A 138460-nucleotide genomic window follows, 5' to 3' on the forward strand; every position below is an offset into this window, starting at 1 on the left:
AGCGAGCAGCTAAAATCAACATATTGCAGTTTACTGTACTTATTCTTTGATATACTATATTTAGCTGTCAACACTGTAAATGTATTCAAGTCGAAGTTTGAATACTTGTGGAAATGTATACAGAAATAACAATTCCTTCTTGGTTTGTTTTCTGGCACCGACTTCTTCTACATGGATGTTAAGTATTAAAGCAGCTGGCAGTCAAGCTGACAGGGATATTGAGCAGTGTATAAAAATGTATTCCCACATGGCATCTTGAGGGGAAGAAGACTGACCCAGATGGGCTGTCTGAACCTTTGTGCTAGTTGTAATGTGTGCAAACCAATACGAATTGTTTGCTGGAGCACCATATAAAAAAAAAAAAGCCTACCACCAGCAGAATGTGGTAGAATGCACACACACACAAACACACATACCTTAAATAATGCAATTGTTGTAAGCCTCGCTACAGAGATTATATCATGAATGAATCGAATGGGCTGCAACGGCAAACATCTATCTGCAGAAGAAGGGTAATGAACCAAGCATGCAGAACGCCCGCCTGCCTACACACACACACACACACACACACACACACACACACACACACACACACACACACACGGAAAGCGACAGTAACCGAGCCAACAGTTGTAATGGAAGTAATGCCAGGGTCATGAGCACTGTAGCACCAAACCCGTCTTTATAATGTCTTTTTCAGCCGACCCATGACAGCAGCTGGCTCCTGTCATCCAATAGTTCCATTAACGCTATGGAGACAGCCGGAGAGCTCGCTAATAAATACACTCGGAGGCCCGTCTCGTCGTGTGGCCACATCATGTAACATAAACCTTGCAGGCCCAACTGTGACCTCGGGGGTCTCTGTGGGTGTGTGGTTCAGCGGTATGCGTTGGGGTGGTGGGGGTGGCGGTGGAAAGCTGACGGGAAGACGTCCAAACATTGTGGTTTGATATGAGTCCAAGCATAAAATGTCTTGTAAGCTTAGCATTATTTAAGTATAGTCTTTATCATCTTCAGCTACTGTTTAATGCAGCTTTATCTTATATATTAGCAGTATTTCAGGTAAACAATTCCTTTTTAAAGATATATATGTTGCTGCATTAAAGGTAACCCTCCTTTGGAATGCCAGTTAGGCTGAGTTTTGACTCATATTTAAATATTCTGTAATTGCATTGTTTTACTTACGACTTGAGTATGACAGTTTACAAACCCTCTCAATATGAGTGTTATTGGTATTGCTGGATCAACCTGGGCCCCTGTTAAACCACCATTCTTCCTGTTTCCATGCTTGAATACCATCTGGCTATTTGATCATAAAAAAACACATTTTAGGAATTATTAGGGTCTTAAAACTAGATTTTAAGTTGACACAGGGACTCTCTTCAAGACATCCTCATGGTCAGGTAATAAATTGGGCCCTAGTTAAGTCTGTAGATATTGTACTTAAGTGCTGCATACTCCCACAAACAATTAAAGTGACGTATGCCAGGAATTTTAGGGTCCCCTGGAGCTCTGAGGTTGGTAATCTCGTTTGGCTTATTGGCCCTAAAAGTCAGACTCTAATTAACAAATCCTACTAATAAAGCAACAGAATATCTACGGATGCAATAGAGCAATAAAACGGATTCATATAGTGATTCATTTTATATCCCCAGGCAATAAAATACCTCACTTGACTCATCACTTGACTATTTCAAAAGGATATTGAGAATTGTGTTGTACTCAAGCTTGAAGCTCACATGTACTGTAAAACGTTGATCAAACTACACTAAACTATGCGTTGACTTGATTTGGTCCTTGTAATGGTGAAAGTGGTCATTTGACAGAGCCACTTAAATTCCCTACTTATCTCCAGTCAAAAATCTGTACGACAGAAATCCACCTTTTCATCCACATTTGACCTCATGACATGTCTCATTAATGGCGATTTAATGTGGATAATTAGCCTGCAAGTGTCACCCGTTGAGCTTCTTACAGAGTTTGACTTCGTCAGGATTGAAGGACATCAAGAGCCATTCATCCTTAAAAAACACCCACAGCGAACAACAGACGCGTCTTTGGCAATTAAACTCACAGAGCCCGAGGAGCAGTTGTCCACCTCGCCGACCTCGTAGAGGACGACATCCTTGATGAACACGGCGATGGCCTTCAGGATGAATGACACAAACAGATGCATGTGGATGTAGTTCCTTGTGCAGTGGAGCTTCCTAGGATGCACAGAAAGAGTCGTGTGGATCGAGACAAAGAGGACAGCACACAAACAATTCAATAAAGTAGGCCCTCGTGTCTATTATCCAATGTCCTTGGGAGTTAATGGCTTAACATACTGTCACAGCAAATCACAGACCGACTCCACTCATTATTGAGCTTATAAGCTCCATTTATCACCGTGTGGGTGGATCTGCTTTAGAGCACCATGAATGCTTTTCTGTGGTCCTTCACTCGCCTCGCCAATGATGACGAGAGAGGTGGGCTTCAAGATGACAAATCAGAAACTTATTGAAATGCTCCAGCATTGATTTCTTAATACTTCTTGACGTCCTGATTACATTATCATACTTGAGACGTTTAAATGATTTGGAGGAAGAGACGGACACAGACGTCTGCAGCTGTGTCAAGGCTGTCACTAGATCAGATCACTTGTTTGTGCTTGTTCTCAGGCAGCACATGTCCAATCACTTCCCCTCAGGAATCATTAAAGATTAATCTTATCTCGCAGCCAGAAAGGCGTATTACCATTCTGTCACAGCAGTTTAAAATGACAATACCTGTTATTTCATTAAATGTACATACATGAAGTACAATGGGCATATCCAATAAATACATGCACACAGTCTCCCATAATACAAATATACATATCATACAAATATGCACCAATTTATGTCAGTTAACACTTTATGTGACTCATTCAGGTCATTCATAAATAATACAAGTTTTTTTTCTTCTGGAAGTATAATCAAAAAATGATAAAAATAAAATCTAAATTGTCACACAGATATACAGAAAAGTACAGAGTGAAATCCATTGTGTCTGCACCTCATTAAGCTTCCCTCATCTTCATCCAACCCTCTGTATCCTCCAGCTTCAATATAGTGGCACCTCATTAGCAGTGTATCACATCTTGTGTGTCTCGCTAATTACGAAGGTCTCCACCTCTAAAAGCAACTGGTGTTGTCTTATAATGTGGAAAGTAAACCACAATAACAAGCGCCACATGTTTTCAGCAGGACTAACTAAAGAAATGCTGAAGGAGAGATTGTATTGAGTGTCAGAAGCTAGTAGAACAAAGGCTTTAGACAGGAAGCGATGTGACATCTGCTCAATAAAGTAAAAGCTTGAATTTTTAATAGATTGGGGCAAACGGACCATCTGCCATTTTCTTGATCCCTACCTGTAATCAGTGGCATCTTTGAGAAAAAGGTGTGACTCTCCACAACACTCCTTAATACCCCCACTATTAAACCCCTCGGCTCCCACTGCCCTGTCGTGACTCTCCTTCTGGCTCAAACCTGTTGGTTGCTTTGATTTCACCTTTTTTTTTTTTTTTTTTTTATGATGACCTTGTCCTGGCCTGTGGCAAACAAAAGTCTCAGGTGAACACACTTTCACAACTAGAGCGGGTCTTTGTGAAAAACATGAAAAGAAGCTCTGGTCAGTGACTTTCAGTGGCAAACAACATAGGAGACAAATGAAAATTCTACAAAAAAAAAAGAAGTAATTTCCTGTTTGCCTCCCTCTCTAAAGAAGGGTATATGGTAGAGAACGGCTGACTGGATAAAAGAATGAAAATGCTTATTGCATCACATTACTTTGGTCTGGAATTCAAGGAGGCGAAGTGATCTAAGAGGATGACTGCACAAGCTAAAGTGTACTTTTGGGGATTTTTTCAGCTGAGCAAATACAAAGTTTTCAGTGACAAAATGCAGCACAAAAGAATAAATATGTGCACAAATGAAGACCATCCATCGATTATTGGACATTAAAGTCTTTTTTTTTTATCTCTTTGTAACATTCTTGGGTGTTCAAAGCTTGAATCTCAGAAGAAGAAGTAACATACAATAAAGATAATTAGGTTACAAGTCATGCCCTGTATATATTGTTTATTAAGTATTTGCTATCCAAAGCTGTGATCTCCGTTATCCCCGACATCAAAACAGTAATGGTCTCCAGGAAGCTTACGATCAATCCCCGACTTGTGAAATATCAAACGTCATTCTCTCTCATCCACTTTAATCTCCCAACCGCTGCAGACATGTGCCATCAAAAGATCGAGAGACTGAATCGCAAGAAAGGATCATCAGGTTTAGAAGTATTTGTTTTTTTCTTTCTGCCTTTCAGTTTAACATAAGCCTTGGAGCTGCACTGATCAGATATAATCAAATCCCAGTTCACAGTGTTTGATGTGCCACACTAAAATGCATTAACTGTCATGTTGTCCATATGCCCAGCAGGCATACCGTCAATGTCATCACGATTTATGGTGAATTGATCATACGAATCCTCTCTGCAGAGTCCTGCAGCGGGGGGGCTGTTTTTGTTCTTTATTCTATCCTTTTATCCTTCTTCTGACCACTTGAGGCAAGGAAACAGGTTTATCTATCAGGAATTATAAAAGCCAATTGTTGAGCAACAAAAGAGTTTAAGAGTTTTCTTTTTTTTTTTATTTCGCAACACTGCAGGTGGCCGCAATTTAAAACCCTCACCGCTGCCAGGTTGCCACAATTTGTGTCGCCATTTTAACTTCTTCTTTTTGTCAAAACTCTGTCAAATCAGAACACACAGACATCACAAATCATCACTTAAATTTAGATTCAATGTGACTTACACGTGGTGAATACTTGTTCATAAATCTGCTTTCAAATCATAGAAAGACGCTCTTTATACTGCAGAAGTTGCCTCGGAATCATCACGTTTTCAAGCTTTCTTCATTGTCAAACTAATCCAGTCAAAGTTGTCCATACATCAGTGAGAACATTGCAAACAGGAACTGCTAACAGATAATTCGGCATAGTTTTAATGGTGCCGATTTGCCTAAATGTGTAAACACACAGTATATGCTAAAAAACAACAACTCCATGGCAATTTTTTTTATAGTCCCAAAAGCATTATGGGAAGCATTATGGGCAACAGGCTATTAAGTAAATCGGTCAAATTCTTGAACAACAAATAAAAACGGTTATATATTTTTAGAACTTGCTCTTCATATCTTACTGTATTTCTACGTACCTGAAGATGCAGAGGATCACAATAGCTGTGGTAAGAGATATGAGGGAAACACTGTGGCCAATGGTGTAGCCAATCTTCACTTGCCAGAAAAACTTGCCCTGAAGGAAAAAAAAAAGTCACAGTTTTGTATATTTAAAAAAAAAAATCTTGAAAAAAGCGTAAGCAATGAATAGTAAAATGTTACTTACACATACTCCAATACTATAATATACTCGACACTGATAAATCACTCACTCACTCAAAGCAGATTTAGTACTTTTACTTTGATACTTTAAGTAAATTTTGCTGAAAATACTTCTGTTCTTTTACTTATGTATGTTTTTAAGAAGATTTACACTTCCACAAACTCTACATGATAACGAAGATCATGTGATATCATTGAAAGGTCCAGAACACCTTCTACTCATGGAGATTGAGGTGAGATTGTTTAGCCTAAACAAAGCCATTTTTCAGACTTTTGTTTTTCTTACAGTCTATTACTGTATTTTACTGTCCAACAACAACTCAAACATCCACTGTGTGATGGGGCAGCGAGTGGACATGGTCTTATATTTATTACAGTAAGTCAAAAGCACTGCCGGGCTCCATACAAATGGACCTGCTGACGTACTCTAAGCGTGACTGATTTACTGTAACAGCACACTGGATTTTATTTCAGCACATGTGGAACTTTTCAGAGTAGCCTCACAATGTTGCTGCCATGGCACTGCATGTTTTGTGCTTGATGAAAATGAGATTAAGAGCACTGCATCCTGGTGCACACTGAGGTATCAAGTATGCAGAAAGACGGACATCGAATCCCTTTTAGTGTACTTCACCAGCCAGGTCCCTCCTGACTTCCTATGTGGCATACTAATGAGGCCGCCTCAGAGCGCAGAGTGCCCACCCAGAAAGCTTTTACCACCTGTAGTTCACATCCACTCTTCACCCTGCTCCACCTCCATCAACACAGACAAGATCAGCTCTCTCTGCATTAAAACTAAACAAGAGCGACATTTGATCTATTTATTCCCTTCCTAACCCTGAAGGCCACATGAATAACCCTGAATTACTCATAGTGCAGATAGTAGAGGCAGGAATTATGAGCTGACTCGGCCTTATCACAAGTGTGTTGTGCTTCAAGTGTGTTGCGCTTCAAAGACGTGTGCCGTCTTCAGCAAACAATGAAGAACGTTGAATTAATTTTAAACAGTCAGAATATATTACTTTTTTAGGACGTGCATTCTTTATTGAGGAGCTTGAAGGAACAGTTCAAGGGTTCAATATCACTGTCTTGTCTGTGGGTCTCACTGGCTATCATCAATATTTTGTAAATGACTCTGGCTCGAGGATATGTGTAATGTGAAAAGAGTCGCTCTGTTACCAACCAACTGATAAGCATCACCTAACTCTGCAGTTCTCCTGCAGCTCTTTCACCCCAGACAGACACAGTTAGTGACTAATTGCTGAACACAGTGGAGCATTTAGCAGCTAAAGAGACAAATAGATCCCTCAGGAGTTGGTGTGGAGAGTAAATGCTGGTCCTGCATATATCAGGTGGCCAGACACCCCTCCAAATGAAAACTAATGTTGCCGCATATCTGCTGGATGTGCATTTTCGGCAACTGTTTGCTCACAAGTTCACCACATCAACCAAAAAGGAGATAATATTTGTGTTGACAGCTTTTTTCCACTGCCAGCAGGCCTAGCTTAGCTAGACTGAAAGCAAGAAGGCTGTCTGCAAATTAAAAAGAACCTACCAATACCTCTAAAGCTACCTAATTAAAATGATGTTAGTAATTTGATTAGTCCATACAATAACAGAATGTAAAAATAACAATTTGTAGTTTTTACAGAAAGTTAAGTGCATTCAATTTCTCTTGGCTAATGGGACAATCAGTGGAGACTCTGCACAGCTAAAATTAGCAAATTGCTGTGTTACATTTTTGTTTGTGTGATTGGAAGCCCCCCCCTCTGTGTGGAGTTTGCATGTTCTCTCCGTGTCAGCGTGGGTTCTCTTCGGGTTCTCCGGCTTCCTCCCACAGTTCAAAGACATGCAGCTTAGGTTAGTTAAGGGCTCTAAATTGCCCATAGATGTGGATGTGAGCGTGAGTGGTCTCTATGTGTTGGCCCTGCGATAGTCTGGAGACCTGCCCAAGGTGTAGCCTGCCTTCTCCCGATGTCAGCTAGGATCGTATAACAGGATAAGCGGTTACAGATAATGGACGGATGGATATAATGTGTTAAATAGTGAGCTTTGAAAAGAGCCATACTAGCCGTTTTGTGCTGTGCTAAGCTAGGCTAATTAAAGCCAGATAGCACCAGCTCTCTATTTAACACACAAGAGCGGTATTGACCTTTTAATCTAACTCTAGACAATAATGCAAATAAGCACATTTCTTACAGTAAATTCTTAAAATAAAACTCAGCGGGAGCAAAAGACATTTCTTTCTGGATGTCTTGAAACTACAAATGTTTTTTGAGTGTTATGCTGTTGTGTTACTTTTATTTTATCAAATCACTTTTTCATTCACAGTTCATAACAAAAAGGCAAACACTGCAGTCGGGACACCAACAATCACCAAACTATTCTCCTGATAGACTCAACAACAACACCCACCCACAGAGAAAAGGAAAGATGCTCTAATTCAATTCTTCCTGCCCACTGGTTCTCCAGATGGTTTCCCACTGTGCTGCCGAGTTCATTCACAATGGGACCATTGGGTATGTACTGTACTGTACTGCTGCCTCTTATAGAGGGACGTGTTTTACTCACATCATCGCTGGTGCTGTTAAGATTGTATCCACAGTTCATGGCAATGTCAATGGGATGCATCTCAGTCCAGCCGTCTGCTGTGCAGGTTTTGGAGAGGTTGCCTGGAGATGGAGATGACATAAAGAGGTCAGAGCCACCCAGACAGTAGATTTCCCCATTTACCTGCTCACCAACTTTGTATGAAATTGGTCCAACACTCCATATACTGCCGTGAGTCGTACTGTGACATTGTCAGTGACCTCATATACTGGGTTGTTGGGTCGCTGCAAAAAAAAACCCCTACAAAACCTCAAACCGATGTGCGACTCTCTCCCGCTAATGTGAGCCATTACTGACTTGTGCATTATCTGTGCCGGCAGAAAGGCACATATAACGAGGACTACTTGAGTACTTTGTAGGCTTGTTTTCTGACGAGCTGGAGTGGGATTTTTGTCCTTTGTATCCAGCTTTTGTTTCAATATTTCCTCTATATATCTATTTATTTTTTACCTTTAATTTAGTTTCTACAATATTTTTCTAATTCTTAACTTAACATTGCTGGCACTTAAGAGTCGTGACCCTCTCTGCTGGTGATGTAATGTGCTTCACATTTCTTCATTTGTATTAATATTCATTCTCTATCATCACGTTTGTTTACAGTCTTTAGCATGTCCTTTTTTTTTTGCTGTATTGCTTTGTTTTCTTTTGCTTATTTTGTGAATAAATTACCTAAACCTCCGTAGTTAAGTAAGCTCTGTAACTAAAATTCAAGGAAAAATTGGTCACAAAAAAGAAAGATACTTTGCATTACTGTAAGAACACCAAGGTTATCATTTCTTCCCCCTGCATTCGAAATAACCTGCTATTTCTCTGCCAAAGACTTACTTTTTGTACTTAATTGCAGGAGTACCGATTTGAGAGAAGAGCACCAGAAATAGTCTGTCATTTGGTTTATTCATGGGATTTATTAATGGTTTATTCATTATTTGTGGGGCACCGGGGGTTCATGTAAACAGCTTATCCCAAGAGACCTCCACCACAATGTGACTGACAGACAAGTGGCTCTGTGTAAACTTAGCCAATTAGAATTAAATGTTACATGCAGGCGATGAGATGTGGAGGGAAGCAGCAGGAGACTGTGTAGAAGCGCTGCTCAGTCAGGAAGAGGTCGTGTGATTGAAATGTCGTGTTTTCTGCAGTCGCTGCTGCGGTTGTATTTGAGTGGCATGCTGGGATGATGCTTGTGAATTCCCCCTCATCTTGTCCTTTATTTAGTCCGCAATTCATTCCTTTATTAACCACTTCCATGGATGTGTAGGTTTGGTCCACACCATATGCTCCATGCCCTATAGGAAAGAACGAGTCCTCCTAAAGATCCTGAATGGAAACACTGACTGAAGTAGATTTTGAAGTCTTTTCAACAGGTTTATTGCTGCATTGCAGAACGGAACAACAACTTCTCCTCAACTCAAGGCCATTTCACAAACAGACTCATGCAACAGCTTTAACAGTTTTACACATGACAATCCTTCACAAAGTCTTGCTTTGTTTTCATGTGCAGAGAGACTATATATAAGAAGTGGACTGAGTCGTGACCCATTGATTTGTGGACTGCCATCTTAAAGTCCTGAGTTTGGCATTTTGACAGTCGCCATCTTGGTTTTTGAAAGTAGAAGTGACACGAGAGATATTTGACATAAACATTTAACATAAATGGAAATTTTTATCCCTTTGGTTCTAACTTTCCTTTCTAGACCACGACATTTACGAATTTGGTCTGAGGAAGATTATATGCTTTTATTTTGTTCTGCTAAACAAATCATGAACATAATTTAAATGTAGTGAAAAAATGCAGTATTCTAAAAATTGCAGTACAAAAAAATATTGTCAAGCCTGCCTTATAAATAAATTGGTACAAAATGATTCCTCTTATTCAGTTTTTAAATAAATAGTTTTAACAGTATCAGAGCAATATCGTCAGCATATAAACATATGCTGTTTGTTCTGCTTCCCATAAACTGTTGATAGAATCTGTTACAGAGAGCAACTCACAATATTGGATCCACAAATGCTAGAAAAGAGGCGAAGCTCACGGCCACACGTCGAGCCATTTGAGGAGCATAAGGACACCCCTCCAAGCTGGGTTACTGTCACCTGAGACAACGTTTCTTTTCACATCAGCTGTCATTAAAAACAAAACCTAGAGGAGAGTTAAGTAAAAGTCAGGTTATTCCTGCTCAAAATCACTCATTTTCATTGATGAGCAGTGGAGGAAACGTTTTTTTTTTTCCACTCTAGTTTTGTTTTTTTCTGACCATCTCTGTGGAAAACCTGTCAATAAATTGAGTGAAACATATCCAGTAGTGCTCAGAGATACAGGAAGGGAATGATTGATTAGACATGAGTGACGACTGCATGTTTTCAGATTTGGCTTCTTATTGTAATGGGTAAAAAGAGCTTTCACGGTATTTGTCTCCGTCTACCTGGAAACTCAATACACAGACGATTTATACAGTTCCCCTAATAGGTTTCTGACAGTTCCAATAGATTCCAATTATGAGTCAATGTACTCTCAATCTACTAGATTAGGAGAAAACATTCACTCAAAAAAAAAAAACTTTTCCATAAGCATTAGTGGTAAAAGGATAAAACTAGAAGAGTCTAAAGCAGCTCTGTAAGGCTGACGACAACATCATCTGACTCACCGGATGTCGATTGCATCAGTCTACCAATGGCCGCCATATCATTCTACTCTTCTTCTCCTGCCTTATCTATTTTGCAAGGGCACTAGTGGTGGAACTAATTACACAGATTAGCGTTAACCATCACAGTGTGAAATAAAGTTTTACTGATGACCGTTATACGGCAATATTCAGTCAAATATGCAATCAGGACATCGGCATTTATGCTTTTCTAGTCGCAGATCTGTGATAATGTTACATTGTAAACAATCAATCCATGTTTATATTGACAGGACAATGGCAGCATCGCTAATGGACAAAGGTTACATTATGATGCGTTCAGGCTCCTGTTCAGTGAAAATGAGAATTGGTCGAAGGTAAATTCTAACTTCATAATGATGTGTTCAAATGTAATCTCGTAAAATGTAGTGTTGGTGAGAAACTGGAATAAATCCAGTTGTTTGAAGGAGATGCTTTCACAACAACATAAATAGATATTAGAGACGGAATTATGAACAGTTTACGACTCCAATCCGTGATACGATCCGAACTGTGAGTTTTATGATCCGTTGCACCACTAAAGGGGACAATTGCTGCAGCCTGTGCTTAGCAGCAACTCAAGACGATTGTAATTGGTTCACAGAAATACAAACAAGCCAGAGCGTTATTTCCGCCTTTACCAGAACGATGTACCTTTCTTTAGCGCTGACACAGCACTGTGGTGACAGGTCTGGATATACAAGGCTAGACAAGTTATAGCTTTGTGCTAAATGCTCACACTTACACTGCCAACATGCTGATCTTTAGTAGGTATATTGTATACCATGTTCACTACTTTAGTGTTAGAATGCTGACAAATGCAAATTAGCAGGAAACACCAAGTACAGCTGAAACTGATAACAGTGTCATTAGTTTTGCAGGTATGTGGTCATAAAGCGAAGTATTTGGACAAATCACAATTTTTGAATCATGTCGCATTAAAAGTCATGGTAACACCAAAGTCATTGTAATCATCCTGTGGGGGACAAGAATGCCATGAAATTTGACGTTTCACTCAAACACAAATGTCAACCCCATGGTACTATAGGAAAAATCAGATGATCACCAGAGTCCTTAGGACACAAGCGTCAGGGGAACATGGACGTCTGTATACATTTCACAGCTATCGTCCCGATACTTGAGATATTTTAGTCTGGATGTTGCTTACATAGCTAAAAAATATGTCTAAAGTTACACTGTATTGGGGATGCTCTTATGGTAAAGTCAAATATTATGGCCTTCATTTTACAGATGAGTAAGTGGATGGATATGTCATGCTGCTCCTTCAGGTCAGATCAGTCAGACTTTACGAGTTTCCTCTTAAACTGGAAATGTCTAAAAGGGGAAAGCTGAGCAGACCTATCAACCTGCCATCAGAGTTTGTGTAGAGATTGCAATTCAGAAATTGAGTCAGAAAGAAAGTGAAAAAGAAAAAAAAAGAGGGAGCTAAACTTTGAGTACAAAAGAGTTTCACTTTAGTTTTTGAGTTTTAGAGAGATTTATCTGAGCTGCAGTCTCCATCTGCGTCTGTTTGTCTCTCCAGCAGAGTTTATGTCAAGCTGTTTCTGTTTCATTATATTTGCCTTGAGTCTGAAGGTGAATTCCTGCAGTATTTGCATGCACCGTCATCCTCTTTAGCGGCGCAGCCTTCACAGGAGTTGATCAAACCTTCCTGAGTCCCTTTTTCCATTATTGAGATTTTAAGAAGCACTCTACTTTTGCAGTAGGTTTCCAAAAAAACTAAAACATATTTTTCTAACATTAAAGTTGTGAGTAACACAAAGACTCTTTTCTATACTATGTAGATGCAAAGCGTAGAACACTCAGACGACAAAGGATGGATTGCTGTGATGTCGGCCTAGCTGAGAAGTTTAACACTAAATGAGACTGGCAAGAAAAACTTTAGTTGTAAAATGGCACAGAAATAACATCGCAACTCAATATGAGGGGAAAAAAATAAATAAAATGTTTTGACAAACAAATGGCCAATGTCCAGGGATGTGTTGGTGAAAAAAATGTATTTGCTTAGTTGCTACCGACAAGTGTTATTGCTAATCACAAAATGCACTATAAATGCAAATGTGACGTATTGCTCAGACCATTAAACACTGTGAGAACACAAAAGTTAAACATGCAAAATAAACAAACTGTCATGGGTTTCCCACTGTACACATAATTTAGTAGATTATGCAAGTATGACAACTAGGCAGTTGTCATCTATCTATTCAGTTCTGCCTCAGTGGTAAATAAAGGCCTCAGAATGATAATTTATGCGTTAATTCTCGAGCTAAATGGAATCCGACAGATGAAAAAAAAGTGTTTGTTCAGCACAAAGTTTTGGAGCTCTTATGGCTCCCAATTAGATAAAGAAATTGTTCTAATTAGAGCCCAAATTGCGTACTCTACTGAGATATACCTACAATACATATCGTAGTAAAAGTGTCCAATTTAAAATCACTATCACAGAGGAGTTTACCAAAAACTCAAACCCCAAGTGGTGATCTATCATCCATCATCATCTCACAATTTCATTCAAAGCATTTTTTTTTCTTCTGTTTTTTGCCATCTTGTTTTTTGGCCTCTTCCATGCTGCCATCAGTACAGTAAAACACATCTTCTATTTGTGAAATGTCACATTTCCCCGTGTCTCCAATTTTCAGTTTCACACTCTGATGCTAATGTGTGTATATGAGTAACACTCCCAGAAGCGGAAAAAAGAAATTCACACCTATGCGTGCACAAATGTCTCTGGGGAGAAAGACCATATTTCATATTTCACTGGCTGTTTAAGAGGTGATGGAGCTGCTTTTTTCATACCAACAGAATATGAAAAAGGTATGCGGCAGCAGCAGCATTTCAGGCTTTGGGAGATTCTGGGATAGAAAAAGAAAAGAAATTATGGAAAAAGTTGCAGTAGAAACTTACAAGTTAATCATGATTTACACCTAATCATCATTTTAAAGAAACAGAAGTATGGTTAAACACTAAAAACATGATGCCACTCTCATGTCCATTAAATATGAGCCCCGTTAGCTGAACAAATAAAAAGGTGAATAAAGACAGTTTATGGTATATACAGCATGAGTTAGCAGCATGTACTCATCATTTTCACAGTAAGATCAAAGAGAAGCTAGGGGAAAAGGGAAAACAATATTTAGGATTAATTCCCCATTTCATTGTATCTTGAGGTGGAAGAAAGTTCAGTTTTGAACTGTGAGAACCAGTAGATGTTAACACAGAGGTGCACAGTAAGAGAAACAACAATGGACAGAGAGGAACATTACAATGTGCATTTACATCAAAGAGTCTGAAGCTTTTGTCTTTCTGCAAATATTACCAATTTAGTATCTTATTCATCTCATTAGAGGGTTGTGTGGTCTGTGCAGTATGTATTCCTCAGTGAGATGACGTCTGTAAGGTAAAAGCCCCATCAGTTATGAATAGTTGGATTATAGCGCAGCTCTCGTTCAGGGGGAAACAATGAGCACTGACACGCTGGGTCATAGAGGCAGAGGCACAAGAGGAGCAGGTAAAAAGCTGGAGGGGAAATGTCCAGAGGTGTTGGAAAGAAGAAATTGATATTCAACAGCAGAGATCTGAAATTGACTCTTGGAGAGGAGGAGAAAGGATCTGAAGGACTGGTTTGGGTCAGGCAGCATCGCAGAAAACTGGAGTTCATGCCGATCTGCACCACGGTCCACCATGATGTGATGTGTGTTTAATTCAACAACCGATATTCAAGTCGAGTTTACAGTCAGTCAACACGGCAGGCAAAACAAACCATCATATTTACTCTAGCTTTTGCTCTTATTGCAGGTTCAGTCTGCAATACTGCCAACTTCATTTTGAATTTGCTTGAAGACGTCTCACTATATGTAGAGCATAAGAGTAGTACAAAAAGAAAAAAAACATCTAAATGGCAATAAAAGATGAGATATGATGGAGGTTTGTTTCAGAGTGCAGCAGCCACGAGGTTGTTCATATGGTCACCCCTTGAAATTGGACAATAAGTGAAACCAGCAGGTGTCTGATGATGGAGGGAATGAGAGGTCTTAGGGCAAATAGCGGCATAAAAGGTCAAATGTATCATGGGGAGGTGACAAAAACATACATCAAAATATATACACTATGGATGAAAAGATTAAAACTACTCCCATGTCTGTACGTTTAATATGAAAGCACAGCCAGCAGCTGGCTACCTTAGCTTAGCACAAAGACTGGAGGAAGAGGGGAAACAGCTAGCCTGGCTCTGTCCAAAAGGAACAAAATCTGTCTTAAGAGCACTGCTAAAGCTGACAAATGAACAGGTTTTATTTAGTTTGTTTAATACGTACAAACACAGCGTGAAAACAACAATTTAAGTTCAGTAGATAGAGATGAGACCTCGAGAGTCAGGTCAGCGATGGATGAAAAAGTCAGGACTGTTTTTACGTAACGCAGCCCAATTTTTTATGAGAAGCCTAAATTGTGTGTTTAAAACAAGGTTAAAGATGGTTGTATGATGCACTAGTGTGGTATTCAGTTCAGGAGTGGTGAGGTGTCTTATAGTGTCTGCCTCCTTCTCATATCTAAAATGATGTTGAGATACAGAAGAAAGAAATCACCATTTATACAAAAGGAGTGAGAAGGAAACGTCTATTTATCAGTAACTGAGCAACGCCAAGCCTATATCACTACCAACGGCCAAAAATGATTTGAAGACGTCATTTGTTGAGACTTCAGGAACTGAAAGTTTCTACCCGCTATAGAGAGCAGCGCAGCATTATGTTGTGATTCATTGCAGCGGTCAAACAGATCGATGGTGACGTCATTTTCTTTTATTCGCCAAGGCTCCAGAGTCAAGAATGGAGGCTGTTGTGGTACACTGAAGAAGCGAAGATAGTCCCAGGTTGCTGAGAGATCAAAATGTTTGATAATGCAGGTATTTGCCATTTGCGATTTAAGTCCTTGAACATTTGCAGGCAATGGAGGAGTTGACGCGGCGAGAGTGACAAACAAGGACACAAGCTTTTCAAAGAAAGGGAGGCAAATGGCAGAAAGGCAAAATACTTAAAGTGTTTTTCTTTTGTATCTTAGGCTAGGGAATCATCTCTCTTCCTGCCCTCTCTCGTTTCAGGATGAGCTGGATTCCTCCCTGTTTTCTTAGACCCCGACTGTAATCTGTGACTGAGTTTACACGCACATGTTTTTAAATCTGGCCCACGTAACCGCTACATACCGTTTACAGTAACTCGGATTAACTATTATCTTGGGTTTGAGGTAGCTGGAGAACTAATAGCACAAATATATTTTATCTCATTTTTTTAATGCACCACACAGTTCATACGGTCAGCTCATATAATTATGGAGGGCGGTCTATTATTCTCGCTCTTTGAATGATGACAAATGTAAAAAGATAAATAAATACCAACAATGTCGTGACGCTCTTCGTGAGACTCATGCATTAATATTGTTCGCCCAGGGCTTTCTGTAGGGTGTCTAATCATGTTCCGATGTCCACAGGAGGTGATGGAAAAACCACCAGTTTGATGACTTTAAAATGTCCATTTGCATGCAAGCAACACATTAAATCTTCAGTCAGTATCTACCCAACGGCTTTATTGTATGCAAATCTACTTCATATCAAAATATAGAAATGTATTGACCAGCCCTGAGCTAATAGCAAAGAAACTGACAGCACAAGTTTCAGTTTTGGCACCTAAAAGTTTGTTTGCCTCAAAATAAATGACTCCACTAATACAGTAGGATTAAATAAGATATTTACACTAAGAAAATTGTCATTTGCTTCATTGAATTTCTTGCTTTTAATTCATTTTACTTTACGTTACTACGCAACATTCATCCAGTTTTGATGAATTATGATAGAAACATAACAGAGAACACGTTCTTCATGCATGTTGCATTTACATTAAGTAAAGGAGGACGCGTTTACCTTTGTGCTCGTCGCTGAAGTAACTGAAGTAAGTGGGGCAAGTTATTGTAACGACCTCTCCGACTCTGGCTGAAGGCCAACAGGCGATGATATCCCACATGCCTTGGCAACCTGCCAGGAGGAGACAGTACCATTAACATGGCATCACTCGCATCATGACGGACAAACACATACATGCTTGAATCATGTGCTCAACACAGCAGTATCTTTTTCAGTTTTAATTCAGAGAGAAGAAGATTATAATAGATATGAGTTTATCCATATTCTCAAATAAAATGGTATTCTTCAAATATCACACAACATGATAACAGTTAAACATAGAAGCACAAACAATAGGTTTACATCCAAAATATACTGCACTTTTATGAAACCACTTCTATTTCTTTGTGACTGTTGTGTATTTCCATTTATTCAAGGCTCATTTTTATAGCTCAGAAAACCTTTTACTCCTTAATTTTATTTTGGTCAAATTTAAGTCCCCAATACTTTAACGCTGGACACCCGAATACATAAACTCTCAAGAAATAGTTATTTCTATGCCTGTTCTCTTTCAAGAACGCGAAGGAATTGCAGGACCATCGCTATATTCAAAATGTTGCATAACCACAGTCTGCGAACGTATGGTTCCTCACAAATGCACACACTGCTAATTCATTTTATTAGTGATGTGACCTGTGAGAGCTACCTTCCTGTTGAGGAAGCAGATAGGGAGGAGAGAGATGAGGGTCATTGCAGAGATAAGGAGGAGCACTGTTTGTGTATACTCACTTAATGCACTCTGCAGTATTTACAGTACCTCGTTTTTTTTAAACGAGCCCATACGGAGATATTACTCGGTACTTCTGAGGAGTGTTTATTCAGAGAAGAGTTCAGACTCTATACTATCTTATATTTTTCCACTTATTCCGGCAGATACAGTACGAACCATGGCTGTTCAACTCTCACTTCACTATGACAGACACTGATGTTATCATTCAATATATCATTAGATATCCAATCACAACTTCCTTCAAGGTTATGTTAATGCTTTAACCTTATGATGTCATGAAGAAATAGTCCTTCCCTCACTGGCTTTAATGGCTCTGCATGCTCACACAGGTGTTTTTAATCACTGTAGCTGATTAGACCTCCATTCAGTCCCACAATAAAATGCTCAACATTTTATAGATGTATATATTACAACTGTGTGACACTACGCCTGTCAGGGTCTCTGCCAAATGAAAGCACTCATTATTCTGCTTTGACTTCAGTTTGGAAGATTAATCACGCTTTTACTTTTAACTACAGCTCCCACAATGCTTTAGGAAATGTAAACAGCGAGTAAAATGTTGCTGTGGAGTTGGTTATTAAGCTGTGGATGACAACTTAAGCCTCTCTTAGTCTGTATTTGTTTCTTTGACACTGAAGAAAACTCAAAAGCGTGATGACTCTCAGGCAAGCTGTGTATTCAGAGCGTCTTCTATTTTTTTCAAGTAGATCTTCAAAAGTAAATATATGTAGAAATCTTTATGCAAATTGTTGCAGTCGAGCGGTAAGGGTTAGTTGTCTTTCACCACATGCAGCATCTTTGCCTCAAACTATTTTTTGTCTGTTAGGGAGTAGTGTGAGAGTGAACAAGGGAGTGATTTTCTCAACAGAGGTCTTAAAATCCGTACAGCAATAAAAATGGTGAAGGTGTAATTTGTCCCATCGTATAAGGTGCAAAAAAAAAAAAACTAACAGAAGAGTTACACCCACACACTTGTGAGAAAAAGTCTCAGAGGCGCAAAAAGTGAAAAAAAGCCATTCTTCAACTCTGACTCTGAAACTAAGACGTGATTGTAATAGTCGTCTACGGTAAAGTGAGCAATTGTATTTCTGCCAGCTATAAGAGTGCTTCATCTATAAACTGCCCCACCGTATTACCTTACCTCACTTCTTATTTCCTCTAAATAGCCTAAACACCCTAAACAGAGCGAGGAAATGTTTTTTTTAAGAATGACCTGAAGAGACGTTCCCAAAGGATGTATCCTCACAGCGCTCTCTCTCCAGCTCGATCTCGTTCACCACGTCACACATCTGCACCGATGACACCTGTGGAAGAGGTAGAAAGCACTTTTAGGTGTCAAGAATCAAACATGCTTCCATCACATCGCAATTAGGCGCTGAAATAATTCATTTTTGGTGAGGTTGAGGCCAGCGGACTGGTTACATCCCAGTGAATATGTGCCAGTAAATATTTTATTCAACATTTCCCTCTAGCACATTCCTGCAGCGATTGCCTCTCATGCCATGTTTTCGTATCACAGCGAACCCCCGGCTAATAATACACAGAAATGTTCTGAAATCCCTCTTGCCTGGCAAATAGATGCTATCATGGAAATGGATTAGGAAGTGGAGAAGGGAGCCACTGAGTAATCTACTGCGATTGTTCATCTGTGTCAACAAAAGGCTGAAAAATGCGGGCTGACAGCCGCATGGCGGAAAGCCGGTGGGTCAATGAAAATGTGTAAGACGAGCGGCGAGGAGCTTGAGAAGGTCAGTGGAGATGAAGAGAGAGAGAGCGAATTCATGAACTCCCGAGAAGGAGCTTTACCCCGCTACCAAAGCTACAACACATACAAGACTCAAGGCAGTAAAAGGTCAAAGAAGAGAAGAGCGATGCAGACAAAAAGCGCATAAGATATTAATACGATTCGTGTTCTGCTAATTGGTCCTCGTAGATGTCTTTATTTGTCTGTTTTATGAGCCGCCGCCGCCACCACCACCACCAAGGTGCAGCTGCCAAACATGAAATGATCCTCATCAATCATCCACAAATGCCCCGTTTAGTACAGGGTTGAGCTCCCAATACACCCGACACTGATGTAAACAGCAGTCTGTAGCACACCGCTCACCTCCGATAAGACAAACACACCAAACAGTCATTAATAAAAAAAAAGGACACCTTTGAGAGCAAAAGCAACGCTCATATTCTTAATGCCTCTCCCAGCCTCGTTGAGCATATGCATAGTAGTGTAGTGAGTCAATGTAATGAGGCAGAATAAACCCAGAAAAACACTTTGCTCATCATTTACAACAAGGAGTAAGTGTACTATCTAGCCAGCCTGTTGTACTTCTTGATATCTTTTGGTGCAGGAATATTTAAGAGCACACAAACACGTCAGCACAAAATAGGATTTCTGCAAGGAGCAGATGATGCAGCACGAATGCAGACACTCAATTCCAACAGTTACACAGTCACCTGACATGGAGAATGTGTAGAAAGGTTGTTGTTTTTTTTAAATCAAATTATTGAAATTCAATTGGTTTTTGTTTGTAAAAAAAATAGACAATCCTGGTAAAAAATAAATAAATATGCAGAATTTGTTACTTTCAGGTCAAATCTGATAAAAGCCCAGTCAAGAAAGATGAATACAAAAAGTCTTTACAGTTTTATTTAATTTTTTTAAGCTCCAACTAAAGCAACAATGTGCAGAAATGTGTGTGGAAACGGGATTACTTCCGATTACTATACGTTTTTGTTTGTAGAAAATCTCATAATTATGATGACATTAGAGTAACAGGAAGGATCTCAACTGCAGATCATTTCCAGTGATTTATTATTAAAATTCAGCTTACAGGCAGGTACAGGTAGACGGACGGGCCGGTTCAAATGCAGGTATACTGGAATAGGTGCAGGTGACCTGGAAAACTAAGGCATGAAACAACGATTTAACTTGGGAACTTTGCAGAACCGAGAACAAGTGGAGACAAACTGGTATATGCACAGCTGGGCTAATTAGGGATAATGGGAAGCAGGTGGGTGGGGGAGGTCAGGCAACTGCAAGGCTGATGAGGAAGTGGGAACAGGTTATTGAAGAGCAGGAGGGAGCGACTGGAGTCAGATTTAGAGATACGAGTGGGGGGCAGGAAGAAGAGTCAAACAAGCAGAAAATGGCCATGAACAAGTTTGGAAAAGCAGATTATGAAACATGTGCAGAGTTTGATACTAGATGTTTTCACGTTCATCTGTTGAAGTTTCTCTGTGCTCAACTTTTAAGTTGTGTACGAACGAGTATGACTTTGTGACATCTAAAGAGAGATCTTGTGTCCAGTGGTTCAACTTTTGAAATGTTTGCATATTCATCCATTCTGGATTTGTTTTTAAGACAGAGGAGTAGAAGTAACTTTAGGAATTTCAAACTATGTAATTGAACTTTTTTTTGCTTTAAACCACCACAACAATAAAAATATAAATAAAAGGTCCCTAACATGCAATTTGTTAGCACGTCCATAAGTGATGTTTCAAACTAATGCTCTTCTTTACACTCATCAGTAACATCAACAGAGACGCCATCTTTTTAAATACACAAGCTCTGGTCACATGACAGTCACGTTATATTAGCAGCGCACCATCCAATCCACACAAAAACGCCCAGTTATGTTGCATATAAGAAAAGCCCATTTATACATATAATATACAAAAATGTAAGGGTAAAGGTAAGAACTGTGCAGTTCATAAGAATAACATCAAGCTGCCATACCTTCTATATACAGTATATTGAATAGGTGTCTCTATATTGGAAATAAGATGTCCCTAAAACATATAGTAATAAGAATCTACAATAAAGAGCCCAAAGATAATCACAAGGAAACAAAATCTACTTCTGTAGTAACCAATGGTACAATAACCTATGAATCCTACACATAAGGGCTTTAGATTTGGCTCAATGTTGGACTGATTTCCTAATATACTGCTGTAGCTAAATCTATTAACCAAACAGCCGAATGAGCTGTTCACTTGCAAGCGTCACAACATTGCATCAAGGGCAACAGTTACCTGTAGGTAAACAACAAAAAGCTATGTCATACCTCCATGTTATTACTTCTCAACACAACATTTCAGAGTCTCAGTCATTGCCTCACTCACTCACTCCCTCCCCCCTCTGATGAGGTCGTCTTGACACTATCACAGCCCACAGAACTTTGCTCACAGTAGTCTTTGCCTGCAACCGATTACGACAGAAAATCCAACATATCCTGAAGTAATAGCAGCAGCACAGGCCGGGAGGCAGGAGATTAATCTGCTAACATTATCTGTGCGGAGCAACACGGACGGAGGAGGAAATCGCATGTTGGTCTTACCTTTGGTAACCTTATTTTTGATTAGCATGAAATTGAATATCAGGCAGCGTAACAACGGAGCACTCAAGACGGGATTTAAGTCTAAAAGGCCCTCAGAGGGGACGGTAATACTTTGTGGTCACAGTGAACTTAAAACAGAGAATGTTCTACAACCTGTTCAACCTGGTCTGTCAGTGAGTTTTATCTCTGTGTGCAATATGATATAACATCAGCACTGTAATCATAATATCAAGTAGAGCTACTGTTACATTATTTAAGTATAAGTTTGATTAATGATATTATAATATATACATAAATATTAATATATTTCTATATATTTTTAATGACAAAATCAAGGAGGGAGACTGCTCCGGGTGCCACATAAGCTCCAGGTTTTTTGGTAGTTTCGTTGATTGCACATTTGTTAGGGAATTTGCACTTTTAAAAAGGAAGGAAGGAAGGAAGGAAGGAGGGTCCTGAATTATTATCTAATCTCAAAGCGTGTTGTGTAGAAGGTCACTGAGTCAAGATCTAGTTTTAGGATCTTTGCTATTTATGTTTTTAACTTAAACGTCATGCTGTTTATAGGCCATAACAGAATAAACTCTAACATTAGGCTACAAACAAACTACACCACAGTCGCATGACTTCACATCTAAGATAAAGGTGGACTAGTCAGCACGATGACATTTAGTAGTGTCATTAAACACCTTGTTAGCATTTTTAAAAGAGTAAGATATTAACTCCAAGAATATTAAATCAGACTCCAAATGGATGCTATTGGTTTTCACTGGGTGTGAAACGAGGCAATTGTTTGCTAACATGTAAGCCTTATCGACGTTCAGCTTGTTCCGCTGCCCCCTAGTGGCCAAAAACAGCAAAAAAAAGTAGGAAAAGTAGGAAAAGCAGAGGTGTAAATAATAAAAATGAACGTGGGCTTCCTCCTTTATTTTACATGCTGACTCATTGTCACACTGCCACACTTGAATATAACGCAGCCATCGTTAATATTATTAGTAACATCTGTGTTTTTTTCCTATGACAGGTCAAAATGTCTGCTGTGAAAAAAAAGGCCTCATCATGATGCTTGTGTGGTGTGTGGAACACTTAAATTAAGACATTTTAAAATTAAGGCACAGACTTTGGGTTTTTTCTCCAAACTAACAAGCTAACAACCCAGATTTGCAGTTTGATTTGATATAAAGTGGGGCGTTGTTTTCCTTTCTTCTGACTTCTGGGAAATACAAACCAGTGGCAACAAACCTGAAGTTTCCTCTAATGCTGCATAAACAGTAGAAAAACTGGAACAAAGTCCCTCATCAGGGGGGAATAGACATGATACTGGAATGTGTGTATAGACTTGTACTGTAGGCTGCTGGATCAAGCTCTCTTCATTGCATGGATAGTTTATTAGTTCATATATACTAAGCCTGTATATTGTGAATAGAGCCAGAACACACAAAGAGGGAGACCAATGATAACAAAATAATAACATTTCCTCCAGTATGAAGATACAACAGACAGGAAAAAAAGGTCCTGTCCTGGTGATTTATGCTCGAGCTTAAAAAGCTGATGACAAATATGAAGTACCTACCAGACAGAGAAAACTTATAATTGATGAAATCAATACTTTGGACAGCCATGATTTTTACTGTAGTGGGCAATGAATCAAAATGTCGATCCCAAACTATGCAGAAGATAAGTGGACCTCTGCAAAGCCATGGCGACACACACAGTGCCTCCATGAGCAAAACATCCCATAAATACCTGCCAGCTTTGATAGTTTGTTTGCACAGAGCTCATCACGAGGGCTGCCAGGCTCGTTGCTTCGGGTTTTTTAGTGATTGCTGTCATTTCAAGAGGCTGCCGGTCTTGCTTTGTTTGAGTACGAGACAACGATCAAATAAAAAACGAGGCGAACCGAAAGGAAAATGAAAGAAGAAGCTTGTGTCTGTGCGCGGCTAAACAATGCAGAGTAATGTGTTTATCCCCATCCTACGCTTCACTGGAGAGCAGCATCTACATCGTGCGTGGAACTTTTCAGCTTCATGTGGTTTCACTTGGAGTTCATTAGCCGGTGAGCTGAGTGTGAGAATTGGGCACAATTTGATTAAACACTTTTCTAGCCAAACAAACATGTTAGGTTCCAATAAAAAAAAATCTCGAAATGGGAATTAGAGGTGAATATTGAATAAACTGAGTCCAAAGTCTGAGTACAGACAGACAGCGATAACTTCTTTCTTTAACTTGTAATTAACATGATGTTTAATAATGAATGAGTAAGCATAATTGGATATCTGACTAAGGTATCTGATTATTTCTTTAAAAAACATTGTTTCTTGTTTCTATCAGCTGGTTTCATGTTTGGAAAGAGGCAGGAAGGAGAAGTCATTCTCGCCCACCCTCCTATCTTCTCTTCTCCCATCTGCATTGTGTTAAACAGATAACGGTGACATCCAGCATACACTGACATGCACTTTTTAACCACGTATGGGATTTTCTGTGCTCTCAAAATCACTAGAAATATAGATGAAATATGTCAGATTATTGTGTAATTGTAAAGCAGGTAACCTATAGGACCGTGGAAAGCACAGGGAAGCAGCACATCGTCCCTGGAAAAATGTTGTGGTGCCTATAAGAGCCACTGAAATACGTCACCAAATGACGTATCTGGTTGATCTTTCAAAGCCAGACGTCTGAGAGTTGTCAGAAGTGAGGAGAAAGACATTTTCACACAGTCATTTGGATGTTCACAGTCTATTCTGCTTGGAAAGAGCTTCAGTGAAGGCCTTAAAGGAAGCCATGCTGAGTGTCAAATGACTAAAATCCACCCAAAGACACATCCAGTACCACAGGCCAAAATGTACTTAGAATCACAGACTTCTTTTCCATTTTCTTTCACTCATTTCTGAAATTGTAACAAACAGCATTGTCATTCCTGATCACTGGAATCACACTGATAGCTGTCAGAGAGATGCAGAAGTCAGGAGTCGTGCAGCGAGAAGAACAGCAGCAGAGCACTTCTGACATGTCTTAATGGAGACGAAGCCCTTTCTGGAAAATAAGACGTAACTGCAGGGGACACTTGGTTTTTTAACAAGCCTAATGAAAAGACTAAAAATCCCAGGGCAATTTAGGGCAGGCCATTGGGTTTTGTTATCGTGCTACCAGGCGGATAATTTCACTTTAAATCCAATAAGTCCCTAAAACAGTGTTTATTGAAGTCCAAAGATCCTTACAAGTGTGCACCCTTATGTGCACACAAAATTCCCTGCAGCAAAGCACTACTGCACTGACGGAAGTGGAAACGCTCAAAGGATTTCCCTCCAATGACCTAAACCAGAGAGCACAAATATGAATTTAATAATTGAGAATGTAGTTCAGTTAAATTGCTGTGGTCTAGGCTACATGGGAGAGGCGAGTTATTTATGAGATTAACTTATTTCTGCTTGTAGCTGTTCACCAGGTACTAATTTACTAGCATATTAAAATAAATAGGCTACCTCTTTCCAATTGAAAAGGCGTCTGATCAACCAATTATCTGATTGTCATTAAAACTGAGATCTTTGTTCACAAGTCAAAAACCAGCAGATGATATAGAGGGGTTGACTTCAGACAACATGTTAAAGTGGTGTTTAATTTCAAAGATTTAGTATTTAATGACTATCTCACCATTTACATTTTGAGTTTGTGATGAAATATGTTTCTGAATTCTTAAAGTCAGATGTTTTAGGCAGGAGACATCATGAATTGATAATAAAATACATAAATTAAAAATAAAATAAAATTTATAGGTTAAATAGGTTAAAATGCCTGATGATATATCACTATAAAACATGCTGAATCGTGATTTTCAAACTCATCTGTCTGTCAGAAAGGTTCATCTCGAAGTGGCTTTATAAAAACGAATAACCCTTCACTTCACCACAAAGACACTTTTAAAATAAAAGACACAATATTGTTAAATCAAACCACAGCCAGCTTACTTTTGGCAGATGTCCGTAGAACAGCAATAAGAAGAAGAGCTGCGAGGCGTCCATCCTGTCTTTCAGTACGAGACTTTTCTTGTTAAAGCTTCCTCGATATCTGCAAAAAGTCCTTTGAAAACACGTTGAAGTGTGTGTGAAGACAGCGACGCTGTGTTTACGTGCGTTCAGTAGGGTGGGATAAACCGCTGCTGCCGCTCCATCGGACTGCGCCTTTTCTCTGTGCGCTCCTCCAGCAGGAGAAGCTGCAATCTGTTTCACTGAGCCGATCCTCCACCTCTCCTTCTGGAGCGACTCCACACCATCATACTCCACCTTCACAGGAGGCGGGTTGATAGTAGCTCTGTCGGGCTGCATGGTGGCGCACTAATGTGATTAAAGAAGTAAGAAGACGCTTATTAATTCTTGTTTGACACGTGATTTATCGTGCCAACCAAATGTAGTGTAGTGTTTCCTTAAAAATAATTTTAGGAACTTCTTGCAAAGAAAATGTATTTTTCTATATTAGGAGTCCTTGGAGATAAGCGATAGGTGGCACTAATTCTCCTGTCAGGTGCCATTTTACCACTGCAGAAGAAGACGACTAACGAAGAAGACTTAATTAGAAGACTTAATTAATTAATGAATTAAGTAGTTAATCAGCTGCAGTCTGATCTCAAACCGCTTTTACGAAATGTAGAAAACATGATGGAAATAGATAATTAATGTTTAATTTGAGGAATGTTTTCTTCTTTTGTTAGTGGACGTTTAAGTAGCACGCTCCCATTATTAATTCATTCATGAAGAAATAAGTTTCCATTGAACTTTGTTGCATTTTGCTGTAATCGATGTACCAACTTTTCCACCTCAGACAAAATTATGTTTTCAATATTTTGAGGCTGTTTCGTTTTTGTTTTTGGTCCACTCTTTTTTTTACTTTTTTAAAACAGGTGGATGGACACGCACCTAGTCATTTCCAACAGATACAGTTTGAAGTAGTTTGTAGAGCTGGTGCGATTTTAATTAACATGACCTCAGTGATCACTACCCTACTGTTTTCTGCCACATGGAATAATAACAGAGTTTCCACAAGGCTGATGAGCATCAGTGCCATTGTGAGTGTTCATAATCACTTACAAACTTACAGTAGTTCAATGGTGATTTACCTGCAAAAAACCGTATTACCCCACGCTGGAATCCATGCTCTTCTTGAAACATTCATCACCTAGGGTCCTGTGAAAAGTCTTTGGAGCAATCATGGAAAACAAACTAAATGTTACAAAACAAATCCTGATTTCTTCAACAGACCAGTTTTGAGATATGATGTTAGAAATATGGAGAATAATGACAGTCAGAGGCTAGAAGGACTTCTGGGTGTCCAGCAGCTCTTTAACATAATGTGGTAATAAAGCTGCATGATTTGTGAGACAAGGGCTCACAAATATACAGAGAGGAATCCAAGAAACAGATGCTTGCTTTGCATGATAAAAAGTCCATTACCCAAATTGCACTGGCGCATCCTCTTTAAACCCGCCTATGCATAAAGATGAGAAAGGTGTAATCAGGAATAAGATGTCGTGCAAATGCTTATCTAAGCCAACATCAAAACAGAGAGAGGGGAAGATAGATTCTGTGTCCACCACTTTGTTCAACTGTGAATTGTAATTTGTGTGACTCAGGCGCAAAGAAAAGTTGAGGAAGGTGGTGACAAAGTGGGCTTTAGTGGGTCAAAGGAAGGGTGGTGAAATGATCTACAGACCCTTGCAGCACCTCAACAATCTGTCACAAACAATTTGTCTGCTGCACTACGCCGCTGCATCCATCCTGGATTAGTGGCTGCAGCATCGGTCATCCATCTCCTCCATCTTCTGCAGCCACAGTCCCACGCTCAATGCTGTCAGCGTCACCGCTGACCGACCTCCGCTCACAGCTGACCGGACCTCACAGCGCAGCTTCATCCTCAGTCTCTGTGACAGGCCGAGTTCACCCTGCGAGGCATGTCTCGTCATGAGCCCGTCCATTAATATTGATGGAAAATCTGCTTTGCACGAGCCAAAACAACAACAACATTTTTTTTAACTTCATCTTTTTTATTATTTTGTGAGATCACAAACTACTTTTGTTGTGTGGCCTAACTTCATGGTCCAAGTCTATCATGCTGCCTTTCTTCTTTTTTTCCCTTTTTATTCATCTGGAGCTGCTTTGACCGGACTGATCCACACCGAAGAGGCAATGTATGATAACAAATGACCTAATTAATATTATATTTACCCATGTCACATCCTCTCTTTTTAACATTACAAATACTAGAGCAAGATATAATTAAACAAGCAGCCACAATTAGGCAGCATTTACAACCCAGTCTGCAGAATTAAATGTTGGCATTATGTTTCTGCAAACCACAGATTTGTTGAATCTTGGTGTTAATGAACCAAAAATATATTTCATGTCAACATTTTTATATCAACGTTATAGTGTTTTAACCACTTGTGGCACCTTTTTTTTTTGTCTGTGTACGTTAAGGTTTAGGCTGCAAAACTACTTTGATTAGTTTTAGTAAAAAATTATGTTTCGGGTCAAAAAGTGTTTGTATGAGATCAGGTTTGGTATCTATTGACCATCAACAGCTAATGTTAGCTTAGCCCAGGTGACTGACTGCGTGCAGCACTCCTGTCCACGACCAAAGGCTACAGGTGGTAAACTAGTAACCATGGAGACACAACATTAAAATAAGACTTTTGAGTTGCTGGTAGGTGCCTTTTATTGCTTGGTAGAGGCTATTTACTTTTCTGATCCATTTTGGGGTGCTGCCTCTGGACCACACAAGAACCTACAAAGGTTAAAAAAACAACACTTTTTTAAAGAGGGTAGCCAAATGTAGAAAGTCAGAAAATGGAGCAAGAGGTATTCAAATAAATCCTTTGAATGATCATTTTGACTCCCTCTTTTTTTGATGGTTATCAGTTAACTTCATATCACATATTAAATACCCTTCATCTTTGCCTGCCAGTCACTGTCAGCCATGATAATGTGTGATGGGAGTTTTGTACCTGCACATAATATAAAACATTAAAATTGTGTTAAGGGTTTTGCTCGCAAAAATCTAAAAATGAATTTGTATGTTTCAAACAATAAAGCAGGACAATTTAACAGCGTGAAACTGGGGTTGCAATACGTCTGTCATCATTGTGACCCCTGTTGTTATGTCCTCACAATACCTGTCCAGTACTACCACCACTGGGACTATTGTTTATTATTCGAGGCACTAAGCAACATCTCTTTACTGCCTATATTTCTATAAAAAAAACAGCTTCAACCAAAGGTGAAGGTGAAGCATTAGTGTGTGTTATTATGTGTGTTGGTGAATGTCATTGTTAACTTGTCATTCAAACACATACACAAACAGAGCCGGGTCGGAGCGAATAGAGGAAGGGGAAATTGGAGGCGAGTTTCCACACCTGCGTCTTTTGGCCAACTCACATACATGTTGGAAACACATGCACACATTTTACATCTTTTTGTGTTTATACACCATCATATATCATTCTGCAATCCTGCATTGTATAACGACCACAAAGCTGAACCTTGAACCTTGAAACATACTTTTGTTATCTGTGAACAATGGGAAATAATTAATATTGGGTTTGAATGAAAAACTCCCCAGCCAGAGTTTTTCATTAGTTGTTCACCTTCACGGCAGAGACACAAAAGAGGACAGCGATAGAAGATTGGAATACAGTTGCAAGCTAGAACTGAAAGTCCTGCTGTTTAGGATGCTTGATGCTTCTTTGTGTTGCGACAAATTGAAAATATTGTTTAAAACACTTGCTGTCAATCTCATCTCAGGAGGAAGAAGAAGGATCATGTGGGAGCTCGCAGCCCTTGTGCTCTTTTTTGTTTAGCAATCTAAAGATCAAAGAGATACTCCGACTTTTTATTAAATTGTGGAATCAATACGGTTTTGTCTGAGCTGCTAGAATCAGTGGGCAAACTGAAGAGCACTTCCTGCCCCCTTATGCAAATAAAACAATTGCTCCAGGCTGCCCCCTCGGTGATGTTCACAGCCAAAAGATCAGCCTGGCGATGCATGACGTAACAAGTATATACTCTACCATTTGCGGACGAGAAATACATTACATTAAAAACCTTTTCTCCCTGTTGTATATGGACTTCATATCTCAGCTTTTGTGTGGTTTACAAAAGAGATACACTTCCATACACACGGCTCAAGGCAGTTGGCTCTGTGGGAGGTTTTTGCATGTCGGTAATGGAGGCACGCGTTTATGTTTACGAGTGCCAAACCTCAATATCCAGCGCTCAGAACGGTCTGGAGGCTCAGGATAAGCTCTCTTTGCTTAAAGGCTCCTCGTGTCTTAAAGGGTAGTTTGCACTTTGGCATCTGTGCTGTTTGCAGTGGAGATGTACCAAATCATAACGTAATAAAGGTGCAGTGACAGCAATTACTTGATTTTCTCTGTGGTGAGGTATGGAGGAGCAGCCTTGCCAGCTGTGGTACGACCACTCTGCTGTCATTTTCTTATATTCTAGCAATATATTCTCATTTATGCTTGTCTCTGCATACACCAAACACAAACACAGTGGTGGAAAGTTTGATCTACATGACTGTTGTGGACAAAAGATGTTCATGATAATGTTGTTGCAATATCAATAGAACATTTATAAATTAGAAAAACAGAGACTATTGTGCTTTAACAGCGGCTGGTGAATAGTTCCTTTTCTTTTCATACTTTAACGTTACTGACAATACTTACACACTGTACACATTCTTTTGAATGCAAGACTTTTACTTATTTTGCAAAGTGGAATTATCTTTACTAAAGTAAAGGATCTGAATAGATAGAGATAGTGTATGTGACTTAACACACAAACACAATCTGCAATGATTTGATAGTCTGAATGGGGAAATGACTGCAACATCTCCTCAAGGACAAACACAGAGCCTCTTCTCACCTGTTTAATTTACTCTCAGAATGTACTTGGCAATCATGAAAGAGGAAGTGTGAGCTTTATGATTCATATCACTGAGCTACAGCTGACAGACTTAGTAAGTGACCCAATAGAAAGACAGCATGCTTGATCTGCAATCAGTACAAGATGCTTTTACCGACTGTCCCGATAAGATGAAAGTATCTGTCACTTGGTTGAATGATTTGAAAATGATGCCTAGTAGGAGCGAAGTCAGTGTCACTGTATCCTCCTCCTCCAAAACATCCTGAGTTCTTCCAGGTTCATCTGTGTCTTAACAGAGAGCCGCTCCTCACTCACACCTTCCCAGAGGGAGAACTAGTTTGGCCGAATGCTATTTCATACTCAGACCTCACATTCGGCCTCATGTAATCATTGTTTCTGGAGTGTAAAATGTTCATGGCCTTCAAGCGTAATTGGAGGACCTGCAGTTTCACAATGTCTGGAGGGAAAATGTGGGACAGAAAGAAAATATTACATTTATCAAACAGGAATTAAAGAAGTGAACATAAAAATGCAGGTTATGTTTTTAAATCTGACCAGTTGCGCTACACACATGGTCTTTAATGGTTGACATTTCAATCAGTCTGTAAATACATCTATCCATTCGTACCCATGTTTATCCGGGTCCAGGTGATGTTAGCTGCAGGCAAAGCAATGTCTCAATGTGATCTCACAGAAATACATGAAATCACCACAACCTCTTAACAGCGTTTTACGTGGGGAAGGTGGCACTACTGTATTAAAATGACTTGTCAAACAATCGAGGTTCAGGCAAAGAACCCACTTTGTTCGGGTTAGGAAAGAAAAGATCACGGTCTGGTCTCCTGGGTGAAAGTCCTGAGTTTGACCCATCCATCCATCTTTATCCATCCATGGTCTTTCATTCAAAAGTTATTCTGTTGAACCTGGTAATTCATGTGGCACCGCGATAAATTATCCTAAAAGTCTTTCTATTGGCATTGTTTCCCGTGGTGCCGGTACCTAATTTTAATGCAATACATCACATGCTAACACATACAATTTTTGTATAGTAATAATAGCATTTAGCTCAAAGCCCTGCTGTGTCTGTAGCTATAAAGAGATGCTAGCACAGCTGTAGACTCTTAGTCTTGTTAAATAGTGCCAAAATTAGAGAATATCTCAGTTTAACTTTTTTTTTCAAACTGTAATTACAGCTGTTGCAAAATTCTGAACATCAGCTAAATAAGCCTGTTGTTTGGTCAAGGCACCACATGTGGAATCATTCACATCGCTGCTGTACAGACCAGAGGGTTTTGTTTTACATTTAGTATGCTCCATGTTACCCTTTTCTTTGATTAACTTAATAATCTATTATTCAGGCACAGTTTGTGTGTGTTTGTGCTCTACAAGGACACCTGAAGAGCTGCCTTGGCAATCAAAATTAAATTGGTCCATTTCTAAACCTCGGCGCTGCTGAATAAGCAAAGTTTTTGTTCAACAGATTTCCATTTTTCAGAGCTATGCCAGTTAAAGTGGTAACATTATAGTCCAGGGACTAGTCATATCACATCTGTGTGAGAAGCTTTTCATTCCCCCAATCACCTGTCAAATACAAAAACTTAACAAAACTCATAATCCTTTAGTACATCATGAAATACTGGCAGAATAACGGTGCAGTACATTTTTGTGTCCAGGTTTCAAGGTCAGAAACTTTCCAACCCGTTGCTGAATTTGATCAAGTGAACACTGGGCAGTACAATCAGATCTTCTCTAAAGTGTTGATATGAAATGTGACACCTGTTTGCTGTGTGTCAGCTCCACTGGTGAGTAACATTTTTTAAACTGCAGGAAGTCAACAGAGCCCTCTAGGAGCAGCGGGCCTGCAGAGATCTGAGACCAGAGGGAAAAAGACTCAAGAAAGCCTTCATAAAATAGAACGCTTTGTTTTGGACTCAAACAATAAATCTGGATCTGGCCTGAACGTTTTTGTCCTGACACCTGAAGTTGAGCCGCCGAGACAGAAGTATTGACATTTTGAGACCGTCTCAGACTTTTTTCCAACTTGTTTCACTTTGATTGTTTTATACTGAAAACCAGCTGAACTGAAGAAATCAAGGTGAAGCTACGTTTATATTATAGCGTATGAACAAGCTGAACAAAGATGGTGACCATGGTAAACATTACACCTGCTAAACAGCATGTTAGCATTGTCATCGTGGGTATGCTAGCATGCTATAGTTAGCATTTGGCTGCTAACATGGCTGTAGACAGTTATTTCTTCTTCTGTGGAAATCCAGAACATTTTTTATTTTATTTATCCTAAAACAAATGAGGTGCTCATGTGAGTCAACATGCAACTATTAACATAATCCTGCTCATCGTAACATTTAGTTGAGGTCATGTCATTTCCCCTCAGGACATGTTGGAAAGAGATAAAATGGTCTGATGTACTCTTTTCCTCTATCTCTCAGAAGCCCAATCCTCAGTCATGCACAGCCTCCAGAAGCAAATCATCCACATGAACTGAGGGCTCATGGAGCAATGGCGTCCAGTCTCTAGCAGAGAGCACGACGGTTCAGAAGGAGAATTAGTGGAAGCATTGTTCTGTCACAGTTGATGAGCATGACTGGCCTAATGTGTTTTGTTCGTACAAGATGATATTCCATAATTTCAAAGTCAAGGTTTTTTTCCCCCCGTTTTGAGCAGAGATGACACATATGCTTACACGGGATTGTCTGGTATAATTACATCACTGCTAGGAGTAGCGGGTCATAACAGGGAAACAAACAAAAAAAATAGATAAATAAAACAAATAGTCACAATTTCGACTGCAGGCATGTTGAGCCCCGGCCGCGGACAGCTGGTGCGAGCTTGAGGCTCAGCGAATCCTAAGAGAAGCATTTATACTTGCTGAACTGAAAATGAACCTTTCCTGTCATTGCCTGTAGCTTCAGAGCTGTCATTCATAGTTTTGATCCTGAGAATCGATGCTTTTCTCACAGGCAGTAGTTCATTGATTTAAAAAAAAAAGAAAAAGGATCTATTTACAATCAATCACTATGCAGAATACAACTAGACCAGCAACACGTCCAGGGTGTTTCCCTGCCTGGTGCATGCTGGGAGAGGCTTCACAATAACAACGCTAAAGTGTTTAGTCACACAGCTTCCTATCATGAAAATATATAAGGAGTTGCTGAAGGTCTGCAGAGTTTAACTATAAGGCATATACAAATATAAATGTATTCTTCTTACAAAAGACAAATGAACATTACATCGTTTGCCCTTCAGAGGGAAAGTGGATAGTGTCAATACATTTTCTGTAAATCAACAATTACACATAAAGTATTCATTTGTTTTATCAAAATAATTATGTTGGTAATGATCAAGTATGATCTGTATGATCTGCAAACATGCAGCAAATTTTCACATTTGAGAAGCTGGAGTCAGTGAATATTTGGCATGTAAAATAATTAGAAAAATGTCCAAAACACCACAATTTTCCACATAAATTTGGATTCGTATTCAGTTAAGTTAAAAGATTATATTAGAGCGTTAATTTAAATGTATTTGCTGTATTTAAGAGCAAAAGTTAACTAATTACATGAGTGAATACATTTTCATAATGCCAAGGCTTCCCTGTATTAATGTCAGTCAAGTGTATAGAATTAGTCTGCAAGGTGGCTGCCTGAGACCTCGACAACACGCTATCTTAATTATAGAGACTGGATTAAAGGATTCATCTGATCCAGTGAATAAACTCTCCTCTAAATTATTCCAACGCCGTCTGAAAGCAGCACACCTCACCTCATGTGTCTAACTCCAGGAGAGAAGTTCAGAGTAGGTTTGTAAAGCAAACTAAGATAAAGACCAGTAAAGTAAAATTATTCAAATTGTAAAATAAAGTATATATATACGTTTTATTGGTAAATTTCAAGCTGTCAGTCGCTTTCTGACACCAGTATTTTCACTCATGCAGAAGCATTGTTTGGTGCTGTGCATCCCCAGCGATCACACATGCTGGTCTTCCATCTTCACACACTTGAATTAGACTGATTACATCATAGATCAATATTGTTTTGGTGCCAGAGAATGGACTGAACATAGCAGACGTCCTTCTGGGCCACGTCCAGACAAACACTCAGCTATGTTCCGGTCTTTTCCTCTCCACATCCGTCTCACCCTTTATTCATTATCTTCAATTTAACTTGTTTTTAATTTACTTTACTGACTGTGAAACTCGATTAAAATGTCTTTGAGGCAAATCTTCTACTTGCTTTCAAATCCAACAGACCTTTCTCTTTTCAAAAGCCATCTGCAAGCTAGATTAATGTAATTCAAATTCAAAGGTGTTTGTCTGTCAGGCTCTGTATTTCTTTCAAAAGGCATCGCCACAGCAGCAGCATCTGGATAGAAAGCATCAGAGACACTGCTTTATAATGACCAACCTACAGCCAAACCTGTTTTACAATATAGACCATATTTTCTCCTGCATCCTTGATTTAGTTTATGCTGTCACCTCACAGTACATAGCTGAACATACATAGTGGGATACCGGCTCTGAATTAAACTGCCATTTATTAGCACAGCCAGAACTTGTATAAAACTGATGTACACCTGTGAAGACTGTGAAACCTTTTCACAACCTTTTGCTTACTCAACGGGTTTACCAGAGGACATGGAGATACTTGCATTAATGACATTTATCATTGAGCAGACAGTTGCGGACCAGGATGCTGAATTAGCACACGGCAACCACTCTTCACCCATCATCACCATCAGTTACCGGCCCCCAAGCTTAACCCGAGGGGCTGGAAGATTGCTTGAGCTACCTGTCACTTCAATTGTGGTCAGACTAGAAGATGTGCACTTACTGAATTTGCAGCTCCCTGCCTCTGGACCGCTGTGTATGTTGGCACTCATCATTGATCCATGTCTTTACAAGGTGTAAATGGTGATCGCGTTCGACGAAAATTCACAGTATTTAAAAAAGAAAAACTTGCCACTGGGCTGGAAATAACCATATCAGTCAATAGTCCACTTGCTTAACCTCAGCTCCAGATAGTTGTTTAATCCCACGGGCCCTCTTGCAACGATTCGTATTATATCTTACGAAAAGTTCATTTTCCGTGAGTTTTCATTCAAATGACCAGCAACACGAGTGGTCAGTGCACCAGTGCAAACCCAAGGAGTGCAGAACCTGTTTAAGCAACAAAACTACTAGACCATTTTTGATCGAGACTCACCAGAATAATGGTTGTGTGTTCAAATGCTTTAAACAACTTATAACAAAGTAGCCTCTAAATCCAAAGCACAGGGAGTCGACATTGTCAAAGTGCACAAACAGTACAAAGAGTTTGCTTCGTCCTCATTTGTTTTGGCCCCATAAACTTAAAACTGCACTAATCAATATTTGTATTGATATGACGACTCCAAATGACTGCTATTGCTCAGTGAGGTGGATGTGTAAATAGGAAACAGTTTGCTGCCATGTGTGCCATAACATCTTTAGAAGCTAATAATATGCCAACAGCGTTTTGACAGCTTGTTGCACTGCCCCCACATGACCCCAAAAGTCCCAAACCTGAACCATAAAGGTGGCGGATCAAAAAATACTTCACAAAACCACATTCACAACAATTAGCTGCACAACATATTTGATTTATATCCTTCTGGTGATGGCCTTGAAACCGAAAAAGCAGAAATGTTTGCAAAACAAAAATCATATTCCACATTATTTTGTTGAAGACACATCAGCTTCAGTTACAGCAATGAATTCCTATAAAACAAGCTACACAGTTTTGATACATTTACAAGAAAGCAGGAAACACACCTGTGTTTGAGGCGGATTTTGCATGCTGCAAAATATGATGTGACATGAATGCTGATGAAATTTGATATCCAGCTGCTGTTGATCAGTGACGTCTCATTTTGAGCATGTCACACATGTCACTCAAAACAATACAATTTCCTGGCTGGAACAAATCCCTCCTTTCTTATTGGAAAAAAAACTGTCCACTACGGAGACAGCAGAACCAACGACACAAGTATTTGAAGTAAACTTCCTGCTGTCAGTCCCTCGGAATCAAAAGGCACAGTAACATTAATATCTTCTGTGGCTGTAGCATCGGCAGACCATAATGCAACACAGCCAGAAGAAGCGGTGCTCTCACAGGATAAGAACTGAAACTCTGAAGTGTAAAAACAAAAGTATTTTCTTGCATGTTGAGCTAAAACCTGTAACACACTGAAGGCGACGAGTCCGTGCACGTCCTTCATTGGAGGTTGTCACTAAAGGAGCTCCCTACAGTGAGGCCCGGCTGAGAGAAAATGGAAGTAAATTGAAACACTAAATCACAAAATAACTGAATGCACTAACATAGATTGATGGTAGAGAACAGTGTGTGCATATACAAAAGTGTGTATGAATGTATATTTATTGGGTCTCCTTCGTAAAACATTACAATCAGTAAGTGGATAGTCCTCTTGCTCTTTAACAACACAAATCTTTGTCAAATGTATTATCCCAGGCTCTTGAAATACCTGAGAGGGCTGACTCAGCATCTGCAGAAGATTCATTTACTCCATCTACTGGCTGCTTTTCAACACCATTATCCAGCTCCAGAAGTTACGTTCTCAAGGTGAAAGAAGGGGAGATCCAAAAGGCTTTTACACTAATTGGTGGCGTTACAAGTGAAGTGAGTGGGTAGTCCTCTTTCAACAGCCTCTGACGAGCCTCCTGACACAACTTCCCTCCGCAGGGCGCCAGCTGCCCGACTTTGATTGCAGCCAGAAATAAACCAGACCGTGACTGTCATGTCCTCAGTTTCCCAACGTGAACATCTTGTCTAGAAACACAGGTGGGAGGTAAGAGGCTAGAAAAATAAGTATTCAAAAAGTCACAAAACAAATTCCTCCTGTCAACACATTTCATGACAAGACAAAAACTACATATTGACTTCCCTACGCTGGCTGTGGCTTGTTAACCCCAAACTCATTGGTCCCAAGAGAAGTCATAAATCTTATGGGGGGAAAGCGGATCACAAATACTTTCGTTGTTAAACTCGTTGTAACACAGCAGGGCACTGTGGGTTTCAGCAAACGTTACTCATAAAGGAGTAATCAGTGCATTTGTAGGGGACTATTTTCAACTGCGGATTTACACGCGTGTGGCGTTCTAGTGAGTGTGACTCATCCTATCGCCAGACAAAAACACCAATATTGGACCCAGATTACTTTCAGTGACAGAATTTTGTTATTGTTTGTTTGCTTTATGTCCAATGTTTATATGTCTTTTATTCTTGCTTTCTACAATATCAGTGCATGTTAACTATATGGTTAAAATAGAGAAGTATTGCGTTTATGGCAAATAAATAAGGTTGGCCAACTAAAAACTGAAGGCTAGAGAAAGGTAATGATTAGTGTTATCAAGTCTGCAGCTCATTGATGAGTTTTTAATAGCTCTCAGGCAACAATGGCACAGAAGAATAAACTGCATCTGGCTTTGACTACACACACAGTACTTGTTAGTACCATCAGTTCATTGTTGTTGTATTTTTTTGGTCTTTTCCTGGGATTTGGTGACAATAAGAAAAATATAGATATCGAGAGGAATGGTGAGGGGTACGGGGCCTTCAGAGTTTGTGAACTTTCATTGAGACTTAATACAACTGCATAATGTTCAACCTTGCTGTGGCATGAAAGTGAAAAGCACTGATAATTGAAAGTAATGAAAATTCTCATCTTGCATAAATAGGAACTGAAATTCAAAGGCTTTTCATTGTGTGGACGAGCTCAGAAACAGCACATCTTTTTGAGCTTGGGGTTTTGACCTTCATTTGATTTATTTTTAAGATTATTAGTACAAGTGTCATCTTCCACAGAAGTATTTCTCAAAGAAAAAAGCCATTGGCAGCTTATACTGGACTCAGAGTTTGAAAATGCAGAGCTCTATAGCGTGACAGATTGTATATCTGGATTTATAGCCGAACGTGTCCGAGCCAGTACCTCATCCTGCCCGGATCTACTTTGTGATGCTCCACACCCCCTCTGTGGACTTACTGATGATATTTTGCAGGCCTGTCTCAGTGAAAGATAAATAGGATGCAGGAGGAGGGGCCCTGCTTCACATAGTGGATCATGCACACTGCTAACATGATTATTCACTAAATCATGGTGGAATGACTTTGTCAGTTCTCAAATCAACACGCATGAAAAGAAGGATCTCAGCAACAGGATGATATGGACCAGTGGAGTTAAAAAATAAACTGAAGGAAGGCTTTTGATCTGTGTGTGAGAAAACAAAAGAGATAGATAGATAGATAGATAGATAGATAGATAGATAGATAGATAGATAGATAGATAGATAGATAGATAGATAGATAGATAGATAGATAGACAGATAGATGTACGTAATTTTTACAGAATTTTAGATGTACGTAATTTTACCATGGTATGAAAAACAACAACAATTGGATAATTGTTGCCAGTAAACTACTGTTATTTGACAATACACATCTTAATCTATAGATATAGAGATAGATACATGTTTAAGTGTAAAGCCCTTTTTCATTTAGGTCTATGATGAAAGAAAAAGACGGAAACAACATGATGGATAAAAACAACAGCAACACACTGATATACACCTTCCTGTCTTTTGATGTCTTATCCAGGCTGTAGGACCAGTGGTGATTCAACTCTGTGGTAATCATTCTTGAAGCTATAGTTTGTGGTCTAAACCCGATTAAATTACAATAAAAAAGACAGCAAAGCATTTTCAGTGATCTATTGGTGACAGTTTTTGGAAACACTGACTGTTAAGTAACAATGTTGAAACAATTCCTCTTTACAGGTCTAACTGAATGGAGTGAATTGTGTTAATGAATGCATATCAGAAACAAACAAAAAACAAGGAGAAACTTTTAACTTTTTAAAAGGTGACTTTGGGTTATTTCTGCTCTGCTGGATCGTGACAGCAAAGAGGAACAGGAACATTGAAAGTGAGTAAGATGGCACGCAGTAATGCTCCGAGGCTAAAGTGAACCTGGGATGTCTTGGCTACATGCCACTTTGATTAGTTTAAATGTAAGAAATAGACCCTCCAGACGGAGACTTCTTTAAAAGCGCACATGGCTGAGAACTGCTGTAGCAAAAAAACACACACCAATTAATCTGTTTCTCTTTCTCTTTTCTTCCATCTCAAAAGCTCTAAATCCATCCCTCAAATCCAGCTTCAGATACTTCTTTGAGAGACTTTTTCCTCCTGCCACCCACAAAAAGTACAGACAGAGAGAAATAAAGTTTGTTTAGTTATTTTACCAATAGCTAGCTCTATTAAACATGTATTTATCACTTTGAGTAAACTGTTTCAGTGTTTCTTCACTCCTCAAACATGTTGTATCTTATCTCTTCGGTCACATTCATGTAATTTGACCTCGGCATAATTTCTAAAATCTTGCCCATGACCCTGTTTTTTTTTTATATTTAGGCTATGATGTGCAAGAAAACTGCAACCTGCCACAAAAGAGTAATAGCCAAATTAACTTTTTTTTAAATTCCAATATAATGCACAGGCCACATATTAGTATTTATGTGTCTTCCTCCTCCAGCCTCTTGTAGTTTTGTATCTCAGAGCCCAGGAAGCCCACAGGCAGTGCATTGATTTTCTTTTCAAGCGATGATTCTTAACAAACGTATACGTTGGCAAAGGTTCATGCTAGGTTGAAGCAGCTGTCAAAAGATAATTGGAGTTTTAGATTCAAAGGCTGTTTTAACTCCCAGAAGCCTCATTAAGACCCTAACCCTGAGCATTTGCTCTACAGTACCTTGTGTAATTCATTTGCCTTCATTCTCAAGAGAGACCCAGGTCCAACATAAATCAACCCTTTGTGTTTTTCCTTTGAAAGTTCCTCTGCGCAATCATAAGTGCAACCGAGGATCAGAGGACCAGCAGGACTCCATTCATGTTGGAGATTGTGGGGGAATGCGAGGAGATTTGGTGCTGAGATGTAAGTCAGGTAAAGCCATCGAGGTGAAGCGTCAACATGGATTCAAGTTAGAGAGAGATTATTGTATCCCAATGAGCTTTCCAATTAGAGAGTAATGGGTCGATGCTGAAAGACGTGACGATTAAATGGTCAAGTTGAATTCTCGTTAAGTAGAGCTCATTTTTCATTGGGCTATTGACATCAAAATCAGCTTTTATAATGTTACGGTCAAAATTGCAGGTACAGTGTATCAAGTAATTTGTTCTTTTCCTTTTCAATTCAATTCAATGGCTATTTTTTTTTTTTTAGAAAAGTGAACATTTTTAAGAGCTACTGCATGTTAACACAAGTCAAGATGGATGAAAAGAAGCTGTAAATTAAAAGAAGTCAAAGCATCCGATTCTACACGTCGCAAACACCCAGTTCATTGTCTTTATTGTGTTTGGTGAAGTCATATAAAAGCACAGCGCCTGGACCCAACTGGAGGTAATCATGACTTTTTATTTGCCCTGAACAATTCTTTTGTACACCAGAATTTAGGTTCATGGTCCATAATGATTATAAATGTGTTCCCAATCCACACGTGTAACTGTTTTCATTGCTTTATGTTGTGTCTTTGTTGCACATTTTGTCTCTCTGTCCTCCAGAACAGGTGAACTGTACCTACAAATATTGTCGTCCCATATTCTAACAACCTTTGCCAAAATTCCTCATCAAATCACAAATCCCTCCTTTACCAGCACTCATAAAGGGCCACACTGATGTTTTACAGAATAATATGCTACCATTGGGAGTTTATGATGGATTACACAAATATTTGCATAAGAATAATGAAGAAATAAATAAGAACAAATCATATTATTTGAATTGTGTGTCAGTTGTTAGCTGTCTATACTAGAGTTTAGCCTGCAGCTCTTTCTGCTGTTTGTTGTTTAGTTCAGAATGCATATTTGTGTAGAAGTTACACAAATGCCTTCAATTTTCCTGTTGTATCGATTGTGTCTCTGTGGAAAAAAAGTTGAAATAAATTGAAAAGAATAATTTCCTGTTATTTGTCTCAACGTGAAAGAATTCCTTGATTGCTACAGGATGATTCATGGAGCAACACTTTCACCGTAAAGAGTTTATTATTCACTCCATTACACCCAAAGCAAACGTTCAGAGCCAACGTGAACAAAGGAAGGAAATCATATTCAATGCTTGAAGTTTGTTATTTCAACTGAGACTTGGACTAATCACGGAAAACTTGTACAGCTTTTGTGGGAATAAATGAATCCGTGGCATGCAAAGCTCAGTAAAAGTAATTACTGTGTAGTAATAAATAAACTCTGACCATGAATGTGTTCACCGGCTGCCAGGTCTTTGTGTGACATTGTTTCTTCCTGCTTCTTCATGCTTTCAATACAGTGAGTCAGATCTGTTGTTCAGAAATGCAAATATTTGCTGAGTTAAAGAGGCTTATATTAGCTTTCGCTGCCTTGAATAATCTAATTGAATTATATCAAAAATATACACACTCCAGTTCCATCTAATGACAGAGCACTTTACGCACTGCTCTGCATTCTTATTTCAAGATCTCTGGAGATTAAAATGAAAACTTTGCTGTCATACATTGCCATCTATAGCAAAGCTTCTAAGTGTGGCAGCGCTGGTGGTTAAATGAGTCCTTGCTGTGTCAAATTCACTTAAATCGGATGCATTAAGGGAAAGAGATGAGAGTAAGAAAGTGCGTTTTGTTGGTGAGGCCTGAGATTAAGCTCTGTGAAGCAGATTCTCTAGAATACATTATTCAGTGGCTGTCTCACCACTTAAACTTGTACAAGGATGGGATTCATTTGACCTCAAGATAAGGTAGCAAACACAAACACACAGCCCATTTCTTTCATTTGTATTTTGCCGATTATGTTTTATCCACTGCATGGCAAGCAATGGTCGGTCCGTAGCTCGGTCCATCGGTCCTGACTGAAATATCTACTGGATGGTTTGCTATGAAATATGGTGTTGATGTCCATGCTATGATATGTTCTACACACATTCATGTCACCCTCAGTATGAACTGTAAAACTAATGGCATTCATACCAGCTAATCTTTGTGTTTATGGTTTAGTGCCTAAATGTTAGCATACAAATGTAAGGTTGTGGACATTATTTATTATTTTAAAGTGATGTATTTATGTATTTAGTCCTTCTGCCCTTACTTTCTTAATTTCTTAGAAACTGTCTAACCCTCTACGACTTCATTAACATTGGTAAATCATTCAAATTAGCATGGAAATGAACAATTTAATTGGAATTAGCATTATAGACAACAAAATTAGAATTGCAGTCTTTTGAATTAGCTCTATCAATAGAGGATCAAACTAAAATAAACTTATGCTTTTTTAATTATCAGCAACTACCATTAAATAGGGAAAATCAGCAACGTGTCTTTTGTCAAAGTGAGCATTTTAGACTGCGGTCAACTGACCAGACACTCCGATATCCGTGGTCAACTCAGCAGACACTTAATTTTTATTGCGCATATATGCTGAAATTTACTGTAAATGCATTCAAACGGCACAGATCGGGAACGAGCGAAGGACTTTTTAAAGTTAGCGGAAAGATTAACGTGAAACAACTTTTGGTTTTCTTCAGACAAATATTCGGTTTTCAAAATAAGATGTGTCGTCTGAATGTTGGATACTTTGTTGTATACTTGAAACAAAGTATACATATTGCATAATGGAAATTAGATTAAATTAATTATATTTACATTAAGTATGAGTGTCTTTATTCTTTGAATTGAGGGTTGCTGGAAAGAAGATAAATAATTAAAGACACTTCACGCACAATTGAAGTGTATTTTCCCTGTAACTCACGAGATGCAAGTAACATGTTTTGTACTTAATATGAATATAATTAATTTAATTATTATATTACCATTATGCAATACGTATACTTTGTTGGCATCTTATTTTCAAAACCGGATGTTCGTCTGTTGAAATCGGAAGTTGTCTCACGTTAATCTTTCCGCTAACTTTGCAAAGTTATCTGTGCCGTTTGAATGCGTTTACCGTGAATGTTAGCATATAGGCGCACTAAAAGTTAAGTGTCTGCTAATTTAACTGCAGTCATTTTAGCATGGTGACGTTAGCATTTAACTCAAAAACACTAATTGTGCCTAATTAGAGCTTTGCAGAGCCAATCCCTGTGACTGTAGTTGGTCCTTTATTAAGCGTAATTATTGCTTCATTCATTGTCTTCCTGTTTCCTTTTGTCTCACCTGAACTGAGGGCTTCCCTGATCAGGATGCGATGCAACCTTTACAGTCCTGCTGCAGTAAAAGGACACATCACTCTGCAGGTGGCATTTCTCTAGTATCACAAAAACAAACAAAATAATCCCACACCTTTATCTGACAATGTTCAGTCTGAACACGAAATCTCTCACAGATGCATCCCAGACATTTCACTGCACCGTTGTTGTGCTACAAGCAGCATGTTTAGTCACAGACATGGTTTCTAAATAAAGACCGGGGAAGCCGTCCCAGTTTAGACTCTGTGGGTCGAAGCAGCTTCCTCTTCTCTGAATGGGCTGCTGCCCAGAGGCAAGTCAGACTGCTGGGGCGCTGCAGGCAACAGCTAAAACTAGACATTCAAAAGCAATCCATTATCAAACTGGCAGGCTGTGGAGAGCACTCTTTCCCTTTGATTTGTATTCAAGTCTGGAATTTTGATTAGTTTTATTTTTGTCCATTTTATAGTCTGCAGAAATAGATTCAACAGTATTAATAGAGGGCCCATCATTACACAGTTATCACACGCTATAACAGCTAAACTTATTCAAATATCCCAAGGTTTAAGAAGCATGTTGGCATCAGTGTATCATGAACTATTCAGTGGCATTAGGGGTGGATAACAGATTCATATACATAACAATATTCAGCCTTTATGAAGTAGGTCAGTAATGTTTACATAACAGGGGGTTCGGCTTTATGACCAGCAGAAATCGTGTTTGGGAATATCAATGTTTTTGAGCCTTGGTTCTAAAATATTACGAACAAACCTGTTAACCACAGATTAACATCATATCCATTAAGTGCCAACTGAATGACACGACCATGGACTTGTACTGTACCTTGACCACAAACGTCTACAAGCCCCAGTTTGTGTCTCTCACGTAAAATGCAGCATTCATAAAAATAAAACATGGTACTTCTATTCCTCTACAGTTCAAAGGGAATTATTGTACTTTTTTTACTCCACAACATGTATTTGACGGCTGGAGTTATTAGTGACGTTGCAGATGAAAAGTCCCATAAACGTGATCCTCTTGTAAAATATGATGTATGGTAATAAATTAAACTACCCAACAGGATATCAAATAGTTAAATTAACTTCACCTCAACCCTCTACGCCATTGAAATGCTTACACATCAATGCATGAGCAGTAATAATAATCATACATATGTTTAGTTTTCACACTGTAGTACTACTATACTGTATATCTGGCTGTAAAAAGACATTTGAAACATATACAGTAATCCTGGAATATACAGATGTGACTGTAGATTTCATTGTTCTTTATTTTGTGTTTTGCAGTTGTGGTACTACAGCTGTACACTGCCCCTCAGAGGCTGGAAACAATACATGAAGAATCATAGCAAATGACAACAACAAGCACAAAACCTTATTTACAAATCATTTTTGTTTTAACAGAATTGCATCATTACAAGCAAAGCTAAGGATCAAATACGTTCATTAAAAACTAACAAAAGTTTTTCTATTTACACGTTAAATGTCAATACAGAAAGTACGTTAATTTAAATAATGGCAAACATCCTCAGTCCTTTTTTCAAATTTGTACATATTCAGGGTGTTTGGTCATTTCTCAGCAACGGTTATCCGGCATCTTCAATCTGAGCTTTCTGCTAATATCCTGGTGAAGTACAGAACGGCAGGCTGTGCCGTGACGTTTTGGATGTTGTAAGCGTGTCCTGTGTGAGCAGAACAGTTACATCAGCGAAACAGAAGAAGAAGCAAGTCACCATAATATAATTAAACATATTAATTCCGTCCTAATATCGCTATAATAGTCTTACCGCATGGCACCATGAAGGATTGTCCGGGATTAAAGCAGGATTCCTTGCCGTCGATGCTTACGCTCACGGAGCTCGTTAATAAGTTAAAAACCTTTAAAAACACGACGATGAAAGATTACTACAGTGATGAAACACTTCGGATGACCTGAAACAATATGGGGGCAGAACATAAGTCCTATGAGAAATGTACTGACTGTGGTGGCGCTGTGATCCACCCACAGAGGCTTCTTCATGTAGGAGCCCAGCAGAATCTTTCCATTACAGAAGGAGGCACAGTTGAGATCCACCAGGAAGCCGATAGCTCTGCCTTGATAGAAGTACCAATCAAACTGGTCTGGAGTGACCTCAGCCCCTTCTGCAATGATAGTGAACAAACAGATTCAATGACAGGTCTGGACAATAATTACTTATGTTGTATACCAGGGGTCACTAATAGGCGGACCGCGGTCCAGATCTAGACCCAGACGCCGTTGTATCCGGACCCTGGACCTAAAACCGATGGATAACTGAGAATTATTACATTTTGACGGAGCGCCTATATTTCAACCGGCGCAGCTTTTCTAGCCTTTAAGGTACTCGGTCAGTCGTCCAGGAAACAAACCGACCAATTACATGCGTTGTAAATCACATCACGTGATGCAGCTCAGTCAATCAAATATGGGTATTCTGACACGTTTCCTGACTCGAGTGAGATGTAAACACACGGGGCTGAGAGAGGAAAGAGAACGAAGGGCAGGAGAATAATCACGTGAGTCAGAGAAGTTGTTTCACATGACGTTCTCCAAAAAGAGAAAAGTGGTCAGAGAGACCAGAGTCCTTAACCAACAATGAACAGACTCTTATAGGTTCATTCTTCCCACAAACAGTTTAAAACCAGTGTGTCTCATATGTTCAGAGACTGTGATTTCACTTGATGTGTACTTTCTTTATTTGATTTAACAGTTGTTGACTACACAGAGACATTACTATTACTAGACTTCTTGAAAAAAAAAAATGTTTCTCAATCTGGACCTTTTGGAATTTGAATTGAATACCCCTGTTGTATACCTTTATATACTTGTTTCAGGTATCTATACATTCACTACAAAAACATCTTTAAGGTATCGACAACAACGGCTTCTTATAAAGACGTGTTTTCTTACTGTCGACAGGAACAGGCCAGAGACTCTTAAACCACTCGGTCAGGTTGGCCTTATCCTTCGGCTGTAAGATCAGCGGTTTGAGAGGAGGAGCACACAGATCTGATGCGGAGAGAGCAGCGGGGAAGCTCGGTGGCACCAGAACTGGAACAAAGTAAGGACAGAAGTAGAAGTTAATCAATTAAAAAAAAAAAAAGGGACAGCTGACAACGAAAACGGTGAACGATGAAACCACCAGATGGAGCCGTTTACCTGCAGACATGAGCGACAGTACATACCTCCTACCACAAGGGGGAAAGGGCTCTGTGTACATATTGCAGTCCGGCTGCCCACATCTTGAGAACAACTTTCAAATGTGACATTTTCATTTTATTTATTCAAGACTGAGCTCACACAGGCATCTCTCTCCACAGTGTCTACAGTGAACATGATATTTAGGGTTCTGCTGCTCCCACTGGTGAGTTACAACACTGTTTTTTTGAGTTGGGTTAGGTGACATTAGGTAATGTTAAAAACATACTCAAGTTGTCGTCATCCTCCTCGTACTCTTTCAGCTCAATCATGGAGGATGGCCCACTTCTGAGGAGTTTTAACCTGAAAAAAAAATAATAATACATAAATAGAACATAAGACACAACAGTTACAGACAATAACACGGAGTTAAGAGGATCAACAAAGACCTTTTCTTACCGGTTCTCTGACTGACAGTTGCTGTCCTGTGGCGTCTCATTGTTGGGGGGGCTGTTCTGTGGGCTCCCGGGTTCAACAGCATCCACACTGAGAACATCTCCATCAGTGTTTTCACTGAATATTGTACAGACGGTAGCGGTGACTTCCTCAGCAGGACGAGCAGCGACTTTACGTCTGTGCTTCTGGCCTCTTTCTCTCCTGTCGACCACAGCCGGGGTCTCCGAGACCGAAGTGAATATGTCCTTAAACGTGGCCAGAGAGCGTTTCACGGTCTTTGGAGCCGACGTTGGCTTCACTTCCAGAAGAGACACGGGAGCGCCCCCTCGTGGTTTTGGTGAGACTGCCGCCTTGCCGTTTTTGGGAGTCCCAAGTCGAGGAATTCTGCTCTGTTTGGACACTTCTTTCCTTTCCGCACGAGGTCCGGGCCCCTGCTGCTGTGAGGAGACGCTCTCCACGTCCTCACGCACCTCATCGACCTTCCACCAGTTCCCAGGCGGTTTCCTCCTCCTCCGTCTCTCCGATTCTGCCGCCCTGAGCCGCTCGCTCGGCCCTCTGGGAGAGCCGGGCGCTGGTGTGATGGACAGTTTCTCAGTAGAGACGTGATGGTATACTCTTTGAAATACTCGACCCCCTGAAAAACATCACATCTCAGTAAGTTACAGCGTTTATTGGTTAGTCTTTTTATTCACAAAACTCAAATAAAAGAAGTGTTAAAAGCTGAAAACAGATTTAAAGTACATTTTGTTGACAATACTTTCATCCTTTTACTTAAGTAGGGTTTTAAATGCAGCAGTTTTACTAGTAGTGGAGTATTGTTTTGGAGGATCTGAGTACTTCCTTACCCGAGTTAAGGCTGTGGTCTTTGCGTGAGAGGACCAGAGGGCTAGACTGTCCATCCAGGTCCAGGTCCTGGTCCTGGTCCTGGTCCTGGTCCTGGTCCTGGTCCACCTCCTCCTGCTGCTCTGCCTCAATCGCTTGTAATACTTCATAAGGTCGACTGTCTTTTGTTGTATTTTTGTTCTGTTGAGTTTTCTTTCCTTTAGCTTTAGGCGTGTTCTGAGTGGCCAGCGGTTCAGGCTGCGTCTGGTTCCTTTTCTTTAACACTCGGTCCTTCTTGGTCTTTACAGGCGACGGTGCTGCTGCGCTGGACTCTCGCTTGTGCTGCTTTGACTTCTTGAGGGTGGGCTGCTCATCTGTGAGCTTGGTTTCCTCTGTAATCTGTTGGCCGGACCACCACTGTCCAGGCGGCCTCTTTTTCCTTTTCCCAAGAACCTGATGGTCTTCAGATGAACTCCCTTCAGACACGGCTGGGATTTTGTTGCGTTTGTCCTTTTCATCGGCCACATCCTTTTCTGTTTGTGCATCACAATTCATGACTTCATCGTCTGTGGGGGCGGAATATATATGAAATACTGTACAGATGTTCAATGAGATACTTGAAATGTTTTATACTTATTTTGAATAATATTTTCAAACATTGCATTTCCAATAATTTCACTTCATTTGTAAATGTTTTTCTACTTTTTATTATTCCTATGTAAAATGTTTTTTATTGTTGTTGTTTAACTCAAACTAGCACTTTGTAAATAAAAAGAAAAATCCCCCAAAAAGTAAAGCCAACCCATGAAAAACTGCTAGTAATGAATCCAAGAGGATTTTGGTAAAATAATTTAGATTTGTGTCACAACTGTTTCTACGGCTGAAAATTAAGCTCTTAAGAGTTAAAATTTAAAAAACAAATATTCAGAATATACCAATTCATTCACTACCTAAATATAAGTAAATATTGATGTTATCTGTCAACATTTGGGGGCTATAAGAGCAGCATAAACATCTACATTAACCGATGATAATAACGAGCAGAAAGGTCAACATAAAGAGAGATTTGAACAGTCGGGGGTTCTTACCTGGAAGAGATCCGAGGTCTTCAGCGTCTGCACGCTCCTCGCTGCTCCGGCTTCGTTCCCTCTCCGCCTCGTCGTTCGTCGTCTGCTTTGAGGCGTCAGATCCTTGCGTCACTTTTCTGCCCCCCTTTAACGACTTAGCCCTGCTCGTCTTTGCATTTTCGTTCCCATCTTTTAAAGACTTCGGCCTCTTCGCGTCAGAAGACTTCTGAGCTTTTGTTTCTGTTGTGCGAGCGGGTTCTTCTTCACGCGTTTCCCCGCTGGCTCTGTCTTTCGGTGGCTCTTCTTCCTCGTCACTTTCTAAAGATGCTACCTTCCTTCGTCGTCGTTGTTTCTTTTTGTTTGGTTTCTCTTCTACCATTAAGTCGCCTGCAGGAAGATCCTCAGGACTGGACAATTCCTCCTTATCGCTTCGAGGCTCAGCCACCTTACTCGTCTTCTCTCCCCCTTTCCTCTTCTTCATTTTCTGATCGACAGTCTGACTTCCCAGTTTGTTCTTTGCCTGTTCAGATTCCTGCTGATTTAGTGCAGCTTCCTTGTCTGTTGAGCTGTCTTTGTCAGTGCTGGAGGTTCTACCCTGTCTCGGTTTTTTACTGGTGGCACTTTTACTTGGGATAGAAAACCAAAGAGGTCTGTCATCCTCCAGAATGAGGAAATCATCCTCTGGCTCAGCAGGAAGAGCGGGAACTTTCACCGGTGTCAGAGACTTCCTGGAACTAATGGAAGTAGAATTAAGAATCAGTTTTTACGTTGATGCACAAGAGACATTACTTTGTAATCATATTTCAGTGGTTTCCATTTTTCAATAGGAAAGCACCGTAGTGACTCCTATCTCAACTCACCATGCGGGTTTGGGCTGTCCAGCATCTCTAAGCTTCTTGAGAAAGGACGGCATGTCCTTTGCCACACCGGTTGACTCCACCGATGGCTGGCTGTGGACATTTTCACATTTCTTCTTCGGAGCTGTGAGTTCAGGCTCCGGTCTCACTGCTGACTCAGCGTCTGCGTTTTCTTGCCTGGAAAGAAAAAAGAAAAATCGACTGAATTAAGTTTTTCTGTTAAATAAAATTTGCTGTAATACATTTTTATTATCAACCAGTTGGGCTGCACATGCATATATGTATATTTGACACTTTTTATGACTTGATTAATCACTTTGTTGTCATTTCAATTTATAGGTATTAATATTAATGTCATTTCTAGTTTAGCTACGTTATATTATTCATCATATTATAAGTTTTAGAATTATAACTTTCTTATATTCTTATTGACATAAATATAAAGTAATAAAGTGTATTGTACAAATTGATAATATTGTGCCACAGTTAATATCTTTGTAACAACTCTTTAAGACTTCAATAACAATCAGCACATTGTACACAAATGTTACATTTTGATACCAATAAATAAATCCATATTGGCTTCAAATATCCACTATTGTTAGGTCATTAGATCGAGTGAGAGCCCAAACATGACTATAACTACACATATAAAGTCATCTCTTCTTACCGTGTTGTTTTTATTTTGTCCTCCAAATCAGCTGTTTGGGGTTTCTTCTGTGTTTTTTCTTTGCTGCAGGAAATTTTTTTATATTTATCCCAAAAGGCAAACATCAAAATAATGCGCACAGATACCAGACAAGTAAAGACCCATCATCATCATCATCATCATCATCATCATCATCACAACACAAAATGGAGCCTTTATACTGCAATGGTCACTCGTGTGTTGTATATTGCAATCCGTTAAGTACTGATGGAGCTTGCAGCAAACTGATCATTACGATGAGACTTAAAAAAGGCCCTTACCAGGATCCCTCCTCCTTGTTTTGGTGACTGGACATCTTGGGTTTGTTGAAAACAACCTTGCTTGGAGGAGACTCCCAGTCAGAGTCATCTCTGGAGGAAATGACAATTGTTGAAAGAAATGTTCTGTAAATTAACTTGTGAAAACACACTGGATCCGGGTGTTAGTAAATATTAATGTTGACACTAGAATCCTACACTCCGTACAAACAACTTATTTTCTACATGAAATGCATTAATAATCGCTTACTCCTCTGGGCCGTGCCCATTGCACTGGGGATCCTGGAGGAGCAGAGGCTCCGTCTTTGCCTCTTCTTTCCCTTCATCTTCACAGGCGAAGAGAATTGGGGATACAACTTGGTCTTTCTTAAAGTCCAGCTCTTCAACGACCATATTCTCTTCAATAGGGCTGGATGTCTTCACTGGCATATGTGCTTTGAATGGGACGTCCAGATCTGCAACAGAAAAAGTATCATCCTTTAACAAGAAGAACATTTAATATGGGTGAATTTGGAAAAACAAATCTGGGTTTAATTCTCTTACCAATGTCTAGTTTAGGACTGGATGACGATGCAGGATGCAGTGCATCTACTTTAGGATGCTAAAGAATTACAAAACATACTTAGAAAAATGGTTTAATTACTGGCTCATCAGCCCATTCCTGTGTGACGACATAACAGCAGTGAACAGCTGCTTATCAGTGAAAGAACTACAGTCACTTGCTGACTGTTCATTACCATTTGGCCTCTTGGAAGTGTTTCTGTTAGGTGCCCTTCCTGTGGGACTGGTGAAGCCTCTCTCTCACACTGGTTTGACTCAATGTCAAAGGTCTGGAGCAGAGTAGATGGGGGTAGCAGGTCATCATTAACATGTGAGGATGAATCTGAAAAGAACAGATAAGTGGACATAAATGAAAATGCAAAAAAAAAAAAAACGGCAGAATATTTTTTTTAAACAAATACAGACTCAACTCACCCAAATCATCAAACATCTTATCAATGTCTCCCAATGTCAGTGTTCCCATCCATTGTTTCGATGGACTGAAAACACAAAGATCAGGTTAATATGGTCGCTGAAAGAGCAAAACTCCAATACAACTGAATACCATTCAATCGACAATACACAAGGTATTTCAAAACACACAAAAAAGGCAGATGTAAGAGAAAGACATACAACATATAACAACATGAACATATACTTTATTTGTGACAAATGGTGATGATTTGTGAGATTTCACCCAGGAAAAGTAATGAATGCATAAATACATTATTCCATTATCCATCCATTAAAGATACATACGTACCTTTCCTTGTTTGTGAGATAGCAGAGTTTCCTCTTTGGTCTCCTCTGTGAACAGAAAACATATAGAGGTTACAAGCAACTATTGTAATTAAATTACTTTGTAAATTAGGGGGGAAAAAGATTATGTTACCAGCTAACAACATACCTTAATATCACCTAATATCAACAGCCACTGACCTTATAACTACGCTACATAGGATGGACAAAATATTAAATCATTAACCATTAACTATAAGCTTCATGAAGTTCGGAAATACGTTAACTAACTTAACTTATAATTGATGTCTGTTGCATTGATTTTAACTAACATTAGCTAACGGTTACCATAACGTTGTTTGTACTGAGTGTAACGTTACAGCCGCTTCCTCCCTTAGTTGTCATTAAAGTTACATGTTTGTTCAGCCTTCCTTCCTCAACAGCTCAACAGAATATAGAAACACAAAAAGACCCGGACTTACCAAGGTAGGGTACTTTGTCTCCATTTAAGTTAACTAACGCTGGCTAAGTCTATCTTTTTAAGGCAGCGTTATACGACTGTTTCCGACAGCAAAACCTAGGTGATGCTAACGGTTAGCTTAGCTAGCTATCATGTTGTTTTTAATAACTGCTTCAACTCGGTTAGCGTTAAATTAGGTCCCGGGATGCATTTGTTTGAATCCACGCTCTAAAAGTCAAGCTTCGACTGAAAAGATATCATCATGCAAACGCTGGCGAGCCCGCTGTGTCGCCCATTTGATAACCAACGTTAGCGTTAGCAAAACAATGGCGCTGTTGACAATTTGTAATTAACCCGCGCACTGTGAAAGGCTCTGAACATTTAGCCCTGAGTTGGGCCTCTCAGGCAGCACTTTGCCATTTATGTAACTGTTAGATGCCAATCTGAAGTATGTGCTTTGGAACCTTAAAAGGAACTTGAGTATAGTACAAGTATAAAATAAGATGAACTCTCTGGCAGTGAATATAGTTTGTTGCTGGTGGACTAATACGTGTTGCCTTAAAGACAATGCTCAGAGAGATAATATATCAGGATGTCCTTCTTCTACATTTTATTTTCCGGCAGACTGAACCGGACTTTACGTTGCTGCCCTCTACAGGTTAGTCATTGTTAAATCTGACCAAAGATTGATTTCATGTCATGTCAACGGCTAAACCCTCGAGGAGATGTCCAACAATGATATGACAAAATGTATAACTCTGTAATTTATATTTTGAAAAAATATTTAACCCTAAAGATAATAGAGGATAGTGGTAAATTCTAATGATATTTGATCATGTCTGTGATGTTAAGCTGTTGGAGTTGTGATATTCTTGTTCATCTTCCACATTATGATATAAGAGCCCACCTGAATTATTAAAACTGTTGATATTGCACATGATACACCACATACTTTATTCCAAGTAAATTTGTCAAAATGAGAAAACCATAATGAGCATTGGCATATAAATTGACATTAATAAGCTGTTGAAAATGATGTGAAATGTATAAAACACAGTCTATAGTGTACAGTGGATGATTACTATTTTGTTCCGTTTTGTGTAGTGTTAAAATAGTTTCCTTATCAGAGCCTAATGAGTTATCAATCAATATGTTAGAAAAGAGCCATAAAAGATTCAAGGATCAGTCAGCCACATTTTATTTTATATTTTATATTATACTGTATGCAATCAGAATTTTACATTTATCAACATTTTCAATATATAACATTTGTTCTCATGATTGTCAACAATTTAATTCCAAACTTTGGCACAACTCTTTTCTATCATACATGACATAAACTGAACATTTTTAGCGAAATATCTTTTTCTGCTTTCCAGCAATCTCCGTTGGTTCCATGGCTTCGGGACTGACGTCCGTGTAGAGCGGCTGTCTGATGTGTTTCCAAACCACCAAAATAATCCGAAAGGCAAACAGCACAGAGGCTACAGCCAGCAGCACAACTAAGAGAAGACAATCCAGTTAGTACAACTTTTTAACAGATGTTTGCGGACAGATGCATTTTTGTACAGCAGTTAGCATTCTACTCTTTCATCTGACACTGGAGGTAAAAAAGTTGTACCACTGTTTCAAATGTGCTCTAATTAAATTGGCTTTACTGTGGAATAATTTACTCAAAAATCACAATACGTAATGCTTTAATATAGGGGCTTAATTATGCTCATCAATATTGTCTATATTTAGTCTGATTACTTTCTACCTGTAAGGAGATAAGTGGAATGACTTTTTGTTGATGTGACGTGGACAGCTGATTGTAGAGATTCTCATTTGTCACATATTATTTAGATGGAGTCTCACCAATGAAGATGCCATTACGGCTGGGCGATTTAGCATCATAGTTCTTGTCCAGGTTTCCGCACAGCGCCCAGATCACAACCGGGTAGATGATGAGGATGTACCGCACGTGTTTGTCAAGGACGGAGTTTTCCAAAACAAACCTGTGAAACACGCAGCACAAACACGCTTGCTTCAGAATCTCACTGATGATTTTACGCAGTACTTCTCTCATAAGTATTTTCCAAGTACAGAGCAATCACCACACGAGCAGCACGACAGCCAAAACAGAGTACGAGATGGTTGCAGCATCCGCTGGGGACATCTGTACAACATAAGTCAGTACAATGCTCAGGTTGATTAGTGTAGCAATGGTTGTCCACGTTGTGTATATCATCACACCATTCTGCACCTGCAAAGGAAGTATTATAGAGGTTATGTTTAGTTAAGCATAACTGTGCTCACGCATCATACACTTAAACTAAAATATTTTAACTACATGAGATCCAAATGCTGCATATTTGTCATACTAACCAGCACACGGAGGAGCCACAGGTCTGCCTTGTGGTATTTCTTCAGCCAGGCTCCATAAACATGAAGTCCATGGCAGGTGAAGCATATCATGGAGTAGTTTGTGCAGACGACCAGGAAGAGAAAAACCAGAGCAGCGATCATCACTCTTAAGTGAGACAGCAGAAAAAACACATTTAATTATGGAATTAAATAACACAGATTAAATTAGGTTGCTAAATTTACAAAGAACAATCAAAGGAGCCTTTGGAGACTCTTACCCTCGGTCCCAAACAATCAGCCAGCCAATGTTGAAACACAGATTGAGGCACCAGCTAACAAAGAATCCATAAGGCAAGACTGCAGGGCTGCAGTAAACATAGCCATAACCATTCCTACAAGAAAAAAGTCTGTAAGTTAGCAAAAATGTCCACAGAACAGCGGTTGTCAATCTTGGCAACTATTCTTTCCTGATACTTCCTAAATGTGTCACATATCTGGGATCCTAATAAACAAAGGGATTACAAAGATATGTGAAGATTTGCACATCCTAAACAAGAGAATTAAAAAAGTTGTCCCGAACTTTCTGCAAAGTCCTGTGACGATGTAGATAATCATTGCTGTCAGCCAGACGTAGATAACGCTCCAGATGTTAAAAGTCCATCCTGAAGGTGTGATCTGGGTGTCAAACACTGCAGACACATTGGCTGTGGTGGTATCATAAGGACCTATAGGGAGGAAAAGCAAATAACGAGTGAGAAAGGAGAGGAATGTAACATGTTAAACTAATATTTGTGATTTCTCTAAACCCTTTCAAGGCCCATTCACAGTCTGAAAGTTAAACTAAAAACAATGTTAACAAAGCTTTGACTTACCAATTCCAACTACAGACAGCCCATTGAACACCAAACTTATTGCATAGCCGACAACAGACACCACTATCGCGGCAAGACGTCCAGGATTATGTTTTCCCATCGTGGTCTACTGTGATAACTGAAAGTTATTCAAAAATAGAAACAAATGAAAAATGAAAGAATACCGATGGATGTATATGAAGGTTACGTTTACAGATTAAATCTTTGGTACATTTAGTACATTGAAGTGTTTTGAACTGAATGAGCAAATAGTGTTTGCCCAAAGAAATCTATCTGTGAAGAAGATCTGTAATCACTTCTAAGTTCATCCACGATAACCTGCATTTGAACCTGACCTCGAACCTTGACAAGTGATACTAATCACTCACCTTATTCAGAGGCCATTCAAACAATTACATCAAGTTGTATCATTCTCATAAATCACCCGTTTTTGAAGGTTGCCACCATAAAAAACAAGTCCGTCAAGATAATAGTTTTTAAAAAAAATCCAATTTCTAGGACTGTAATAGACTGAAAATCAAGTTTATAACAATTTATCTAACTTCAGGAAGGTCCACGTGCCACCGCTGCACACCGAGCTTCCTCCAGGATCATAAAACATTGGCAGCAAAACAAAAAGAGTGTCCACATGAAGACTGAAGACTCAACAACATCAAACAAGACATACCTTTCTTTGGACCCTCTCGTCAAGAACCAGAGTGTGAAGAGAGTAACAGGGGCCGCCTCTTTTATAGAATAGCTCGTTGTGTAAGTAAGAGGTTTACAACCATCACGTGCATCCCTTATCTTATATACATTTCTGTCACATAGTGCAGTGAGTAATAAAAGATTAATAAAAAAACAGTTAGAAGCAATAATTGTGTAATGCATTTCATATGGATAACCTCAGAATGACTGGCAATGTATATACTTTGTGTCCGCTATTTTTTAATTGAAAATTAAACATTTTATAAACATATTTGTCATATTTGAAAAGGCCTAAAAAAAAAAAATAGTCACCCTAGAAATAGAGAATTAAAACTGTGAAAGTCAAGCTTTGTTTTCAGATGAAATTGGATGTACTGTATCTGGCAGAGCTTGAAATTAGACAACGAGCAGTAGTACAGGAAGCATCATAAACTTAACGATTCAGTAAACACTCCAGGCAAAACCCTGAACGCCCCCTGACATCCAGCCAGAAGGCCAATTGTTGGGTGTTCTTGTACCGTTGTTTTGTCACGGAAAACCAGCAGTTTGCACTGTTTATATGCAGTGCCATTTGAGCTTAGCTTTGTGTGTTTTTATCATTAATATTTATGTTGTTTTCAGTCCTCACAAGTCTGTGTATTGCTGTATTGTTTTTCTTCTGCAAAGCACTTGCTATACTTGCTCGTTCCATGTTAATAAACTTACTTCCTAGTATGTTCTGATTCATGTGTTTTCAGTCTGATCTACTTCAAGCTGGAGACAGCGTTTTAACAGAGAGCCATTCAGTATATAGACACACGAATATGAGAACAAGCTCGTGTTATAGAGGAGTTCAATGAAGAGTTGTTTAGCCTGGCAAGTACAATTGAATGAGGAGACAAATGTAATGAATCAAATGAGCAAAGCAGAGAGGAGGAAGTAGGATGTGTAGCACATACAAACTTTACTTCTTAGCCAGGCATGTACAGTATAATTACATTGAAATATATAACAGTTACAAATACAGCGGTTATAAATTATCATTAATGATCCTTTCTTACTTAGGTTTTCTTCATGTTGGCATTGGCCTTGTGTATCTTAAGTGACCTACCAGGGACATTATTGCACAATTGATTTAAACAGTTACCGTATTTATCTCTTATATACCGCAAATTATTCCACAAAAGCATAAAATTTAAGGAAAGTAACATTTATTTTTAAAAGTATACAAATTAAAAGTCTAAGCGCATTTACAAAAGCAACTCATTTGTATGAAAAATACAGCTGTCATTACAACTCAGTGCAGTTTGAGTAAACAATATATTTAAAGCTGAGTACATGAGACGACTCATTGGACCTCATCATCATTAAATTTACTTATTTTAGTAAAGCTTATTTTGAGAAGCTGCATCACGTGGAAGCAGTGTCTCACACGCAAAACAGTCATACATTTCATAATATCAAAATAATTTAGAAATACATCTCATTCCGAAGCACCACTGTGTGGTAACAGAAAGGTTTATCATAAAAGTATATATTACACATTGTTATTTAAATATCTTGCTCTGATTCTCAGCGATCTCCATCGGAGACATGCTGTCTGGGCTGAGATCTTCGTAAAATGGCTTTTTGATGTGCTTCCAGGTGACCAAAACTGCCCGTGCAGCACACATGGTACAGGCTGCAGCCAAGAGTACAGCTGTAGTGGAAAGAAAATATCAGAGGGAAGCATTAGTGTGCATAATGTCTGTCCCCTGCAGTCGGTTTGATTCCTTTATGTATGTTTAAAAAAAAAAATCAATCACAGGTTATTGCAATATTTGTGGAATAGTGACTGTATAAATACATAAAACATCCAGGGGATGTAATTGAGATTGATTAAGATGTTTTTAAAAGTTACTCACTTGTGAAGATGTTATTGCGACTAGGATTTGCAGCATCGTTGTTTTTCGTGAACACCCCCGTCACCGCCCAGACCACAAAGGGGTAAATGGTCACAATGTACCTCACATGTTTGTCGAGGACAAAGTTTTCGAGGTAAAACCTGCGAGAAATACAACACATTTGCTCATTATGCGGTTTTTTTTCTATTTTTATGGAAATTAATGCTGAGTTTTCTACTTCGCACGTACCACACAACCAACAATACAGTCAAAATCGAGAGTGAGACGGTGGCGGCGTCTGCCGGGGACATGTTTGCATCATAAGTCAGCACGATGGCCAGGTTGACGAGGGATGCAATGGTTGTCCATGTTGCATATATGGCAATACCATTCTGAACCTGTAGTAGAGACAACAGAAAAAGACTTAGCTGCAGAGACACGTGCAGAGTTGACACAGAAGATGTTTCCGCAGGTAAACGGGTAAACATAAGCTTGCGATTGAGCCGGCATGCAGTACTGACCAACACACGCTGAAGCCACAGGTCGACTTTGTGGTACTTGCTGAGCCAGGCTCCATAGTTGTGGAGACCGTAGCAGCAGAAGAATATCATGGTGTAGTTAGTCAAGGTGATTACGATGAGGAAAGCCAGTGCAGCAGGCATCGACCTTTAGGGATGAAAACGTATATAATCGATTTATTTTATCTCAGTGGTTATGTCTGCACACATCATAAATGTGTCTCCTAGGGTCTCATCATCTGTAGGAACAATATTCTTTAACTTTATCTCTCAACTTGTACTAATAAAACACTTCGATCTGTCAGCCAAAGCTGTTTTCTTGCACGCTGGGATGTTTATGTTTTGTCTGTTTTATTTATTAAGAAGGGACAATGGGGAGGTCATCATCACGTGCCAGATTTAGCCACACAGCCACATTTTTAACCGCAGGCCCTGGCAGCTTGATGACACACATACAAAGGCATGCATGAGCACAGACCCAAAGCCATTAGCACAATTCAAAGCACACTAGCACAGACAAAAGCTCATAAGCACAAAGGCACTTTAAAACTGATATTTCCACTTCTCTAGATTATGACAGCATAAGGCTTGAACATTCCCTTGAGCCTGAACAGCAATTAACATTTTTCATTAAAGAATGTGCTTCAAACAATTATTATTATTATTTCTCAAGACTATGAAATAAATTACAGATTGATTTCAGCTGAAGTAAATAAAGAAAAGGTCCCATCTTACTTTCTGTCCCACAGGAACAGCCATGCAGTATTGAGTCCCAGATTCAAGCACCAAACCGCAAAAAATCCATGTGGCAAAACAGCCGGGCTGCAGTAGACGTAACCGTATGCATTCCTAAAGAAAGACAAATTACAGAGAGGTAAACGTTTGCGTCAGCATACCAGATACTAGATAGGACACAAAGACAACCGGGGAAAAAAATACATTTAGGCTAATTCTTACTTTCTAAAGATGCCGGAGAGGACGTACGCCAACACTAAAGCCAGGAAGATGTAAATGATCGACCAGATGGCAAAGGTCCATCCTGCTGGTGTGATCTGGGTTACAAACTCATTTGAAATGTTAGCGGTACTCTCCAAAAATGGATCTGTGGGACACAAATTTAAAAAAAGATACATATGTAATAGATGCAAGGCTGGTATGAAAGTTATTTTGACACGCTTGAAAGGTCAAAGGATCCAACATTATTTCTTCAGTTTTATATTAAATTACTAAATATCAAATCACAAAATAATGCATATAAGTAGAGCATTAAAACGTACATGTTCCCGCCGCTGCCAGAGCACTGAACACCATAGTGATGATGAAGAAGAGCAATGCCAGCACTATGGCAATCAGCCGGATAATGTTGTGTTTTGACATTGTGGGAAAGTGATCTAAAAACATACATCATGAATTAAAACACAGTATAAAGTAAAAGATGACAAGTTTGTTAAGCAGCGTTGAACAATGTGTAGATAATTCATTCTTTAAATCAGCTGAATGAAGAAGCTCTTAGACTTACCGTTTAATGTGCCGTCTTGAAGGGAAGCGGGTGGAACACAAACACTGCTGTCAAGGAGTGGCTTTTGTTAGCGTGAAAAAAAGCCGGTTGTGCAACAGCCAGGGTTTTGTAACCTGTGTGCACGTGTACCTGTTTGACACTTACGTAGTCAGTGTTAGCAGACTTTCTCCTTGCGTCCTTTGTTTTCAAATGATGAATCAAAGACATGATAAAAATAAACCAGCCTATTAAATGATTCTCTGTTTCATAACTGAACTTTGTGCCAGGAGTCATGTTTGGTAACAGGTCTATTTCACCCAATCAAATGTGTTCGTGACCCAGCAGGTGCTCTGTTATGAACAGACTGCATCAGGTATTTGATTACCCGAAATGACCTCTTATAATGAAATTGTATATTTTTGGTATATTTTCAAGAGGGGAAAGTATTAACTATCCTCAAGTCTGTATTTAAGTTACATTATGAAGTACTTGTATACTTTACTTGAGTATTTCTCAGAGGGAAATAATGTATTTTTTACAAACAAAAACCCACGACGGCCTCATTCAGTAGAATATACATTGTTATTGTTAAAAGTAAAATAACCTACTCTTTACTCAGCCCCAGCATTTAAATTCATCTTAAAGGCTCAGATCAAAGAATATAAGACCTATGATTTAACTCTCTCTCTCTCTAAGGGGTCATCGTTCACCTGTTTAGTAACAGCGATTTATCACCTCATCGAAGCAGCAGGTGGGACCAGAGTGTGTTCTTTTATGATTATGAATGAGTGAGTTATGAAATGATGACTTGTTTTTGCTATTAGAAAAGTTATCTAACTGAATTACATCTTACCTGAATTACTTACATTTACTTCACTAATTTAATTTTGTCTATTAGTATTTGGCCATTTCGATTTGAAAATATATATGTCTTTCTTTCTCATCCATATATTTCAACAACCTGTGAAGCTAAAGAACCAGTTTACTGTGTTGACCCTCAAAGCAAACACGTTTACTACAACAACAAGAGAGCACTACTAACTTTTCCCATTTTTATTCTTGATAATGTACACAACATGTCGGGTATGTTTTTCACTGTTTGATAAAAAAAAATGTTAACGTTGGAAAAGGTTGGTGTTGACTAACTATGTAGGCTTCCCACAGCAGACTGAAAAAACACAACGTCAAACATGAAACATTTCACTTCAAACTACTTTGGGAACCCACAACAGTCTATGCAAACATGAACACATGGCCAAAACATGTTTTGGTAATTATTTACAGTCTTTTCAGTTCCATCAGTCTTTCAGTGTCCTAGAACCTGGACCCCGGCAGCGTCCTCGGAGCCTCTCCCCGCCGTGCCTGCGGACAGTACCGGCGTGTGTGAGCGTGGTCCCCGGTGGCTTCACAGATGGGACAGGTGTAGTTCCAGAGGATGGGGCAGATGACTTTCCCGTCGTCCGATTTCAGCCTGTGAGACCGGTACACCCTCGCAGACTCCCCGTTCTGCTTGCAGAAGCGACAGTAGCCCGAGGAGGTCCCGTTGCAGCTGGTGTCCGAGAGGCCGGAGAGGCTGCTGACCGAACTAGTCTCTATTGAGTTTCTGCAGCTCTCCCGCCGAGAGGTTTGGATGTGGCTCCAAGGTGCCGGTTCTTCTGCTTCTTTCTTTGGGTCCTCGGGGTCTCCGTGGCCCCCCTTGCGATTGTCGCACAGCCTCTCCAGCAGTCTGCCCAGGTTCATGTAGTCATGCCACATGTCGAAGCAGTCCCCGGCAGAGACGAGCGAGCTCTGGACCACGACCTGTCGTTGCATTGTTGTCATTTTTTTTTAAAGAAAAAAATATTCGCAGTGTTTGTGCGTGTGTTGGAGAGTCTCATATTTGTAGGCGTGAGGGGCTTTAAAGTGCAACAATGTTTGGATTCAATAGTCTGCAGACAGATCGATGACAGGTGTCTGGAGAAGAAGAAGAAACACAACTGTTGTGCAGTTTCGAGGGTTTTCTTTCATCTCAGAAACCTGTACATGTAGGCTGTATGCTCGTCATGACGCCTTATTACGACCCAGATGGAAATTTATCAGAAAATAGAACCTAAGCAGAGGTTTGTCTGTGTGTTTTGTTCAAACACACAGACAAACACTAACATGAACACATAGAGGAGTGACAATAACAAAATATTATATTATAATAATATAATTTAATATATTATATATATATATAATATTATTTAATAAAATTATTTATGGATGATGTTCGTATCAACTCTTACGTCTCTTAAATTATGACATAGTAATAGACAATATTGTGGTTTTATGATCTGTGTGTGTGTGCGTGTGGCGAGTGTGTGTGTGTGGGGGGTGCACCTGTTGTGCTAAAGTGCTAAAGGGTCAGACAGAGTTAATGGATTATTTGACTCTGATTGTCCGCAATAATCACCTTCAAAAAGCAAAGTCAGATCTTATCCTCCGCACACGCGCGCGCACACACCTACACACACACACACACACACACACACACACACACACACACACACACACACACATCGTCAAATACAAATATACTGTCTGTGAAATGTGAATTCATGTGTATAGGCCTAACTTAAAGTGTGCAGAAATAAAACACATACTGCAATACTACTAATAATAATGATAATAATGATCATGATGAACATATTAAATATAAGAAAGAAACTGTAGCTTTTATGTATGGACATTTCAATGGAAATTAGTTGCCTGCTATTTATCTGATGATTTTGTGTGCTCATATTCCTTTGTGTTTTTGCTTTGCTCTTGTATCATCTCCTCATAACCTATATCCCTTTACCGGGAACAAGTGGGGAAGATATACATTATTACATTATTTGTCTTACTTTTTTTCCTGTTCTACGTTATTCTTATCATATCTCTATAATGTGTAGTGAATATGTTTGGACATTTATTTCAAGATTAGCCTACAATGAATGTAATGAAAAAGGGGGGTATTACGACGAGATTCATGATTATTATGATGCTTGTTGTGTCTGTTTGTCACCGCTGTCTCCTATAAATGTGTGTGCTGCTGCTGGTTGTGTTCGTGTCAGCGTCTGCCACATGATGTGTTCTGTTATTGTCTTGAGTAGCTAAACAGACGAGCCACGCCTCCACCTGATGAGCGCTGGCGCCGGGCGCGTGTTTGGCGCACTTCAAAACTGTATCTTTGTTAAAGGTTCATGCAACTTTCACAACACCTGCACTGCACTTAGTCTGCTCGTTCGTACAACTGAGGGGCCGACGGATGCACCCCTACTCATTGAAGTTGTCCTTTTTGAATGCTTGTCTTCAGCTTCGTTTAATCACTGCACAGGTCGTTTATGTTGCTGCGTGCTGTCCGTATAGGCCTGTTTCCACTGCGGTTGTTCGTTGAAATAAAGTCTGAACCCAGCGCAGTGTTGCTATACAGTAAAATATGCATTGTGTCTGTTAACTTTATTACACATTTAAAACAACACTACAGCATATTTCATTTTGAAAGGAAGAAGCTGGTTCTCTAGCCTTTTACACAACAGAAGCGTCGCGTGGGTGGGGCGGAGTGTAAATAAGTGCGGGGGAATTGTTAGGGGGGGTTGGGGTTTGTTATCACGCATGCGCACTATCACACCGGCGACGGCTGTACGAACGGTGGCCTAGCGAATAACAAGGGGATTACAGAGCCCATTTTGACAGGTCATTTAAAAATACTTACTTATATTTATTAGTATATGTGTGATAACGCTTTGTAATGAGAAGCGAATTTGATTCTTAATGTCGGCAACATTTGAAAAACATAGGGCTGTCGCGTGAGCTAACGTAACGTTTCAAAGCTAACGCTAGCTAACTCAGCTAGCCACTGTCAGCCAGCTAGCGTTAGTTTTCGGTAGTCGATGGTGCTAACAACGGCTATGACATTAGCTAACGCTAGCTGACAAAGTGTATCCCCCCGTGTACCTATTCTTCGTTAATTTAATATTGTTTTGGTTTTGCTGATTTGTGGATCGATAAGGGGAATCATCACATCAGAGCAATAGATAATGATATGTTTTGTTGTTTATTAATCACGCCATTTCGGGTCACATAAAGCTAACCAGCTAGCTAGCTAGTATCCTTAGATGCCCCAATGTGTTGAACTGTGCTGAGGGGCTGTTGCCCTATTTAGCTATGCAAACTACAGTTACCGTATACATATGGCAATTTTACTTGAGTTAGTCATTGTTTTGGTAATCCTTAATTGACCTACTTACAGCTAACTCTAATATACTTTGACTAAAGAAATATACAGACATGTATGCATTGTTATACAATTGTTGGTGTACAATAGGATTTTGTCATTTGTCGATATTCAGTTCCAGATTGGGAAGTTAAACGTTTTTCTCCAAATCTTATTATATAAGTCTGTCTATATAACATTTATTTCTGTATCTCTCTAGGCTTCACAATGAGTCAGGGTAAGGACAATGCACGACTTAAAAGCTACAAGAACAAGTCCCTTAACACAGATGAAATGAGAAGAAGGAGGGAGGAGGAAGGCCTACAGCTTCGCAAACAGAAGAAGGATGAACAGGTGAGCAAAGTGTGGAGGAAGTCATTTAGACCTCCTCAGCAGAGGATGAGTTTTAATATGTATTATTATGGAGGTAGAATTGTTCTCCAGGTAGAATTTAAACAACCTTAGTGATTATAAAATTCTGTCCTGCCAGTATTGTTAATGTCAGTGAGGAAACTTGAATCCATGCTGTCTTCCTCACGATATAACAATGAAGAGGAAATGTGCTTAAAATGACCAAAATAAGTTATTTAACTATGATTCTATTGTAGCTCTTTAAGAGGAGGAATGTTGCCACAGTGGAGGATGATGGCCTCCCAGAGGACGATGGGATGGCTGATAGCGGCTACCTGGAGTCCCAGGCTAACAACATGGACCCACTCACGGTAAGACGAGAATCAAAAATAATCCTGCTAACCATCTACATGAGGTGCCATCATGCACAGCACGTATGAAGTCATATACCAGCATTTCTTCTGTGTTGATCAAATTTCCATCTCCGTGCTGTACAGGGTGGGGTGATCTCTGAAGACATGACTCAAATGATCTTCTCCAGTACTCCTGAGCAGCAGCTAATAGGCACTCAGCGCTTTAGGAAGCTCCTTTCTAAAGGTAAACTTGCCATAATTCCTCATGGATACTTCATTGTTACGAGAGCTGGATGACAATTGAAAGCCTTCTACATGGGGAATTATACATTGTTTTATGCATACATTGTATGAAGTAGGAAATCGGTTACACGGGCAGTTTTCTTCAGCAACATTAATAAATTGAAGTTGACTGTAAAAGGACAATTTTATCATAATTTGGAATACTTGAGTAAATGTTTTAATCTATTGATATAACGATAATGTTATGATAAGTATTGCTATATTAATATTTGTCATATTGTCCACATCTACTCTATGTCTCACTTAGAACCCAACCCACCCATTGATGAAGTCATTGCCACTCCAGGTGTGGTGGAGCGCTTTGTTGAGTTCCTGAAAAGGAGAGAAAACTGCACATTGCAGGTACATTTCCTCAGAATATCTTAGTAAAGATACTTTTTTTCCCCCCATTCACGCTCACATTCACACCCACGGGCAATTTAGAGTCATCAATTAACCTAAGCTGCATGTCTTTTGACTGTGGGAGGAAGCCGAAGAACCCGGAGGGAACCCACGCTGACACAGCGAGAACATGTAAACGCCACACAAGAAGGGCCTCTCTTGCTGTGAGGCGACAGTGCAGCCCACTGAGTAATCAATGTATGATAAATATTATATATTTTGACTGTTGTTTCAGTTTGAGGCTGCATGGGTGTTGACCAACATTGCATCAGGTACCTCCCATCAGACCCGGGTGGTAATCCAGGCAGGAGCTGTGCCCATTTTCATAGAGATGCTCACTTCGGATTTCGAAGACGTACAGGAACAGGTATGGAGAATTTAGACATACCGGTGTTTTTTCTTCTAAACACTTCCCACTGACTTCTCTTATTTAGTTTCTCCATTACAACTTACTGATGTTTATAACAACATATATTAATTTAACCAGAGAAAACATAATCCTGCCATTGAATACTGTACATTTTAATTTAGTTTATTGACTGACCTGAATAATTGCTTTGCCCCTCAGGCAGTGTGGGCCTTGGGAAACATAGCAGGAGATAGCACAGAATGCAGAGACTTTGTCATAGACTGCAACATTCTGCCTTCCCTGGTGCAGTAAGTAACAACTCAATGTCACGTCGTCTTCCTGCTAGATCTTGTTATTACTCTAGAAGATACAGAGTAACTTTGATCCCGTATCCTCAGTAAAACATGTTCCTTTTGGCAGATTATTGGCCAAACAGAATCGTCTAACCATGATGAGGAACGCAGTGTGGGCGCTTTCAAACCTGTGCAGAGGAAAGAACCCACCTCCGGACTTTACGAAGGTAATTTGCCAAGATATATATGTTGCTATGGCAACAGCACACCTCTCACATCATATCTCACTTTTCAAGGTCACGTGCTGTATGGAGTTGCTTATGTCTATCTGTAAAACAGTCATTCATATTAAACTTAACACCAGCATGTACTCTCTCCCCCCCCCCCAGGTGTCCCCGTGTCTCAGTGTGCTGTCCTGGCTGCTGTTCGTCAATGACACAGACATCCTGGCTGATGCATGCTGGGCACTCTCCTACTTATCTGATGGCCCCAATGACAAAATCCAGGCTGTTATTGACTCAGGAGTCTGTCGCAGGCTGGTGGAGTTACTGATGTAAGGCTTTAAGCACATACTGTATACTTGTGATTATAAAAGATTACACAACTCAGATGTGAATTGTTGGAGAGAGAGAGAGAGAGAGAGAGAGAGAGAGAGAGAGAGAGACACAGACATCTGATCATACGTTACAATTCTGTTTTGTTCCAGGCACTCAGATTATAAGGTTGTATCTCCTGCACTGCGAGCTGTTGGGAACATAGTCACTGGAGATGATCTGCAGACACAGGTAATGGCACCATGTACACACACACACACATAACGTTATGCTATGTTTGGAGAAGGTTATTGGATACTACAGATGAATATTTATTATTTATATTGTGTGGATGCGTAGGTGATTTTGAACTGTTCAGCGCTGCAGTCCCTACTTCACCTCCTGAGTAGCCCCAAGGAGTCCATCAAGAAGGAAGCCTGCTGGACGATCTCCAACATTACCGCAGGGAACCGAGCACAAATACAGGTGTGTGTGTGTGTGTGTGTGTGTGTGTGTGTGTGTGTGTGTGTGTGTGTGTGTGTGTGTGTGTGAATAACTTGGAAAGTTAAGGTTGAAAAGTTGACATGAGCATTTCCTCTCCTAATGAAGTCTTCTCCCTCTTATTAGATGGTGATAGACGCGGGCCTGTTGCCTCCTCTCATCACTATCCTGCAGGTTGCAGAGTTTCGCACAAGGAAGGAGGCGGCCTGGGCAATTACCAATGCCACCTCGGGGGGCTCTGCAGAGCAAATAAGGTAAGATCACTGCTGCAGTTTAACATACAGTATACAGCCAGTGTGTACACCACTGTATCTATAGTTTAACTGTGGCTTATTGCTTTTGAATGGATGATGTTTTTAGAGGTAGTGACTAACTCACACTATCATAAATAATACAGTGTTGGCATTTGGCTCTTCCAATCAGAGTTAATGCTCATAAAAGTATGTAGTAGTCTGTTTCTTCTTATTTAGGGTGTGTATTACATATTCATGGTGGCTTTAAAGCTCAAAAGTTTGTATTTTAAAAATAGAATAGAGAAAATCCACCAACAAAATCCTAAAATTACATACAGTACAGAATGCTTTGCAAAATGTTGTGAGAAAATGTGATCTAGACAAAAGGAATACTTTCAATTACAGAAGTAATACTCATCTAAGGCAGTAGGGAGACTGTGGTGAACTTTGATCTTTTGATTGGGTGTGTGTGGTTTACTGCTCATGCATTGTGTCCATTGTTGAACCAAAGACAGTTAATTGCTTTAAATGAGTAACACATGTTCGACTCTGCATCTGTGTTTGTATTCCCCCACCATGCAGGCACCTTGTGGAGCTAGGCTGTATAAAACCTCTGTGTGACCTGCTCACACTTATGGACTCCAAAATAGTTCAGGTGGCTCTAAATGGCCTCGAGAACATCCTGCGACTGGGAGAACTGGAGGCCAAGAGGGGAGGAGGCATCAACCCTTACTGTGCACTAATCGAAGAGGCCTATGGTTAGTGTACACTGACACACACACACACACACACACACACACACACACACACGATTAAAATGATTGCAATTCTGCTGTGTCAGTTGAGACTAATTCAAGTAAATGTGTCAGTTAGTGGACAGATCAGAACATGAGGGTTAGTTAACATTATTTAAATTTCTGGCTGTTAATTAATTAAGCACCGCCTCCCTTCTTCTCAGGTCTGGACAAGTTGGAGTTCCTGCAGGGACACGAGAACCAGGAAATCTACCAGAAAGCCTTCGACCTGATCGAGCGCTACTTCAACACCGAAGACGAGGACCCGTCTCTGGCTCCAGCCGTTGATCTGCAGCAGCAGCAGTTCCTCTTCCAGCAGTGCGAGGCCCCGATGGAAGGATTCCAGCTATAATGCTAAATCCTCCCCCCCCCTCCCCCATGTGCTCCACCTTCATCCTCACCTCTGCTCATTTCTCTCACTCTCTGCCCACTGCCACGATCAAGGGTTACGACAACCCACGGCTCCCCTCCCTCCTCCCCCTCCTCCTCATCGTCAGAGAGATTGATTTAATCATTATCATGATTATGAAAAATGTAACATTACAGGAGCACGTGTGTGTGTGTGTGTGCGCTCGTGCGTAGCGTCAAACGTGGGTCGCGTTCTGCAGTCTTGTTCGGCCAGTTTGTGACGGTTTCACTCATTATTCTGTCTTGCGCTGAGCTCACCTCTGCGTCTGAACCCCCCAGCTGCCCGCTCAGGCCCCCGGGGTCTCCTACTCGCAGGCTGTCCCCGTAACACCACTCCGTCGTACTTTTGTGGATTTCCTCAGCTCATCCCAAATGAAAAGCACTTCTCGGTGTTCCCGTAGGATTGGCCAACCCTGTCTCTGATCAAGTGGGAGTTTGTAGGACTGCACTGCTTGTCTGATGGAAGCATTTAGGACTCACAAGACAGACGAACATGGACGTGATTTTTACCCCCCTTCCCCACACACACACACACACACACACACACACACAGAGAAGAATGATCTAACCTAAACACTGGACTGACCATGAGACGTTGATCACATGTTTGTGGTCTTTGGACTGAACTGCCCACACTGGGGCCACGTGGCCACAGTCCCAACCCACGGACTCAACTGACCTCTACTAAAGGCACTTAAATAACTCAAAAATGGGAGGTTGAATTCCCTCATCTCCTCTCTCCGGCCATTGGAAAAGTTACCACAGATGGACAAATTAGGAACTTGACTGTCGCTGAGGGGTGGAGCTTGTCCACAAGGCTGCTTGCGTTCCCTCCTGGATCTCATATCATGCATTCCTTTATCCAGTAATGGGACTTTCCACCTGCACAGGCTTCATCCTGAGGAGTTTAGACTGCCTCTGGTGTGACATGAATAACCCCATGGAGCCATGGGAATTGGAGTCTTCCCTCGCACTGAGACAATTTAGACAGACTTGGACAAGACAACGCAGACTATTTAACCCTGGAATCTGGCCAGCAGCAGACCAGCGGGAATTTTTATTATCTTTCCATAATTTCATTTCATTTACAGCACTTTAGTTCAGGACTGATACCTGCTCCTCAAGAATATACCATAGTTTTGGCATTAACTATTGAATTGGTTGATGACGCGGCTTCTCCCTCCTCAGGAAGCGAGGTGCAAAGAGGTGTGGTCTGAATCCTCGACCCCCTTCTGGTATGATAAGGATTACAATGTACTTCACTGTTTACCCTTCCCACAGATTGTGGACTGTTAGCACACTAATTACAATCAGTAGATCATGCTGCCTCAGCAAAGCTAGAAAAACTGTATTGTAACAAAGGAAGTCAGACTCTTGGAAAATTGGCTGTTAAAACATGAGCAGTCTAAATGTCTTTCCAACACATTCAGGTAGCATTTTCCAATTTGATCTGCTGAAACATCAACGCATATATCAGCCATTGGGTCTGAAGCTGGTCTTTATTAAAAAAAGAAACAATGCTTTTTTTATTTGGGGTTAGCATCCGCCATGTTGCTGATGGTGCCATAAATTTTATTTAACAGGAATCCTTCCAGATAATTTCAACAAAAATCCAGATACAAACTTGAAAATACTGGTGATCACCTTAGTTAGCAGAACTGAATGTTTGTTTACCAAGTCCTCCTAACATTGCTTACTTTTATCGAAATCTCTGCAAGAGATTACCAGCTCTACATGTTAATTACTGTTTGTTGTATTGAGTTTGTGCAACTGTCCCTGTTATGCCATTTGCATAAAAGCTGGTTCATGAACCACAGTGTAAGTGAATCAGTTTCATTGTAATTTGTGTACAGGGTTAATGATTTTGGGAAGCATTTCCTTTACTGCCACACAGCTGAAGAAATGTAGTACCTCTGTGAAAGGTTCATTTTCAATTAATCTGAAGGTTATTTTCTCAATTCATTGTTTTATCTATAAATAGTGAAAAATAACTAACAGATCTTTAGCTTACGGTTTGAAGTTTATATAAAATTAGATCATGTCATTAAATCAGACGGCAATGTTCAAGAAGCAATATTTTATTTTGATTTTGGAGTTGACTATATACAAACCAGCTACTGACATGGTACATATTATCAGGACTCGACAGACCATAATGCAGGTGGATCATGACCACTTCTTGACATTCTCTTAGAAAGCTGAAGACCATTGAAATCCTTCAGGGCTGAACGGTCTTCACGTCATTTTAATACAGTCTGTGTTAATGGTGGCTAGCTTTTGAAGTACTAGTTGGAAGTTTACTAGAAGCATTGATAGATAGAAAACTTTATTGGTGCGTCTGTTTCGATTGATTTCTTGTCTGAACATTATTATTTTGCTGTCTAGTAAATGACAACATTTCATTATAACTTGTAAAACCTGTAAGTCATGCTCATGTTTCACCTGTCCTGGGATACAACCAAATGCTGATGCCCCAATAACTGTTGGTGCCAGTTTATAACCTCAATGTATTTACTGAAAAGGTAAAACCTTATGTTTGGCTTTCCAAAATGAATAATCCATAGTTGTGTGTTAAAGTCAATATCCAAAACTATTAACCATCAACTGCTCCGATATCTTTTTGTCGCTCTCTAGGATGGTAGTGGAGAGCTCTGAAATTGTGATACATACAGCAAGAAGGGGGACATATTGGCCCAGTATTGGGGGGGTAAAGGTTGTATACAGGGACGAGATGTCTTCCATCACTGAGCCTTCTCAGACAGGGCAATAGCAGCTTCCTTCTCTCTTTGTAGTTCCTCCCTCCATCTCGCTTTTTTCTCCATGTTCTGACTTGTCAGGGACTCATGCCTGCCTACAGACTGCGACAAAATGACGACAAGATTTGAAAAATTGTCTGATGTTTACATGTCATGTGTAGAACAGAATGGTTAATTCGTGAGCACCAAATGCAGAGACAAAACAACAATTTCTGTAACTGGAGAGAAAAACAATGCATGCAAACACAGCCGGTTATCTATTGCCACTCACCCGTTTGCCCAGGAACACCATCAGCAGACAGGCCCCTATTGTGGTCGCCATCATCACGTAGCAGGCTTTCACTCTCACTTTGTTTCTGGCAGCATCAATCGTCTCAAACCTGTGACACGGGCAGGTGCACAAACAAACGTCAGTGTAGCCAGATATTTGAATACATTAAGAAACAATATCCTGATCAATTACAGTGTGCTGTTTTCAGCTCGGCACACTATTAAAAGTGTTGTGCATGTTCCTTTATACAAGGGCAATATGTCAACAATCACCACCAGCTATTAATGCTTCTCTCATATCAATATATTACAGCATCATTTTAACATTTTTATACTGCGTTTTGGTTCGTTGTGAGTGAAGGAAGTAGAAGGTCTGCAGTTTGTCTGCGTGACAGTCGGGTCTTTTATCATTGCAGCAGACCAGATATGATCTCCACCCTGATTTCAGGAACAACAGTAATTACCTCCCGCCTTGTTTGAACTGCACTCATCTTGGAATATCGGCTACCTACAGCAGCACCGCCGCCGATCCAGTTAGTTAGCTCTGTTCGTGCGAATTATCTTAACTACATCACGCAAAGAGCCATTCGGATGCGAGTGTACTGGGAGGTCTGGTGTAAACAGGAAAAGGCTACTTACGACACAAGCTCTGGTATCTGGTCTGCTGTCTTGAAGCGTCCTGACCAGACCAGCATCTTCTTGTCCAGATTTGAGGGTCTGTAGCCCGGGAGTCTGAACCCGGCACGAGGCTCTGTGTGAAAGAAAGCACACGTTAGAACCAACAGAGTTTATGTCCACAAATCCACATCTTGAAGAAAAAGAAGGAAAAAAATTTAGTTTAGAAGTTTAGTTTCACAAGCCCCAGTCGTAAGCTCCATCACCCCCGATTGTAACCCCACTTCCTGTGTCCCTCCTTCCGCTGGGACTAAAGAAAACTGTCACACACTTGCTCTGGCAATCAATATTGGGACATTTCAGCTCTCTGTCTTGTTCTGAGACATCCAACTTTTTTTTATATTTTGAAGATCATTTTTTGCCTTCATTGGACAGATGAAGAGTGTAGTGGCAGACTGAAAACAGGGTGAGAGGTGTGACATGCAACAAAGGTTGTTTAGAGCTGAACTGGGACGTTGCACTTACAACGCATGCACAGTAAACATTCAGCTATCAAGGCTGCTGAAGTACAATTTTCTTAAATGTTAAATAGTTACGGCTCACAGAATAAAAAAGGCATTTCTGACTGTGTTCCTGCAGCATTGGCGATCCTGATCTCTGATTGTGTGAGTTTGTAGGACTGCAACACTTGACTGATTGAAGCATTAATGACTCACAAGACAAGTCAACATGGACAGTAATCTGTGTGCCCACATGATCCACAACTCTACCTTGTGCTGGAACTGCAGGCAGAGGCTCTGCTTTGGCCTCCTGTGGTTTATTGCACATCCCTCTGAGGCGCCATGTTTCAGTGACCTGTCTGTGCCTCTGACCTGATGAGATGTTAAAAAAAGTAAGTGTATTGGATCTAGGAGGAATCATGTGAGAAAATTGGGGCAACGCCAAGCTCAATGTCCTGATGTGGCTTCCTGAAGTTATTTGTTTTGACAAACAAACAGTCCAAAAAAAATAGCAATGATTCTGTTAACTATCACGCGAGACAACAAAAAGCAGCAAATCATCCCAACTGAGGCTGGAATTTTGAAATATTTTGTCTTTTTTGTTTGTAAAAATGATTACAGATTAAAGATTACCAAACAGTTGCTGATTATGTTTCTGTTCTAATCATTTCAGCTCAAATCATAATCATCAAAATATCCCAACAACTAATTTTACATAAATAAAAAAGTACTCGCAACATATAAAAAGCACAATCATAAGGGCACAGCCGGTGTGCTGCCCACTTTCAACGTAGGCCGGAGGTGTGTCAGGGCAACAAAGCCAAAACAAACAGGTTTGCTAGGTCGAAGTAGTAAGTGAGGCTTTAATTTGGATGAAGCCTGAACCCGAACTACAAATACAGGTACCAGCAATCAACACCTTTCATGGCCACGTGATAATCATTTACTCGTATTATGGTATTCATGACATTCAATGAATAAGGAGGTAAAACATATATACATATATTAAACTATCACTAGCTAGTCGTATGTAAGATTACTACAACTGCAGCTGCAAGCTAGCGTTAATATTTAAGTTACAAATACACGGAAACCGTGTAGGAGACACTTCCACGCAGTTATTAATACAAACAAATAACACAAATTAAAGATGACAATACGAACCTATAAAGGTGCCAATGGAAAGGCGAGACCTGACGAAATTCATATTTTTTTTAAATATGTTAAAGTTATAAAAAGGTACACCGTGCCTATCAAGCCATTAAACTGCGTCGTTAACACGTCCGTCAGATGTTGGTCGGTTGAAAGTCAACCGACGTTTTCAACAACAGCCCAACAGGACCCGCTGATATAAGAATAGGAGCATATGCTGTTCGCCTGATCAAAAACGATGCAGATCTTTCGTTAAGGTCTGTTTCCTCCACGAATATTGTCTACCGTACACAGCTGGAGTTATATCTTAAGTGGGGTTATTGCTTAATTGTGCTAAGGCATCACATAGATGACTGGTTTGCTTAAGTTTAGGTTAAAGTAAGGGGTAAGGGGGCATTATAAATCGATGGGGAACAGACTTTGACAACATGTAACTGTTCTTTATCAATTTTTTCGATGGTACTTATATTTTAATAAAGACATTGCCCTTTGACTTATACCGCGATACATCTTTCAATATTAGAAGTGAACATGGGAATTACAATACAATGTGGTAATATATTTAGCTATATTTAGTTGTTTTTTTATTCAGGCATCGTCTTTAACAGCCCGTGTGTGTTGAGAGGACCAATCATTCCACCATGGCTGCGTCCGGTGGAACTTTAAACTGTGAGGACTTTTCAATGTTTCAGGTAATTGTAACGAATAATTCAACGATCTGTGTTAACTTGCCATTGATTTGCTGCGATCTGAACCAGAACCTCTTGAAAGTTCACATGCGGTGTGGTTTGTTTGCTGTGTAACGTCACGCCAGTGAATGGGTGACCCTTCCTGATCACTAGTGTTGACACAGACTGGATCAGCAGGGCTGAAACAGTCAGCACATGGTTTAAGAATCACTGTCACGGGTCTTCAGATAAACCTGGTCAGCCGGCATGTGAAATACCTAGCCTGTGGAAGTATCTCCAGTCACTTTAGATTGCCTTACATATACTTACATTACAACTAAACTGGCCTACTTTTCAAGATAACGTTACCCCCCCCCCCCCAAAAAAAAAAAACACAAAACAAACAAACACAGAATGGTGTCTAAAATTGTGAAGACCCAGGGATCAGCATGCTACCACCTCACAAGGTGTCACAAGTAGGCAATCACTTGTTGCAGGAAAGTTAATGTGCTTAATGTTTTGCCCACATATGCTATAGAAAGCCTTGGTCGCAGGCTGAGCGCCTGTTTGAAACATATTGCAATTATACGCAGTTGTTGAAGCCGTTATCTACTATATTTGTGCACAAGTTTAACTCATTTAAGATATATTATAACTTATCTGCACTACTCACAGAGAGCTGTGCAGATAACACTGTTTCTCTATAGATTCTCTGATGTGGTTGACTGATAAAAACATTCCTTGTGTTGTTGCAACTATTAGTTGATTGACAAAAAGTAATCCAAGTGTACTTTTCTGGAGACATGCTTGGTTTGACATCAGGCTGTGCTTTGATAACCAGAAATCAATTAAAAAATGTAATGTATTGCAACATAACAAAAGAGAAAAAAATTGAGCTTCATATCATTGCTTTGGTTTTAGTCGACGTGAAGTTGCTGACTGCCTCTTTTCAGGAGGTGCTGAAGGTGATGCGCAACATAGATGACCGCATCGTCCATGCGCTGAACACCACGGTGCCCACAGTCTCCTTCTCAGGCAAAGTGGATGCCACACAAACGTGCAAACAACTCTATGAATCTGTGAGTTACAGTCGTGGCTAAAATAATGCATCTGTGTCAAAGTTGCCTCCTGGCTTTTTCATATCGTACTGAACCAGTTCCAGTATTAATCTCACGCCATTCCACAGATGATGGACGCCCATCTGACCAGAGACAAAGCTATCAAGTCCTGTATAGCTCAAACTTCAGAGGAGGTGGGACAACTGCGTGAACAAAGAGCAAAAGACAGCGAAAACCTGGCACTTATCAAACTGCTCAGAAAGGAGCAGACCAAGGTAGGTCCTGTTTCTAACACTAGAGGGCTTTAAACACCACCAAGCTGTGACACGAGAGCCGTCTGAAGCTGGAAGACTCACTGAAATGCAATCTTTATTTGGAGAGAATTAGGCAAGTTCACCCAAACAACAAAAACCAAAACATTTTCTCACTTTACTTTTCATTTACAGAAAGCTTCAAAAGTCACGATAGGAGTATTTATATATTTTGTATCTTGGAACAAAAGTAAAAATCTTTTAAGCTTGTGTCAGCCATATACCTTATTTCAGACATCTAACCAAAAAGCCACGTTGAGAAGAGGGAAGTCTAAAAATGCCAACTGAGTTCTGGGTTTTAGAACTCATTCCTGCACCACTCTATAGCGAATAAACCATTTTTATAGAAGGCATAATATCTATGGTGTGTTTTTAAAAGAAGTGGGCATTTAGGAGGGAGGGGGGAATCTAATGAAATATGCTATCAAGTTTCTTTATGGGAAATATTTGACCCATAGTAGACTAGAAGTCGAATGTTTTGGCTTCTGCTGCTTTTATTTGTGGCGACAGAAATCTCAGACATCTCAAAACTATGACGAATAATCTGTCCTGCTGTCTCTCTATACAACTATCTTCATGGCTAAATAGTTGTCAATGAGAGAATATGTTTTTCGTTTTCCAGTTTAGGTGAACTGACCCTTTAAGTAGCGTTATATTAACAATCCTTCACAAACTATCATAAATGTTTGAAAATATTTATTAAGTAACACATTTTTCCTTCTTTGTTTCCAGTTAAAGCTTATGCAGTCAGAGCTGAATGTTGAAGAAGTTGTCAATGATAGAAGTCTGAAGGTATGCTCACTATTAATAGTAATGTCCTATAATCACACCTAAATGCTCTGTCACTATTTTATAAGTTACTTATCCCTGATTTTCCGTGTTTAGGTTTTCAGTGAAAGGTGCAGAATCCACTACACGCCTCCGAAGGTGAAGTGAAGCTCCGTCTGATGAGAGGAGCTGCTTCACTCGAGGTTCAAACCCCAACTGGAGCTGAAACTACGACAAGCTGCTGAGTCCTGACTGCAGGCTGCAGACCATCCAGACCGCCCTGACCTCTTCTCCAACACACTTGTATTCCATTGTGTCTGTTGCATTGCATTACCACAGCTGTACAGCAGTCATTAGTGTCATTCTTTAATGAGAAACATTGTACAAAAAGAGTGTTTTTTTTTAAAAAAAAGACAATAAAATGTTTTAAAGCAATGTGTTGTCTGTGAGGTTCTGGGTGGAGCTACAGTGAAGCTGTGACCTCACATGATTGTGGTGAAGAAACCCAAGATACTGCTTTAACCATTTACTACTTGTAGATTTCATTTAGGTGAAAATATCACCTTAAAAATGAGACAAAGAATTTGAACTGATTTTATAGTACATATTTCCTGTTCACATTCAGGAAAAACAAGCCCACAATATAAGAAATGTAGGTACAAAAGGACAAACTGGCAACTTTAAGAGCAACTGATGATTTGAGTAGTTTTAATCAATGGTTTTAACAATCAACAGCTGCAATATTTGAAACTTTTTGACTTGCAAGAATTGACTAGTGACATTGGAGGTTTCCTTAAGTTACATCCAGCAGCAATCATATATCTTTTGATCCTACATACAGATAAGGGTGTGTTGCATCACATTTGAATGAATCTATTGTTTTCTGTCAGACAAACCAACATGTTGAACAAAGAGTTAATTCAGAGACAACTGACCCACTCTGTAATGTGTCACCTGGTAATAGGTTTAAGTCCAGATGCTCTAGATTTCTAGTTTAGACTTTAGAGGCTGTCAACGCTTCATAATGTTGGTCTTCTTTGTTTTTGCATTTTGGAGGAAAGACAGACAGGACTTATTGTCAGTATATTTCCTCATTTAGTTTCTGTATGCTCCCTTTTATGATTTCAGAAGAATGTATAAAATATTGTTGTACTTGGCCTGAAAAACGTCGAAGACCCCTGCTTTAGATATCAGACAAATGCTGCATATAAGAACCACAAGAAATATATAAAGATTTTTTTATGCTTTATTATTTCAATAGAAAGTTGTGCATTCAACTTGTTGCTTCCCAACACCAAATATGTTCATAGTGTTAATAAATTAAAACTCAATGTCAAATCATTTCAGGATAAAGAAGCAGAGCACTTTAATATGAGAATACAGCTTATTTTTAACTGTTGAAACAGGTTGTTTGATCAGATGGGAGGAGGTATGAGTTTGTCTTCTTTGGTTGTGTCCTACTGCACACAATCAAACACAACCTCTCCTCCATCACACGGAAGTGGTTGGAAGAGACTCAGATGAATGTAGTCTCCTCCAACATGAGGAGGCCCTTGAGCAAGGCCTGTAATGCATTAGAGATCAGATCTCACTGTGGTGGATGGGTGACTTTCAGGTGAATTAGTTTTTTTATCTCTCGAAGTTCATAGTTTTTTTTTCTTGAATGTCTCATTAAAGTCACCGGTATATTGTGGGTGTTTAAGTGAAATATTCAATTCTGAGTCTTTATGGCTGTTACTAAGAGCAATATTTTTTTTTCTTTTTTCCATAATTTAATTTTACTCTGTGTTTACTGATATAAAACTCTCACCATTGATTTAGTATCATGCGATGCATCTACTGTTTCCCCGTATCTCTCTTTATTTCTACCAGGGACGTGCGGTGAGGGGAGGCAGGTGAGGCTCATCATGAAAAGTAAAAAACAAATAATGATAAAATACAAATTAATATTTCTCTACTGATCTGTGCTATAAATGTAATTTATATATGATTCCAATCATTTCAAGCATTTTTATAATCAAAATCGCTGACTTTGCGCATGTCTTGTTTTTGTTAAATATGGAAACTGTAATGGAGTGAGACCTCTGCTCGCAGGAGGCCGCGGACCTCTCGCTCTTTCGTTGTTGTTTGAGCAACGAAGTCACGCTAAGAAAAATCAGCTGGATCCGGCTTACAATGAAAAAGTATTTATAATTCACAAATGCTAAAAAGACAATTACAAACTGAATTACACTGTCGACAGTAAGGAATCGCGAAACCGAGTTCAAACACTCTCCCCCCCTAACCGGCCAACAAACGCCAGTTTACAGTAAAGAAGATCGCCAAGAACTGAATAGCGTCTCTCCGAACAATGTTTTTATACCCAAAAGTCAACGGTTTACATTCAAAATCTAGTAACAACTTCAGTGGCTGGCTAAAATTCAATTGTCTCCTCCTGGCCTCAGACAATGCTCTCCATTGGTCCATATGATGATCCTGGTAATGTCCGTTGGTCCACCTCCTCGTAAAAGCTCCGTCCATCCGACCCCCACTTGACCACCGTCCTGTCTCCCGCGGCGCCGATTCACCTCCAACCCATCACATCTCCATATATGGTCATGAAAAAATCTGAAACTCTCGCTCTTCCTCTCCTTGCCCTCTCTCTACTCTAAACAGTCAACTACTATACTTCTAGTCTAATACATTCAATTGATTAAGATTGTGTGGTTTAACACTTTTGTAAGTAATATATGTTACACTTATACTATCCTTTACAAGTGAATATACTGTAAATCTATTATACATTTCATAAGTGAATATTTTGTGAACATATGATATTTTATACTTTCTTTAGGTGTGCTTTTCAATCAAACTATTGTACTTCTAAACTTAAATTCCTCACAAAACATGACTTCAGTCAGTGTATTTCTACATTTGGTTAGATTTTATACCCTCACTACTCCTTTCAGAAGAATGTATGAAATATTCTTTTCTCCTCCAGGACACCTGTCAAGTAACTGAGACTACGAAAGTGTTTCCTGGTCTGTGTAATCAGAACTCACAATATGAGCATGTTTCTTTTATTATTTGATCAGAGTGAAGTCAAACATATAAAGTCTGTGTTGAGGTTTGTGTAAACTAAAGAGATATATTTATATTTTTAAATTATTTTTTTACCATTTCTTCAAGATGACATCTATTTTTTAATTCAGACTTCATAAAAGAAAAGCTTATATAAATAGAAAAGCTTATATGCAACATAAGAGCCACAATAATTACATAGAGATTCATGGAAGGTTGTGCATTCAACTTTTGCTTACCAACACCAAATACCTTTATTTCTACATGTTGATACATTCAAAATTATTTCAAATCCTGTCAGGATGAAGAAGCAGAGCGTTGTAATATGAGTTTGCTTCCTGTAAATATTTATCTTTTGAAAAAGGTTGTTTGATCACTTTGATCAGTCAATGATAAGAGAGAGAATTCACAACATGAGAAGGTTACAAATCTGCAATTTATTCTATGAAGCAATAGCTGCTCTCAAGTTCAGGATGGTCCATTACAAATACAAGATTCAATATAAGAGTATGAATCTCAAATGCAGATATGAGAGAAGCAATATCTCCTCATAAACCTCCATCATTCATCTCACTACTGGTGATATTGGCGTAGCAACAACATTATCAAAAATGTTTGCAAAATGTTCTAGTTTCATCTCTATTATTTATTGTAAATATATTAGATTGTTGGTAATCTTCTACTGATATTGGTGACTTCACACAAATATAACTTGTGTTGTTTTTTTAAGATCGCTTTTGCAGAATAAGAACCTAAAACATAACTTTTCTTCCTTTCATTTAAAGAATAAACAACATGGCAGACGTGGGGTGAATCCAGATTTCACATGTTCAGGATGAATATTTAAGACATTGAAAACTCTGGCTTTAGCCTCAACATAGCTCACTACGCCATCAATCTCACTTCGTGGTTCACTCCTCTGGAAGAACAAAGACTACAGAAACACACAAGAGGCAAAACTCAAGCCCACCATTCACACAGATAGGAGGAAGGAAACAAACACAAGGAGTGAGATCCAAACGTCACTGGCCCTGGACCAAGATGCTGTAGCTTGAAGTCTTGTTGTGGCACAAATTCAGAGGTTGAGTGTGAGAACGAAATTAAAGGGAACCAAGGTGTGTTTTATCTGTTTTGACACAGTATTTAGAAACAAAATATTCTTTGGAATTTGGCTCCTACAGGTACCGATTGCGCAATGACTGACCTGCTGGAAGGTTAAGGGCAACAGGTACAAAGAAAATTCTGTGGAATTCTCAGACAGGGAATGATTGCATTACTGGCAACACGTATACGAGGCCTGAAGTAATCAAAGAAAAAGTAAATAACTGAAGGTTAGTACAAAAAAAAAGAGTTTTGAGTCTGGATTTAAAAGCCTCAACTGTTTGATGTACTTATCGGATGTTGGTTGCAATTAAATAAGTATACCTGTAGATTTGTTTTGGGGGAAAATATCTTAAAAACTGTGTTTAAGAATCTGAACTGATTTTATAGTACTTGTCACTATTTCCTTTTCACATTCAGTCAAAACAAGCCCACAATATAAGAAATGCAAGTACAAAAGGACAAACTTTAAGAGCAACTGATGATTTGAGTAGTTTTTTGACTTGCAAGAATTGACTAGTGACATTGGAGGTTTCCTTAAGTTACATCCAGCAGCAATCATATATCTTTTGATCCTACATACAGATAAGGGTGTGTTGCATCACATTTGAATGAATCTATTGTTTTCTGTCAGACAAACCAACATGTTGAACAAAGAGTTAATTCAGAGACAACTGACCCACTCTGTAATGTGTCACCTGGTAATAGGTTTAAGTCCAGATGCTCTAGATTTCTAGTTTAGACTTTAGAGGCTGTCGACGCTTCATAATGTTGCTCTTCTTTGTTTTTGCATTTTGGAAGAAAGACAGACAGGACTTATTGTCAGTATATTTTTTTCATTTGGTTAGTTTCTCTATGCTCCCTTTTTGTGATTTCAGAAGAATGTATGAAATATTGTTGTCTTCCTCCAGGACACCTGTCAAGAAACTACCGAAGACAGTTTCTCCTGGTTTGTGTGATCAGAATTCATAACATGCAAAAATTAAAGATCTTTTTCCGTGTTAATGTCTGGGTGGGTATTTATTTACTTTTTTTAATCTATTTGTCATCATTTGTTCCAGCCAAGAAAACTTACATTTTAGATATCAGACAAATGCTGCATATAAGAACCACAAGAAATATATAGAGATTGTATTATTTTATCTTTATTATTTCAATAGAAGGTTGTGCATTCTACTTGTGTTAGTAAATTCTAAATCAATGTCAAATCATTTCAGGATAAAGAAGCAGAGCACTATATCAGACTGCAGCCTATTTTTAGGGGCAAGGTGTGAGGGGGGCATCTTTGGTTTTGTTCAGCTCCACAACATTAAGCACAACCTTTCCTCCATCACATGAAAGTTCTTGGAAGAGACTCAGATGAATGTAGTCCTCTCCTCCAACATGAACCTGTAGGTAAAAAGAGAGGAACATTGGACATCTGAAAGAACATATTTGATCTTGTGTTGCTGAACTCTGAGGACCTTCTACCATCAGAGGTGTGTTTATGGTTTAACTGGTGTTTACTGTCCTGCCATGAATTTGACATGATATCAGATTCAACTGGATGTCACAAATATTGTTAATTCAACTTGTATATCACACAAAGACACATCTGAGGCTTTCATTTTTTTTTTAAATATCACAATATTATTTACCTTGATGAGGAAGTTTGTTCCTGCCACAATCTGATTCCTGTATTTAACTGCGTTGAATTCACGAAAGTTGAATCCAGACAATTTAGGTTTCACCTGTGTATGAATGAATTAAAATGTGATGTAAATCCAGACTGAAATATAAACCAGGGTTGAGAGACACTCAGAGAGTTAAATGTGGTTTGTGGTGAAGAATGAAGGTAGATTGAATCTCACCTGATCACAAATCTTCTGAATGTCCTCATTGGCATTCGTTGTGTTACTCCATCCTCCAGCTCCAGCCATTGTCACAAGGTCCGTTGAAATTAACAGAGAAGTCAACTGTCTGCTTTTACGTGTCTCGTGTGTTCATTTCCAGCTGGTTATCAGATGTATTTATACTGTGTAACCACCCTGGATACAGACTGGAAGGTGGCTCTGATGAAGTTCTGGGTGGAGCTACAGTGAAGCTGTGACCTCACATGATTGTGGTGAAGAAACACAGTGTATTGCTTGATCCATTTAAATAAGTATACTACATGTCGATTTTTTTAATTGAAAATATCACTTTAAAATGTGACAAAGAATCTTCATCAATCATAGAGTACTTGACTTAATTCCTGTTCACATGCAGTTAAAATAGCCTCTTTATTGTGTAACAACTCTGAGATGAAGGAGCAGAGTATTCATATGAGACTGCAGATATATAACTAATAGAACCTGTTTATGTTAAATATGGAAACATGACTTCAGTCAGTGTATTTCCCTGTTTGGTTAGATTTTCTACGCTCACTACTCCTTTTTATATTCTCACAAGAATGTATGAAATATTAGTTTTCTCCTCCAGGACACCTGTCAAGTGACTGAGACTAAGAAAGTGTTTCCTGATCTGTGTAATCAGAACTCACAATATGAGCATGTTTCTTTTATTATTTGATCAGAGTGAAGTCAAAAATATAAAGTCTGTGTTGAGGTTTCTGTAAACTAAAGAGATATATTTACATTTTTTCATTAATTTACTATTTCCTCAAGATTTTGTTGGATCTTTGATATCAGACTTCATAAAAGACAAGCAAACGTTGCACATGAGAGCCACAATAAATACATAGAGATATATAGAAGGTTGTGCATTCAACTTGCTGCTTCCCAACACCAAATACCTTTATTTCTACATGTTGATACATTCAAAATCATGTCAAATCCTGTCAGGATGACGAAGCAGAGCGTTGTAATATGAGTTTGCTTCTTGTAAGTATTTATCTTTTGAAAAATATTGTTTGATCACTTTGATCAGTCAATGATAAGAGAGAGAACTCACAACATGAGAAGGTTATTACATTCAACTAATAGTCATTCAGCCTGTATATCATACACACATTTGAAGCTTTACATTTTTTTGTTTTCAAATATCACAATATTTTTTCTCCCTCCACAACATGACTCCTCTAATTCCTGATACTTCTTGCCTGTCTTTTCCTCCTGTTGACGCTTCACCTGCATATGAATTAATTCAAAACGTGATGTAGATCCAGACTGAAATGCAGACCAGAGGGTTGAGTGTGAGGAATGAAGGTATAGTGATGCTTACCTGATCACAAATGGTCTGAGTTTCCATAGTGGCATCTCTTGTCTCAGTGAATCAAGGTTTACCATTAATTAAACAATGTGAATTTAAATAAATGTACTACATGTAGATTTTTCAAAGTAAAAATTAAAGGTAAAACTAATATGGTGAACAAATGTGACAAAGAATCTGCTCCCATGAAGTATTTGTAACTGTTCACATTCAATAAAAACAAGGCGACAATAAAAGAAACGCTGGTACAAAAGGACAAACAGGCAACTAAGAGCAACTGATGATTTGAGTAGGTTTGTTTAATGGTTTTAATAGTCAACAGCTGCAATATTTGAACGTTTTTGACTTGTAGGAATTTATTTGCGACATTGAAAGTTTTCTTAAGTTGGTCCCATATTGTAGAAAGTGAGATTTCCATGTTTCCATTTTTTTAATCATAAAGCAGGTCTAGGTGCTAAATTGATACCTTGAAAGTATCAAAAAACTCAACCATTGAGAAATTCACACACAGCCTGATTCAGAAACTGGGCCTTTAAAAGAGCCGTCAGCACCGCCAGAGATACTCTGTCACAAAGATGAAGCATTTCTAGTTCAGTGTGGCTGTAAAGCCTTGTGCACAGCCACAATGACTATAATCCTGCAGGCTTAATAATAATCATAACTAGAGAATTTGGCTGTGTGGCTGCTACTGCCCGAAGACGTTGCAATATATATATATATATATATATATACGCCAATATTACCAGCAGCAAGATGTATCATTGGGGCTCATTTGAGATATTGCTTCTCTCATTTCTGCATTTGAGATTCATTCTCTTGGATTGAATCTTGTATTTGTGATGGACAGTTGAGACAGTAGAGACTTGAGAGCAGCTATTGCTTCACAGAAACACATGCGTGTGTGTCACTAATTATTCATGTTGATTTGGGCAAATACTAACCTTTGGAAATGACGGGAGCTATTGTTAAGTCTTGTTGTGGCAAAAAGTCAGAGGTTGAGTGTGAGAATGAAATTACAGGTACCCAAGGTGTGTTTTATGTGTTTTGACACAGTAAGTAGAAAAATTCTTTGGAATTGGGCTCCTACAGGTAACGATTAATCAATGATTGACCTGCTGGAAGGTTAAGGTACAAAGAAAAATTCGTTGGAAATCGTTATCTTAAGTCATAAGAAGCCATAAGAAGTCATAAGAAGAACTCACAATAATCTTAATGTCAGTAAGATTATTAACAATTATAAATAATAATAACAACACAGTTTTGAGGTTTCAAGGTTTCGCAGAGTTTGATGGTTTCAGGGACAGGCAGAGCTGCAGCACCGGAACCCCTGTGGAGCCTGTGGTTCTCGGCCAATGAGACCCAGTGATGACAAGTCACACTTAGGTGTGACTTAGCTTCTCCTGGAGCATGGTGTTATCTTGAACTCAAATCAGGCTTCTACAGGTAACGATTGCACAATGACTGACCTGCTGGAAGTATAATGGTAACAAATAAGAGGCCTGAAGTAATCAAAGATTCATCAAATGACTGAAGGTTAGGACCAAAAGATGAGTTTTAAATCTGGATTTTAAGGCCTCAACTGTTTGATGTGAGCAGGAAGGTCATTCCAGAGGAAGGGGCCGTTTTCAACCCTGTTAAAGAATGATTTCATTTTAAAGCTCTGTGTCACTTTATTCTGCACATTTTCTGATTTTCAATAAAGACAACTTTGCATGTGAAGTGTGTTTGCTTCAGACTCTCTAGAAACTTCACTTTGAGTGTTTATATGAGTTAACGCCCAACAACATTTGTTGGACTTAGATTATAGCATTTGTGTTGCATTTTATGGCCATTTAAAACATATGTATTACTCATGTCTCCCATTGTACAAGGGATGCTTGACTGGTTCACCTAAAAGACATGATTTAAAATATTAAGATATTTAGTTTTATACAGATTGTCCAGCTGCAACTTTTTATTGAGCTGGAAACGATTAAATAGAGACAAAACACACATGAGCCGTGGGACAAGGAAGCTTTTGTGCTTGTTTTGGCAGGAATTTAGAGGTTGAGTTTTAATCCAAGAGTATGAATCTCAAATGAACCTCAATCATCTTACTACTGTAATATTGGCGTATATATATACATATATATATATATATATATATATATATATATATATATATATATATATATATATATATATATATATATATATATATATATTGTTTAAAGTTCACTGAGAGACTCTCACAACAACACAACAAGATGGTTTCAGGTACAGGCTTGTCTTTGAGAATGGCCTCAAATAACTGATTGATGCCAAATCACCATCATTCAGTAATTATGATGAAAGTCGTTAAAAGTAGTCGACACAATCACAAGGCTTAGAAAACACAGATAGAGCCTGTGGGGAACAACATCAGTTAAAAACTGTATTTTGACTCTTTTTCTACCTGAATTTAGTTTCTTGGCAGAAACTTCCTCTCCTCTGAGATTTAAAGTAAGGCTTTTAAGCTGTTATCCACTTTTCTTAACAAAAGTATAAAAACAGTGGTGAGAGTATTTTCTTTTAAGTAACAGTAAAATAGATATCTTTATATTCCTGCCTTTGAGCAGTGGTGACCTAAAGTATAGAAGTGGGCTTTGATTGTCTTCAATACCCGAACCAGCCTTCTCTTTATGCATCCATGGTACCAGCAGGATGAATGCCCTGCCCCTCCCTCATTACCACCACTGAGAGGCCCTTGAGCAAGGCCTGTAATGCATTAGAGATCAGATCTCACTGTGGTTGATGGGTGACTTTCAGGTGAATTTGTTTTTTAACCTCTCGAAGTTCAAAGTTTTTTTTTCCCTTAAATGTGTCATTAAAGTCACCTTTAGGTTTTAAAAGTAATTTAATGTCACACTGTGATTTTCAGTCAGGTTTTCCAGAATAAAACAGGAGGATCATCAGCTAAAAGTGGACATTAACTTGGATTCATTGGTTGTTGATTTTACAGAGTAATTATGAAGGACACAATCCGCGAGCACAAATGAGATCAACGCGCGGGTGTAGAGGTCTCGCGCGTGCAACTCAAACAGCCACGTCACTCCGCACAGAATACCTCTGCTCGCACCAGCAAAATTGAAGCCCGCGAGGACAAAACCATGCTTTGAGGAGAGAGGAGCGTCCCCTGGTGCGCGACTTCTATCACTGCTCTTCTGATCACAAAGCTGTTTGTTCTTTTTGACACTAAGTGGGCGGACCAAGTCACCATCGTATCATTGGTTACAATCCTCGTCATTGGATTGATCAGATATTAATCCCGAGGTAAATATTGTACTTTTATTCTATACACCTCAGAGGTAAATAATGTACTTTATACTACACTATGTCTCAGAGAAAAATAATGTACTTTATACTACACTATCTCAGAGGTAAATAATGTACTTTATACTACACTATCTCAGAGGTAAATATGTACTTTTTACTACACTATCTCAGAGGTAAATATGTACTTTATACTACACTATCTCAGAGGTAAATAATGTACTTTATACTACACTATCTCAGAGGTAAATATGTACTTTTTACCACACCTTAGAGGTAAACAATGTACTTTAAACGTTAATAACGTTTGGAAATACAAACATTAAATTGTGTTTCTTTTGTAAATAAACTAGAGTCAAGTTGCAGATTGATTTCAATTATTTTCATCATTCTTTTCCATACAATGTGTGTTTGATAGTGAAACCTTTTGTGATCTGAATTGATTCAAACATGATATGATCATATTTAATCATACTCTTGTGTTTACAGAAGTTAACAGATAAAATGTAGCTGTATTTACTGTGAGCAAGAATTTTGAATGAAATATGCTGTCAAGTTTCTATGTGGGAAATGTTTGACCCATAGTAGACTAGAAGTCTGAATATTTTGGCTTCTGCTGCTTTTATTTGGATCATTCTTTTCACCCCTTTTTATATATAAAAAATACTGAATCGCTGTACTTTAACTGGTGTTTACTGTCCTGCCATGAATTTGACATGATATCAGATTCAACTGGATGTCACAAATTATGTTAAATCAACCTGTATATCATACAAACACACATCTGAGGCTTTCATTTTTAGTTTTCAACATCACAATATTATTTACCTTGATGATTAAGTTTTCTCCTCCTCTCACAGACTGATTCCTGTATTTAACTGCTTTGAAATCCACATAGTTCGCCCCTGTCATCGTCTCCACTTGAGGTTTCTCCTGTGTATGAATGAATTAAAATGTGATGTAAATCCAGACTGAAATATAAACCAGTGTTTAGAGACACTCAGAGAGTTGAATGTGGTTTGTGGTGAAGAATGAAGGTAGATTAAATCTCACCCGATCACAAATCGTCTGAATTTGCTGGTTGGCATCCATTGTGTCACTCCATCCTTCAGCTCCAGCCATTGTCACAAGGTCCGTTGAAGTTAACAGAGAAGTCAACTGTCTGCTTTTACGTGTCTCGTGTGTTCATTTCCAGCTGGTTATCAGATGTATTTATACTGTGTAACCACCCTGGATACAGACTGGAAGGTGGATCTGATGAAGTTCTGGGTGGAGCTACAGTGAAGCTGTGACCTCACATGATTGTGGTGAAGAAACACAGTGTATTGCTTGATCCATTTAAATAAGTATACTACATGTCGATTTTTTTAGGTGAAAATATCACCTTAAAATGTGACAAAGAATCTTCATCAATCATAGAGTACTTGACTTAATTCCTGTTCACATGCAGTTAAAATAGCCTCTTTATTGTGTAACAACTCTGAGATGAAGGAGCAGAGTATTCATATGAGACTGCAGATATATAACCAATAGAACCTGTTAATGTTAAATATGGAAACATGACTTCTGTCAGTGCATTTCTACATTTGGTTTAGATTTTCTACGCTCACTGCTCCTTTTTATATTCTCACAAGAATGTCTGAATTATTAGTTTTCTCCTCCAGGACACCTGTCAAGTGACTGAGACTAAGAAAGTGTTTCCTGATCTGTGTAATCAGAACTCACAATATGAGCATGTTTCTTTTATTATTTGATCAGAGTGAAGTCAAACATATAAAGTCTGTGTTGAGGTTTGTTTAAACTAAAGAGATATATTTACTTTATTGTAGAAAGTGAGATTGTCTTGTCTTTTTTATTATAAAGCAGGTCTAGGTGCTAAATTGATACCTTGAAAGTATCAAAAAACTCAACCATTGAGAAATTCACACACAGCCTGATTCAGAAACTGGGCCTTTAAAAGAGCCGTCAGGACCGCCAGAGATACTTTATGACAAGGAAGAAGCATTTCTAGTTCAGTGTGGCTCTGGCACAACAAGGCTGCTGGACAGCCGATTGCACAATGACTGACCTGCTGAAAGGTTCGTGGCAACAGGTACAAAGAAACGTTCTTTGGATTTCCCAGACAGGGAATGATTGCATTACTGGCAACAGGTACGAGGCCTGAAGTAATCAAATAAAAAGCAAATAACTGAAGGTTAGGACCAAAAGATGAGTTTTAAATCTGGATTTAAAGGCCTCAACTGTTTGATGTGAGCAGGAAGGTCATTCCAGAGGAAGGGGCCGTTTTCAACCCTGTTAAAGAATGATTTCATTTTAAAGCTCTGTGTCACTTTATTCTGCACATTTTCTGCTTTACAATAAAGACAACTTTGCATGTGAAGTGTGTTTGCTTCAGATTCTCTAGAAACTTCACTTTGAGTGTTTATGTGAGTTAACGCCCAACAACATTTGTTGGACTTAAATATATAGATAAATAGATATCTTTATATTCCTGCCTTTGAGCAGTGGTGACCTAAAGTATAGAAGTGGGCTTTGATTGTCTTCAATACCCGAACCAGCCTTCTCTTTATGCATCCATGGTACCAGCAGGATGAATGCCCTGCCCCTCCCTCATTACCACCACTGAGAGGCCCTTGAGCAAGGCCTGTAATGCATTAGGGATCAGATCTCACTGTGGTGGATGGGTGACTTTCAGGTGAATTAGTTTTTTTATCTCTCAAAGTTCAAAGTTTTTTTTTCTTGAATGTCTCATTAAAGTCACCTTTATATTGTAAAAGTATTTAATAGCACACTGTATGACCAACACACACATAGTATATTGTGGGTGTTTAAGTGAAATATTCAATTCTGAGTCTTTATGGCTGTTACTAAGAGCAATATTTTTTTTTCTTTTTTCCATAATTCAATTTTACTCTGTGTTTACTGATATAAAACTCTCACCACTGATTTAGTATCATGCGATGCATCTACTGTTTCCCCGTATCTCTCTTTATTTCTACCAGGGACGTGCGGTGAGGGGAGGCAGGTGAGGCTCATCATGAAAAGTAAAAAACAAATAATGATAAAATACAAATTAATATTTCTCTACTGATCTGTGCTATAAATGTAATTTATATATGATTCCAATCATTTCAAGCATTTTTATAATCAAAATCGCTGACTTTGCGCATGTCTTGTTTTTGTTAAATATGGAAACATGACTTCAGTCAGTGTATTTCTACATTTGGTTAGATTTTATACCCTCACTACTCCTTTCAGAAGAATGTATGAAATATTTGTTTCTCCTCCAGGACACCTGTCAAGTAACTGAGACTACGAAAGTGTTTCCTGGTCTGTGTAATCAGAACTCACAATATGAGCATGTTTCTTTTATTATTTGATCAGAGTGAAGTCAAAAATATAAAGTCTGTGTTGAGGTTTGTGTAAACTAAAGAGATATATTTACATTTTTAAATTATTTTACTATTTCTTCAAGGTTTTGTTGGATCTTTGATATCAGACTTCATAAAAGAAAAGTAAACGTTGCACATGAGAGCCACAATAAATACATAGAGATATATAGAAGGTTGTGCATTCAACTTGCTGCTTCCCAACACCAAATACCTTTATTTCTACATGTTGATACATTCAAAATCATGTCAAATCCTTTCAGGAAGAAAAAGCAGAGCGTTGTAATATGAGTTTGCTTCCTGTAAGTATTTATCTTTTGAAAATGGTTGTTTGATCACTTTGATCAGTCACCATTTCTTCCAGCTAAGAAAACATGTATTTTAGATGTCAGACAAATGCTGCATATAAGAACCACAAGAAATATATAGAGATTTTATTTGACTGATTGCTTTATTATTTCAATAGAAGGTTGTGCATTCAACTTGCTGCTTCCCAACACCAAATATTTTCATTGTGTCAATAAATTCAAACTCAATGTCAAATCATTTCAGGATAAAGAAGCAGAGCACTTTAACATGAGAATGCAGCCTATTGTTAACTGTTGAAACAGGTTGTTTGATCAGATGGGAAAAGGCGTGAGTTCGTCTTCTTTGGTTCTCTTCTGCTCCACACCACGAATCTGAACCTTTCCATCAAATGGTTCGTAGAGACTCAGATGAATGTAGTTCACTTCTCCGAGATGAACCTGTAGGTAAAAAGAGAGGAACATTGGACATCTGAAAGAACATATTTGATCTTGTGCTGCTGAACTCTGAGGAACTTCTACCATCAGAGGTGTGTTTATGGTTTAACTGGTGTTTACTGTCCTGCCATGAATTTGACATGATATCAGATTCAACTGGATGTCACAAATTGTGTTAAATCAACCTGTATATCATACAAACACACATCTGAGGCTTTCATTTTTAGTTTTCAACATCACAATATTATTTACCTTGATGATTAAGTTTTGTCCTCCTCTCACAGACTGATTCCTGTATTTAACTGCTTTGAAATCCACATAGTTCGCCCCTGTCATCGTCTCCACTTGAGGTTTCTCCTGTGTATGAATGAATTAAAATGTGATGTAAATCCAGACTGAAATATAAACCAGTGTTTAGAGACACTCAGAGAGTTGAATGTGGTTTGTGGTGAAGAATGAAGGTAGATTAAATCTCACCCGATCACAAATCGTCTGAATTTCTTGGTTGGCATCCATTGTGTTACTCCATCCTTCAGCTCCAGCCATTGTCACAAGGTCCGTTGAAGTTAACAGAGAAGTCAACTGTCTGCTTTTACGTGTCTCGTGTGTTCATTTCCAGCTGGTTATCAGATGTATTTATACTGTGTAACCACCCTGGATACAGACTGGAAGGTGGCTCTGATGAAGTTCTGGGTGGAGCTACAGTGAAGCTGTGACCTCACATGATTGTGGTGAAGAAACACAGTGTATTGCTTGATCCATTTAAATAAGTATACTACATGTCGATTTTTTTAATTGAAAATATCACCTTAAAATGTGACAAAGAATCTTCATCAATCATAGAGTAGTTGACTTAATTCCTGTTCACATGCAGTCAAAATAGCCTCTTTATTGTGTAACAACTCTGAGATGAAGGAGCAGAGTATTCATATGAGACTGCAGATATATAACTAATAGAACCTGTTAATGTTAAATATGGAAACATGACTTCTGTCAGTGCATTTCTACATTTGATTTAGATGTTCTACGCTCACTGCTCCTTTTTATATTCTCACAAGAATGTCTGAAATATTAGTTTTCTCCTCCAGGACACCTGTCAAGTGACTGAGACTAAGAAAGTGTTTCCTGATCTGTGTAATCAGAACTCACAATATGAGCATGTTTCTTTTATTATTTGATCAGAGTGAAGTCAAACATATAAAGTCTGTGTTGAGGTTTGTGTAAACTAAAGAGATATATTTACTTTATTGTAGAAAGTGAGATTGTCTTGTCTTTTTTATCATAAAGCAGGTCTAGGTGCTAATTTGATACCTTGAAAGTATCAAAAAACTCAACCATTGAGAAACTCAAACACAGCCTGATTCAGAAACTGGGCTTTTAAAAGAGCCGTCAGGACCGCCAGAGATACTTTATGACAAGGAAGAAGCATTTCTAGTTCAGTGTGGCTCTGGCACAACAAGGCTGCTGGACAGCCGATTGCACAATGACTGACCTGCTGAAAGGTTAAAAGGGCAACAGATACAAAGAAACGTTCTTTGGATTTCCCAGACAGGGAATGATTGCATTACTGTCAACAGGTACGAGGCCTAAAGTAATCAAATAAAAAGCAAATAACTGAAGGTTAGGACCAAAAGATGAGTTTTAAATCTGGATTTAAAGGCCTCAACTGTTTGATGTGAGCAGGAAGGTCATTCCAGAGGAAGGGGCCGTTTTCAACCCTGTTAAAGAATGATTTCATTTTAAAGCTCTGTGTCACTTTATTCTGCACATTTTCTGATTTTCAATAAAGACAACTTTGCATGTGAAGTGTGTTTGCTTCAGATTCTCTAGAAACTTCACTTTGAGTGTTTATGTGAGTTAACGCCCAACAACATTTGTTGGACTTAAATATATAGATAAATAGATATCTTTATATTCCTGCCTTTGAGCAGTGGTGACCTAAAGTATAGAAGTGGGCTTTGATTGTCTTCAATACCCGAACCAGCCTTCTCTTTATGCATCCATGGTACCAGCAGGATGAATGCCCTGCCCCTCCCTCAATACCACCACTGAGAGGCCCTTGAGCAAGGCCTGTAATGCATTAGGGATCAGATCTCACTGTGGTGGATGGGTGACTTTCAGGTGAATTAGTTTTTTTATCTCTCGAAGTTCAAAGTTTTTTTTTCTTGAATGTCTCATTAAAGTCACCTTTATATTGTAAAAGTATTTAATAGCACACTGTATGACCAACACACACATAGTATATTGTGGGTGTTTAAGTGAAATATTCAATTCTGAGTCTTTATGGCTGTTACTAAGAGCAATATTTTTTTTTCTTTTTTCCATAATTCAATTTTACTCTGTGTTTACTGATATAAAACTCTCACCACTGATTTAGTATCATGCGATGCATCTACTGTTTCCCCGTATCTCTCTTTATTTCTACCAGGGACGTGCGGTGAGGGGAGGCAGGTGAGGCTCATCATGAAAAGTAAAAAACAAATAATGATAAAATACAAATTAATATTTCTCTACTGATCTGTGCTATAAATGTAATTTATATATGATTCCAATCATTTCAAGCATTTTTATAATCAAAATCGCTGACTTTGCGCATGTCTTGTTTTTGTTAAATATGGAAACATGACTTCAGTCAGTGTATTTCTACATTTGGTTAGATTTTATACCCTCACTACTCCTTTCAGAAGAATGTATGAAATATTTGTTTCTCCTCCAGGACACCTGTCAAGTAACTGAGACTACGAAAGTGTTTCCTGGTCTGTGTAATCAGAACTCACAATATGAGCATGTTTCTTTTATTATTTGATCAGAGTGAAGTCAAAAATATAAAGTCTGTGTTGAGGTTTGTGTAAACTAAAGAGATATATTTACATTTTTAAATTATTTTACTATTTCTTCAAGGTTTTGTTGGATCTTTGATATCAGACTTCATAAAAGAAAAGTAAACGTTGCACATGAGAGCCACAATAAATACATAGAGATATATAGAAGGTTGTGCATTCAACTTGCTGCTTCCCAACACCAAATACCTTTATTTCTACATGTTGATACATTCAAAATCATGTCAAATCCTTTCAGGAAGAAAAAGCAGAGCGTTGTAATATGAGTTTGCTTCCTGTAAGTATTTATCTTTTGAAAATGGTTGTTTGATCACTTTGATCAGTCACCATTTCTTCCAGCTAAGAAAACATGTATTTTAGATGTCAGACAAATGCTGCATATAAGAACCACAAGAAATATATAGAGATTTTATTTGACTGATTGCTTTATTATTTCAAGAGAAGGTTGTGCATTCAACTTGCTGCTTCCCAACACCAAATATTTTCATTGTGTCAATAAATTCAAACTCAATGTCAAATCATTTCAGGATAAAGAAGCAGAGCACTTTAACATGAGAATGCAGCCTATTGTTAACTGTTGAAACAGGTTGTTTGATCAGATGGGAAAAGGCGTGAGTTCGTCTTCTTTGGTTCTCTTCTGCTCCACACCACGAATCTGAACCTTTCCATCAAATGGTTTGTAGAGACTCAGATGAATGTAGTTCACTTCTCCGAGATGAACCTGTAGGTAAAAAGAGAGGAACATTGGACATCTGAAAGAACATATTTGATCTTGTGCTGCTGAACTCTGAGGACCTTCTACCATCAGAGGTGTGTTTATGGTTTAACTGGTGTTTACTGTCCTGCCATGAATTTGACATGATATCAGATTCAACTGGATGTCACAAATTGTGTTAAATCAACCTGTATATCATACAAACACACATCTGAGGCTTTCATTTTTAGTTTTCAACATCACAATATTATTTACCTTGATGATTAAGTTTTCTCCTCCTCTCACAGACTGATTCCTGTATTTAACTGCTTTGAAATCCACATAGTTCGCCCCTGTCATCGTCTCCACTTGAGGTTTCTCCTGTGTATGAATGAATTAAAATGTGATGTAAATCCAGACTGAAATATAAACCAGTGTTTAGAGACACTCAGAGAGTTGAATGTGGTTTGTGGTGAAGAATGAAGGTAGATTAAATCTCACCCGATCACAAATCGTCTGAATTTCTTGGTTGGCATCCGTTGTGTTACTCCATCCTTCAGCTCCAGCCATTGTCACAAGGTCCGTTGAAGTTAACAGAGAAGTCAACTGTCTGCTTTTACGTGTCTCGTGTGTTCATTTCCAGCTGGTTATCAGATGTATTTATACTGTGTAACCACCCTGGATACAGACTGGAAGGTGGCTCTGATGAAGTTCTGGGTGGAGCTACAGTGAAGCTGTGACCTCACATGATTGTGGTGAAGAAACACAGTGTATTGCTTGATCCATTTAAATAAGTATACTACATGTCGATTTTTTTAATTGAAAATATCACCTTAAAATGTGACAAAGAATCTTCATCAATCATAGAGTAGTTGACTTAATTCCTGTTCACATGCAGTCAAAATAGCCTCTTTATTGTGTAACAACTCTGAGATGAAGGAGCAGAGTATTCATATGAGACTGCAGATATATAACTAATAGAACCTGTTAATGTTAAATATGGAAACATGACTTCTGTCAGTGCATTTCTACATTTGATTTAGATGTTCTACGCTCACTGCTCCTTTTTATATTCTCACAAGAATGTCTGAAATATTAGTTTTCTCCTCCAGGACACCTGTCAAGTGACTGAGACTAAGAAAGTGTTTCCTGATCTGTGTAATCAGAACTCACAATATGAGCATGTTTCTTTTATTATTTGATCAGAGTGAAGTCAAACATATAAAGTCTGTGTTGAGGTTTGTGTAAACTAAAGAGATATATTTACTTTATTGTAGAAAGTGAGATTGTCTTGTCTTTTTTATCATAAAGCAGGTCTAGGTGCTAATTTGATACCTTGAAAGTATCAAAAAACTCAACCATTGAGAAACTCAAACACAGCCTGATTCAGAAACTGGGCCTTTAAAAGAGCCGTCAGGACCGCCAGAGATACTTTATGACAAGGAAGAAGCATTTCTAGTTCAGTGTGGCTCTGGCACAACAAGGCTGCTGGACAGCCGATTGCACAATGACTGACCTGCTGAAAGGTTAAAAGGGCAACAGATACAAAGAAACGTTCTTTGGATTTCCCAGACAGGGAATGATTGCATTACTGTCAACAGGTACGAGGCCTAAAGTAATCAAATAAAAAGCAAATAACTGAAGGTTAGGACCAAAAGATGAGTTTTAAATCTGGATTTAAAGGCCTCAACTGTTTGATGTGAGCAGGAAGGTCATTCCAGAGGAAGGGGCCGTTTTCAACCCTGTTAAAGAATGATTTCATTTTAAAGCTCTGTGTCACTTTATTCTGCACATTTTCTGATTTTCAATAAAGACAACTTTGCATGTGAAGTGTGTTTGCTTCAGATTCTCTAGAAACTTCACTTTGAGTGTTTATGTGAGTTAACGCCCAACAACATTTGTTGGACTTAAATATATAGATAAATAGATATCTTTATATTCCTGCCTTTGAGCAGTGGTGACCTAAAGTATAGAAGTGGGCTTTGATTGTCTTCAATACCCGAACCAGCCTTCTCTTTATGCATCCATGGTACCAGCAGGATGAATGCCCTGCCCCTCCCTCAATACCACCACTGAGAGGCCCTTGAGCAAGGCCTGTAATGCATTAGGGATCAGATCTCACTGTGGTGGATGGGTGACTTTCAGGTGAATTAGTTTTTTTATCTCTCGAAGTTCAAAGTTTTTTTTTCTTGAATGTCTCATTAAAGTCACCTTTATATTGTAAAAGTATTTAATAGCACACTGTATGACCAACACACACATAGTATATTGTGGGTGTTTAAGTGAAATATTCAATTCTGAGTCTTTATGGCTGTTACTAAGAGCAATATTTTTTTTTCTTTTTTCCATAATTCAATTTTACTCTGTGTTTACTGATATAAAACTCTCACCACTGATTTAGTATCATGCGATGCATCTACTGTTTCCCCGTATCTCTCTTTATTTCTACCAGGGACGTGCGGTGAGGGGAGGCAGGTGAGGCTCATCATGAAAAGTAAAAAACAAATAATGATAAAATACAAATTAATATTTCTCTACTGATCTGTGCTATAAATGTAATTTATATATGATTCCAATCATTTCAAGCATTTTTATAATCAAAATCGCTGACTTTGCGCATGTCTTGTTTTTGTTAAATATGGAAACATGACTTCAGTCAGTGTATTTCTACATTTGGTTAGATTTTATACCCTCACTACTCCTTTCAGAAGAATGTATGAAATATTTGTTTCTCCTCCAGGACACCTGTCAAGTAACTGAGACTACGAAAGTGTTTCCTGGTCTGTGTAATCAGAACTCACAATATGAGCATGTTTCTTTTATTATTTGATCAGAGTGAAGTCAAAAATATAAAGTCTGTGTTGAGGTTTGTGTAAACTAAAGAGATATATTTACATTTTTAAATTATTTTACTATTTCTTCAAGGTTTTGTTGGATCTTTGATATCAGACTTCATAAAAGAAAAGTAAACGTTGCACATGAGAGCCACAATAAATACATAGAGATATATAGAAGGTTGTGCATTCAACTTGCTGCTTCCCAACACCAAATACCTTTATTTCTACATGTTGATACATTCAAAATCATGTCAAATCCTTTCAGGAAGAAAAAGCAGAGCGTTGTAATATGAGTTTGCTTCCTGTAAGTATTTATCTTTTGAAAATGGTTGTTTGATCACTTTGATCAGTCACCATTTCTTCCAGCTAAGAAAACATGTATTTTAGATGTCAGACAAATGCTGCATATAAGAACCACAAGAAATATATAGAGATTTTATTTGACTGATTGCTTTATTATTTCAATAAAAGGTTGTGCATTCAACTTGCTGCTTCCCAACACCAAATATTTTCATTGTGTCAATAAATTCAAACTCAATGTCAAATCATTTCAGGATAAAGAAGCAGAGCACTTTAACATGAGAATGCAGCCTATTGTTAACTGTTGAAACAGGTTGTTTGATCAGATGGGAAAAGGCGTGAGTTCGTCTTCTTTGGTTCTCTTCTGCTCCACACCACGAATCTGAACCTTTCCATCAAATGGTTCGTAGAGACTCAGATGAATGTAGTTCACTTCTCCGAGATGAACCTGTAGGTAAAAAGAGAGGAACATTGGACATCTGAAAGAACATATTTGATCTTGTGCTGCTGAACTCTGAGGACCTTCTACCATCAGAGGTGTGTTTATGGTTTAACTGGTGTTTACTGTCCTGCCATGAATTTGACATGATATCAGATTCAACTGGATGTCACAAATTGTGTTAAATCAACCTGTATATCATACAAACACACATCTGAGGCTTTCATTTTTAGTTTTCAACATCACAATATTATTTACCTTGATGATTAAGTTTTCTCCTCCTCTCACAGACTGATTCCTGTATTTAACTGCTTTGAAATCCACATAGTTCGCCCCTGTCATCGTCTCCACTTGAGGTTTCTCCTGTGTATGAATGAATTAAAATGTGATGTAAATCCAGACTGAAATATAAACCAGTGTTTAGAGACACTCAGAGAGTTGAATGTGGTTTGTGGTGAAGAATGAAGGTAGATTAAATCTCACCCGATCACAAATCGTCTGAATTTGCTGGTTGGCATCCATTGTGTCACTCCATCCTTCAGCTCCAGCCATTGTCACAAGGTCCGTTGAAGTTAACAGAGAAGTCAACTGTCTGCTTTTACGTGTCTCGTGTGTTCATTTCCAGCTGGTTATCAGATGTATTTATACTGTGTAACCACCCTGGATACAGACTGGAAGGTGGCTCTGATGAAGTTCTGGGTGGAGCTACAGTGAAGCTGTGACCTCACATGATTGTGGTGAAGAAACACAGTGTATTGCTTGATCCATTTAAATAAGTATACTACATGTAGATTTTTTTTAGGTGAAAATATCACCTTAAAATGTGACAAAGAATCTTCATCAATCATAGAGTACTTGACTTAATTCCTGTTCACATGCAGTCAAAATAGCCTCTTTATTGTGTAACAACTCTGAGATGAAGGAGCAGAGTATTCATATGAGACTGCAGATATATAACTAATAGAACCTGTTAATGTTAAATATGGAAACATGACTTCTGTCAGTGCATTTCTACATTTGATTTAGATGTTCTACGCTCACTGCTCCTTTTTATATTCTCACAAGAATGTCTGAAATATTAGTTTTCTCTTCCAGGACACCTGTCAAGTGACTGAGACTAAGAAAGTGTTTCCTGATCTGTGTAATCAGAACTCACAATATGAGCATGTTTCTTTTATTATTTGATCAGAGTGAAGTCAAACATATAAAGTCTGTGTTGAGGTTTGTGTAAACTAAAGAGATATATTTACTTTATTGTAGAAAGTGAGATTGTCTTGTCTTTTTTATCATAAAGCAGGTCTAGGTGCTAAATTGATACCTTGAAAGTATCAAAAAACTCAACCATTGAGAAATTCACACACAGCCTGATTCAGAAACTGGGCCTTTAAAAGAGCCGTCAGGACCGCCAGAGATACTTTATGACAAGGAAGAAGCATTTCTAGTTCAGTGTGGCTCTGGCACAACAAGGCTGCTGGACAGCCGATTGCACAATGACTGACCTGCTGAAAGGTTAAAAGGGCAACAGGTACAAAGAAACGTTCTTTGGATTTCCCAGACAGGGAATGATTGCATTACTGTCAACAGGTACGAGGCCTAAAGTAATCAAATAAAAAGCAAATAACTGAAGGTTAGGACCAAAAGATGAGTTTTAAATCTGGATTTAAGAGAACTCAGAAGGTCTTTCAAGCCTCATGTTTAAACAAACTGTCACTAGCCGTGATGATTAAAACGTTAGCTGAATGCAAAAAACACAAATACAGCTGATTCTGACCCAACAAGGAAACAGTTGTTAACTTTCTCAAAGCAGGTGTGACTTACACAGAAGAAGCCCATCATTCACACAGATAGGAGGAAGGAAACGAACACAAGGAGTGAGATCCAAACGTCACTGGTCCTGGACCAAGATACTGTAGCTTGAAGTCTTGTTGTGGCACAAATTCAGAGTCTGAGTGTGAGAACGAAATTAAAGGGAACCAAGGTGTTTCATTTTAAAGCTCTGTGTCACTTTATTCTGCACATTTTCTGATTTTCAATAAAGACAACTTTGCATGTGAAGTGTGTTTGCTTCAGACTCTCTAGAAACTTCACTTTGAGTGTTTATATGAGTTAACGCCCAACAACATTTGTTGGACTTAGATTATAGCATTTGTGTTGCATTTTATGGCCATTTAAAACATATGTATTACTCATGTCTCCCATTGTACAAGGGATGCTTGACTGGTTCACCTAAAAGACATGATTTAAAATATTAAGATATTTAGTTTTATACAGATTGTCCAGCTGCAACTTTTTATTGAGTTGGAAACGATTAAATAGAGACAAAAAACACACATGAGCCGTGGGACAAGGAAGCTTTTGTGCTTGTTTTGGCAGGAATTTAGAGGTTGAGTTTTAATCCAAGAGTATGAATCTCAAATGAACCTCAATCATCTTACTACTGTAATATTGGCGTATATATATATATATATATATATATATATATGTATTAAATATACATATATATTATGTATTAAATATACATATATTATGTATTAAATATATATTAAATATGTATTAAGTATATTATGTATTAAATATACATAATATACATATATATATGTATTATTTACTCTGAAAGTTCCTCAAAGTTCACTGAGAGACTCTCACAACAACACAACAAGATGGTTTCAGGTACAGGCTTGTCTTTGAGATTGGCCTCAAATAACTGATTGATGCCAAATCACCGTCATTCAGTAATTATGATGAAAGTCGTTAGAAGTAGTCGACACAATCACAAGGCTTAGAAAACACAGATAGAGCCTGTGGGGAACAACATCAGTTAAAAACTGTATTTTGACTCTTTTTCTACCTAAATTTAGTTTCTTAGCAGAAACTTCCTCTCCTCTGAGATTTAAAGTAAGGCTTTTAAGCTGTTATCCACTTTTCTTAACAAAAGTAAAAAAACAGTGGTGAGAGTATTTTCTTTTAAGTAACAGTAAAATAGATATCTTTATATTCCTGCCTTTGAGCAGTGGTGACCTAAAGTATAGAAGTGGGCTTTGATTGTCTTCAATACCCGAACCAGCCTTCTCTTTATGCATCCATGGTACCAGCAGGATGAATGCCCTGCCCCTCCCTCATTACCACCACTGAGAGGCCCTTGAGCAAGGCCTGTAATGCATTAGAGATCACATCTCACTGTGGTTGATGGGTGACTTTCAGGTGAATTTGTTTTTAACCTCTCGAAGTTCAAAGTTTTTTTTCCCTTAAATGTGTCATTAAAGTCACCTTTAGGTTTTAAAAGTAATTTAATGTCACACTGTGATTTTCAGTCAGGTTTTCCAGAATAAAACAAGAGGATCATCAGCTAAAAGTGGACATTAACTTGGATTCATTGGTTGTTGATTTTACAGAGTAATTATGAAGGACAAAATCCGCGAGCACAAATGAGATCCACGCGCGGGTGTAGAGGTCTCGCGCGTGCAACTCAAACAGCCACGTCACTCCGCACAGAATACCTCTGCTCGCACCAGCAAAATTGAAGCCCGCGAGGACAAAACCATGCTTTGAGGAGAGAGGAGCGTCCCCTGGTGCGCGACTTCTATCACTGCTCTTCTGATCACAAAGCTGTTTGTTCTTTTTGACACTAAGTGGGCGGACCAAGTCACCATCGTATCATTGGTTACAATCCTCGTCATTGGATTGATCAGATATTAATCCCGAGGTAAATATTGTACTTTTATTCTATACACCTCAGAGGTAAATAATGTACTTTATACTACACTAAGTCTCAGAGAAAAATAATGTACTTTATACTACACTATCTCAGAGGTAAATAATGTACTTTATACTACACTATCTCAGAGGTAAATATGTACTTTATACTACACTATCTCAGAGGTAAATATGTACTTTTTACCACACCTTAGAGGTAAACAATGTACTTTAAACGTTAATAACGTTTGGAAATACAAACATTAAATTGTGTTTCTTTTGTAAATAAACTAGAGTCAAGTTGCAGATTGATTTCAATTATTTTCATCATTCTTTTCCATACAATGTGTGTTTGATAGTGAAACCTCTTGTAATCTGAATTGATTCAAACATGAAGTGATCATATTTAATCATACTCTTGTGTTTACAGAAGTTAACAGATAAAATGTAGCTGTATTTACTGTGAGCAAGAATTTTGAATGAAATATGAAATATGCAAGTTTCTATGTGGGAAATGTTTGACCCATAGTAGACTAGAAGTCTGAATATTTTGGCTTCTGCTGCTTTTATTTGGATCATTCTTTTCACCCCTTTTTATATATAAAAAATACTGAATCGCTGTACTTTAGTCATTTTTCCATACAGTGAGCACCACAAGAAAGGAAATTCTCCTCCATTGTGCTGGTGTGGCGACAGAAATCTCAGACATTTCAAAACTATGACGAATAATCTGTCCTGCTGTCTCTCTATACAACTATCTTCATGGCCAAATAGTTGTCAATGAGAGAATATGTTTTTCTTTTTCCAGTTTAGGTGAACTGACCCTTTAAGTAGCGTTATATTAACAATCTTTCACAAACTATCATAAATGTTTGAAAATTTGTATTAAGTAACGCATTTTTCCTTCGTTGTTTCCAGTTAAAGCTTATGCAGTCAGAGCTGAATGTTGAAGAAGTTGTCAATGATAGAAGTCTGAAGGTATGCTCACTATTAATAGTAATGTCCTATAATCACACCTAAATGCTCTGTCACTATTTTATAAGTTACTTATCCCTGATTTTCCGTGTTTAGGTTTTCAGTGAAAGGTGCAGAATCCACTACACGCCTCCGAAGGTGAAGTGAAGCTCCGTCTGATGAGAGGAGCTGCTTCACTCGAGGTTCGAATCCCGACCGGACTTGAAACTACGACAAGCTGCTGAGTCCTGACTGCAGGCTGCAGACCATCCAGACCGCCCTGACCTCTTCTCCAACACACTTGTATTCCATTGTGTCTGTTGCATTGCATTACCACAGCTGTACAGCAGTCATTAGTGTCATTCTTTAATGAGAAACATTGTACAAAAAGAGTGTTTTTAAAAAAAAAAAGACAATAAAATGTTTTAAAGCAATGTGTTGTTTGTGAGGTTCTGGGTGGAGCTACAGTGAAGCTGTGACCTCACATGATTGTGGTGAAGAAACCCAAGATACTGCTTTAACCATTTACTACTTGTAGATTTCATTAAGGTGAAAATATCACGACGCTTCATAATGTTGGTCTTCTTTGTTTTTGCTTTATTGGGGAAAGACAGACAGGACTTATTGTCAGTATATTTTTTTCATTTGGTTAGTTTCTCTATGCACCTTTTTATAATTTCAGAAGAATGTATGAAGTATTGTTGTCCTCCTCCAGGACACCTGTCAAGTAACGAAGAAAGTTTGTCCTGGTTTGTGTAATCAGAACTCACAACATGAGAAAATTAAAAATCTTTTTCCGTGTTAAGGTCTGGGGGGGGATTTATTTACTTTTTTGAAATCTATTTGTCACCATTTCTTCCAGCCAAGAAAACATGTATTTTCGATATCAGACTAATGCTGCATATAAGAACCACAAGAAATACATAAAGCTTTTTTTATGCTTTTTTTATTATTTCAATAGAAGGTTGTGCATTCTACTTGCTGCTTCCCAACACCAAATATTTGTATTGTGTTAATAAATTCAAAACCAATGTCAAATCATTTCAGGATAAAGAAGCAGAGCACTTTAACATGAGAATGCAGCCTATTGTTAACTGTTGAAACAGGTTGTTTGATCAGATGGGAAAAGGCGTGAGTTCGTCTTCTTTGGTTCTCTTCTGCTCCACACCACGAATCTGAACCTTTCCATCAAATGGTTTGTAGAGACTCAGATGAATGTAGTTCACTTCTCCGAGATGAACCTGTAGGAAAAAAGAGAGGAACATTGGACATCTGAAAGAACATATTTGATCTTGTGTTGCTGAACGCTGAGGACCTTCTACCATCAGAGGTGTGTTTATGGTTTAACTGGTGTTTACTGTCCAGCCATGAATTTGACATGATATCAGATTCAACTGGATGTCACAAATTATGTTAAATCAACCTGTATATTATACAAACACACATCTGAGGCTTTCATTTTTAGTTTTCAACATCACAATATTATTTACCTTGATGATTAAGTTTTCTCCTCCTCTCACAGACTGATTCCTGTATTTAACTGCTTTGAAATCCACATAGTTCGCCCCTGTCATCGTCTCCACTTGAGGTTTCTCCTGTGTATGAATGAATTAAAATGTGATGTAAATCCAGACTGAAATATAAACCAGTGTTTAGAGACACTCAGAGAGTTGAATGTGGTTTGTGGTGAAGAATGAAGGTAGATTAAATCTCACCCGATCACAAATCGTCTGAATTTCTTGGTTGGCATCCATTGTGTTACTCCATCCTTCAGCTCCAGCCATTGTCACAAGGTCCGTTGAAATTAACAGAGAAGTCAACTGTCTGCTTTTACGTGTCTCGTGTGTTCATTTCCAGCTGGTTATCAGATGTATTTATACTGTGTAACCACCCTGGATACAGACTGGAAGGTGGCTCTGATGAAGTTCTGGGTGGAGCTACAGTGAAGCTGTGACCTCACATGATTGTGGTGAAGAAACACAGTGTATTGCTTGATCCATTTAAATAAGTATACTGCATGTCGATTTTTTTAGGTGAAAATATCACCTTAAAATGTGACAAAGAATCTTCATCAATCATAGAGTACTTGACTTAATTCCTGTTCACATGCAGTTAAAATAGCCTCTTTATTGTGTAACAACTCTGAGATGAAGGAGCAGAGTATTCATATGAGACTGCAGATATATAACTAATAGAACCTGTTTATGTTAAATATGGAAACATGACTTCAGTCAGTGTATTTCCCTGTTTGGTTAGATTTTCTACGCTCACTACTCCTTTTTATATTCTCACAAGAATGTCTGAAATATTAGTTTTCTCCTCCAGGACACCTGTCAAGTGACTGAGACTAAGAAAGTGTTTCCTGATCTGTGTAATCAGAACTCACAATATGAGCATGTTTCTTTTATTATTTGATCAGAGTGAAGTCAAACATATAAAGTCTGTGTTGAGGTTTGTGTAAACTAAAGAGATATATTTATATTTTTAAATTAATTTGTTAACATTTCTTCAAGATTTTGTCGGATCTTTGATATCAGACTTCATAAATGGTTTTAATAGTCAACAGCTGCAATATTTGAAAATTTTTGACTTGTAGGAATTTATTTGTGACATTGAAAGTTTTCTTAAGTTGGTCCCATATTGCAGAAAGTGACATTTCCATGTTTCCATTTTTCTTTATTATAAAAAAGGTGCTAAATTGATACCTTGAAAGTATCAAAAAACTCAACCATTGAGAAATTCACACACAGCCTGATTCAGAAACTGGGCCTTTAAAAGAGCCGTCAGCACCGCCAGAGATACTCTGTCACAAAGATGAAGCATTTCTAGTTCAGTGTGGCTGTAAAGCCTTGTGCACAGCCACAATGACTATAATCCTGCAGGCTTAATAATTATCATAACTAGAGAATTTGGCTGTGTGGCTGCTACTGCCCGAAGACGTTGCAATATATAAATATATATACGCCAATATTACCAGCAGCAAGATGTATCATTGGGGCTCATTTGAGATATTGCTTCTCTCATTTCTGCATTTGAGATTCATTCTCTTGGATTGAATCTTGTATTTGTGATGGACAGTTGAGACAGTAGAGACTTGAGAGCAGCTATTGCTTCACAGAAACACATGCGTGTGTGTCACTAATTATTCATGGTGATTTGGGCAAATACTAACCTTTGGAAATGACGGGAGCTATTGTTAAGTCTTGTTGTGGCACAAAGTCAGAGGTTGAGTGTGAGAATGAAATTACAGGTACCCAAGGTGTGTTTTATGTGTTTTGACACAGTAAGTAAAAAAGACAAATTCTTTGGAATTGGGCTCCTACAGGTAACGATTAATCAATGACTGATAGATAGATAGATAGAAACTTTATTGATCCCACGAGGGTAATTATTTAGTTGCAAGCAGCAATAGGATACAGGCAAGCAGCAATAGGATACAGGCTGTTGAAAGGTTAATGGCAACAGGTGTTGGGAACAAAAAGGAGCGTGTTTTTTTATCAGCAAATGTGAAAAACTAATTTATTGACATCAATATAATTATTAATGTCAGTAAGATTATTAACAATTGTTAATAATAATAACAACACAGTTTTGAGGTTTCAAGGTTTCGCAGAGTTTGATGGTTTCAGGGACAGGCAGAGCTGCAGCACCGGAACCCCTGTGGAGCCTGTGGTTCTCGGCCAATGAGACCCAGTGATGACAAGTCACACTGAGGTGTGACTTAGCTTCTCCTGGAGCATGGTGTTATCTTGAACTCAAATCAGGCTTTTTGCTGAACAAGCAGGCCCCAGGTCTTTTCCTTTCTGCAAAGCACATGGTGACCACAAGCACATAGTCAGACCCCAACACAGGTACAAAGAAACATTCTTTGGAATTCCCAGACAGGGAATGATTGCATTACTGGCAACAGGTACGAGGCCTGAAGTGATCTTTAAGAGAACTCAGGAGGTCTTTCAAGCCTCATGTTTAAACAAACTGTCACTAGCCGTGATGATTAAAACGTTAGCTGAATGCAAAAAACACAAATACAGCTGATTCTGACCCAACAAGGAAACAGTTGTTAACTTTCTCAAAGCAGGTGTGACTTACACAGAAGAAGCCCATCATTCACACAGATAGGAGGAAGGAAACGAACACAAGGAGTGAGATCCAAACGTCACTGGTCCTGGACCAAGATACTGTAGCTTGAAGTCTTGTTGTGGCACAAATTCAGAGGTTGAGTGTGAGAACGAAATTAAAGAGAACCAAGGTGTGTTTTATCTGTTTTGACACAGTATTTAGAAACAAAAAATTCTTTGGAATTTGGCTCTTACAGGTACCGATTGCGCAATGACTGACCTGCTGGAAGGTTAAGGGCAACAGGTACAAAGAAAATTCTGTGGAATTCTCAGACAGGGAATGATTGCATTACTGGCAACACGTATACGAGGCCTGAAGTAATCAAAGAAAAAGTAAATAACTGAAGGTTAAGACAAAAAAAAAGAGTTTTGAGTCTGGATTTAAAAGCCTCAACTGTTTGATATCTTAAAAACTGTGTCAAAGAATCTGAACTGATTTTATAGTACTTGTCACTATTTCTTTTTCACATTCAGTCAAAACAAGCCCACAATATAAGAAATGCAAGTACAAAAGGACAAACTTTAAGAGCAACTGATGATTTGAGTAGTTTTTTGACTTGCAAGAATTGACTAGTGACATTGGAGGTTTCCTTAAGTTACATCCAGCAGCAATCATATATCTTTTGATCCTACATACAGATAAGGGTGTGTTGCATCACATTTGAATGAATCTATTGTTTTCTGTCAGACAAACCAACATGTTGAACAAAGAGTTAATTCAGAGACAACTGACCCACTCTGTAATGTGTCACCTGGTAATAGGTTTAAGTCCAGATGCTCTAGATTTCTAGTTTAGACTTTAGAGGCTGTTGACGCTTCATAATGTTGCTCTTCTTTGTTTTTGAATTTTGGAGGAAAGACAGACAGGACTTATTGTCAGTATATTTTTTTCATTTGGTTAGTTTCTCTGTGCTCCCTTTTTATGATTTCAGAAGAATGTATGAAATATTGTTGTCCTCCTCCAGGACACCTGTCAAGAAACTAACGAAGAAAGTTTGTCCTGGTTTGTGTAATCAGAACTCATAACATGCAAAAATTAAAGATCTTTTTCCGTGTTAAGGTCTGGGTGGAGATTTATTTACCTTTTTAAATCTATTTGTCACCATTTGTTCCAGCCAAGAAAACTTACATGTTAGATATCAGACAAATGCTGCATATAAGAACCACAAGAAATATATAGAGATTGTATTATTTTATTTTATCTTTATTATTTCAATAGAAGGTTGTGTTAGTAAATTCTAAATCAATGTCAAATCATTTCAGGATAAAGAAGCAGAGCACTTTAATATCAGACTGCAGCCTATTTTTAGTGTAAAGGTGTGAGGGGCTCACCTTTGGTTTTTTTCAGCTGCACAACATTAAGCACAACCTTTCCTCCATGACATGGAAGTTCTTGGAAGAGACTCAGATGAATGTAGTCATCTCCTCCAACATGAACCTGTAGGTAAAAAGAGAGGAACATTGGACATCTGAAAGAACATATTTGATCTTGTGTTGCTGAACTCTGAGGACCTTCTACCATCAGAGGTGTGTTTATGGTTTAACTGGTGTTTACTGTCCTGCCATGAATTTGACATGATATCAGATTCAACTGGATGTCACAAATATTGTTAATTCAACTTGTATATCACACAAAGACACATCTGAGGCTTTCATTTTTTTTTTAAATATCACAATATTATTTACCTTGATGAGGAAGTTTGTTCCTGCCACAATCTGATTCCTGTATTTAACTGCGTTGAATTCACGAAAGTTGAATCCAGACAATTTAGGTTTCACCTGTGTATGAATGAATTAAAATGTGATGTAAATCCAGACTGAAATATAAACCAGGGTTGAGAGACACTCAGAGAGTTAAATGTGGTTTGTGGTGAAGAATGAAGGTAGATTGAATCTCACCTGATCACAAATCTTCTGAATGTCCTCATTGGCATTCGTTGTGTTACTCCATCCTCCAACTACAGCCATTGTCACAAGGTCCGTTGAAGTTAACAGAGAAGTCAACTGTCTGCTTTTACGTGTCTCGTGTGTTCATTTCCAGCTGGTTATCAGATGTATTTATACTGTGTAACCACCCTGGATACAGACTGGAAGGTGGCTCTGATGAAGTTCTGGGTGGAGCTACAGTGAAGCTGTGACCTCACATGATTGTGGTGAAGAAACACAGTGTATTGCTTGATCCATTTAAATAAGTATACTACATGTAGATTTTTTTAATTGAAAATATCACTTTAAAATGTGACAAAGAATCTTCATCAATCATAGAGTACTTGACTTAATTCCTGTTCACATGCAGTTAAAATAGCCTCTTTATTGTGTAACAACTCTGAGATGAAGGAGCAGAGTATTCATATGAGACTGCAGATATATAACTAATAGAACCTGTTTATGTTAAATATGGAAACATGACTTCAGTCAGTGTATTTCCCTGTTTGGTTAGATTTTCTACGCTCACTACTCCTTTTTATATTCTCACAAGAATGTCTGAAATATTAGTTTTCTCCTGCAGGACACCTGTCAAGTGACTGAGACTAAGAAAGTGTTTCCTGGTCTGTGTAATCAGAACTCACAATATGAGCATGTTTCTTTTATTATTTGATCAGAGTGAAATCAAAAATATAAAGTCTGTGTTGAGGTTTGTGTAAACTAAAGAGATATATTTACATTTTTTCATTAATTTACTATTTCCTCAAGATTTTGTTGGATCTTTGATATCAGACTTCATAAAAGACAAGCAAACGTTGCACATGAGAGCCACAATAAATACATAGAGATATATAGAAGGTTGTGCATTCAACTTGCTGCTTCCCAACACCAAATACCTTTATTTCTACATGTTGATACATTCAAAATCATGTCAAATCCTGTCAGGATGACGAAGCAGAGCGTTGTAATATGAGTTTGCTTCTTGTAAGTATTTATCTTTTGAAAAATATTGTTTGATCACTTTGATCAGTCAATGATAAGAGAGAGAACTCACAACATGAGAAGGTTATTACATTCAACTAATAGTCATTCAGCCTGTATATCATACACACATCTGAAGCTTTACATTTTTTTGTTTTCAAATATCACAATATTTTTTCTCCTTCCACAACATGACTCCTCTAATTCCTGATACTTCTTGCCTGTCTTTTCCTCCTGTTGACGCTTCACCTGCATATGAATTAATTCAAACGTGATGTAGATCCAGACTGAAATGCAGACCAGAGGGTTGAGTGTGAGGAATGAAGGTATAGTGATGCTTACCTGATCACAAATGGTCTGAGTTTCCACAGTGGCATCTCTTGTCTCAGTGAATCAAGGTTTACCATTAATTAAACAATGTGAATTTAAATAAATGTACTACATGTAGATTTTTCAAAGTAAAAATTAAAGGTAAAACTAATATGGTGAACAAATGTGACAAAGAATCTGCTCCCATGAAGTATTTGTAACTGTTCACATTCAATAAAAACAAGGCGACAATAAAAGAAACGCTGGTACAAAAAGACAAACAGGCAACTAAGAGCAACTGATGATTTGAGTAGGTTTGTTTAATGGTTTTAATAGTCAACAGCTGCAATATTTGAACGTTTTTGACTTATTTATAGGAATTTATTTGCGACATTGAAAGTTTTCTTAAGTTGGTCCCATATTGTAGAAAGTGAGATTTCCATGTTTCCATTTTTTTAATCATAAAACAGGTCTAGGTGCTAAATTGATACCTTGAAAGTATCAAAAAACTCAACCATTGAGAAATTCACACACAGCCTGATTCAGAAACTGGGCCTTTAAAAGAGCCGTCAGCACCGCCAGAGATACTCTGTCACAAAGATGAAGCATTTCTAGTTCAGTGTGGCTGTAAAGCCTTGTGCACAGCCACACTGACTATAATCCTGCAGGCTTAATATTAATCATAACTAGAGAATTTGGCTGTGTGGCTGCTACTGCCCGAAGACGTTGCAATATATATATATATATATATATATATATACGCCAATATTACCAGCAGCAAGATGTATCATTGGGGCTCATTTGAGATATTGCTTCTCTCATTTCTGCATTTGAGATTCATTCTCTTGGATTGAATCTTGTATTTGTGATGGACAGTTGAGACAGTAGAGACTTGAGAGCAGCTATTGCTTCACAGAAACACATGCGTGTGTGTCACTAATTATTCATGGTGATTTGGGCAAATACTAACCTTTGGAAATGACGGGAGCTATTGTTAAGTCTTGTTGTGGCACAAAGTCAGAGGTTGAGTGTGAGAATGAAATTAAAGGTACCCAAGGTGTGTTTTATGTGTTTTGACACAGTAAGTAGAAAAATTCTTTGGAATTGGGCTCCTACAGGTAACGATTAATCAATGATTGACCTGCTGGAAGGTTAAGGTACAAAGAAAAATTCGTTGGAAATCTTGACCTGTAGGAGCCCAATTCTTTGGAATTGGGCTCCTACAGGTAACGATTAATCAATGATTGACCTGCTGGAAGGTTAATGTACAAAGAAAAATTTGTTGGAAATCGTTATCTGTAGAAGCCCAATTCTTTGGAATTGGGCTTCTTAAGTCATAAGATGTCACACCTGTATGTCAAGTTGGGTTTTTGTCCTGTCTCCACGTTTGTTTTGTGACTTCCTGTTTTATTTTGGAAATTAACTCTCCTCTCGTTTCAGGTTCCTTGCCCTTCCTCATGTGTCACCAGTCTGATTGTCTTCCCTGATTCCTGATTGTCTCCACCTGCTCCCCCACTTCCCTCATGTGTACTTATAGTCTGCGTCTCCCCTTGTCCTGTGCCAGTGTGTCATGTCCTTTTGCCTTGCACACCCGCCTCATGATGTGAGGAATTTTAAGTTTTAAAGCATTCCTAGAGCTGGATATTATGTGTCACAGTGTGTTTACTTAGGAAGTGTTAAACCAAGGAGTGTGGTCATTGAATGTATATTGAGTGTCTGTGATGGGGGTTTGAGGAATGCCAGGAGGTGTAAATCTGCGGGGGAAGAGGGTAGTTCACAGAGGTGTCTGCCCAGGACAATGGGTCAGGATCCAAGGAGGAGCCCATTGGACTTAAGTCAATCGTGGAGCTGATCGATAGGTTGAGGAATGTAACTCTGGGGGGGCAAAGGAGCTGTTTGTCCCCTGAGAGAATCGGACTTCCTTCGTACCATGGGGCAGATACATCTATCTGTCCTGTGGTATGAACGGGGTCTCATATTTCTTGAAATATTTTACTATCGATAGTGTAATTTGGTTTGTAATTGTATAGCTTCTGTTTGTTATTAAATATCTTTTGATTTGATTGTAAATCGGAACCAGCTGGTTATTTGATACGACTCTGTTGACGAAAAGTACAGTAGAGAGCGTGAGCTGCGGCCTTCCATAGCGAGAGAGGTAGAATCCCAACAAATGGAAACCACGAAGGGACTCTCTTGGCGGACCTCGAGACACGGACTGGATGAGGCATTGGCCGCCGATACCTTCGGGGCCCCACTGACAAAGGTAAAGCAGAACCGTTTTAATAAAATCTGTATAGTTATCATAGAAATACTTAGCGAAGGTATCGGAGGCCAGCGCTTCTGAAAGCCGGACACGAGGAGACCCCGCAGCAAGCTGGTAAAGTATATTTTTAAAGTAATTCAATGTAGCTACAAGACTGTATTGAATGCGGAAGCACATTTGCAAGCTGAATTACAAATAGTTGTTTGTGATATTTGATTGTTGTCCAGCAAGAGTGTGGCCTAGCCGTGTTAATAGCTTATTGTGGTGGGACGAGGTTACGGCTAAAGCCGGGTTAATGTATACTCTGTGAGCTGAACTAAGGTTGCGGCAAAGCCGTCATAAATGTATTAATTCTGCAGTTCTAGCCAAAGGTACGTCTTGGACGATATAGGAGCACTGAGTGAGTCAAGCCATACAATGAATTGCGGGTAGATTACGTTTAGTGGGTGACGATCGCTAAATAGTCCTACGATGGCGTCTTGTGTTTGATGAAACAGTGACTCATAAGGGTCCATTGTGAATGGTAAAGTTGTTATATTTCATGTAAGGGTCCATTTTGAATGGTAAAGTTGTTGTATTTCATGTAAGGGTCCATTTTGAATGGTAAAGTTAGAGTGTTAGCTACGGGCACATAGTCGCCGATAACTTAGCTTTTTGTGTGTGTGTGTTGACTAAAGACACGTGGACGCCGTTAGCACGTGCAGGTTGTTAGCGTGTTTTGCTAGAAAACTTCATTACCCAGAAACCAGAAGGGGTAATTAAAAATAGAACTACAAAAGTACGTCACCCAGTGGACAAGAAGAAAAAGTTACAATAGAGTGAGTCTAGAGAGATTTCTTATATTTGGATTTTCATTGTTTTACAATTTCATTTTAATTCTATAATCTATCGATTTTCAGTTTTTTTTTTTTTTTTTTTTTTTTTTGATTTATCAATTTTAAGTTTTGGCCTATGAAAATTTGGAACAACTTGGAGTGTGCTTGGATCAAAGAAAAAGGTGAAGCAGATAAAAATGAAATGATGTCCAAGAGGGAAAGACAGAAATGTTTAAAGTGGACTGGAAAGCATATGATATGTGAAGAGAAAGGAATGCAGGAGCAGAAAGGGGGGTGATACATGCATACATACATACATACATACATACAAGAATTGGATTGTAAATTTTATCTCTACATGAGACAACGTTGCACCCAACTGCAGATTAGCGAAGATGTATTCTAACGTTTACTGCTGATCTTTGGGAAGTTTTTGTTTTGTTTGCTTTTTAGTTGAGGTACATGGTCGGGTGGATCCTGATCTGGGGTCTCCGCTTTGCTGCCATACGCTCCCCAGACACAAACATCATGAACGACACCCACCACTCAACACGCCGAGGATGAAGAAGACGAACGAGACTCATTCAAGATCTACAGTGTCGGCCCTGACTGAAGGCTTTTCACCATCTATGAGCCTGGAAAACATCACACAAGAAAGTTGTGTGACATGGACAGAGAAGTTTAGTCAGCACAGGCACAAGGATGCCCAGCTGATAATGTATCAGGCCATGAGAGAGAGGAAGCTGAAAGAGGGGCTGAGACTTTGACACACACCAACTGGAGACTTTGGTTGCCATAACTGTGGCCGCTTGGACATTGGAGAAGAGGCTGCTCATTCTCCATGGAGCGAGTGGTGGGAGGGCTCGACAATCAGCCATCAGACTGGCGAGGGGCAGCAGGCAAGCGGAGTGGACCCTGGTGATGGACCAACGACGAGCACACACATTACAACACAGAGGGTGAGTTAACTTTAGATTCTTTAGATGACAAACTTGTACATGCAATACACACATTGGAAGTTAGACAAACACCACTCACACCCACATAGCACATATATTCGAATGAGATTTTATTGGAAGAAATACTGCCGTTGTCTCTGTTTCTGTCTCCCACACAATCTGAGTTGTTTAAGGACGAGGTTCCACATGTGTTCTGGTACGAGGCCCAGGAATGCTGTGGAAGGACATGTCGGACCGGCAGCAAGTCAGACTCAATTCACCACCGTTGGACGACAATGAAACACCGAGAACTATGTGGCCTTAGAGGCATTATGTGTTGTCCACTGTTTTTTAACATGCAAACTGTTTAATAAACTCACTCTGAAGAGTGAGTTAGGGGGGAATTGTGAGGAATTTTAAGTTTTAAAGCATTCCTAGAGCTGGATATTATGTGTCACAGTGTGTTTACTTAGGAAGTGTTAAACCAAGGAGTGTGGTCATTGAATGTATATTGAGTGTCTGTGATGGGGGTTTGAGGAATGCCAGGAGGTGTAAATCTGCGGGGGAAGAGGGTAGTTCACAGAGGTGTCTGCCCAGGACAATGGGTCAGGATCCAAGGAGGAGCCCATTGGACTTCAGTCAATCGTGGAGCTGATCGATAGGTTGAGGAATGTAACTCTGGGGGGGGGGGGGGCAAAGGAGCTGTTTGTCCCCTGAGAGAATCGGACTTCTTTCGTACCATGGGGCAGATACATCTATCTGTCCTGCGGTATGAACGGGGTCTCATATTTCTTGAAATATTTTACTATCGATAGTGTAATTTGGTTTGTAATTGTATAGCTTCTGTTTGTTGTTAAATATCTTTTGATTTGATTGTAAATCGGAACCAGCTGGTTATTTGATACGACTCTGTTGACGAAAGTACAGTAGAGAGCGTGAGCTGCGGCCTTCCATAGCGAGAGAGGTAGAATCCCAACAATGATATCAGCAAATCCAAGCCTGAGTATTGTCTATCCCGTTCTTGTTCCTCGTTTCTTGTTTCTAGTTTCTTCTGTAAGAGCGACCTTGTTTTGCCTTTTGCCATTTTTGATCATCCAGCTCTTTGAGTAGAATCAGAGCTTTTTTATTTGTAGCCTTTTGCCTTTCTTGCGAAGTGATTTTTGGTTTGGCTTTTGCCGTTTTTACTTCACTGCCCTTTGAGTTAAATCGGAGTTTTTTTTTTTAGTTCTGCTTTTTGAGTTTGTTTTCCTGCCTCGCTAAAAGAGGCTTTGTTTCCAGAGATTTTCCTGAGTCTTTTTGTTGTAAATAAAGGATCGTCAGTTGAACCTTAACATCTGCATCCGAGTCCTCATCCAGAGTTCCCTCCGTGACATAAGAAGTCATAAGAAGAACTCACAATAATCTTAATATCAGTAAAATTATTAACAATTATAAATAATAATAACACAGTTTCGAGGTTTCGCAGAGTTTGATGGTTTCAGGGACAGGCAGAGCTGCAGCACCGGAACCCCTGTGGAGCCTGTGGTTCTCGGCCAATGAGACCCAGTGATGACAAGTCACACTTAGGTGTGACTTAGCTTCTCCTGGAGCATGGTGTTATCTTGAACTCAAATCAGGCTTTTTGCTGAACAAGCAGGCCCCAGGTCTTTTCCTTTCTTCAAAGCACATGGTGACCACAAGGACATAGTCAGACCCCAACACAGGTACAAAGAAACATTCTTTGGAATTCCCAGACAGGGAATGATTGCATTACTGGCAACAGGTACGAGGCCTGAAGTGATCTTTAAGAGAACTCAGGAGGTCTTTCAAGCCTCATGTTTAAACAAACTGTCACTAGCCGTGATGATTAAAACGTTAGCTGAATGCAAAAAACACGAATAAAGCTGATTCTGACCCAACAAGGAAACAGTTGTTAACTTTCTCAAAGCAGGTGTGACTTACACAGAAGAAGCCCATCATTCACACAGATAGGAGGAAGGAAACGAACACAAGGAGTGAGATCCAAACGTCACTGGTCCTGGACCAAGATACTGTAGCTTGAAGTCTTGTTGTGGCACAAATTCAGAGTCTGAGTGTGAGAACGAAATTAAAGGGAACCAAGGTGTTTCATTTTAAAGCTCTGTGTCACTTTATTCTGCACATTTTCTGATTTTCAATAAAGACAACTTTGCATGTGAAGTGTGTTTGCTTCAGACTCTCTAGAAACTTCACTTTGAGTGTTTATATGAGTTAACGCCCAACAACATTTGTTGTACTTAGATTATAGCATTTGTGTTGCATTTTATGGCCATTTAAAACATATGTATTACTCATGTCTCCCATTGTACAAGGGATGCTTGACTGGTTCACCTAAAAGACATGATTTAAAATATTAAGATATTTAGTTTTATACAGATTGTCCAGCTGCAACTTTTTATTGAGCTGGAAACGATTAAATAGAGACAAAAAACACACATGAGCCGTGGGACAAGGAAGCTTTTGTGCTTGTTTTGGCAGGAATTTAGAGGTTGAGTTTTAATCCAAGAGTATGAATCTCAAATGAACCTCAATCATCTTACTACTGTAATATTGGCGTATATATATATATATATATATATATATATATATATATATATATATATATATATATATATTAAATATACATATATATTATGTATTAAATATATATTAAATATGTATTAAGTATATTATGTATTAAATATACATAATATACATATATATATGTATTATTTACTCTGAAAGTTCCTCAAAGTTCACTGAGAGACTCTCACAACAACACAACAAGATGGTTTCAGGTACAGGCTTGTCTTTGAGATTGGCCTCAAATAACTGATTGATGCCAAATCACCGTCATTCAGTAATTATGATGAAAGTCGTTAGAAGTAGTCGACACAATCACAAGGCTTAGAAAACACAGATAGAGCCTGTGGGGAACAACATCAGTTAAAAACTGTATTTTGACTCTTTTTCTACCTAAATTTAGTTTCTTAGCAGAAACTTCCTCTCCTCTGAGATTTAAAGTAAGGCTTTTAAGCTGTTATCCACTTTTCTTAACAAAAGTAAAAAAACAGTGGTGAGAGTATTTTCTTTTAAGTAACAGTAAAATAGATATCTTTATATTCCTGCCTTTGAGCAGTGGTGACCTAAAGTATAGAAGTGGGCTTTGATTGTCTTCAATACCCGAACCAGCCTTCTCTTTATGCATCCATGGTACCAGCAGGATGAATGCCCTGCCCCTCCCTCATTACCACCACTGAGAGGCCCTTGAGCAAGGCCTGTAATGCATTAGAGATCAGATCTCACTGTGGTTGATGGGTGACTTTCAGGTGAATTTGTTTTTAACCTCTCGAAGTTCAAAGTTTTTTTTTCCCTTAAATGTGTCATTAAAGTCACCTTTAGGTTTTAAAAGTAATTTAATGTAACACTGTGATTTTCAGTCAGGTTTTCCAGAATAAAACAGGAGGATCATCAGCTAAAAGTGGACATTAACTTGGATTCATTGGTTGTTGATTTTACAGAGTAATTATGAAGGACAAAATCCGCGAGCACAAATGAGATCCACGCGCGGGTGTAGAGGTCTCGCGCGTGCAACTCAAACAGCCACGTCACTCCGCACAGAATACCTCTGCTCGCACCAGCAAAATTGAAGCCCGCGAGGACAAAACCATGCTTTGAGGAGAGAGGAGCGTCCCCTGGTGCGCGACTTCTATCACTGCTCTTCTGATCACAAAGCTGTTTGTTCTTTTTGACACTAAGTGGGCGGACCAAGTCACCATCGTATCATTGGTTACAATCCTCGTCATTGGATTGATCAGATATTAATCCCGAGGTAAATATTGTACTTTTATTCTATACACCTCAGAGGTAAATAATGTACTTTATACTACACTAAGTCTCAGAGAAAAATAATGTACTTTATACTACACTATCTCAGAGGTAAATAATGTACTTTATACTACACTATCTCAGAGGTAAATAATATACTTTATACTACACTATGTTTTGGAAAAACTTCTAATTATAAATCGGGAGAAGAGTTTTGTTCACAAATCCAAAGATAATAATGAAGTCTTCAAATGATTCAAAGTTGTCCCCTTCTACTTTATTTTGCTTGCAAGGGAAAGATGCACCACAGCCACCTCAGTCAGTGTCTGTGATGAAAAGTTCAACATCGTACAAGATACCAAACCATTTTATGCACACATGAGTTCACGCCCTGGGATAAATCATAGACAAAGAGTGGATGTTTTCGTACCCTGGCTATCGTTCTTATCTAAACACATGCCAGGTGCGTTAACCGGGAGTCAGTGATTGTTCTACGGTCCGTCTCAAAACTTGCCATACAGACAAAGAAGACACTGTGTCTTCACTTTCTCTTTCTGAAGTGGGAGTGTGTGACCAGCCTTGAGAAACAAGACACTGTGTTCATTAAAACTGATTAACTACTTCTATAGGACTGCTGTGTTATGTCAGTATTTGTGTTCCTCACCTTACCTTTCAGTTTTACATCTTTTAAAACATTTCATGATATAAGAATATATTTTTTCCCATTACATTCCACTCTTTAGATTATTCATTAATCACATAATATTGCAAAAATATATTACAAGGACATTTCAATAACATCAGAAGTATTACTCCAGAATCTGGTTTAAAATACATCTTCATGTGAGATGCCACAAGAAAAAGCTGTTCATGTGAGATAAAAGATCTCTGTGATGTAGAAAGCTAAATATGTGTGAATGATTAAAATATTGAATATAATAAAACAAAGAAGTCACATGTTACACCTTCGTTTCCTCCCCGTCAGTCTCAAAGTCAGAGTCAGTGTCGCTTTGGTAGTCAGGAATTGGGAACAGATTAGACTGATGGTCTCTGCTGTTGGTCTCTTGTAAAATCAGTGAGTACTGGACCATTTGTCTAGACATTAAGTTAATGACCATATTCCTGAGCATTGGAATGATACAAGTTACAAAAATGACGAATGCAAGCAATAAAACAGCCGTTTGTATAAGGGTGCCTTTCCATGTCATCCAAAGTCGAGTGAGGAAGTCGGGTGTGGGTGTTCCGTCTTTACTCATTGCATCCTGTAGTTCAGTTATGTTCAGTATTGCCTGATGTATAACGTGTCCGTCAACGTCATTCTCGGGAATGAACGTGCAACAATGTTCTCCTACTATAGCGCAAACCCCACCCTGTGCTGCTGTCGGCTGATCTAACACCATGCGATTTTGCATAATCATAAGACGCATCGATGTCAATTCTTCACGAATACCTGCAAACGCTAACAACGTGGAATTTACAAAACTTTTAAACCGGTAGTCTACGGTTTCTAATCTAAGCGTATTCTTTGCGGTACCTACCCAAGGAAATAAGCCCCATAATACCTTTTTCCACACTGGCGCATGCTTGTATTTATCAGGGACATCTGAACCATAGACAGAGTCATGGGGTTTAAATTCTGCATGTGTTCCTCTTTTAGTTCTAGTGGATGTTTGTACCTCCGAAATTATAACCGTATTGTCTGTAACCCGAACGGGAGCACATACACCACTCCAAAACGGGGGAAGGGACGCATAGACTGTGTGACCACAAAGCCACCAACCTTCTTCCACTGTGTACGTTCCATTAGCCTGTGGCATCATTGCCTCTCCTACGGTGATACATGTTCTTTCTGGAGGACAATCAGCAGGGTTGGTAGGTATATGTTTATTGGCATTCCATGTCATGTAACCCCCTATGAACGTGTAGGCACATCTGTTAGACGGAATACTCCCCACGGGACGACTACCATTTCTAGAGTAACAATGATTAAATTGTAGAGTCAATGGATACTCAGCGTAAGTGATAAAGTCAGAGGTCGACCCACCATCCCCGCTGAACCTGGTCATTGCGTGACGTTTCAGACACTCTGTGCTATTCATACCATCTCCATAAAAACCATAGCAGCCTCTTGATGCCATGGAAACAAAACATCGCTCAGTAGTCGTTAAAGGACCCAAGATTCGCACACGAGGGTGTTGTGAAGAGGCAGGCATTCGGGAGCATACATAGCAGTTTGATTTATTCTTCACCTCTGCAACATACTTTGCATAGCGCCACCACATATTTGACGAGTAAACGTGTTGGTGGTTGCCCTCGCCTTTTAACCCGACATGCTGTAAGTGGTTTACGTCACGTTTATGGCGGCTGGTGTCAGCTTGTGAGGTGGTGCTGTCTGGGTCAGTTAGGTCAGTCACGCTGTAAGGAGGGTTACGAATGTGATATACATGTATCAAAATAAAAGGCAAAACAACAAAAATTGAAAACATAAACATTACACATAATGTTACACAAACGCCACCAAAGCGGTGGAATGGTTTCCATGGTCTGTTATGTGTTACAGGCATCGTGTGAGAGTGAACAGCCAACCAGTTTGTATGGAATTCACCCGAGCAACTGGTTTGTGTGATCAGTTTTGCTTATGTTGACACCGTAAGGTTTCCACAAAACTGTCAGAGACACTGTTTTACCACTCTTTAGGTTCTAAATGTGTGTATGCAACTATATGTGTATTTTTGGGTGTGGTGCTGAATGGGTAGCTCCCTCGAAGGTCACTTGCTTCACCCGCGTTGGTGACCGTTGTCACTCCTTATCTGCCAGTAGGTAACACAGAACGCGTCTGTCTGTTACATGAGCCTCTGATGTTATGCAGGTATGTGTGAATCGGGTGTGGGAGCCGGGGCAAGCTCAGCAGGGGCCGGAACCCTTTTGCAGTGAGTTGCGTGCACCCAAGTGGCACGTTCAGCTACTTTGACTGCTGTGTGAGTGACGAGTAGGATCTGGAACGGTCCCTGCCAGCGCTTGGCTTTCCAGCTTTTCCTCCTGAAGTCCTTGACCACCACGAAATCACCAGGCTGCAGCTTGTGCAGCGGTCCTGTTGCTGGTTGTGGAAGGGCTGCAGACACCTGTTTTCTTATGTTAGATAAAGCAGAGGAGAGTTGTGCACAATATGTTAACATTTCATGTTCGCATAGTGTGGTGGATGGAAGAGGAGCTCTCGGTGCTTCGGTGCCTACATGTGGTGGAGCACCAAACAAAATCTCAAAAGGACTCAGATTGCTGCGTGTTCGTTTTCTCATTCGCATATACATCAACACTAGAGGCAGGGCTTTTGTCCAAGGAAGACCTGTATCAGCGCAACATTTCGCTAACTTGGTCTTGAGTGTTCCATTTTCTCTTTCTACAGCGCCACCACTGGCTGGATGGTATGCACAGTGTGTTTTTAAGTCAATACCCACGTATGCACTTAATTCTGTTATGGCCTGATTTACAAAATGAGAACCATTGTCACTTGATATCTTAGTTGGAATACCCCATCGGGGAATGATTTCAGCAATCAGAGCTTTTGCTACTGTTGTAGCTGTTTGCTTGCTAGATGGAAAAACTTCAACCCACTTAGACCACATGTCTACCATCACGAGACAGTGTTTCTTACCCTCAGATGGAGATAATTCAACAAAATCCATCATAACGTGTTCAAACGGACGTGTTGGTGGTGGGTGTGCAGCTTGTCTGGTTACCCCTGTAGGTCTGCCTGTGTTGTGAGTTGCACAAGTTACACAGGATTGACAAAACTTTTGTGCATATGCTGTGAACCCCTTTGTAAACCAAGTCTCACTAAGTGCACTTAACATTCCCCCTTTTGACACATGGTCAAGACCATGTGTTAATTTTGCATAATGAGAAAAGAAATGTTTAGGCAAACAAGGTTTGCCATCAGGTCCAGACCACAGTCCATCAGTGAACTTGCAGCCAGCCGAGGCCCAAAGGCGCCTCTCATCCGGTGTGGAGAGTGACTGCATGGCTGAAAGAGAAGAAGGGACTGTAACAAATGAGTGGGTTTTGTCATCATCAGAAATGTGAAGAGGAAGCTGTGCAGCAGCTTTCGCAGCAGCATCTGCACGAGCATTTCCTTTTGAAACGTCATCAGTGTTAGATGTGTGTGCAGCACATTTACATACTGCAATCTCAGTTGGTAGCAAAATAGATTCCAACAGTTCTGCAATGAGTGTGTGATGTAGAACTGGTTTGCCATCTGATTTCAAAAATTGTCTGTGTTTCCACAGAGCACCAAAGTCATGAACTACACCAAATGCATAGCGAGAGTCAGTGTGAATGGTGACTGTTTTACCCTTAGCGAGTTTACAAGCCTCAGTGAGTGCGATGAGCTCGGCTGCCTGGGCTGAGAGGTGACATGGAAGAGGTCCCGAACAGAGCACAGCTGAGTCAGAAACAACAGCAAAACCAACAAGATTATTACCAGTCTGTGGATCGCGAGAGGCAGATCCATCAACATACATTACCAGGTCACAGTTGGTCAGAGGAGTGTCCAGAAGGTCAGGTCGAGGAGTGCACTGAGCTTGGAGCTCAGCCAAACAGTTATGCTCCTCACCATCACCAGGAATAGGAAGTAATGATGCTGGGTTAAGATTAGTACAGCGTTTAACAGTTACGTTTGGCATGTCCAAGAGACATGTGTGATAACGCAAATATCGCGCTGCAGAAAGATGTGATGACTTCTGTTCGAGAAGGATCAAAGACACAGAATGAGGGACTAAAAGGGTCAACGGCGCATAACCCACGATATCACGAGAGGCGGCTAGTGCTTTTTCAGCCGCGGCCACTGCACGGAGACACTGTGGCAGGCCTGCAGCGACAGGATCGAGTTTTGCGGAGAAATATGCTACCGGACGCAATTTATCACCATGAGATTGTAATAACACAGATGTCATACAACCTGAGCGTTCATCGACTGTTTGAGTGAACGGTTTGTGTGGGTCTGGTAACCCCAGTGTAGGCGCAGTTTGTAACGCGCATTTCATTTTGGTGAAGGCCTGAGAGGCTGGTTCTGTCCAAATGATTTTGTCATACGCAGTTAGGTTTTTGCCATGAATTAACTCAGACAGAGGTTGCTCCATTTGAGAGTAGTTAGGAATGAACGAACGACAATACGAACACATCCCTAAGAAAGGCATCATTTGTTTCTTAGTTGTTGGTTTTGGAAGCGTCACTATTGATGCAATGCGTTTAGGAGATAGGGTTTTCCCCTCACTGGAAATGTCATGACCAAGAAAATGTACATTTTGAGATACAAACTGCAGTTTGGACAGGTTGGCTTTATGGCCTTCTGCTGCCAGATGTTTTAATAGTTTTAATGTATCTTTTTGACATTGTTGTTGTGTTGGTGCTGCAATGAGACAATCGTCTACATACTGCAGAAGAGCGGACCCTGGAGACAGGGTGAGGCCCTCTAAGCTTTCCCTGAGTGCTTCATTGTAGATGGTTGGAGATTCAGTGTAGCCTTGGCAAAGACGAGTGAAAGTGTAAGGCTTACCATTGAAGTTGAAGGCGAACCAGAACTGACTGTCTTTGTCCACTGGGACACTGAAAAAAGCATTGGAGAGGTCAATAACAGAAAACCATTTTGCTTTAGGAGGAACCTGTGCTAGAATGGTGTAAGGATTAGGAACATTAGGAGCTCTCGCGTGGACTGCTGCATTTACTGCTTTCAAGTCCTGCACGAATCTCCACTCTGTTGGTTTGCCTGCATCTCTAATCTTTTTAACAGGAAAAATAGGTGTTCTTACAGGTGAGTCAGGACATGGAACAATCACTCCTGCATTAAGCAGTGACTCAAAAACTGGTTTAATACCGTCAATAGCCTCTTGGCGCAGAGGATATTGATGCTTGTGAGGGCGGAAATCAGAACGCGGAGTGATGACGACAGGTTGACAGATGTTGATGAGTCCCACGTCATATTTATGCGATGCCCAGAGTTTCTGTGGAACAGAGGTAAGGGCAGAAGAAATAGAGGAGACATCAGTTACAAATGTGTCAACATGTTCATCACTTGGCTGAGTCTCTTCCTCAAGGACATAAACAGAACGAAGTGCAGGTGCCAGCATAACACAGACACTTCTGTGAAACCCTGTAGATTGTGAACGTAGGACGTTGGGATCACAAGTTGGTTCCCAGTCCGTCAGTTGTTCACACTGCGCCACGAACGGACCCAAGTCTCTCCATTGATCGGCCCGTGCTTTGGACAGCGAGATGTGTGGGTAAGAATCTTTAACTCAAAACATTTTCTGCTGTATCGGAGAGAGAGAGACAGACACAGCAGATTTGTGAGTTGACCAAAACAAGGTAGAACAATGCAAATTGTCATTTAAATCTTCAAAGAATTCATCTGCATATTGGTCATCTGGACCCGGTGTGACGTAAGAAGTGCAGTGAAGATGATCAGGATTCATGCGAACTGCATGTGGAGACACACGAGTGTCTACAGCACGTGTCATTGTCAGTGCTTGGATAGTGGATATTTTCCACTGGTAGACATAAAGTGAGCTGACGTGAGTATATTGCATCATTTGTTGTACTACTCTTCGTCTAACTACTTTTAAGCCATCAAGTGTGGACATCAAACAGATGCCAAAGGAGCACATCAAGTCTCTCCCCATTAGATTTATTGGGCAGAAAGATGATAACAAAAATGAATGTTTCACTTTAATGTCAGGGTCAGGATCAGTCACGTCAGTGTGCACACTAGTCATGGGAACAGTAAATTTCTCAGTTACAGTTAAACCCGATGCACCTTGTGAATATACATATCTACCACTCATACTCTGATTTGGAAAATACTTTTGTTGTATTACCGAATGAGTAGCCCCAGAATCAACAAGAAATGATAATTTTTTACCATTTATTACAACCTCTGTGGTAGGCATTACTTTAAATGAGTCATCAGAGAATTTAGCATAAGTGTGCGTGTTGAGTGTTTGTGGCATGTTCTGTTGTTCAAGGTGAGCAATGATGTCAGTAAGAGCAGTCTGTTGCTCTTGTGTGAGAGTGTATGTTTGTGCGGTTAGTGCAGAAAGCTCTTCTTCATTGCAGGCGGCGGTGTGTGTGCGTGTGTGTGTGTTACTTCTCTTTTCATGAGGTTTCACAGGGCGGGTGGCTGTCTCCTGTTAGACTCGGATACAAAGAAGGAGAGAATGGGTTATGTGGACTGAGTGTGGTGTTCGGATCTTTTTCTTTCTCTGTCACATCTTTCTTTACACATGTCATCTGTTTCTGCAATTGTTTTCTTTCCCTACATTCACATTCCATTTCCCATTGAACCAAACATTTCTTGTTTTTCTCTATTTTTTCTAAATCTTTGACTTTTACCATTTTTTTTTTCTTCATCTCGCTCTCTTTTTCCTTTAATTTACCCCTTAGTTCAGCAATTTTTATTTTACTGAAAGACCCATTTTCTGGAAAACCAAAATCCTTAGTCCACATGGATAACAATTCCACGGAACTTTCTCCATATTTCTGTTTCATAACGTCCACTATGGGTCCCGAGGGACCTTCGTCTTTACATTTATCCTGTTTTCCACCCATCTTTCAGGCGTGGTAAGTACTTATTATTCAGTAAATACAGTCGTCACTGTAAGTCTCAGATTTCTTTACTAGGAAAAATCCAAGTGAAAACCAATCAGTACAAAGTACCAATTATTGAGGTCAAGGGCGTGAAAAAGAAATATATTTTCATTCCTGTCTTCCTCTAGGTCAAGGGCGTGAAAAATATAACACTTTTTTAGTAAAAAATATCACATTTTCATTCCTATCTTCCTTTTTTTCTTTCGGTCAAGGGCGTGAAAAAGAAATATCTTTTCATTCCTGTCTTCCTTTAGGTCAAGGGCGTGAAAAATATAACACTTTTTTAGTGAAAAATATCATATTTTCATTCCTATCTTCCTTTTTTTCTTTCGGTCAAGGGCGTGAAAAAGAAACATCTTTTCATTCCTGTCTTCCTTTAGGTCAAGGGCGTGAAAAATACAATCTCGAAAATAAATTTGTTTTATCCGAGTACAATCGTCATACTGTATTAATCATTCCTGTCTTCCTATGCAAAGATTCATAATGGCGTCATGAACAGAAACATGTTTTGTTAATTTGTAATAACCTTAATCAAATAAAACCCATAAAAGTAGAACAAGACAAACTATCATCCAAGAAGACCAGAATATTAAACACCAAGGTTTAAATCTCTGTTGTATTATATTACGTAATTCTAGAGTGACATCTGATAGACGTACTCCTTCTAAAAATTAAATTTGGAAATTTGGAATTTCAACTTCTTACCCGATATGAAGAAATTATTTCTTTGTCTGGATCGTTTTAAAGTCAATCAGTCCTCCTTTTGGCCGCCGGTCCCCTCTCTCTTTGTCTGACGAGGTATGGGGCAGAATCTCTTTTGATGGATCCTGAAGTGCACATACCCGGACGTCCTCGGAGTCCTGATGGAGCTTCAAACGATCCCACTTCTGACACCAAGTTGTTTTGGAAAAACTTCTAATTATAAATCGGGAGAAGAGTTTTGTTCACAAATCCAAAGATAATAATGAAGTCTTCAAATGATTCAAAGTTGTCCCCTTCTACTTTATTTTGCTTGCAAGGGAAAGATGCACCACAGCCACCTCAGTCAGTGTCTGTGATGAAAAGTTCAACATCGTACAAGATACCAAACCATTTTATGCACACATGAGTTCACGCCCTGGGATAAATCATAGACAGGGAGTGGATGTTCTCGTACCCTGGCTATCGTTCTTATCTAAACACATGCCAGGTGCGTTAACCGGGAGTCAGTGATTGTTTTACGGTCCGTCTCAAACTTGCCATACAGACAAAGAAGACACTGTGTCTTCACTTTCTCTTTCTGAAGTGGGAGTGTGTGACCAGCCTTGAGAAACAAGATACTGTGTTCATTAAAACTGATGAACTACTTCTGTAGGACTGCTGTGTTATGTCAGTATTTGTGTTCCTCACCTTACCTTTCAGTTTTACATCTTTTAAAACATTTCATGATATAAGAATATATTTTTTCCCATTACAACTATCTCAGAGGTAAATATGTACTTTATACTACACCTTAGAGGTAAACAATGTACTTTAAACGTTAATAACGTTTGGAAATACAAACATTAAATTGTGTTTCTTTTGTAAATAAACTAGAGTCAAGTTGCAGATTGATTTCAATTATTTTCATCATTCTTTTCCATACAATGTGTGTTTGATAGTGAAACCTCTTGTAATCTGAATTGATTCAAACATGATGTGATCATATTTAATCATACTCTTGTGTTTACAGAAGTTAACAGATAAAATGTAGCTGTATTTACTGTGAGCAAGAATTTTGAATGAAATATGCTGTCAAGTTTCTATGTGGGAAATGTTTGACCCATAGTAGACTAGAAGTCTGAATATTTTGGCTTCTGCTGCTTTTATTTGGATCATTCTTTTTATATATAAAAAATACTGAATCGCTGTACTTTAGTCATTTTTCCATACAGTGAGCACCACAAGAAAGGAAATTCTCCTCCATTGTGCTGGTGTGGCGACAGAAATCTCAGACATCTCAAAACTATGACGAATAATCTGTCCTGCTGTCTCTCTATACAACTATCTTCATGGCCAAATAGTTGTCAATGAGAGAATATGTTTTTCTTTTTCCAGTTTAGGTGAACTGACCCTTTAAGTAGCGTTATATTAACAATCTTTCACAAACTATCATAAATGTTTGAAAATTTGTATTAAGTAACGCATTTTTCCTTCTTTGTTTCCAGTTAAAGCTTATGCAGTCAGAGCTGAATGTTGAAGAAGTTGTCAATGATAGAAGTCTGAAGGTATGCTCACTATTAATAGTAATGTCCTATAATCACACCTAAATGCTCTGTCACTATTTTATAAGTTACTTATCCCTGATTTTCTGTGTTTAGGTTTTCAGTGAAAGGTGCAGAATCCACTACACGCCTCCGAAGGTGAAGTGAAGCTCCGTCTGATGAGAGGAGCTGCTTCACTCGAGGTTCGAATCCCGACCGGACTTGAAACTACGACAAGCTGCTGAGTCCTGACTGCAGGCTGCAGACCATCCAGACCGCCCTGACCTCTTCTCCAACACACTTGTATTCCATTGTGTCTGTTGCATTGCATTACCTCAGCTGTACAGCAGTCATTAGTATCATTCTTTAATGAGAAACATTGTACAAAAAGAGTGTTTTTAAAAAAAAAAAGACAATAAAATGTTTTAAAGCAATGTGTTGTTTGTGAGGTTCTGGGTGGAGCTACAGTGAAGCTGTGACCTCACATGATTGTGGTGAAGAAACCCAAGATACTGCTTTAACCATTTACTACTTGTAGATTTCATTTAGGTGAAAATATCACGACGCTTCATAATGTTGGTCTTCTTTGTTTTTGCTTTATTGGGGAAAGACAGACAGGACTTATTGTCAGTATATTTTTTTCATTTGGTTAGTTTCTCTATGCACCTTTTTATAATTTCAGAAGAATGTATGAAGTATTGTTGTCCTCCTCCAGGACACCTGTCAAGAAACTAACGAAGACAGTTTGGTTTGTGTGATCAGAATTCATAACATGAGAAAATTAAAAATCTTTTTCCGTGTTAAGGTCTGGGTGGTGATTTATTTACCTTTTTTTAATCTGTACATTTAGATCTGTACAGGGAATGATTGCATTACTGGCAACAGGTACGAGGCCTGAAGTGATCTTTAAGAGAACTCAGGAGGTCTTTCAAGCCTCATGTTTAAACAAACTGTCACTAGCCGTGATGATTAAAACGTTAGCTGAATGCAAAAAACACAAATAAAGCTGATTCTGACCCAACAAGGAAACAGTTGTTAACTTTCTCAAAGCAGGTGTGACTTACACAGAAGAAGCCCATCATTCACACAGATAGGAGGAAGGAAACGAACACAAGGAGTGAGATCCAAACGTCACTGGTCCTGGACCAAGATACTGTAGCTTGAAGTCTTGTTGTGGCACAAATTCAGAGTCTGAGTGTGAGAACGAAATTAAAGGGAACCAAGGTGTTTCATTTTAAAGCTCTGTGTCACTTTATTCTGCACATTTTCTGATTTTCAATAAAGACAACTTTGCATGTGAAGTGTGTTTGCTTCAGACTCTCTAGAAACTTCACTTTGAGTGTTTATATGAGTTAACGCCCAACAACATTTGTTGGACTTAGATTATAGCATTTGTGTTGCATTTTATGGCCATTTAAAACATATGTATTACTCATGTCTCCCATTGTACAAGGGATGCTTGACTGGTTCACCTAAAAGACATGATTTAAAATATTAAGATATTTAGTTTTATACAGATTGTCCAGCTGCAACTTTTTATTGAGCTGGAAATTTGAAACTGGAAATTGAGAATGAAATTAAAGGGAACCAAGGTGTGTTTTATCTGTTTTGACACAGTATTTAGAAACAAAAAATTCTTTGGAATTTGGCTCCTACAGGTACCGATTGCGCAATGACTGACCTGCTGGAAGGTTAAGGGCAACAGGTACAAAGAAAATTCTGTGGAATTCTCAGACAGGGAATGATTGCATTACTGGCAACACGTATACGAGGCCTGAAGTAATCAAAGAAAAAGTAAATAACTGAAGGTTAAGACAAAAAAAAAGACTTTTGAGTCTGGATTTAAAAGCCTCAACTGTTTGATGTACTTATCGGATGTTGGTTGCATTTAAATAAGTATACCTGTAGATTTTTTTTGGGGGAAAATATCTTAAAAACTGTGTCAAAGAATCTGAACTGATTTTATAGTACTTGTCACTATTTCCTTTTCACATTCAGTCAAAACAAGCCCACAATATAAGAAATGCAAGTACAAAAGGACAAACTTTAAGAGCAACTGATGATTTGAGTAGTTTTTTGACTTGCAAGAATTGACTAGTGACATTGGAGGTTTTCTTAAGTTACATCCAGCAGCAATCATATATCTTTTGATCCTACATACAGATAAGGGTGTGTTGCATCACATTTGAATGAATCTATTGTTTTCTGTCAGACAAACCAACATGTTGAACAAAGAGTTAATTCAGAGACAACTGACCCACTCTGTAATGTGTCACCTGGTAATAGGTTTAAGTCCAGATGCTCTAGATTTCTAGTTTAGACTTTAGAGGCTGTCGACGCTTCATAATGTTGGTCTTCTTTGTTTTTGAATTTTGGAGGAAAGACAGACAGGACTTATTGTCAGTATATTTTTTTCATTTGGTTAGTTTCTCTATGCTCCCTTTTATAATTTCAGAAGAATGTTTGAAATATTGTTGTCCTCCTCCAGGACACCTGTCAAGTAACGAAGAAAGTTTGTCCTGGTTTGTGTGATCAGAACTCACAACATGAGAAAATTAAAGATCTTTTTCCGTGTTAAGGTCTGGGTGGGGATTTATTTACTTTTTTGAAATCTATTTGTCACCATTTCTTCCAGCCAAGAAAACATGTATTTTCGATATCAGACTAATGCTGCATATAAGAACCACAAGAAATATATAAAGCTTTTTTTATGCTTTCTTTATTATTTCAATAGAAGGTTGTGCATTCTACTTGCTGCTTCACAACACCAAATATTTGTATTGTGTTAATAAATTCAAAACCAATGTCAAATCATTTCAGGATAAAGAAGCAGAGCACTTTAACATGAGAATGCAGCCTATTGTTAACTGTTGAAACAGGTTGTTTGATCAGATGGGAAAAGGCGTGAGTTCGTCTTCTTTGGTTCTCTTCTGCTCCACACCACGAATCTGAACCTTTCCATCAAATGGTTTGTAGAGACTCAGATGAATGTAGTTCACTTCTCCGAGATGAACCTGTAGGAAAAAAGAGAGGAACATTGGACATCTGAAAGAACATATTTGATCTTGTGTTGCTGAACTCTGAGGACCTTCTACCATCAGAGGTGTGTTTATGGTTTAACTGGTGTTTACTGTCCTGCCATGAATTTGACATGATATCAGATTCAACTGGATGTCACAAATTATGTTAAATCAACCTGTATATTATACAAACACACATCTGAGGCTTTAATTTTTAGTTTTCAAACATCACAATATTATTTACCTTGATGATTAAGTTTTCTCCTCCTCTCACAGACTGATTCCTGTATTTAACTGCTTTGAAATCCACATAGTTCGCCCCTGTCATCGTCTCCACTTGAGGTTTCTCCTGTGTATGAATGAATTAAAATGTGATGTAAATCCAGACTGAAATATAAACCAGTGTTTAGAGACACTCAGAGAGTTGAATGTGGTTTGTGGTGAAGAATGAAGGTAGATTAAATCTCACCCGATCACAAATCGTCTGAATTTCTTGGTTGGCATCCATTGTGTTACTCCATCCTTCAGCTGCAGCCATTGTCACAAGGTCCGTTGAAGTTAACAGAGAAGTCAACTGTCTGCTTTTACGTGTCTCGTGTGTTCATTTCCAGCTGGTTATCAGATGTATTTATACTGTGTAACCACCCTGGATACAGACTGGAAGGTGGATCTGATGAAGTTCTGGGTGGAGCTACAGTGAAGCTGTGACCTCACATGATTGTGGTGAAGAAACACAGTGTATTGCTTGATCCATTTAAATAAGTATACTACATGTCGATTTTTTTAGGTGAAAATATCACCTTAAAATGTGACAAAGAATCTTCATCAATCATAGAGTAGTTGACTTAATTCCTGTTCACATGCAGTTAAAATAGTCTCTTTATTGTGTAACAACTCTGAGATGAAGGAGCAGAGTATTCATATGAGACTGCAGATATATAACTAATAGAACCTGTTAATGTTAAATATGGAAACATGACTTCTGTCAGTGCATTTCTACATTTGATTTAGATGTTCTACGCTCACTGCTCCTTTTTATATTCTCACAAGAATGTCTGAAATATTAGTTTTCTCCTCCAGGACACCTGTCAAGTGACTGAGACTAAGAAAGTGTTTCCTGATCTGTGTAATCAGAACTCACAATATGAGCATGTTTCTTTTATTATTTGATCAGAGTGAAGTCAAACATATAAAGTCTGTGTTGTGGTTTGTGTAAACTAAAGAGATATATTTATATTTTTAAATTAATTTGTTAACATTTCTTCAAGATTTTGTCGGATCTTTGATATCAGACTTCATAAATGGTTTTAATAGTCAACAGCTGCAATATTTGAACATTTTTGACTTGTAGGAATTTATTTGTGACATTGAAAGTTTTCTTAAGTTGGTCCCATATTGCAGAAAGTGACATTTCCATGTTTCCATTTTTCTTTATTATAAAAAAGGTGCTAAATTGATACCTTGAAAGTATCAAAAAACTCAACCATTGAGAAATTCACACACAGCCTGATTCAGAAACTGGGCCTTTAAAAGAGCCGTCAGCACCGCCAGAGATACTCTGTCACAAAGATGAAGCATTTCTAGTTCAGTGTGGCTGTAAAGCCTTGTGCACAGCCACAATGACTATAATCCTGCAGGCTTAATAATAATCATAACTAGAGAATTTGGCTGTGTGGCTGCTACTGCCCGAAGACGTTGCAATATATATATATATATACGCCAATATTACCAGCAGCAAGATGTATCATTGGGGCTCATTTGAGATATTGCTTCTCTCATTTCTGCATTTGAGATTCATTCTCTTGGATTTAATCTTGTATTTGTGATGGACAGTTGAGACAGTAGAGACTTGAGAGCAGCTATTGCTTCACAGAAACACATGCGTGTGTGTCACTAATTATCCATGGTGATTTGGGCAAATACTAACCTTTGGAAATGACGGGAGCTATTGTTAAGTCTTGTTGTGGCACAAAGTCAGAGGTTGAGTGTGAGAATGAAATTACAGGTACCCAAGGTGTGTTTTATGTGTTTTGACACAGTAAGTAAAAACGACAAATTCTTTGGAATTGGGCTCCTACAGGTAACGATTAATCAATGACTGATAGATAGATAGATAGAAACTTTATTGATCCCACGAGGGTAATTATTTAGTTGCAAGCAGCAATAGGATACAGAAAGCAGCAATAGGATACAGGCAAGCAGCAATAGGATACAGGCTGTTGAAAGGTTAATGGCAACAGGTGTTGGGAACAAAAAGGAGCGTGTTTTTTTATCAGCAAATGTGAAAAACTAATTTATTGACATCAATATAATTATTAATGTCAGTAAGATTATTAACAATTGTTAATAATAATAACAACACAGTTTCGAGGTTTCAAGGTTTCGCAGAGTTTGATGGTTTCAGGGACAGGCAGAGCTGCAGCACCGGAACCCCTGTGGAGCCTGTGGTTCTCGGCCAATGAGACCCAGTGATGACAAGTCACACTTAGGTGTGACTTAGCTTCTCCTGGAGCATGGTGTTATCTTGAACTCAAATCAGGCTTTTTGCTGAACAAGCAGGCCCCAGGTCTTTTCCTTTCTTCAAAGCACATGGTGACCACAAGCACATAGTCAGACCCCAACACAGGTACAAAGAAACATTCTTTGGAATTCCCAGACAGGGAATGATTGCATTACTGGCAACAGGTACGAGGCCTGAAGTGATCTTTAAGAGAACTCAGGAGGTCTTTCAAGCCTCATGTTTAAACAAACTGTCACTAGCCGTGATGATTAAAACGTTAGCTGAATGCAAAAAACACAAATAAAGCTGATTCTGACCCAACAAGGAAACAGTTGTTAACTTTCTCAAAGCAGGTGTGACTTACACAGAAGAAGCCCATCATTCACACAGATAGGAGGAAGGAAACGAACACAAGGAGTGAGATCCAAACGTCACTGGTCCTGGACCAAGATACTGTAGCTTGAAGTCTTGTTGTGGCACAAATTCAGAGTCTGAGTGTGAGAACGAAATTAAAGGGAACCAAGGTGTTTCATTTTAAAGCTCTGTGTCACTTTATTCTGCACATTTTCTGATTTTCAATAAAGACAACTTTGCATGTGAAGTGTGTTTGCTTCAGACTCTCTAGAAACTTCACTTTGAGTGTTTATGTGAGTTAACGCCCAACAACATTTGTTGGACTTAGATTATAGCATTTGTGTTGCATTTTATGGCCATTTAAAACATATGTATTACTCATGTCTCCCATTGTACAAGGGATGCTTGACTGGTTCACCTAAAAGACATGATTTAAAATATTAAGATATTTAGTTTTATACAGATTGTCCAGCTGCAACTTTTTATTGAGCTGGAAATTTGAAACTGGAAATTGAGAATGAAATTAAAGGGAACCAAGGTGTGTTTTATCTGTTTTGACACAGTATTTAGAAACAAAAAGTTCTTTGGAATTTGGCTCCTACAGGTACCGATTGCGCAATGACTGACCTGCTGGAAGGTTAAGGGCAACAGGTACAAAGAAAAATTCTGTGGAATTCTCAGACAGGGAATGATTGCATTACTGGCAACACGTATACGAGGCCTGAAGTAATCAAAGAAAAAGTAAATAACTGAAGGTTAGGACAAAAAAAAAGAGTTTTGAGTCTGGATTTAAAAGCCTCAACTGTTTGATGTACTTATCGGATGTTGGTTGCATTTAAATAAGTATACCTGTAGATTTGTTTTGGGGGAAAATATCTTAAAAACTGTGTCAAAGAATCTGAACTGATTTTATAGTACTTGTCACTATTTCCTTTTCACATTCAGTCAAAACAAGCCCACAATATAAGAAATGCAAGTACAAAAGGACAAACTTTAAGAGCAACTGATGGTTTGAGTAGTTTTTTGACTTGCAAGAATTGACTAGTGACATTGGAGGTTTCCTTAAGTTACATCCAGCAGCAATCATATATCTTTTGATCCTACATACAGATAAGGGTGTGTTGCATCACATTTGAATGAATCTATTGTTTTCTGTCAGACAAACCAACATGTTGAACAAAGAGTTAATTCAGAGACAACTGACCCACTCTGTAATGTGTCACCTGGTAATAGGTTTAAGTCCAGATGCTCTAGATTTCTAGTTTAGACTTTAGAGGCTGTCGACGCTTCATAATGTTGCTCTTCTTTGTTTTTGAATTTTGGAGGAAAGACAGACAGAACTTATTGTCAGTATATTTTTTTCATTTGGTTAGTTTCTCTGTGCTCCCTTTTATAATTTCAGAAGAATGTATGAAGTATTGTTGTCCTCCTCCAGGACACCTGTCAAGTAACGAAGAAAGTTTGTCCTGGTTTGTGTGATCAGAACTCACAACATGAGAAAATTAAAGATCTTTTTCCGTGTTAAGGTCTGGGTGGAGATTTATTTACTTTTTTGAAATCTATTTGTCACCATTTCTTCCAGCCAAGACAACATGTATTTTCGATATCAGACTAATGCTGCATATAAGAACCACAAGAAATATATAAAGCTTTTTTTATGCTTTCTTTATTATTTCAATAGAAGGTTGTGCATTCTACTTGCTGCTTCCCAACACCAAATATTTGTATTGTGTTAATAAATTCAAAACCAATGTCAAATCATTTCAGGATAAAGAAGCAGAGCACTTTAACATGAGAATGCAGCCTATTGTTAACTGTTGAAACAGGTTGTTTGATCAGATGGGAAAAGGTGTGAGTTCGTCTTCTTTGGTTCTCTTCTGCTTCACACCACGAATCTGAACCTTTCCATCCAATGGTTTGAAGAGACTCAGATGAATGTAGTTCACTTCTCCGAGATGAACCTGTAGGTAAAAAGAGAGGAACATTGGACATCTGAAAGAACATATTTGATCTTGTGTTGCTGAACTCTGAGGACCTTCTACCATCAGAGGTGTGTTTATGGTTTAACTGGTGTTTACTGTCCTGCCATGAATTTGACATGATACCAGATTCAACTGGATGTCACAAATTATGTTAAATCAACCTGTATATTATACAAACACACATCTGAGGCTTTCATTTTTAGTTTTCAAACATCACAATATTATTTACCTTGATGATTAAGTTTTCTCCTCCTCTCACAGACTGATTCCTGTATTTAACTGCTTTGAAAGCCACATAGTTCGCCCCTGTCATCGTCTCCACTTGAGGTTTCTCCTGTGTATGAATGAATTAAAATGTGATGTAAATCCAGACTGAAATATAAACCAGGGTTGAGAGACACTCAGAGAGTTGAATGTGGTTTGTGGTGAAGAATGAAGGTAGATTAAATCTCACCCGATCACAAATCGTCTGAATTTGCTGGTTGGCATCCATTGTGTCACTCCATTCCTCAGCTGCAGCCATTGTCACAAGGTCCGTTGAAGTTAACAGAGAAGTCAACTGTCTGCTTTTACGTGTCTCGTGTGTTCATTTCCAGCTGGTTATCAGATGTATTTATACTGTGTAACCACCCTGGATACAGACTGGAAGGTGGATCTGATGAAGTTCTGGGTGGAGCTACAGTGAAGCTGTGACCTCACATGATTGTGGTGAAGAAACACAGTGTATTGCTTGATCCATTTAAATAAGTATACTACATGTAGATTTTTTTTAGGTGAAAATATCACCTTAAAATGTGACAAAGAATCTTTATCAATCATAGAGTTGTTGACTTAATTCCTGTTCACATGCAGTTAAAATAGCCTCTTTATTGTGTAACAACTCTGAGATGAAGGAGCAGAGTATTCATATGAGACTGCAGATATATAACTAATAGAACCTGTTTATGTTAAATATGGAAACATGACTTCAGTCAGTGTATTTCCCTGTTTGGTTAGATTTTCTACGCTCACTACTCCTTTTTATATTCTCACAAGAATGTATGAAATATTAGTTTTCTCCTCCAGGACACCTGTCAAGTGACTGAGACTAAGAAAGTGTTTCCTGGTCTGTGTAATCAGAACTCACAATATGAGCATGTTTCTTTTATTATTTGATCAGAGTGAAGTCAAAAATATAAAGTCTGTGTTGAGGTTTGTGTAAACTAAAGAGATATATTTACATTTTTTCATTAATTTACTATTTCCTCAAGATTTTGTTGGATCTTTGATATCAGACTTCATAAAAGAAAAGCAAACGTTGCACATGAGAGCCACAATAAATACATAGAGATATATAGAAGGTTGTGCATTCAACTTGCTGCTTCCCAACACCAAATACCTTTATTTCTACATGTTGATACATTCAAAATCATGTCAAATCCTGTCAGGATGAAGAAGCAGAGCGTTGTAATATGAGTTTGCTTCTTGTAAGTATTTATCTTTTGAAAAA

General features: G+C 38.9%; 16 protein-coding genes and 2 long non-coding RNA genes across 19 annotated transcripts in view; 4 read left to right on the forward strand and 14 right to left on the reverse strand.

Annotated features, from left to right (window-relative positions):
* vipr1b (vasoactive intestinal peptide receptor 1b) overlaps positions 1 to 25977 on the reverse strand; it is a 34593-nt gene extending 8616 nt beyond the window's left edge. The window contains exons 1-6 of the mRNA XM_068732350.1: positions 25684 to 25977; positions 18595 to 18685; positions 16613 to 16723; positions 7982 to 8082; positions 5227 to 5324; positions 2075 to 2207 (exon numbers count right to left, since the gene is read on the reverse strand). Of these exons, the coding sequence (XP_068588451.1) occupies positions 2075 to 2207; positions 5227 to 5324; positions 7982 to 8082; positions 16613 to 16723; positions 18595 to 18685; positions 25684 to 25737 (588 nt within the window). The 5' untranslated portion in view covers positions 25738 to 25977. The remainder of the gene's footprint in view (positions 1 to 2074; positions 2208 to 5226; positions 5325 to 7981; positions 8083 to 16612; positions 16724 to 18594; positions 18686 to 25683) is intronic.
* Positions 25978 to 45141: 19164 nt separating this feature from the next.
* On the reverse strand, positions 45142 to 53270 carry si:ch211-161h7.4 (nucleolar protein dao-5). Its single transcript, XM_068732364.1, has 17 exons — positions 52974 to 53270; positions 52517 to 52560; positions 52189 to 52253; positions 51951 to 52096; positions 51757 to 51814; positions 51464 to 51668; positions 51217 to 51306; positions 50918 to 50980; positions 50251 to 50424; positions 49412 to 50124; positions 48347 to 48889; positions 47505 to 48135; positions 47335 to 47408; positions 46818 to 46958; positions 45870 to 46030; positions 45676 to 45766; positions 45142 to 45570 (listed from the first exon to the last, which is right to left on the reverse strand). The coding sequence occupies exons 1-17, from the start codon at positions 52995 to 52997 to the stop codon at positions 45488 to 45490; spliced, it is 3306 nt and encodes a 1101-aa protein (XP_068588465.1). The 5' UTR covers positions 52998 to 53270; the 3' UTR covers positions 45142 to 45487.
* A 1031-nt stretch (positions 53271 to 54301) lies between these two features.
* On the reverse strand, positions 54302 to 56269 carry si:ch211-161h7.5 (uncharacterized). Its single transcript, XM_068732277.1, has 7 exons — positions 56170 to 56269; positions 55878 to 56022; positions 55576 to 55689; positions 55319 to 55463; positions 55048 to 55196; positions 54809 to 54948; positions 54302 to 54453 (listed from the first exon to the last, which is right to left on the reverse strand). Exons 1-7 carry the CDS (start codon positions 56267 to 56269, stop codon positions 54302 to 54304), a joined length of 945 nt encoding a protein of 314 aa, XP_068588378.1.
* A 1534-nt stretch (positions 56270 to 57803) lies between these two features.
* LOC137888839 (uncharacterized) lies at positions 57804 to 60780 on the reverse strand. The gene is made up of 8 exons (XM_068732343.1): positions 60756 to 60780; positions 60514 to 60627; positions 60194 to 60338; positions 59972 to 60085; positions 59240 to 59384; positions 58968 to 59116; positions 58740 to 58879; positions 57804 to 58534 (listed from the first exon to the last, which is right to left on the reverse strand). Exons 2-8 carry the CDS (start codon positions 60611 to 60613, stop codon positions 58383 to 58385), a joined length of 945 nt encoding a protein of 314 aa, XP_068588444.1. The 5' UTR covers positions 60614 to 60627; positions 60756 to 60780; the 3' UTR covers positions 57804 to 58382.
* Positions 60781 to 61772: 992 nt separating this feature from the next.
* Positions 61773 to 62684, reverse strand: nanos2 (nanos homolog 2). The gene has a single exon (XM_068732349.1). The coding sequence runs from the start codon at positions 62553 to 62555 to the stop codon at positions 62049 to 62051; it is 507 nt and encodes a 168-aa protein (XP_068588450.1). The 5' UTR covers positions 62556 to 62684; the 3' UTR covers positions 61773 to 62048.
* A 1681-nt stretch (positions 62685 to 64365) lies between these two features.
* Positions 64366 to 71279, forward strand: kpna1 (karyopherin alpha 1 (importin alpha 5)). The gene is made up of 14 exons (XM_068732375.1): positions 64366 to 64433; positions 65174 to 65307; positions 65562 to 65675; positions 65802 to 65901; positions 66208 to 66302; positions 66577 to 66708; positions 66910 to 66998; positions 67111 to 67210; positions 67373 to 67536; positions 67690 to 67768; positions 67877 to 68002; positions 68144 to 68271; positions 68833 to 69008; positions 69209 to 71279. Exons 2-14 carry the CDS (start codon positions 65182 to 65184, stop codon positions 69394 to 69396), a joined length of 1617 nt encoding a protein of 538 aa, XP_068588476.1. The 5' UTR covers positions 64366 to 64433; positions 65174 to 65181; the 3' UTR covers positions 69397 to 71279.
* Positions 71280 to 71514: 235 nt separating this feature from the next.
* fam162a (family with sequence similarity 162 member A) lies at positions 71515 to 74921 on the reverse strand. The gene is made up of 5 exons (XM_068732376.1): positions 74758 to 74921; positions 73864 to 73965; positions 73118 to 73229; positions 72480 to 72588; positions 71515 to 72310 (listed from the first exon to the last, which is right to left on the reverse strand). The coding sequence occupies exons 1-5, from the start codon at positions 74798 to 74800 to the stop codon at positions 72194 to 72196; spliced, it is 483 nt and encodes a 160-aa protein (XP_068588477.1). The 5' UTR covers positions 74801 to 74921; the 3' UTR covers positions 71515 to 72193.
* A 416-nt stretch (positions 74922 to 75337) lies between these two features.
* On the forward strand, positions 75338 to 77985 carry mix23 (mitochondrial matrix import factor 23). 2 transcript variants are annotated; one of them, XM_068732377.1, is made up of 5 exons: positions 75338 to 75437; positions 76367 to 76492; positions 76600 to 76746; positions 77515 to 77574; positions 77668 to 77985. In XM_068732377.1, the coding sequence occupies exons 1-5, from the start codon at positions 75387 to 75389 to the stop codon at positions 77716 to 77718; spliced, it is 435 nt and encodes a 144-aa protein (XP_068588478.1). In that variant the 5' UTR covers positions 75338 to 75386; the 3' UTR covers positions 77719 to 77985. The 2 variants fall into 2 exon arrangements, with proteins under 2 accessions (XP_068588478.1, XP_068588479.1); XM_068732378.1 differs by having other exon boundaries at positions 75395 to 75437; positions 76335 to 76492.
* A 4851-nt stretch (positions 77986 to 82836) lies between these two features.
* On the reverse strand, positions 82837 to 83701 carry LOC137888826 (cystatin-B-like). The gene is made up of 3 exons (XM_068732329.1): positions 83562 to 83701; positions 83349 to 83441; positions 82837 to 83100 (listed from the first exon to the last, which is right to left on the reverse strand). Exons 1-3 carry the CDS (start codon positions 83628 to 83630, stop codon positions 82969 to 82971), a joined length of 294 nt encoding a protein of 97 aa, XP_068588430.1. The 5' UTR covers positions 83631 to 83701; the 3' UTR covers positions 82837 to 82968.
* An 8311-nt stretch (positions 83702 to 92012) lies between these two features.
* LOC137888825 (leukocyte cysteine proteinase inhibitor 1-like) lies at positions 92013 to 92951 on the reverse strand. Its single transcript, XM_068732328.1, has 3 exons — positions 92801 to 92951; positions 92576 to 92680; positions 92013 to 92326 (listed from the first exon to the last, which is right to left on the reverse strand). The coding sequence occupies exons 1-3, from the start codon at positions 92867 to 92869 to the stop codon at positions 92201 to 92203; spliced, it is 300 nt and encodes a 99-aa protein (XP_068588429.1). The 5' UTR covers positions 92870 to 92951; the 3' UTR covers positions 92013 to 92200.
* Positions 92952 to 95570: 2619 nt separating this feature from the next.
* LOC137888824 (leukocyte cysteine proteinase inhibitor 1-like) lies at positions 95571 to 96502 on the reverse strand. The gene is made up of 3 exons (XM_068732327.1): positions 96359 to 96502; positions 96134 to 96238; positions 95571 to 95884 (listed from the first exon to the last, which is right to left on the reverse strand). Exons 1-3 carry the CDS (start codon positions 96425 to 96427, stop codon positions 95759 to 95761), a joined length of 300 nt encoding a protein of 99 aa, XP_068588428.1. The 5' UTR covers positions 96428 to 96502; the 3' UTR covers positions 95571 to 95758.
* A 2626-nt stretch (positions 96503 to 99128) lies between these two features.
* On the reverse strand, positions 99129 to 100058 carry LOC137888812 (leukocyte cysteine proteinase inhibitor 1-like). Its single transcript, XM_068732306.1, has 3 exons — positions 99917 to 100058; positions 99692 to 99796; positions 99129 to 99442 (listed from the first exon to the last, which is right to left on the reverse strand). Exons 1-3 carry the CDS (start codon positions 99983 to 99985, stop codon positions 99317 to 99319), a joined length of 300 nt encoding a protein of 99 aa, XP_068588407.1. The 5' UTR covers positions 99986 to 100058; the 3' UTR covers positions 99129 to 99316.
* A 3984-nt stretch (positions 100059 to 104042) lies between these two features.
* On the forward strand, positions 104043 to 104514 carry LOC137888859 (uncharacterized). Its single transcript, XR_011105192.1, has 2 exons — positions 104043 to 104104; positions 104198 to 104514. It is a non-coding gene; the product is annotated as an uncharacterized lncRNA (long non-coding RNA).
* A 495-nt stretch (positions 104515 to 105009) lies between these two features.
* Positions 105010 to 105920, reverse strand: LOC137888775 (leukocyte cysteine proteinase inhibitor 1-like). The gene is made up of 3 exons (XM_068732260.1): positions 105796 to 105920; positions 105571 to 105675; positions 105010 to 105321 (listed from the first exon to the last, which is right to left on the reverse strand). The coding sequence occupies exons 1-3, from the start codon at positions 105862 to 105864 to the stop codon at positions 105196 to 105198; spliced, it is 300 nt and encodes a 99-aa protein (XP_068588361.1). The 5' UTR covers positions 105865 to 105920; the 3' UTR covers positions 105010 to 105195.
* Positions 105921 to 109377: 3457 nt separating this feature from the next.
* On the reverse strand, positions 109378 to 110242 carry LOC137888777 (cystatin-B-like). The gene is made up of 3 exons (XM_068732263.1): positions 110098 to 110242; positions 109885 to 109977; positions 109378 to 109636 (listed from the first exon to the last, which is right to left on the reverse strand). The coding sequence occupies exons 1-3, from the start codon at positions 110164 to 110166 to the stop codon at positions 109505 to 109507; spliced, it is 294 nt and encodes a 97-aa protein (XP_068588364.1). The 5' UTR covers positions 110167 to 110242; the 3' UTR covers positions 109378 to 109504.
* A 15202-nt stretch (positions 110243 to 125444) lies between these two features.
* LOC137888778 (uncharacterized) lies at positions 125445 to 129909 on the forward strand. The gene is made up of 3 exons (XR_011105189.1): positions 125445 to 125530; positions 129080 to 129139; positions 129233 to 129909. It is a non-coding gene; the product is annotated as an uncharacterized lncRNA (long non-coding RNA).
* Positions 129910 to 131864: 1955 nt separating this feature from the next.
* On the reverse strand, positions 131865 to 132739 carry LOC137888776 (leukocyte cysteine proteinase inhibitor 1-like). Its single transcript, XM_068732261.1, has 3 exons — positions 132605 to 132739; positions 132380 to 132484; positions 131865 to 132129 (listed from the first exon to the last, which is right to left on the reverse strand). Exons 1-3 carry the CDS (start codon positions 132671 to 132673, stop codon positions 132004 to 132006), a joined length of 300 nt encoding a protein of 99 aa, XP_068588362.1. The 5' UTR covers positions 132674 to 132739; the 3' UTR covers positions 131865 to 132003.
* A 3906-nt stretch (positions 132740 to 136645) lies between these two features.
* Positions 136646 to 137569, reverse strand: LOC137888838 (leukocyte cysteine proteinase inhibitor 1-like). Its single transcript, XM_068732342.1, has 3 exons — positions 137426 to 137569; positions 137201 to 137305; positions 136646 to 136950 (listed from the first exon to the last, which is right to left on the reverse strand). The coding sequence occupies exons 1-3, from the start codon at positions 137492 to 137494 to the stop codon at positions 136825 to 136827; spliced, it is 300 nt and encodes a 99-aa protein (XP_068588443.1). The 5' UTR covers positions 137495 to 137569; the 3' UTR covers positions 136646 to 136824.
* Between the last annotated feature and the right edge of the window lie 891 nt (positions 137570 to 138460).

Source organism: Cebidichthys violaceus, unplaced genomic scaffold, assembly GCF_023349555.1.
Source record: "Cebidichthys violaceus isolate CVI_PGR_0920_01 unplaced genomic scaffold, fCebVio1.0.p SCAF_58, whole genome shotgun sequence".
Taxonomy (NCBI): domain Eukaryota; kingdom Metazoa; phylum Chordata; class Actinopteri; order Perciformes; family Stichaeidae; genus Cebidichthys; species Cebidichthys violaceus.

Excerpts from the sequence above, each read along its gene's own strand:
- si:ch211-161h7.4 (XM_068732364.1), bottom strand. The coding sequence starts at position 52,997 with ATGGAGACAAAGTACCCTACCTTG. Across the intron at positions 48,136-48,346 it reads AGACCACAGCCTTAACTCGG|GGGGTCGAGTATTTCAAAGA; the intron begins GTAAGGAAGTAC and ends GATGTTTTTCAG. Across the intron at positions 46,959-47,334 it reads GGAGGATGACGACAACTTGA|TTCTGGTGCCACCGAGCTTC; the intron begins GTATGTTTTTAA and ends ACTTTGTTCCAG.
- si:ch211-161h7.5 (XM_068732277.1), bottom strand. The coding sequence starts at position 56,269 with ATGGGAAAACATAATCCTGGACGTCTTGCCGCGATAGTGGTGTCTGTT. Across the intron at positions 54,949-55,047 it reads GCTGTCGTGCTGCTCGTGTG|GTTTGTTTTGGAAAACTCCG; the intron begins GTGATTGCTCTG and ends CGTGTTTCACAG. Across the intron at positions 54,454-54,808 it reads CCGTAATGGCATCTTCATTG|TTGTGCTGCTGGCTGTAGCC; the intron begins GTGAGACTCCAT and ends GTCTTCTCTTAG.
- LOC137888839 (XM_068732343.1), bottom strand. The coding sequence starts at position 60,613 with ATGTCAAAACACAACATTATCCGGCTGATTGCCATAGTGCTGGCATTG. Across the intron at positions 60,086-60,193 it reads CTCTCCGGCATCTTTAGAAA|GAATGCATACGGTTACGTCT; the intron begins GTAAGAATTAGC and ends GTCTTTCTTTAG. Across the intron at positions 58,880-58,967 it reads ACTGTATTGTTGGTTGTGTG|GTTTTACCTCGAAAACTTTG; the intron begins GTACGTGCGAAG and ends TATTTCTCGCAG.
- nanos2 (XM_068732349.1), bottom strand. The coding sequence starts at position 62,555 with ATGACAACAATGCAACGACAGGTCGTGGTCCAGAGCTCGCTCGTCTCT.
- kpna1 (XM_068732375.1), top strand. The coding sequence starts at position 65,182 with ATGAGTCAGGGTAAGGACAATGCACGACTTAAAAGCTACAAGAACAAG. Across the intron at positions 66,709-66,909 it reads TCGAAGACGTACAGGAACAG|GCAGTGTGGGCCTTGGGAAA; the intron begins GTATGGAGAATT and ends TTTGCCCCTCAG. Across the intron at positions 67,537-67,689 it reads AGGCTGGTGGAGTTACTGAT|GCACTCAGATTATAAGGTTG; the intron begins GTAAGGCTTTAA and ends GTTTTGTTCCAG.
- fam162a (XM_068732376.1), bottom strand. The coding sequence starts at position 74,800 with ATGAATTTCGTCAGGTCTCGCCTTTCCATTGGCACCTTTATAG. Across the intron at positions 73,966-74,757 it reads TTCCATTGGCACCTTTATAG|GTCAGAGGCACAGACAGGTC; the intron begins GTTCGTATTGTC and ends ACATCTCATCAG. Across the intron at positions 73,230-73,863 it reads GCCTGCAGTTCCAGCACAAG|AGCCTCGTGCCGGGTTCAGA; the intron begins GTAGAGTTGTGG and ends TCTTTCACACAG.
- mix23 (XM_068732377.1), top strand. The coding sequence starts at position 75,387 with ATGGCTGCGTCCGGTGGAACTTTAAACTGTGAGGACTTTTCAATGTTT. Across the intron at positions 75,438-76,366 it reads AGGACTTTTCAATGTTTCAG|GAGGTGCTGAAGGTGATGCG; the intron begins GTAATTGTAACG and ends GCCTCTTTTCAG. Across the intron at positions 76,493-76,599 it reads GCAAACAACTCTATGAATCT|ATGATGGACGCCCATCTGAC; the intron begins GTGAGTTACAGT and ends GCCATTCCACAG.
- LOC137888826 (XM_068732329.1), bottom strand. The coding sequence starts at position 83,630 with ATGGCTGGAGCTGGAGGATGGAGTAACACAACGAATGCCAATGAGGAC. Across the intron at positions 83,442-83,561 it reads TTCAGAAGATTTGTGATCAG|GTGAAACCTAAATTGTCTGG; the intron begins GTGAGATTCAAT and ends ATTCATACACAG. Across the intron at positions 83,101-83,348 it reads GAACAAACTTCCTCATCAAG|GTTCATGTTGGAGGAGAGGA; the intron begins GTAAATAATATT and ends TTTTACCTACAG.
- LOC137888825 (XM_068732328.1), bottom strand. The coding sequence starts at position 92,869 with ATGGCTGGAGCTGAAGGATGGAGTAACACAATGGATGCCAACCAAGAA. Across the intron at positions 92,681-92,800 it reads TTCAGACGATTTGTGATCGG|GAGAAACCTCAAGTGGAGAC; the intron begins GTGAGATTTAAT and ends ATTCATACACAG. Across the intron at positions 92,327-92,575 it reads GACAAAACTTAATCATCAAG|GTTCATCTCGGAGAAGTGAA; the intron begins GTAAATAATATT and ends TTTTACCTACAG.
- LOC137888824 (XM_068732327.1), bottom strand. The coding sequence starts at position 96,427 with ATGGCTGGAGCTGAAGGATGGAGTAACACAACGGATGCCAACCAAGAA. Across the intron at positions 96,239-96,358 it reads TTCAGACGATTTGTGATCGG|GAGAAACCTCAAGTGGAGAC; the intron begins GTGAGATTTAAT and ends ATTCATACACAG. Across the intron at positions 95,885-96,133 it reads GAGAAAACTTAATCATCAAG|GTTCATCTCGGAGAAGTGAA; the intron begins GTAAATAATATT and ends TTTTACCTACAG.
- LOC137888812 (XM_068732306.1), bottom strand. The coding sequence starts at position 99,985 with ATGGCTGGAGCTGAAGGATGGAGTGACACAATGGATGCCAACCAGCAA. Across the intron at positions 99,797-99,916 it reads TTCAGACGATTTGTGATCGG|GAGAAACCTCAAGTGGAGAC; the intron begins GTGAGATTTAAT and ends ATTCATACACAG. Across the intron at positions 99,443-99,691 it reads GAGAAAACTTAATCATCAAG|GTTCATCTCGGAGAAGTGAA; the intron begins GTAAATAATATT and ends TTTTACCTACAG.
- LOC137888775 (XM_068732260.1), bottom strand. The coding sequence starts at position 105,864 with ATGGCTGGAGCTGAAGGATGGAGTAACACAATGGATGCCAACCAAGAA. Across the intron at positions 105,676-105,795 it reads TTCAGACGATTTGTGATCGG|GAGAAACCTCAAGTGGAGAC; the intron begins GTGAGATTTAAT and ends ATTCATACACAG. Across the intron at positions 105,322-105,570 it reads GAGAAAACTTAATCATCAAG|GTTCATCTCGGAGAAGTGAA; the intron begins GTAAATAATATT and ends TTTTTCCTACAG.
- LOC137888777 (XM_068732263.1), bottom strand. The coding sequence starts at position 110,166 with ATGGCTGTAGTTGGAGGATGGAGTAACACAACGAATGCCAATGAGGAC. Across the intron at positions 109,978-110,097 it reads TTCAGAAGATTTGTGATCAG|GTGAAACCTAAATTGTCTGG; the intron begins GTGAGATTCAAT and ends ATTCATACACAG. Across the intron at positions 109,637-109,884 it reads GAACAAACTTCCTCATCAAG|GTTCATGTTGGAGGAGATGA; the intron begins GTAAATAATATT and ends TTTTACCTACAG.
- LOC137888776 (XM_068732261.1), bottom strand. The coding sequence starts at position 132,673 with ATGGCTGCAGCTGAAGGATGGAGTAACACAATGGATGCCAACCAAGAA. Across the intron at positions 132,485-132,604 it reads TTCAGACGATTTGTGATCGG|GAGAAACCTCAAGTGGAGAC; the intron begins GTGAGATTTAAT and ends ATTCATACACAG. Across the intron at positions 132,130-132,379 it reads GAGAAAACTTAATCATCAAG|GTTCATCTCGGAGAAGTGAA; the intron begins GTAAATAATATT and ends TTTTTCCTACAG.
- LOC137888838 (XM_068732342.1), bottom strand. The coding sequence starts at position 137,494 with ATGGCTGCAGCTGAGGAATGGAGTGACACAATGGATGCCAACCAGCAA. Across the intron at positions 137,306-137,425 it reads TTCAGACGATTTGTGATCGG|GAGAAACCTCAAGTGGAGAC; the intron begins GTGAGATTTAAT and ends ATTCATACACAG. Across the intron at positions 136,951-137,200 it reads GAGAAAACTTAATCATCAAG|GTTCATCTCGGAGAAGTGAA; the intron begins GTAAATAATATT and ends TTTTACCTACAG.